The following is a 144179-nucleotide window of genomic DNA, read 5'->3' as shown; positions in this document are numbered from 1 at the left end:
AATTTTAATTAATTAAAATTAAACATAATTTTAAAATTCAGTTCTCCATTCACACTATCCACATGGCAAGCACTCAGTAGCTACATGTGGCTAGTGGCTACCATATTGGAGAACACAGATATAGAATATTTCTATCACTGCCAAAAGTTCTATTGGAGCAACAATAGATGGTGGGCATGAGAATGCATAGATGAAGAGAAAAATGTTCTCTGGAGTAAATCTGTAACTTAATTAATAAATTAAGTCTAAAATTATTAAATTTGGAATTCTGTTTAAAAAATTTTGGTTAACTGAATAATAATTATACTAAAAATTGTGCAGAATTACTAAAATCAAAATTAACTATTATAGTCCCTAAACATATATTGAGTACCTTGTGACTAAAATATTTTCAAGGAAAAACATTAAAAACTCAAGTTTTCAAGACTTCTAAAACTTTTTACTGATGTAAAAAAATATAAATCTTTTTAATTATGTAAAAATGCCATTTTTCACCGTAAAAAAGGATACTTAAAAGTGACAGGAGGAACCATACATTTTTATTTTGGCTAAAAACAATACTTTCTTACTGTGAAATTATCTTTAACTGTAAGTTAAATTCTTCTTTGTTGATATAGTGAATTTTCCATGTCAAGAATTAAAATATATATATATATATTCATAAGCCCTTAACAAAATTATACATTTGCTGTATTTGAATCTTGAGTACTGCAGCATAATCTTGGACATTGAATCATTCAAATGGAGTTGGACTGAAAAGTACCATTGCACTCTCTTATAACGCATGGGTTTGCTAAATAAATTGAATAATTTCCCCAATTGACAAAATATCTCCAAAGTCATTTTTAGCACTAAAATTCTAAAATAAATTTGAGGAAAATAAATTTTTGTGTATTGACCTTTAGAAGACAATACTTAAACCAAAGTAGATGCAACTGTCTACAAATGTAGTTCATCAAACTGTTTATTAGAGCAAATCCACTGAGTTTTCTACCTAGAATCATATTAGTAATTCAAAGTTACTGCATGTGCTTAAAACTAAAAATGTTCCTTTTTGTATGATTCCTTAATTTGCATATTTAATTTCATTCTAAAAAGTGAATCTTTCCAGCCACACCCCAAAATAATGAGTTTTTACTGTAGTAGTATCTAAAATTAGGGTAAGTACTAGGGCAGTTGGCCATACCTAGGAGTATCTAATATATCATCTTAACGAAAAATATGAAGTAATTTTGTCCAGATACGGCAAGCCGCAGAGTTCTCAGAAAACTGGTAGCTACTTTTAAAATGATTTTTTTCCCCAAATTCGGGTCTTGACATAACTATACTTTTCCTGTTGAGAATGATGATTATAGCAAAAGGGAACAAAGTTTTAGGATATGATTTTAAAAGTGAGGGCTGGATGTTAATGTTACAAACTTTAGGAAAAAAGATGAATGTGATTTCAAAGTCAGAAAATGGATGCTGATGATAACTTTATATAATTATTTATCTTCTCCGTATTAGATTATTTCTCAAGTAGCATCATTTGTCTGTTATTTATTTGATATCCATTACTTCTGTCAACTGTAAGGAATTCTCTTTATAACATAAAAGTTTAGCATTCGTTTTTGGTTCTTTCTTAGGATTTCCATCTCTCTGCTTACATCGCTCATCTGTTCTTGCACGCTGTCTACTTTATTCATTAGAGCCCTTAGCACATTTATCATAGTTATTTTAAATTTCCAGTCTGATAATTCTAACTTCCCTGCCGTGTTGTTCTGATGCTTGCTCTGTTTCTTCAAATTGTGCCCTTTGCCTTTCGGTATGCCTTGTAATTTTTTCCTGATGGCTGGACAGGATGTACCAGGTGAAAGGATGTGCTGTATATAGGCCTTCAGTAGTGCGGTGGTAAGATGGGGGCCGGGGCGGGAGGGAGTGTTCTATAGTCCTGTGCTTAGATATCAGTCTTTTAGTGAGCCTATGCCCCTGGACTGCAGACGTCACAAGTGTGCCTTAGTTTTCTTCTCCTCCCTTAGGTGAGGCAGGATGATTAGAGTGGGCTGGAGTTGGGTATTTCCCTTCCCCCAGGTCAGTTAGGCTCTGATAATACCCCAGCAGGTTAGGCTCAGGTTAATTAGTTTACCCCGAGGGCAGGCCTTGTTAAGAACACAGTGCTCTGGCGTATTTCAAAATCGATCCTTTTCCCCTCCCGCTGGCAGAAACAGAAGGGGGTTCTTCTCCACTATGTACTGTGGGAACCTGGTTGAGATCCTGGAGATAAACTTCACAATATTGTGGGTGGTCCCCCATGACTGGGTCCCCATGGAGTTTTTAACTCTCAGACTCTGCGGTGCGGAGCCTCCAGCAATTCATCAGTTACAGCTCAGGTTATCCTACCCTGGCGCTGTTTCCTATGGTAGTTTCTGCTTTTGAGTCTCTGCTCTGGTAAGTTGTGACTCCCTGAATTTGCCTGTCTCCGCAGTCTTTTTACTTGTCAGGACAGTGTGATGACTTCCAAGCTCCTTACATGCCAAACTGGAAACTGGAAGTCAGCAGTTTATTCTTGATACCTGAAAAACTAGAACCTGCTCAGGTGTCAATTAATAGGAAAATGGATAAACAAAATGTGGCATATTCTATAATGGAATACTATTCAGTAAGAAAAGGAAAAAAGTGGTAATACATGCAATAACATTGATGAATCTCTAAACAGCATGCTGAATGAAAGACGCTTAATGCCAAAAAAGTTTTTATGTAAAGTTTTAATATAAATGACTCTCTATAAATTTCTAGAATAAGCAAAACTAATGTAGGGTAGAGAAAATCAAAATAATTTTGATATGGAGGAAGGGGGTTTATTGGGAAGAGACATGAGGGGCTCTTCTTAAGGAATGTTCTGTATCTTGATAGGCGTTTTGGTTGCACAGATATATGCATTTGTGGATACATATCCCGTTGTATACTTGAGATTTGAGCACTTCATTGTATATAAATGTTATCTTGAAATATAAATAACTATTGAACTCTGATAATATGCATGCTGAAGTATTTGAGGAGAAGTGTACTGATATCTATGACTTAATTTGAAATGCAGCAATTAAAAAAATGGATTGATGGATGGATAGAGGATTGGATGGACAGATATGTGATAATGCAAGTATAGAACATAAGAATTTAGATAGAGAGTATATATAAATTCTCTCTAATTTTCTCAGTGTTTGAAAATTTCTTTCAAAAGTGTTAGGGTAAGAAAGGGGAATTATATAAATGTGATTAAGCAGACAGAGGTATGGCCTTAAATTAAGAAGAACTGAGGTTTAAAAGCAGGCTCAACTGCTTCCATCTGTGAACTCATGAGCAAATTACTTTGCCTTCCTCAGCTAAGATTTTATATTCTACAAAATGAAAATACTAACACTTAGGCAACAGGATTGTAAAAATGTTTAACCAGGAGAGGATACTAGCTTTTAGATAGATTTAAATTCCTCATCATTCCTTGAAGTTTCTCATCAAGTATTATTCCAGGGATCACCATGCTTTTGGAAGAGGTTTTTTGCAGTGAGTTAGAATATTTGAACTTGGAGACTTCTGCTGGTCTCTTTAAACTCTAGGATTTCATGTTTGGATGAGTCAGTGATTCCTAACTGAAATTTTTATATTTTTGTAAAAGGCCTCTATGTTTATTTTTCTTTATATATGTGCACCACTCATTCATCAGGACATTACTAAACTTAATGCTATACCCCTTCTACTCTCTAATAATATAACATGCTACACACTACTTTGAAAATTCACAGCAAAATTGTAGCAGCCCTCAAAAGAACATAGGAAGTATATTTTCTAATCTTACACTTAATTGATAAATTTTCTTCTAAAGGTTATATAAGTTATCATAAGCACTTTGAAGAAGTCACTGATAGAATGAAGGAAACTCAAGCTCTGGAAAATCATCCACTTCTAAAGCTCCAAAACAAGGAAACAACTTTGAAACTTATGGGCCAGCAAAAAACAACAGCAAATCCAAAACATTGTAAGGTCCAAAATAGAGAGCTTTTTAAGATAATTTTATTAATTCACTGTAAAAACTTAAAAGACTCAGACATGGAAGTGGTTTCAGAAAACTTGAATGAGCTTACATTAGAAATTCCCACTTCATGCTTTGTCATCATCATTGCTGCCATCAGTTGTAGCTCATTACACTGACTGCAATGAGAAAGAGCCTGCCTTGAAACCCCAGCACAGCTGGGAAACACTGAAGATTTGGCATGCAGAGCACATTTAATTTTTGCTGCTTTCTATCAGAAGAGATTTTATAGCAAAAAGTACTGTAATAGATGTACTTAACACAGTCATAAAGAAGGTTTAAATTTGAGCTAGCTTATCTTTTGGAATGAAGCCTTTGGGGAAATAACTGAGCATTTTTTTATAGTATGGCTTTCAGGAACTTCTTAAGAATGAATAGTTTTTATTAGCTAATTAAATGTGTTGAATATAAAGTTTATTGTCTTAAAACACAGGAAAATTCTGTTTGGGTACCTCTTTTAAACTATTACCTTTTGAGGAAATCTGATTTCTCTGTATCTAAAACATCTAATTCAAAATGTTGTCGTTTTTAATTTTACTACAATTTTTAATCTCATTCATTCCCCCTTTTTTTGGTGTTGAAAAACTAAAACACCATTTCTCCAATTTTTTTCTTTAAGCTAAGATCCACTATTCATTTGAATTTCTTTTCTCAGATATAATAGAATAATAAATTTATATATGAACCTATTCACATTTAAAAAATATAAGAATAAGCTACATTTGTATGCATTTCTGCTTAATCTAAAGGTTGCCCTCATAAAAGATCCTGCCCCCAAGATTTATATTTGTAAAGCTAAGAGAAATTTCAGTAATACAGAACAGTCAATGCATTTTTTCTGAGCTAAATGACTCTTCATATAAACAAAAGAAAGAAAAAAGGGAACACAAAGCTTTCAGTATATGTTGTGCATATTAACAACATATCCAAAAAGAGTATTTAACAATGAGTTACCATACAAGCTTCTTCTAAAACAGCAGTTCTCTACTAAAGGTGGTTTTGCACCTCCATGGGACATTTGGCAATGTCTAGAGACAGTTTTTGTTGTCATGATGTGGGGAGAGGCTTACTGGCATATAGTGGATAGAGGCCCAGGATGCTGTTGGACATCCTACAATGTCCAGGACAGTCTCACAAAGCAAAGAATTATCCATCCCAAACTGTCACAGTTGAGAAACTCTGTTCTAGCAGAAGACAGTAAGTCAAATTCCAAAACCCATATAATTCATTAAAAATAGAAAATAAAACAATTGATGAAGGTGGTAATATACATAACAATACAGATTCAAATCGTGTTGATGGAGGGCCGCAATAAATCTCCCCAGTCTCTATTTACAGTAGCCAGGACATGGAAGCAACCTAAGTGTCCATTGACAGATGAATGGATAAAGAAGATGTGGCACATATATACAATGGAATATTATTCAGCCATAAAAAGAAACGAAATTGAGTTATTTGTAGTGAGGTGGATGGACCTAGAGTCTGTCATACAGAGTGAAGTAAGTCAGAAAGAGAAAAACAAATACCATATGCTAACACATATATATGGAATCTAAAAAAAGGGTTCTGATGAACCTAGGAGCAGGACAGGAATAAAGACACAGACGTAGAGAATGGACTTGAGGACACGGGGAAGGGGAAGGGGAAGCTGGGACGACATGAGAGAGTAGCATGAGTAGCATGGACATATATACACTACCAAATGTAAAATAGATAGCTAGTGGGAAGCAGCTGCATAGCACAGGGAGATCAGCTCGGTGCTTTGTGACCACCTAGAGGGGTGGGATAGGGTGGGAGGGAGGGAGATGCAAGAGGGAGGGGGTATGGGGATATATGTATACATATAGCTAATTCACTTTGTTATACAGCAGAAACTAACACAAAATTGTAAAGCAATTATACTCCAATAAAGATGTAAAAAAAAAAAAAAGAAAAAGAAAAACCTCCCCAGTCTCACTTTGATTTGTAGGTTTCCCTACAAATCAACAAGCAAGGAACTGAGTCATGTTGTTTACAGAAAATATTAGTCCCCCTTCTTTGCCATAAAGACAGCATCGTCTTATGAAAACAGAATGCCATAACAAAAAGGACAGACAGGGCTGCTATTGCTCAGTCCCAGATTAGGAATTAACTTTTCTCACCTAAGGATGAGGTAGTTTAGTACAAAATCACCTGACTAAGAGTAAGTAGTGACAAAAAAACACAGCCCAGGCTCCATTTGCAGAGCTGTATCCAGATAGAACAAAGGCCATACTGTGGGGCTCTGTACACCCAGATGGCAAGCCTTTTTTGGTTCATCTCCTTAGAGGTTCCATATAGGCTACCAGTGGTCATGATGGTTCACCCACTCACTGCATAAACACAGAACGCTAAGTGAAGCAGAGAAGAGGAACATTAGACAACACTCAAAAATAAAAAACTTTCCCTGTGTTCACAAACCTTCTCCGGATTAGGTAAGGAGCTGAGGTACTTGGGGAGAATAAATAGATAATAATGGTATCAAAGTGATCTAAGCTGTGTGACATCAAGTGCTTTGTTATGAAGCCTGGGGTAATTCCCTTTGTATCTTTTCTTCACCAGCTTTATTCCAGTATAATTGACAAATAGATTGTAATTACTTAAAATGCACAATGTGATATGATGTATATATACATTGTGAAAGGATTCAAGTTAACACATCCATCACCTCACTTAATTACCTTTTTATTGGGGGGTGGGGATGAGAGTGCCTAAGATCTATTCTCTTAGCAAATTTCAATTATACAATACAGTATTATCAACTATAGTTACCACGCTATACATTAGATACTCAGAACTTATTCATCTTACAGAACGTTTGTACCCTTTGACCAACCATTACTCATTTTCCCCACCCACTATTCCCTAGCAACCACCATTCTACTCTCTGTTTCAATGAGCTAAACTGTCTTTTTTTCTTTTTAAGATTCCACACATATAAGTGATACCAAGCAGTATTTGTCTTTCTCTGTCTGACTTACTTCACTTAGCAAAATGCCCTCAGATTCATTCATGTTGCAAATGGCAGGATTTCTTTTTTTTATAGGGCTAAATAATATTCCATTGTGTATACAGGCGTATCTTATTTTATTGCACTTCACAGATACTGTGTTTTTGCAAATTAAAAGTTTGTGGCAGCCCTGTGTTGTCAGATGATGGTTAGTATTTTTTAGCAATAAAATATTTTTTGATTAAGGTAGGTAAATTACATTTTTAGACATGCTATTGCACATGTAATAGACTACATATAGTATAAACATTTCTTTTATATGCGCTGGGAAACCAAAAACTTAGCGTGACTTGTTTTATTGTGACATTCTCTTTATTGCAGTGGTCTGGAACCAAACCACAATATCTCTGAGGTATGCCTCTATATGTATCACATTTTCTTTATCCATTCATCTGTTGACAGATACTTAGGTTGTTTCCATACATTGGCTATTGTTAATAATGCTGCAATGAACATAAGAATATAGACATCTCTTTGAAACAATGATTTCATCTTTTGGGGGTGTATATATATATATATATATATATATATATATACCCAGAAGTGGAACTCCTGGATCATATGGTGATTCTATTTTTAATTTCTTGAGGAACAGCCATACTGTCTTCCATAGTGGCTTTTCCAGTTTACATTCCCACAAACAGTATACAAGGATTCCGTTTTGGAGAAAGCACCAGCATCTGTTTTCTCTTGTCTTTTTGATAATAGCCATCCTAAAAGATGTGAGGTGATTTTGATCATTATGAATTTGATTTACATTTCCCTGATGATTAGTAATGTTGAGCATCTTTTCATGTACCTGTTGGCCATTTGTATGTCTTCTTTGGAAAAATGTCTATTCCATTCCTTTGCCCATTTTTAAATCGGGTTAGTTGTTTTCTTGGTATTGAGTTGTATGAGTTCCTTATATATTTTGGATTTTAACCCTTTATCAAATACGTGGTTTGCAAATATTTTCTCCCATTCCATAGCTTGCCTTTTCATTTTGTTGATGGTTTCCTTTGCTGTGCTGAACATTTTTAGTCTAATGTAGTCCTGCTTGTTTATTGTTACTTTTGTTGTTTGTGCTTTTGATGCCAAATCCAAAACATCATTGCCAAGACCAATGTCAAGGAGATTATCCCCAATATTTTATTCTAGGAGTTTTATAGTTTCAGCTCTTACATTCAAGTCTTTACTCCATTTTGAGTTGGTTTTGTGTATGCTGCAAGATAGGGGTCCAATTTCATTCTTTTGCAGGTGGATATCCAGTTTTCCCAACACTATTTGTTGAAAGTACTATCATTTTCCCATTGTGTATTGTTGGTGCCCTTGATGTAAATGACCTTATATATATGGGTTTCTAGGGTCTCTTTTGTTCCGTTGATTTTTGTGTCTTATGCAAATACCATACTGTTTTGATTACTATAGTTTTGTATTATAGTTTGAGATCAAGTTCCATTATATCTTGCATCTCAGAAAAACAAGTCTAGAATTGTATTTCCAAATGCAAATAAGTGAATAATGAGAAAATTCAAACAAAATGCAAAGCAAACATAGTTAAGAATCATGGAAAGGATGGGTTAGCAATGGGAGGAGAGGTGTGGAGTACAAGGTGGAATGAGGATTCCCCTGAGCCAAAGAAAATTTGGCTTTAATGACTTTATACATGGTTGAGCAGCCACAGGAGGAGACATTTCTTAAGGACTTTCAGATATAGACTGGGATTGGACACCAAGTAAACAAGTAGAGCAGATACCCTGCATTTTTCTAGAGCATACTAAGTAGGCAAGATTTCATGGGAATCACTAGATAAAGGCTTTAATTAGAGATAGCTTTGTGCAGGTGCATATGTAGAAACTGAGAGCAGAGGTCCTAAACAATGACATGAGGAATCCTGTAACCCGAGGCTGAAAAATAAGAGGAATCCAACTTGGACAAGAACAAAGAAGATTGACTCCCCTGGCCACACTGGCTAAAACTTTTAACCAGATTCTAATCCAAAAGATTTGTAGGAAATTGGTAGAAAACCCCCCTTGTAATAGGAATCATTGGTAAGGTTAAGGAATCTCAGTGCACACACTCAACACTGCAAAAACTATTTCAACATTTTTATGTAAAATGTTGACCATGGTGATAAGAAATTCAACCCAATTATACGTGGTGCTCTTCCTTACCGCAAGGTTGTGCAGAGGTCCAAGTAGGCCCTTTGTCATATAGTAATCAATCAGTACTGGCCTGCTGCTCTGGCTTCTGCTTCACCACACCACATTTGGGATATGGGAACCTTCAGGGATGATGGGAACCCTGGTCATAAGGGCCTGATGCCTCTCTACAGTGCCCACAGACATCTGTCTCTTACCAATCGCTGGGAAGCATTCCTATCTCTCTGTGTTCAATAGCCTTCTCCCTCTAACATTTCCTCTTCAAAAGATTTAGGTTTTTGTCAAAGAAGAGAATAGGCTTTGGATTCGGACCCTCTGCTTTCCAACTTCCCCATTTCCTGAGGCATGATATCACCAAGCTTAGTAACCTACTTACACTGGGAAGAAGGGAAAAAACATAGGGAGAACACATTTTAGTAGATTGTCCTTTTTATACATAGTTTATTTATTTATATCAGTAAGAGCTATAACTTCAGTATGAGAGCTCCACCAGGTGGTAAATGCAGATATGGTCACATCAACATTCAAATCTCATTGTTTCAATTACCCATCTGAGAGGCTATGGGAAGTTCAGTCTTTGTCATGGAACCCCAGTCTTGTGTGTCCCTGTGTTATCAAATCAGAACTGATTTCACTGTCCCACAATAGTGATAACTGAGCTCCAGAGTGGAATCTGGAATTCCACTGTCCTTTTCTTTGCTGCCACACTTCAGAAACTGTTGCCAAGTACAGCTGGAAATCCACTATATCAAAGTTGACAAGATTAGCACTACATTTGAGATCACTGGGACTGTAGCTAATAAGTAGGAAATCTACATTATTGCTCTTTAGAGGTAAGAAGAATGAATCTTATGTGTTACATTCATTAGAGGTAGGGAAGGTATGCTGTTGTTTGAGATATGAAATATTCTGGTGGCTGGTGATAGTTTTTCCCTTGGTCACCAAGGCAAACCAAGCTAAGATTTCAAAGCTCAGGACAGGATAATCCTGGGGAAAGGCACTGCCCCTGTATAGCAGACTACTTCCTCTGGATCCAGCACTACCACCAACACAACACTGTGTCAGCAAAGATTCCCCAGGTAATGAGGTGAGAAGTGGGAAAATTGACCCAAATAAGCTATATAGTTGTAAGAAGAACCTATACTTCCCTGCGGCTCTACTGCTAGATCACCAGACTCCATTTTTCCTTTTTCTTTGCAAGCTAGCATTTGTTAGAGCTCCCTAACCATCAGAACATCTGAATCTCATTGATCAACAGAGGTCAAGACTTTTTCTTCCTGGTCTCTGTGACCTCTAAGTGCATTAGGAGATGCAAATGAATATTTGAAATGGGGTACCACCAGAAGACACTGAGCCACAGCACATTAAGTTCTGATTTAAAGAACCTCTCTGAGTATTGCTAAATTGAGATGCCTTACAGTTAAGGCTGTAATTGGAAACCAAAACCGAAAAATGCATATGAAAAGTAGCCATTATAGAAGGTTATTTTAATATTTTTGTCTGTTATTCACCTTTCGTCCACCTACCTTGCCCCAGATTCATTCTTTTCTTTTTTTTAAATTTAGTTATTTATTATTGGCTGTGTTGGGTCTTCATTGCTGCGTGGGCTTTCTCTAGTTATGGAGATCTGGGGTTACTCTTTGTTGTGGTGCGCGGGCTTCTCATTGCGATGGCTTCTCTTGTTGCAGAGCAGGGGCTCTAGGTGCACGGGCTTCAGTAGTTGTGGCATGTGGGCTCAGTAGTTGTGGCTTGCGGGCTCTAGAGCACAGGCTCAGTAGTCGTGGCACACGGGCTTAGTTGCTCCGTGGCATGTGGGATCTTCCCAGACCAGGGCTCGAACCCGTGTCCCCTGCATTAGCAGGATTCTTAACCACTGTGCCACCAGGGAAGTCCCCCAGATTCATTCTTAGCCCTTCTTTGTGCCCTGCTATATACTTCAAGATGCTGAACCCTATGGACTGCATCTTGCCAACTGGCTCCCATTTGTATTCAGCCAGTTGGAGACACTGGTAGATAAGAAGGTGCGAGAAGAAAGAGGTTTGTGTATTACCCATTCCCTATCTTCTCTAAGATGTGTTTCTGGCAGTGTTTTGAATTCCTCCACAGCTACAGTTTCTTTCCTGCACTCCTTGTCTACAAACACCAGTTTCATTGGTCTAATAATGCCATCTCTATATTGCTAATCCCTAAATTCCTCAACTTCTTTGCCATAATTCCTTAAACTCTGTATTCATTAAAGTCTCTTACGTAATCTGAGTTTGATCTTTCTAGGACTCTGATTGTAACAATGGATGTTCTACATGTTACACATATTACATGTGTTGTTTTTTAAAATCACTCCAGGGACTTCCATGGTGGTGCAGTGGTTGAGAGTCCACCTGCCGATGCAGGGGACAAGGGTTCGTGCCCCAGTCCGGGAAGATCCCACATGCCGCGGAGCGGCTAGGCCCATGAGCCATGGCCACTGAGCCTGCGCGTCCGGAGCCTGTGCTCCGCAACGGGAGAGGCCACAACAGTGGGAGGCCCACATACCGCAAAAAAAAAAAAAAAATCAATCATTTCTTTTCAAGCTATGATAGTAAATGAAATCCTATATAAACAGCACTTATCAGAAGAGGACCAAAAAGGGAGGTAACTCACTGCCACCTACCTCAAAAACATTGCAGTAGCTACAATTTAGCAGTTAAAGGATTAGCTTCCATATCACTAAGATTAATGGGGAACACGAATAACAAGGTCTCCTTAAAACTTTCTACAATATAGAATGTTCACTAATGCCAGTAAAATTAAACTAATCTTAGCACTAGATCATTTTGTATGAACAGTCATTTCTACTCCCAAAGTGTCTGTCATATCACTGTGTTATTTTCAGTAGATAGCAGGGATGGAGATTTATTACACAGTTTACTGCACCAACAGGTTATGCTGATCTCAGCAGTGTTACCAAGCAAAAAGAATTATATAAGGGCAGCTTTTGTTCTACACAAAAACATCTAAGCATATTTCTCACTTATTTAAATTTGCTCATGTAAACCATTTTCCTCAGATAAGTGAACAGTAAACGTGTTTGCAATGTGTTACTGCATTCCTACCCACTGCAGACAAGATGGGAACCATGTTTCCATAAATAACAAGCGACAAACCATGTCATTGCCCTCCTCTTTAACTCCTCTCCCCATGAGCATATGTATGGTGGAGGAAGGCTCTGCTTCACACAGGCAGGGGAACTGAATATTGATAGAATTTGCTGTCAGCAAGTTTGTGTATGCACGTTTCAGCACAGAACACAAAGGTCATGTTCCCTGTAAATTCAGCAGGTTTAATTTGATTTGGTTAATTATAAATATAGTGCTTGCAAAAGTAAGTCAAGAAAAAAGAACCACATTACAAGGAATCCATATACTATTTAAGTTTCACCCATGTTCTCTCCAGAGTGGAGTTTGTTATAGCCTTTGGGCACCAGAAGAGTTACACAACCCCTTTGGTATGGAATCCAAATTTAAAATAAGTTAATGTAGCTTACTTTTTTAAAAGTCTGCATATGTTATTAAATCATTTGTAAATGTCTTTGATAATATAGACTGCATAAACTTTAGGAGTAAAATAAAAATGTTGTTGAGACATGATTCCTTATGGAACCTAAAATTTATCCTCGGTATCTTACATAAGTCAAATTCATAGTAAATTCTGAGACTGCTCAAAAAAATGAGTATATTACCTCCTCTGCTATAGGATTTTTCTTCACTTATATGCTAATTATATGCAAGATCTTAGGCAAAATATTCACTTCATTATCTAGATCTGGCATCTACAAATATATTAAGATACCAGCCATCTCAAATAGAAAATATAGTTAAGGACCTCCTTCTCTTTCTATTATACTGCATTGAATTTATAGAAAATAAATAACTTGATAAAAGAGATTTCATGACAATAAAGTCTTGAAGAACATACAATTAAAAGCTGAAATAAAAAATAACTTCAGAGTTAAATAAAAACCATTTTGTAATCCAGATGCATAGTTTAAGAATTTATTTTTACAGATGGGAAGGCTAATTTAAGTCGTTATTTATTTTCTAGTATAGAATCAGATTATATATTATAGTGCTAGACACTCTAAGAGACACAAAAATGTAAAGCATCACTACTCAAAAAGGTGTCCTTACAGAGATAAGATGTATTCATATAGTCCCACAAAAATGATTAACTAACTGACAGTATATGACTATGAGATGACAGTATATTGCTGTGAGATGATGTCTTAGTTTAAATTTTTAAGCCACGTATTCACATCCTTGATTCAGTATTGATTACCCCCTTCCCCAACACACTTGCCAGAGTGCCAAAGCCCTTCCAGCGCTGCTCATCTCTCCTGAAGTCTATCCTCACCTTCTCTAGTGTAAATAAGCCCTCTTCATGACAGCTTCTGCTTTTCCCCAACTCCCAGCTCAAAGATATTATGGCAATATTTTGATCAAGCAGGGTGAGGCTGTGGCAAAACAGAATATTTTCTACCCTGAGCACTAACTTCTAAAGTGGAAAAAATATTTTTCTCCCACATTTTCGTGTCTTTCCTTTTCTTTTTAAATTTCCTGTAATTGACAACTGCTAGCTAGATATTACTGGAAATTTATATTTAATACTTTTCTAACAATAGCTTGAATTTATAAGTTGAATTCATTTTTTAAAATTTTATTTTCTAATGAACATCAAAAGCATCAAGAAAGCTCCTATTGTAAAAGAGCTTACATGTATATTATTTGACTTTAATTCTTACAACAGATTTTGTTGTAGATGAAACTGAGTCTTAGGTTTGAAGACCAAATCACCGTTTCAGAGCTCAAAGAGTGGCCCCCGCTCGTCGCAGCTAGAGAAAGCCCACACACAGCAACGAAGACCCAACGCAGCCAAAAATAAATAAACAAAATAAATAAATTTATTTTTAAAAAATGGCAGGGCATGGGTTCAAATCCAATCTCTCAGTGGAAAACCTGGGATTGCATCAGGGTTTAGGCTTTTACCCCGTTAGGCTGAAGGCTGAAGGCCAGGACCCAGATACTCATGGCAAGACTGAAAGGTGACTTTCTCCGTGGCCTCCCATGAAGGGTTATGTGCTAACTGGCACCATGAAAGAATGACAACATAAAATACAAATATATTCAGAACAATATAGGCTGGTGGTTCTTAGGAAAGAATAGTCAACAGCTCTGAATATGTATGTGAGTTTTTGACTAAGAAATAACAGACTCCAGGCTTTTTTTTTTTTAAACTGGGGTATAAGTAGCCCATAAATACGAGCACCTGAAGGCTATAGGAAGTGATTAGTCTCACCTACCAGTGGCTCCTCAGGCTTAAAGTAGCCCCCAAATAAGTTTCCAATCCTAAGGGAGGAGAACAAGAAAACATTTGGTGCCTAAGATATAAAAAAGTAGTCAAAGTGCATAGAGTTAGAAGGCTGATATTTCCAAATAATGTAAATTTTATTAGGAAATAAAGTGATGTATTATTCATATACTGAATACTTGCTTTAGATTTTCTACACACCTGAACAATATTAACTAAAATTAGAAAAGTTAACATTTGATATGTTTTAGAATTTACTAGATTTTAGTTAAAACTTCCAGTATGATTCTGAGAGAAAGATTGTTCTCATACAGTGTATAAATTATAACATGCTTAAAGGAACATAAAATTGCATTATGAAATCTACAAGTTATTTTCATATTTTTCCCCAAAGAAGTAGCAAAATTCCCAGTGTCAATTTTAGAAAAATATGTGTACACTTTCAGTCAGTTAACCAACACTTTTAAATGTATTATAAACTATGAGGAGAACTATGTACTGGCATACCCCTTTTATTGCATTTTGCAGATAATGCACTTTTAGAAGTGAAAGCTTGCAGCAACCTTCAGTAAAATCTATTGGAGCCATTTTTCCAACAGCATTTGCTCACTTCACGTCTCTGCATCACATCATCACATTTGGTAATTCTCACAATATTTTAAGCTCTTTCATTATTATTTTATTCGTTAGGGTGACCTGTGATCAGTGATCTTTGATGTTACTACTACCACTCACTGAAGGCCCAGATGATGGTTAGCATTTTTTTTAGCAATAGAGTATTTTTTAATTAAGTTATATACATTGTTTTTTTAGACATAATGCTATTGCACACTTCATAGACTACAGTATAGTGTAAACATGACTTTTATATACACTGGGAAACTAAAACAGTTGTGTGATTTGCTTAATTGCAATATTTGCTTTATTGTTGTGGTCTGGAACTGAACCCCCAATATCTCCAAGGTGTGCCTGTGTGTAAATTAAATTAGTTTGAAAAATACAATTACATTTCCTGATACAAGAGTATAATCATCAGTTTTATTTGTGAAACTCATGTGCCACCTATTGTTTAGAAAAATAAATAACATCATCTTTGTTAGAATTCTATTTTTATTAACAATTTGCATGTCTGTGGAGAAATACGAACATTGTACACATAGAAAAGAGCCTGACTCTCCAACTGTGTAGAATACTTAGAGGTTTCAACGACATAAAAACTTTAATGAAGCTCTCTGAAATTTATATGAAGTGGGAAGAAATAAACTGTCCTTAAGTACTCATACCTTCAGAGGAGTGCATTTTGCCCTAGGTATTATTTTTATATGTATATATTTTTAATTAAACTTTTAATGTTCAGATCATTGTCATTTCACATGCAGTTGTAAGAAATAATAGGCCTTATTTATCCTTTCTTTTTTTTTTTTGAGAGGACTTATTTATCCTTTACCCTGGTTTCCCACATGCAAAACTATACTTCAATAACCAAGATATTGACATTGATAGGGTCAAGATAGAAAACATTTTCATCATCACAGGGATACATTGTGTGGCCTTTTTATAGCCACACCCACTTTCTTCACACCTCCCAGCACCTCCTTAACCCTTTGCAACTACAAATCTGGTCTTCATTTGTATAATTTTGCATTTAAACAATGTTATATAAAGGGAACCATACAGTATGTAAACTTTGAGGACTGGCTTTTTCACTCATCATGATTCTCTGGAAATTCACCCAGATTGTGGTATATATCAACAATTCATTCTGTTCTACCGTTGAGTAGTATCCCATGATGTGGATGTATCACAATTTATTTAACCGTTAACCCAGCCCTTGAAGGATACCTAGGTTGTTTCCAGTTTGGAGCTATCACACATAAAGCTGCTATGAACTTTTGTGTGAATATCAGTTTTTGTTTCTCTGGGATAAATGCCCAGGCGTGCTATTGCAGGTTTGTATAGTAGTTACATGTTTAGTATTTAAAGAAACAGCTAAATTATTTTCCAGAGTGTCTCTTCCATTCTACATTCCCAGCAGCAATGTATGAGTGATCCCATTTCTCTGTATCCTAACCAGCACTTGACATTGACTCATTTTTATTTTAGCCATTCTGATAGGTATGTAGTGGTATCCCATTGTAGTTTTAATTTGCATTTCCCTAATGATGTTGGAAATCTTTTCATGTACTTATTTGCCATCTGTATCTCCTCTTTGGTGATATGTCTTTTCATGTATTTTGTCCTTTTTCTGGCTGAAGTACTTTTTTTTTTTAACTGTTGAGTTATGAGAGTTCTGAATATATTCTAGATACTAATAGTGTTTTGTCAGATATGTAATTTGCAAATATTTTCTTCCAGATTGTAGCTTACTTTTATCCTTAACAAAGAATAAGCAGGGTCTTTCACAGAGCAAAAGTTTTAAATTTTTCAAAGTCTAATTTATCAATTTTTCCTTTTATACACCATGCTTTTAGTGTCAGGTCTAAGAACTCTAGCCCTAGAGTACAAAGATTTTCTCCTTTTTTTTTTTCTCCTAAAATTTTTATGTTTTACATCTTACATTTAAGTCCATGATCTATTTTTTAGTTTATTTCCATATAAGGTGTGAAACTTAGGGCAATATTTATTTTTTTGCCTATGGATGTCCAGTTGCTCCAGCACCATTTTTAAAAAAGTTTATCTTTCCTCCATTGAATTGATTTTACACCTTTGTCAAAAATCAGGCATATTTATGTGCGTCTATTTCTCTGCTCTCTCTTCTATTACACTGTTCTATGTCTATCTCTCCAGCAGTACCACAGAGCCTTGATTACTGGAGCTATATAAAAGTCTTTAAATCAGGTAGAATGATTCTTCCCACTTTATTCTTTTTGCAAAATTGTTTTAGCTATTCTAATTCCTTTGCCTTTCCATATAAATTTTAGAATCTTGTCTATATCTATAAGAAATATTGCTGGTATGTTGATGAGATTGCACTAAACCTGTATCTACTTCAAGAGAACTGTCATCTTTACTATGTTGAGGCTTTCAATCTACAAACATGTCTCTGCATTTATTGAGATTTTCTTTGATTTCTCTCATCAGCATTTTGTAGTTTTCAATATACGAGTTCTGTAGATGTTTTGTTAAGTATTTTATTTATAAAATAGTATTTTTAGTTTTTATTGAAGTATAGTAGATGTACAATATTATATGTTATAGGTGCACATATAGTACTTCATAATTTTTTAGGGTTATACTCCATTTATAGATATTACAAAATATTGGCTATATTCCCTGTGTTGTCCAATATATTCATGTAGCTTATTTTATACATAATAGTTTATACCTCTTAATCTCCTACCCTTATATTGCCCCTCCCCCCTTCCCTCTCCCCACTGGTATCCACTAGTTTGTCCTCTATATGTGTGAGTCTGCTTCTTTTGTGTTGTGTTCCCTAATTTGTTGTATTTTTTAGATTCCACATATAAGTAACATCATACAGTATTTGTCTTTCTCTGTCTGAATTATTTCACTTAGCATAATACTCTCCACATCCATTCATGTTGCTGCAAATGGCAAAATTTCATTCTTTTTTATGGCTGAGTAGTATTCCAGTGTGTGTGTGTTTGTGTGACTTCTTCTTTATCCATTCATCTATTGATGGACACTTAGGTTGCTTCCACATCTTGGCAATTGTAAGTAACACTGCTATGAACATTGTGGTGCATGTATCTTTTCAAATTATTGTTTTTGCTTTTTCAGATATATACCCAGGAGTGAAATTGCTGGGTCATATGGTTGTTCTATTTTCAGTTTTTTGAGAAACCTCCATACTGTTTTCTACAATGGCTACACCAATTTACATTCCCACCAACAGTGTACAAGGGTTCCCTTTTCTCTACATCCTTGCCAATATTTGTTATTTGTGTTCTTTTTGATGATAGCCATTCTGACAGATGTGAGGTGACTGCTCACTGTGATTTTGCTTTGCATTGCCATGATGATTAACAATGTTGAGCATCTTTTCATGTGCCTTTTGGCCATCTGCATTTAGTATTTTTAATTTTCATGTCCACATGTTCATTGCTAGTATATAGACATACTATTGATTTTTGTATGTTATTTTATATCTTGCAAACTTGACAAACTCACTTATTAGTTCTAGTAGTTTTTGTGTACATTTCCTTAGGTTTTGTATGTATGTGATCATATCATCTACAAATAGGGACAATTTTATATTTTCCTTTCTAATTTTTATACATTTTATTTTCTTTTCTTGTCTTTATTGCACTGGCTAGAACTTCTAGAGCTACATTGAATAAGTCATCTGATTCTAGAATTTTCTTTGTGGGCAGGTATTTAGCTATATATCTTTAATAGATAGATATCTATTTATGTTATATATTCTTGAGTGAGCTTTAATGGTTTATGTCTTTTAAGAAGTTTGAATGTTTCATCTATGCAATTAAATTTACTGGCATAAAGTTATTGATAGCATTCCCTTTTAATCCATTTAATGTCTGTATGATCTGTAATGATGCCTCCTTGTTTTATTTCTGATATTTACAATTTATGTCTTCTATTTTATCATTCTGGCTATAGATTTAGTAATTTTAGTTTCACTGATTTTTGTTGCTATCTCATTGATAACTGCTTTTCATTTCTTTCTTATGCTTTCTTTGTAATTTTTCACCTAGTTTTTAAGGTGTAATCTTAAATCATTTGTTTGAGACAATTCTTCTTCTACTAATATAGCATGGATAGCTATAACTTTCCCTCTTAATACTGTTTTAACTGTCCTTCTAAAGCTGCTCCAGAAGCATCCCACAAATTTTGATAAGTTCTCACTTCATTTTCTTTTAATTCAATATATTTTCTAATTTACCTTGTGATATTTTGTCATTTAGTTAATTAGAAGTATGATGTTTCATTTCCAAATACTGAAAGATTTTCTAGATATATTTTTGTTGATTTCAAGTTTCTTTATTGCCATTAGAACATACTTGTGATATTTTAATATTTGTAAATCTCTTGAGATATACATTATGGCCCAGAATATGGCAGTCTAGGTGAATGCTCTATGTGCACTTGAAAAAAAATTGTATTCTACTATTGCAGGTGGAGTGTTCTATAAATGTCAATTATATAAAATTGGGTGATAGTGTTTCTATATCCTTGCTGATGTTTTTGTCTACTTGTTCTATAAATTATTGAAAGAAGAGTATTGAAGTTTGGAACTATAATTGTAGATGTGTCTCTCTTTTTAATTGTATCCGTTTTACTTAATGTATTTTGAATCTCTGTTACTATATACATACACATTTAGGGTTGGAAGTCTTCTTCATTAAATAAACCCTTTATTATGCAAAGTCTTTCTTTATCCCTGATAGTATTTCTTGTTCTGAATCTACCTCATCTAACATAAACAAGGCTGCTCTAGTTTTCTTTTGATTCATTTACATGGCATATTATTTTCTTGTTTTATTTTTAATCCTTCTTTGTCCTTGTTTTAAAGTGGGTGTTTTGCAGAGAGCATAGAATTGGGTCTTGCTTTTTTATTTGATATTGACATTCTCTGCCTTTTTTTTTTTTTTTTTTTGCGGTATGCCGGCCTCTCACTGTTGTGGCCTCTCCCATTGTGGAGCACAGGCTCCGGACTCACAGGCATGTGGGATCTTTCTGGACTGGGGCACGAACCCGTGTCCCCCTGCATCGGCAGGCGGACTCTCAACCATTGCGCCACTAGGGAAGCCCTCTCTGCCTTTTAATTGAGGTGTTTAGATCACTTACATTTAACAAATTATTGGTATGTTTAAATTTAAATCTGCCCTATGTTACTTGTTTTCTAATTATCCCCACTTTTTTGGCCTTTTTATCTCTTCCTACCTTATTTTGGAATAACTGAATATATCTTTTAAATGGTTTTATTTCATCTCCACTATTTACTTTTGGGGTATATCTATTTTTTTTAATTTTGTGGTTGCTCTTGTATTTAATACACACACACACACACACACACATTATCACAGTCTATCTTTCAATAATATTTCAACATTTCATATGTAATATAAGAACCTTGTATTAGTACACTTTTATATCCTCTCTACTCTGGGTTTCAAATCAAGATATCCATAAGCTGCATTCTTACCTCATGCTTAGGGGTCTCTCCCAAGCTCATATATGGGCTGGAAGAATTCAGTGGTTTGTCTACAAGACTAAGATCTCTTTTTTTCTTGCTGGCTCTTTGTTAGGGGATGCCCTCAGCTCTTAGAGTCCATTCTCATGTTCTTACCACATGGCCCCTTCATCTTCAAAGCCAGCAAAATTTCCCTCTTTTCAAATCTCTCTCATACTTACATCTCTGACTTCTTCTGTGTCTGACCTCTAGATCTAGACTTAATGGACTTGTGTGTTTAGATCAGGCCCAAACAGGATAATCTCCCTTTTGTCCTTTAAGGTAGTATAATCACAAGAACAGTATGTCATTATATTCACAGGTTCCATCCACACTCAAGGCATAGATAACTGAGGGTCATCTTATAATTCTGCCTATCACACAAGGCATGCAGACTCATACAAAACATAATTTCTTAAAGAAGAAGGATAAGAGTTTTCAGTCTGTAACCTCTCCAGTTAACTAAAAACTCTTATTGGACTGTAAGATTTTTTTTGTCTTATACTCCCATGTCTAGTACAGGCCTGACATATAATGGGAACTCAATTAAGTATTTGTTGAATGAAACACCTGACTTCTTTTTGTGAATAATAGTCTTCTAAAGTGTACCTTGATTAACGTTATTCCCCAGCACCCTCAGTTGCTTAATTGCTCAAAGCAATCAGGAGTCCTACGTTCTACTTGTAATAGTTCACTGCTGGTTGAATACTTCAACAAAATCCCAAATGAAATAATAGTTCCTAGTAAAAGAAGCACAACACCCTTACTGTTTCCCTGCATTATGAGAACTCTAAATATGAAAAAGGCAAAAGGAAAAAATCAGTCAACACACGTGCATGTATAATCTAGGTCTGTACATTGATCATAAAAACCAGGAAGTAAGATCTATGGGACACTTTCTTAGAATCTTGTAGACAGAATCAGAGGTGGTGCTTCTAGGTAGCTGACACACATTGCAAAATAAAGCACCATTTCTATTCTCTCAGGTCATTTTTAATCCAATTTTTTTTTCCTCTTGGACACATTTTTTATGCCCTTTCCATTTCAACTTTGTCTAGTTGCCTCTTTGTCACAGATCCTTCTGTTCTTTCTTAGCTATTTCTCCTTTCTACCTATTCAGGTATTCACCCATCTCTGTAATGATTCCCACCCATCCTTTCTCTCTATGTATCCTTTTCCCCTTTCCCCTTCACTTCTCTATCTCTCATTAGACCCCTTGATCTCCCCACCTATCGTATCTACAGGATCACCTCCTCTCCCCAAGTAGTACTGGTTCTTTTAAAGAATTATTGCTTACTTTTATATAAATTAGTTTTTCATTCTCAGTTCCTGAACAATTTGCTTTATCTATGATAAAGATAAGTATCTCTAATATCAGCCTACAAGGACAAAACAAAAAAAAAGATTAGGCATTTTAATCCTACATAATCTGAACTGGTACACACTAATGGAAACATACATTGCTCCAGAATATCTCTGATCAATTTCTACCTCTAGATATCTTACATAGAACCCTATTTTATAAAACTGAGCAGTAACTTAGGTTGTCCACTAGATGGCACACAATTACATTAGGAAACACAACAGAACAAAATTTATAGAATTATAGATCTTCTTAAAAAGAAAAGGCAGGTTTTTTTTCTTTCTTACAAATGAAGCAAGTACTAAATAAAATATCTTAAAACCACCTTAAATCTTTATCCAGGAAGAAAATCCTTCCAAATTCCTATTCCCTTATAATTATTTATGAATCAGAAACAAAACAAAAATAAATAGAAGAATGGCTATGCAGAGGAAATGTTTCTCAGTTATGGAGGCTAAGCAATAGGTCCACAAGTATTAATAATTGAAGTAGGAATAAATAAAATGAAAATGTACCATAAGCAGTCCTGAGTGTAAAATGGTCTAGATTTTAAAACACTATAATCACTTAGGAGTAAAAACTTTGTCTAGAAGGGAAACATTAATGATCATAAAAAGAGGAAATATTCAAATAGCATAACAGTTCAGTGAAGGATGAATATATTATTATGGATAGAGTCGGTTACTGTAAGGAATCACTGACTTAAGATCTATTGAACCAAAATAAAGTCATCTCTGCATACTCTATCACATGCAATAACATGACGAATAATAGGTCAATAGCCTTGATATTTCAGATGTTCATGTAAATCAATAAACAAGTAGAACTACATCAAACTAAAGGCTTCTCCACAGCAAAAGAAACAATCAACAAAATGAAAAGGCAATATATGGAATGGGACAATATATTTACAAATCGTATGTCTGATAAGGGATTAATAGACAAAGAACTTATACAACTCAAGAACAAAAAAGCTAACAACTTGATTAAAAAATGGGCAGAGGGACTGAATAGAAAGTTTTTCAAAGAAGACATACAAATGGCCATCAGATACATGAAAAGAGGCTTGATATCACTAAGCAGCAGGGAAATGCAAATCAAAATGAGATATCACTTTACACCTGTTAGGATGGCTATCATCAAAAATTACTTCTCCACAAGATATCTATTATTACACAGGGAAAAAAAGATATGATTATGTTAAGGGTCTTGAGATGGGAGATTATCTTGAATTTTCTAGGTGGACCCAAAGCAAATACAAGAATCCTTATATGTGAATAAGGGAGGCAGTAGAGCCAGAGAAAGAGATGTGAGGCAGAAGCAGAGATCAGAGTAATTTGATATCTGGGAGTCAGGAGCCAAGCAGTGTGGGCAGCATCTTGAAGCTAGAAAAGGCAAGGAAACAGATGCTCCCCTAGATCCTCCAGAAAGCAACACATTCTGCTGATACCTTGATTTTAGCTTTGTGAGACCCATTTTGGACTTCTGACCTCTAGAACTGTAAGATAAAAAACTTGTGGTGTTTTAAGCCACTGTGCTTGTGGTAGTTTGTTACAGCACCAATTAGAAACTAATGCAACTCCGTAAAGAAGAAATACCAGGTATTTATTTTAAAGCAAGAAGGTAACTACCTAAACCTGAGTAAGATTCACTTACATCTCAGAAAGGACTGCAGGATAAAAGCATCCATCTTGTGTTACACATAATGAAAATTTGTTTCCTTGTAGCTGGTAAAATAATTGTGGAGAAAGGCCTGATTTCTTGACAAGGTATTTGGATGAGCACATTGCCAGTGGGATACACACTGTGAAAGTGACAAGTCTCTTCCAAGTTTCACTGGCAAGAGGAAAATAATCCTGCATAATAAGAGACCAATTGGGGGTGCAAGACTGAGCTTCTATGAGACAATTAGGGGATGGGGGGATGTGGAAACCAGAATAGGACAAGAGTACTTGTCCTGGGGACTGAGTGAATGAAATGCCAGAGCTGTATGCAGTGACCCTCTTCCCATGGTTTCTGTATTAGTCAATTTTTGCTGGGACAATAAACAATCCCAAAGTCTCAGTCGCTTAAACAATGAACAGTTATTTCTCACTTATGAGTATTGGCTGTGGCTCTGCTGGGCCTACCTGGGTTCCTGATATCAGTTAGGCTTTAGTTTAGATCTGCACTGAGTCTCATGCTGGGACCCAGGCTGAAGCAGTAGCTGCTATCTAAGCATGCTGTTCTCACGTCGGATGGTAAGAGTGCAAGAGGGTGATGGGCTTCTGCTAGAAAAAGGCAACCTGTCACTCCCACCCCTGGAAGTCACATGGGTAAACCAAGTCAGTGGGAAAGGGAATAGGGTCAGGGAGAAAGAGTGGATACTGCTGAACAATATTACAATCTACTATAAAACTACAGTCATACTAGGAAAATAATAAAAAAAACCTGGTGTCATGTGAAATTTGGTGAAAGCTATAGTGTATGGTGAGTTTTGCATTAAGGTCTGCACAGAACTGAAACAGTAAGCCCAGGAGAGAAACAACAGAAGAAAAAACTGGTTACAGTTTTATTTATTCAACCCAAAGTAAAAGGAAAGTAAACTAACATTTTTATAAGTGACATCTCTTTATCAGGTACTGTGCTGAATAATTTCATTCTCATTTACTTTCACAACAAGTTTTTCAGATGAGGAAACAAGTTCAGAAAGGTTGAGATTCTTGCCCAAGTTCCTATAGTTTGTGTTCCATGATGCTAATCCAGGAATATAACATTAAGGAAAGTTGAAAAACTAAGGAGCAGAGGGGCTCTGAGTGAGATCGGTGGGCATAGAAATTGAATCTTTAGCAATAGAAGACTAGACAAACACAAAAAGATGGCACCCTCCATCAAAACTGGGAAGGACTTGTTTTATATGGAAATGAGGTTAAAACAAGCTGGATCTACATCCCAGGCAAAGACATGGTCCATGGGTTTCTGGAAGACAGTAGGGTAGCATCAGCACCCAGGAGATGGCTGGTGCCAGCAGAGGCTACAGTTTTAGAGAGATAATGAAGGGAACAAATTCAGCAGAGTTTGTGATGGAGCTAAGACAGGGCCACCCCTAGCCCATTAGAAATACCCTGAAAAATTAGAAATGTGCCCTTTCTTCCTTTGGCACAGACCTGTGTCAGAACACATACTTTGGCCAGTACCTTCACAACCTATGGCATCACCCTAGTTTGGTTGGGATGAGAAGGGGAAGGGTAAAGTTTGAGGATTCAATCATAAAGAACGATATTCCTCCAAGCTGTCCACATGAGTGAGAAAAGTAGTCTATTTATATGGCTGCCTAGAGGAAATTTAAATATTCACCTAAAGTTGGATATATATTAAATAGGTGTTTTCTGTTGTTAAACTTCTTAAGAGAAAATGTGCTCTATTTTAGACATTACCAGACACACTAAAAAGGAATTCTCAATGTAACAGCATTCTAAAGTTTTAAATACTTGAGAGAATTAAAAACAATGAGCTGGCAATTAAACTCAAATCAAATATTGCTGTACTATACCTGCCCTACAACATACTGTTTTAAAGTATGCATTTTCCCCAGATGGACACAAATTCAATTATAAAATATCGAAGTTCTTTCTCTATCCTGTCTGGTTTTTTTTGAGATGTCCCATGTCAAAATTCCATCCAGCCTTCAGGACCTGATTCAAACCCTCTCTTCTCCACCAAGCTTAACCTTGGTCAAGGTTCCATAAATGATCTCTCCGTCCTCTGATTCTTGGGTCCTTGGCTTGTGTCTCTATTATGAATTAACTTTTATTATGATGGGTACATTTTGTTTGGAACACCCAGAGAAACTTTACTTACGAAGGCAAGCCCAGCCAAAAGGTTTCTCTTTTATTTTGAGTCACCTCTGACCCACCCTAACCTGCTGTAAGTATTAATAGTTTATCACTCCGTCTCCCATGCTAATATTGGGTTGGCCAAAAAGTTCGTTCGGGTTTTCCCATGCCATCTTAGGAAAAACCCAAATGAAATTTTTGGCTAACCCAATAGTAAAGGCCTGATCCTCATTAACTTGGAAGTTGACAAAGATTGGGGTGGGGGCCAGACTAAACATTTGTGAGATCATTGAGGGCAGAGGATATAAGACACCTTTTTCTTCTTTGTACCCCAGTACATAATATAGAATTGAGACCAGAGGTTCTCAGCCTGGGCACTGTTGCCATTTGGGGCCCGACAAGGACTTGTAGGGGACTGTCCTGTGCATTATGGGCCATTTAGCAGTATTCCTGCATAGTGCTGACAACCAAAATTCTCTCCAGACATTGCTAAATATCCTCTGGGGGACAAAAAGTTGCCACCAGTTGAGAACCACTGATCTAAACCATACTGAAAATTAAATGTGTGTTGAGTTGCTGTCAGGTATTGTCAGGTTTTTCCTCCACTTTGGCTCTTCCACACCTCCTAGCACTAGTGGGGAGTTCAACAAATATATTTAAATGAATGAATGCTTTAAATACATTGCAAATAATGCACAAAGCTTTCCTCTGAGCCATTAACAATTGAGTTTATAAGGATGATACATATTCATTTGTTCATGAGAGAGATGGTATGGTATATTGATTAATGCAGCAAATTCTGGAGTCAGACTGGGTAGGTTCAAATCCAGAGTGCAGGGGTTCATATCCCAGCTCTCAGCTTCCTAGCTCAGGAGCTTTGAGCAAGTCATTTAACCTTGTTGCACCTCAATATCCTCATCATAAAATGAGGATACAAATAGTACTTACCTCAACAAGACCGTGAAGACTACATGAGTTAAGATACGTGAAATGCTTGGAATAGTGCCTGACACGCTTGAGTTCTTATGTATTCAGCAAATTGAATACTTTACTCCAGGCATTTATAAGTGATGGGGATTTAACTATGAACAAGAAGTTCAAGCTCTCATGGATTTTGCAATCCAAAAGGCAAGCAGGAAAGGGACAGAAAATAAAGCACTGTAAGAGATGAACGGCAGGGCAGCCACAGAAGGCTGCGCTGAGGTCCCATGTGAGGCGAGGAAGGTGTCCCAGGATACAACTAAAGAAGAGTCTTCCAGGCAATAGTCCTGAAGCCAGACCATGCTGCGTGTGTTTAAGGAATGGCAAGCAGCACAGTGAAAACTGTGAACTATATACTGTGTCTTTAAAAAGAAAAATGCAAAATTATAAATTTCCTCTGAGATAAAAAAAAGCTAAGCAAATTTTAAAAGACTACAAAAACATGCCCAAAATTTGACAAATGTTTTGTTTGAGTGATGAGACTATGGGTGATGCATTTTTTTTTCTTTTCTATAATACCCTGGATACGTATTAATATAGTATTTCTAAAAAATCAAAAAAGGCTTTATCAATGATGGTCCTTGTAAATGAAACAGAATTTCCATTTACACAGGATTATTTCTATTTTTTCCTCTATTTTGTAGCTGAAATGTTAATATTTTTACTTTATTTGAATGTTCTAATGCCTGCTTAAGACAGTATGTTGCAAAGTTTACTTTCACTAATATCTCATTTAATATTTTGACTAAAAAGTTTTTCTCTGCCCATATGCTTAACACAAATTTCTTTTTTTCAACTGATGGGTCACAATATAGATATTTGTCTTTTGAAATTTCTTCACATCTTCTAAGGTGAAAATGGCTCTCTATTTACCAAACTTTTCTTCATTGAGTAGTCAGCAAAAATTCTGTGATAGTTCACTTAACTGCTCTTTCAAAATAGACTTTCCTGATCCAAGCAGCAGCAAAGGATTTGTAGAAATGAGGTTACACGTCTGGAAAATAAGTGATACTTTTAATGTCTTCATTTATGTTCAAATATTTTCACTCCTAAGTATATTTCTTAAATTCTATGTCTCAGCTACAACACAATTATAATTTAGCATTGATACTTCTGCATTTTATAGTCATTTTAAAATAAGTTACCCCTTTGAATCTGACAGAAATATAACTTTTTAAGTTTGCCATCTTTTGCAGTGTCTTCTGATAATTTTCTTGACCTAATATTTCTATTATGCTTTGATACATTATAGTGAAATTTAAAAATTCACTAGAAACTAGAAACATATATTGTCAGGGTAAAAGGATTCAGGGTGGTTTTGTTTGCCCTCAGGCACAAAAATGTAGGAGAGGTGTTTCTATAGGTTCTACTGCTTTATTTCCCTAAAGAAATGAAGTATAAAATCACGGAAATTCTTTACTTCGTATAGCTGTGTGGACATTAAAAAAGAGACAGACGAGAAGTTGTAGGAGAGGGAGATATGAAGATGTAGATCAAGAGTCCAAAAAGCCAAAATTTCATGAAAGATTATAAGATTAAGTTTGTAAAATGGAAATTAGGGAAATTCTCTCTTAAATTTACTCACCTAGAATCAATAGGGCCAAGCATTGTTCTAAGTATCATAATTATACATTTGGGGGGATAGAGAGTGTTTGAACGGCTGTGGCATTTAAATGATCTCCTATTCTCATCAGGCTCTCTCTCTTTTTTTTTCTTTTTTGCACTATAGGTGAAGGATAGGGTGGAAGTGTGGTTGCTAGTGAATATAGAGAATAAATGTATGACATTTTAGTTCATCCAACATTTTTTAAATGCCAGCATAAGACATATTCACACACATACACAAAAGCTGTGTTTTACAGACCTAAATAACTGTATGTATTTTTTAAAATAAGCACCAAAAATTATTTTAATGCATGGTATTTTCAAATCTTCCCAAATACTGTTACTTAATTTTAAGTTTTATGTAATGATTAGGTATATATTATATTAACTATTTTCAAATATACTTATGTGAAGTATTTTGAGAATAAAATAAAAAATATACTAATAGTTGTATATCTTGAAAATCTCTATATACATGCAAAAAAGTGTTTTTTATAACTATTCAAGAGACTGAATAAAAATGTCTTAATCATTCAGTATATTTTTACATTACATTTTCATTCAACAGTGTCAGAATATTTTAATCACCAATATTCCTAAGAACGATGCTTAAAAATATTTACCATTAAAAATAGGAGAAAATTTCAAATCTAGCTATTATTGGCAAAAGCCGTGTCCCTTCTTAAAAACCAAACAAATAAAAATCAACAAGGAAAACTACTTGTTCATTTTGTATCTTCTTACCTTCCTCCAGTTCTTCTGTATCAGATATAGAGTCCAAAGTTGTATTTGTAGAGTTAGATATCTGTTTAACATTCTTCTTTTCATAATTAGCAATTAATTGGTGATATCTATCCACAAAGAGAAAATATATATGAATTCCAGCATTCATAAATATTCAGGTCAATTCATGATACCTAATTATCAAGTCAAAACTGTAGACATTAGCTAATGCCTTTCCAAGCATATCACACACAGCTGACCTCAAGCCTCCTCTCAAGCCAACTCCATCAATAGACGCCATTTTTATTTCACATACTCCCATTTTCTGGCACTTCTTTTTTTCCTGTAACCACAGATAAGCCACTGGCAAGGTAGAAAAAGTGGCTTAAGTTATACTTGGTGTATTAGATTGCTAGGGCTCCCATAACAAAATACCACAGACTGAGTGGCTTAAACAACAGAAATTTATTTACTTGCAGTTCTGGAGGCAGGAAGTCCAAGATCAAGTGTGCCAGTAGGGCTGGTTTCCTATGAGGGCCACAGGAAGGATCTGTGTGTTCCAGGCCTCTCTCCTTGGCTAGTAGATGACTGTCCTCTTGCTGCCTCTTCACATAAATTGTCCCTCTAATCTCCTCTTCTTATAAGGACACCAGTCAAATTGGATGAGGGACCACCCTAATGCACAGTCATTTTTAACTTAACAACTCTTTAAAGGCCCTTTCTCCAAATGGATTTATCCAAAATCTGTGGCACTGTGAGAAAGGACTTTAACATGAATTTGGGGGGAACACAGTTCAGCTCATAACACTTGGGCTTAACAGTAAATTGACAAAGTGAAGACATTTAACTCAGTCTAAGACTGAACCATATCCAGTAAAGAATAAACCTTTTCTCCATGCCTGAAAAGAGCCCATTCTAGCCACTCATTAATAGACATATGATTTCAGAATTTCAGTGAAAGGAATGAGGCAATGTATGGGGTAAAGCTAACTGTAAAATAAATGTCTAAATATAATTCCCTCATTTGAGACAGTTTCACTTATTTTTTAAAAACTATGTATATGAGAAACATATTTATTCTATGTTTCCACTCTGAATAAAGCAGTAGACCTTATGTACCAGGAAAGAGATCTAACAAATGATACTAAAAATAGAGGCTGTGTACTCACTATGGTAGATAGGCAATAGCTACTTAACCAACAAAAGTCACAATTACAGAAAGCTTAGTTACCATTACAAAAGAAGGGCAAAAACAAAAAAGAGGATGGGGGCATTAGATTGCAGCTTAAAGTCATTTGCAATTTTTATTATATGCTGATAGTTTTCACATCCTAAATGTAATTGCTTAGTCATTAGGAAATTACCTCTCTTCCCTTTTACCTCTTTGGAAAAAAGAAAAGTAATATAATGCTCTTAGAATTTTCAACATTGGCGATATTAAAGTAATATTGAGATGATGAAAATTCCATACTCATTTATTCTTAAATTAGTGATGGAGCAAACTACAAAAAGAATGTTCTAAAAACCACTTAGGGGAGATGAAAGAAGATTGTGAAATTTCCTACTGATCTACCTACCCAATAATAGCTTCATAAGACATATAGATGTAAACAAGTTATTTAGATAAATAAGTACTGTTTTCAGACCAATAAATATATTATTGTACAGATATATGTGTCTCCTAGTTTCATATATCCAGAGTTTTTAAGAGATGAATGAACAGTTAGGAACCCCTGTTATAAAGCAAATAATCCTTTTTATACTACAGATATTCACCAGTAATTTATCTCTTTATTTTATTTAAATTTTTAAACATATGGTTTGCTTATACCAAGGTAAAACAAAGTACACATGTCCAATATTGCAAAGATGGAAATACTGTATTCAATTATGGTCGACATATTTAATGGATTATGATTCCTTATTTTCTAAAGTTCAATTAAATTAAGACGTTTAAAATAAACATCTGAATGTATATATGAAAATTATTTTACTTTCCCTCTCCCCTTCTCGTTCTCTCTCCCCGTGATTTTCATATGAAATTAATGATTAAAAGGGATTGTTAAAATGTAAATAAAGTAGATGGAAGAAGAATAAAACAATAAACTAGAAAAAATATCTATGCATAATTTAAAATTGCCCTTAAAATTATAAAGAACATATTCTATATATTGTTTAAATTCATTAGCTATAAAATAATTTCTGTTCATTGCATCTTATTTCTCATTGACTATGAAAATCAGAAATTCATGTTCATCATGAAAAGTTTTATCTTTTGGGTATAATGAGAATATACTTAAGAATTCTGAAAACTTAAACTATAGTTAGCTAATAACAAATTAACAATAATATTCAAAACAAACAAAATATTTACATTATTAATATGTAAAAACAATGAAAGGGGCTTGTGTGGATTAATCATCTTTTGCCCAACTCTATTGTCCATACATTTATTTTCTTTATTGAGGTGTAGTTGATGTACAATGTTATATAAGTTACAGGTGTACAACATAGTGATTCACAATTTTTAAAGGTTATACTCCATTTATAGTTTTTGTAAAATATTGGCTATATTCCCTGTTCTATACAATATATCCTTGTAGCTTATTTATTTTATACACTGTAGTTTGCACCTCTTAATCCCCTACCCGTATCTTGCCTCTGCCCCCTTTCCCCTCCCCACTGGTAACCACTAGTTTTTTCTCTATGTCTGTGAGTCTGTTTCTTTCTTGTTATGTTCACTAGTTTGTTTATAAATTCCACAAATAAGTGATATCATATAGTATTTGTCTCTCTCTGACTTATTTCACTAAGCATAATACTCTCCAAATCCATCCATGTATTGCAAATGGCAAATTTTCATTCATTTTTATGACTGAGTAGTATTCCATTGTATATATATATATATATATATATATATATATATATATATATATATATACCACTTTTTCTTCATCCAGGTGATATCTCGCTGTGGTTTTTTTCATTTTCATTTGTCTCCAAGTATTTTTTGATTTCCTCTTTGATTTCTTCAGTGCCATTGGTTGTTTAGTAGCATACTGTTTAGCCTCCATGTGTTTGTGTTTTTTGCAGTTTTTTTCTTGTAGTTGATTTCTAGTCTCATAGCATTATGGTAAGAAAAGATTCTTGATATGATTTCAATTTTCTTAAATTTACTGAGGCTTGCTTTGGCCTAGCATATGATCTATCCTGAAGAATGTTGCATGTGCACTTGAAAAGAACGTGTATTCTGCTGCTTTTGGATGGAATGTTCTTTAGATATCTATTAAGTTGATCTGGTCTAATGTGTCATTTAAGGCTAGTGTTTCCTTATTGATTTTCTGTCTGAATATGATCTGTCCATTGATATAAGTGGGGTGTTAAAGTACCCTACTATTATTGTGTTACGGTCTATTTCTTCCTTTATGTCTGTTAATATTTGCTTTATGTATTTAGGTGCTCCTATGTTGTATGCACATATATTTACTATTATTACATCTTCTTTTTGGATTGATCCCTTGATTTTTATGTAATGTCCTTTTCTGACTCTTGTAACAGTCTTTGTTTTAAAGTCCCTTTTGTGTGGTATCAGTATTGCTATGCAGCTTTCTTTTGATTTCCATTAGCTGATCTCTACATTTCAAATGCATTTTAACAACCCTACATTTTTATTCTACTCCCTTCACAATTACTATTTTTGATATCATGTTTTATATTTAATTGTTTTGTGTATCTCTTAACTGCTTATTGTGGATATAGATGATATTACTACTTTTGTCTTTTAACCTTCTTACTACCTTTGTGCGTGGATGATTTCCTACCTTTCAAACAAAAAAAGGTATGTTTGCCTTTACTGATTTGTTGTTTCCTTTTATAATTTTCATGTTTCTAGTTGTGGCCTTTTCTTTTTTGTTTAGACAAGTTCCCTTAACAATTCTTGCAAAACTGGTTTGGTGGTACTGAACTCTTTTACCTTTTGCTTCTTTGTAAAACTTTTGTTCTCTCCATCAAATCTGAATGAAGGCCTTGTTTTTCCCTTTCATCACTTTAAGTATATTGTGCCACTCCCTTCTGGCCTGCAGAGTTTCTGCTGAAAAGTCAGCTGATAGCCTTATGGGAGTTCCCTTGTATGTAACTTGTTGTTTTTCCCTTGCTGCTTTTAATATTCTCTCTTTATCTTTAGTTTTTGCCATGTTGATTACAGTGTGCCTTGGTGTGTTCCTCTTTGGGTTAATCCATATGGGACTCTCTGCCCTTCCAGGACTTGGAAGCTGTTTCCTTTTCCACGTTAGGGAAGTTTTCGGCTCTTAGGTCTTCAGATATATTCTCAGCCCCTTTCTCTCTTCTCCTTCTGGGACCCCTATAATGTGAATATTAGTGTGGTTGATGTTGTCTCAGAGATCTCTTAAACTCTTTTCATTCTTTTTTCTGTTCAGCATCAGTGATTTCTACTACTCTGTCTTCCAGCTCACTGATCCATTCCTCTGTATCATTTAGTCTACTGTTGATACCTTCTACTTGATTGTTCGTTTCAGTCATTGTATTCTTCGACTGTTTGGCTGTTCTATATTTTCTAACACCTTGTTAAAAACTTCTAAATTCTCAGTCTGTGCATCCATCTTCTCCTGAGTTCTTTGATCATTGTTACAATCACTACCCTGAACTCTTTCTCGGGTAGATTCCCTATCTACTTCACTTAGTTATTCTGAGATTTTATCTTATTCGTTCATTTGGAACATGTTCCCTTTTACCTCATTTTGCCTAATTCACTTTTTATTTTTCTGTATCTGGTAGGTTGGTTACATTTCCTTGGATAAGTGGCCTTTTCGTAGGCCTGTGCATCCCAGCAGTGCACTCTCCTCTTGTCACCATAGCTATATGCTCTAGGGGTGCCCCTTATGTGGGCTGTATGAGTCCTTCTATTGTGGCAGGCTGATTTCTATGGGCAGTCTTGTAGGCTTGGTTGGCCCCTGGTCTGGTTCGTTGCCAGGCCCTGCCCCTCTGGTTGGCAGGGCCAGGTTATGAGGTGGCTGACTATAGAACCCTGGGGGGCCCTGTAGCTAGTGCTGGCTCCCTAGTGGGCAAAGTCAGGGTCCAGAAGACCCTGGTGCTATTGCCTGCCCACTGGTGGATGAAACCAGGTCTTGGGGCTAGTGCAAGCCTACTGCAGGGCAGAGCTGGATCCTGGGGACTGGTTGCAGGTCCCAGGAGTCCCAGAGCTGGTGTCAAATTCCTGGTGGGTGGGGCCACTTCCTGACACAGTTGGCTACAGGGTCCAGGGTGTCTTCAAGCTTGTGTTGGCCTAGTAGTAGGTGGGACCAGGGCCCAGCTGGTCACAGGGCAGGATTTGGCCTGCTGGTGGAGGGGCTGGATTTGTAGGTTGCAGTGCTGTGGTTGTCTTGTGGCTGTTGTCTGCCTGCTGGTGGGTGAGGTTGGTCCCAAGGCTAGAACATGCTTGCTGGTGTGTGGGACCAGGTCCCTGGGCAGGGTCTGGCCTGCTAGTGGTGGGCCAGGTCCACAGGCTACAGGGCTGCAGTTGTCTTGTGGCTGGTGTCTACCCACTAGTGGGTGGAGCTGGGTCCTAGGGTCTCTGGCTGGAGGGCCCTGGGGGTCCCAGGTCTAGTGCCTATGCACTGGAGTGTGGGTCTGGGTTCTGGGCCTTCTGGTGAGCAGGGCCCTGTCGAGGGGCAGCTGTGGGCTCAGGAGGTCTTAAAGTAGCCTGTCTGCTATGGGTTGGGCTGTGTTCCTGCCCAGTTAATTAATTGCTTGACCTGAGGCATCCAGCACTGTTGCCTACAGACTGTTGGGCCAGGGCAGCACTGCATCCTGAGGCCAATAAGCTAGAGGAATGATTCCAGAATGGTGCTTGCCAGCACCAGTGTCCATGTGCTAGAACAAGCTCCCAAAATGGCTGCCCCCAGTGTCTGTGTCCCCAGGGTGAACTCTAGTTGCCTCCTGCCTCTCCTGGAGACTCTCCAAGAACAGCAGCTGGTCTGACCCAGGCTCCTTTCAAATTACTGCTTCTGCCCTGGGTCCTGGAGAGTGTGAGACTTTGTGCGCATCCTTTAAGAGAGAAGTCTCTATTCCCCCCAGCCCTCTGGGACTCCTAAAAATAAGCCCTGCTGTCCTTTAAAACCAGATGCTCTGGTGGCTTGTCTTCCTGGTGCAGGACCACCAGGCTAGGAAGCCCAATGTTCGGCTTGGACCCCTCATTCCCTTGGGAGAACCTCTGCAATTGTAATTATTCTCCCACTTGTTGGGCACCCACCTTGGGGTATGGGACTTGACTATATCATGATTCTGCCCCTCCTACCCATCTAGTTGTGGTTCCTTCTTTACATCTTTAGTTGTAGAAGATCTTTTCTGGTAAATTCCAGTCTTTTTCATCAATGATTGTTTTGTAAATAGTTGTAATTTGGGTATACCCATGAGAGGAGGTGCACTCAGGGTCTTTCTACCCAGCTATCACTGCCAGTCTCCTCTATTGCCCATATGTTTTATTAATGGTATGTCACTAGTTGCTGGAATCCCTGTTCTGGCATACTTCAAATTCCCATGCCACTGGGAATTTATTAATCTGTAGACTCAGCCTACCTGCAGTTCTTATATTGATTAGGTCCTATATTGCTGTTCTTATATTGACAGCGAAAATCAAGCATTCCTGGATCCATGGGTCCAGAGTTCTTCATGTGTTTACCCCTATTGTGTGCTTTGTACTTTGGGGTTCATGTTTCTTTCCTTATGCTCAAATTCCACACAATTGTTAAAAGATATGCAGTATCACTTACATAGTAAAACCATTGAAAGAAGCATATTCCTCAGCTGTGAATCCATAAATATCTTGACAAGATAGGTTCACCTCTTGCTGAAGAAGAAGACTGACTAAACTTGTTGGTTCATCACTGAGAGCAATCATAAGGGCTGTTCTGGAGCAAGAGATATAAATGTGTCCATTTATGAATCTTAACCATGTCTTGTACTTTTTAAAAAATGAGTCTTCTAAATTTATTGTTTAAATGTATGATCAGGAAAAGAGTTGGGGCAAAAATGTAAAATGTGAGGCAGATCTACTCAAAAAGGTGTGGTAATCACAGATCATATCATGAAGTCTAAAGATAAGAGTCTCTAGGAAGCAGCTAGCTCAGTGGTTTTCAACCCCTGCTCCTGGGAACACTAGTGTTTTCCAGGAGATGTCTCAAAAATTCTATGGAGGGGAGTGTCTGGGACTCTGGGTACCCTATCCCCATTTAACTACAGCATCTGGGATTTAGAGATTGAGTTTCTGTGTAAGATTCTAATGTTAAAAAAAAATAATAGCAATAATTACATACCAATCTGGCCCAACTGTTTGATTTTGCAGATAGAAAAATAGATCCTGGGAATCTAGGTAATTTGTCCAAAGTCATATGGCCAAATCTTTTCAGTTTCAAAAATATGTCTCATATATACATATATGATATATATATAGGCTTACTTCACACTGAGGTCAAGAGCAGCCTGGAGTATTTAAGGAATGAGCACCTAGAATTTAACATATGTGTGCATGTGTATATATTCCTGTTAGATAGCTATAGTTATATGCTCTTATTTAACATTAATTATACCTTTGATTCTTATCTGAAGCATTCACATCTGCCCCACTCTTCAGAAGAAATTCTACCATTTCTGCATTATTTTCAGTAATGGCAAGTAAAAGTGGAGTATACCCATCCTGGAAAAATTATTTCAAAATGATTATTTAAAATATTATACCAACATTCCATGCCTTTTAATTTAAGTTCAATTTAAAAAATAAGTATGCTTATAAGAAACCTCTGTAATAACCTATAATTGAATAGAATCTAAAAAAGAATATATATATGCCTGTCAAAAAATCAAAATAAAATTATAAAAATAATACTAAAATAAAATATAGTTGGCCAGTCAAAAAATAAAATTGAAGTTTCTGCTTTAGGCTTAATTCAAATTGTGGGCAAGAGCACTCAGGAGTATTTAATCACTGAGCACCTAGAATTTAACGTAAGTATTGCAAACCATCAATTCACATTTTGTAATGTTGTTACAGCTGAGTTTCCTAGGGTTTCATTTAAACTTCCAAGGCTGGCACTTATTTTGGCCTGTCATGCAGATAAAGTATCAGTGAACTAAAGTGTTAGGAAGCGTAAAAACATATATTTATCAGTTATCCATAAAGTCTTAATAGGTGACTTGGATTACTTTTAGTATAACAAGTGATTTTCTAATTTTACTCGAATTATTCACGAGTATACAAATAAAATATAAAAGGACATAGTCTTCATGATTTTTAATCAATGTTCATTTATAAGGAAATCAAGTATTTCTCATGTGATGTACTTCTTTGAACAGTTATAATTGTTAAAACTCATGTTGCTTTGGAGGTCAAGATTATAATCTGAAATGAAATGGAGAAAGGTTTTTTTAAAAAGGAAAACCTTATCAGTATTTGATAATCTCATTCTCCTTCTCCTTCTCCCTAATTTCATTTTGTAAAATTCATGTTTTATATAACATGTGTCTCAACAGATACAAATTATCTGCAATGAATACCTTCTTTTACTGCTTTCTAAAATATAATGTATTGTTTTTAATAGAAGACTACCTTATTTTGAGCTTCAAGATTAGCTTTGTGTTCAAGCAATTTTGCAACTAATGAGTCACTTTGATGACAAGCAGCATAATGAAGAGCAGTATTGCCATATAAATCCACCAGGTTTGGGTCTGCGCCATGTTCTAGAAGAATAGTAACACAACTCTCCTTGTCACACTGTACTGCCTGTCAGTACAAAAAGAATAGACGGGTAACCAATTTACTATTTAGGATCTGATATATTAAACTAATGTTTAATACTATGTTTTAAAATATGAAATATAACAAAGGTTAACTAGGAGAAGAACTCAAATGTAATTCAATTGAAAAGGAAAAATCAGCACACCTTAGTCAATGGAGATCTGTTTTCACCATCCCAGACGTTTACTTTGCACTGTTTCTCAATTAAGAGAGATACAATATTTGAATATCCATTAGCACAGGCCAGGTGCAAAGCTGTTCTGTATCAATATAATGAAACACAAAGTTATAGATAAGTCTTACTTTGAGAAGTTATCTGCTATGCCCAAGAACATGCCAGATCATATATTATTAAGGTATTTGCTTTGTGTACTTATTTATATTTACACAAAATTTAATTAATTATAATTGCTTTTTACTGAATTAAAAGAGCTGTGCAAATGCCTGAAGATCAAATATTTAACTGGTTTCACTTCAAAGAAAATTTAACTATGCATTAAACAATAGGTTTTTTTCAAACACCAAAATGGAGTATGAGCCTTGGAGAATGATAAAATTAGACATCCAATTATGTCTAGAAATGATCTCTAAAACCTAAGATACATGTGCCAGATAACAGGAGGAAAAGACATTGCCTATGTTTGCCTATTGCATGGCATACCGCACATAAGTGTGTGTTTCTCTTTGCTCAGCTATTAAAGTTGTCATCTCCATCTAAGAAGTGAACACAAAGATGAAAGCCTAAGTACTCTTTAAGTTGTAGATCCCAACTTAATTTTCAGTTATTAAAATAATTTCTACTTCTCAAAGAACCATATTCTATGTAGCCTCCCAGAAACCAAGCATATAGTCATGAGGTATGACAGATACTAATGAGCTCCATTTAAACTTTGTAGCTTTTAGCCTGGACTAACTAACCCTCAACAAACTTTTATTTATTTGTGAAGGTGATGTCTTTATATCCTTATTTTAAGATAATTTCATAATACAAAGTCTATATACAGGTAGCCCAGGTCCCAAACAAAAGATTTTAGATGCCATTTTCCCACTTCATTTTAGGTCCTCAGAAGTACTTTATGGGTACCTAAACAGAACTGTTATTGACACTAAGAGTAGCAAATGTAGCCCACAAGGACTTGAAAATAAGGTAACTTTCAAAGAACAAGGCTCATAAAATCCAAACATGATGATATAACTTACCATTTATGGGAGTAAACTCAAAAAATATAAAAATAATTTTGAACAATTTGGAAATACAAAAACTCCAATCAAGTTTACTTGACTATAATCTCTGGAAGGGAAGAATATAACTATAATTCAAAAAACCAGAAACCTAACCAATTATGTCATTCTCGCTGAAGAAAGACTGTACTCAGAAAGAGGATGGTCAGCTAAGTGATAGACTGAAGCCAAAAGTTATCCATGATTAACATCCTTCATGGTAAAGAATATATGAATTTAAGGAGCCCATACTTCCCAGTCATTGGAAAGGAATACTTTGTTTTTCTGTAGAACAAAAATGATTCCTCAGACATCATGGTCTAGATGAAATATCCCTCAAAATGATCTACCTTGTTTTGTCACGATTCCATCCTTACCAAATAAACTTTTGATAACTAATTTGGTTTCTCAGAAATCATGACACAGGAAAAGCACTGATTAGCCTTTTTGTTGACATCCATAATTTGGCTTAAAGGTAAATTTCCTTATGTAATAGGAAGTTTCTCCAGTCTTCAACCTGAACATATGGGGCCGAAAGTCTTTAAGCTGACCTAAAATAAATCCTTGCAGTAGCATAGCAAATCCTAAAAAACATTTTGATCCATCCCCTTCACCCACTGTTATATATATCTCAAAATTTTAGTCTCAAGGAACGTAGGTGGCTTTTACTCAATCTTTAGATCTGATTCTCTTTCCAACTCCAGTTTCCTTTTTTCATTCAAACAAACAAACAAAAACCAAAACCAATTTCACTTTCTCTGAGAGAAAGTAATTGACATTTGAGTACTTCCCAGGAGGTGTTCCAGAAGTGGCTGCTGCATGGCTGCTGCACGCCTGCTGAATATTTTACTCTTCCAATTGAAGTCTAAACCCTATGTGACAGGGGGACCTTCAAGATGGTGAAGGAATAAGACAGGGAGATCACCGTCCTCCCCACAGATACATCAAAATTACATCTACATGTGGAACAACTCCTACAGAACACCTACTGAATGCTGGCAGAAGGCTTCAGACTTCCCAAAAGGCAAGAAACTCCCCACGTACCTGGGTAGGGCAAAAGAAAAAACAGAGAGAAAAGAATGGGGATGGGACCTGCACCAGTGGGAGGGAGCTGTGAAGGAGGAAAAGTTTCCCCTTCACTGGTGGAGATGGGGAGTGGGTGGGGGAGAAGCTTCAGAGCCATGGAGGAGAGCACAGCAACAGAGGTGCAGAGGGCAAAGCAGAGAGATTCCCATGCAAAGGATTGGTGACAACCAGCACTCAACAGCCTGAGAATATTGCCTGCTCACCCGCTGGAGCTGGGAGCTGAGGCTCGGGCTTCAGCAGTCAGATCCCAGGGAGAGGACTGGGGTTGGCTGCGTGAACACAGCCCGAAGCAGGTTAGTGCGCCACAGCTAGCCGGGAGTCCGGGAAAAACTCTGGACATGCCTAAGAGGCAAGAGACCATTGGTTGTGGTGCACGAGGAGAGGGGATTCAGAGCACGGCCTAAATGAGCCCCAGAGACGGGCATGAGCCGTGGCTATCAGCGAGGACAACAGAGATGGGCATGAGACACTAAGGCTGCTGCTGCAGCCACCAAGACACCTGTATGCAAGCACAGGTCACTATCCACACCACCCCCCCGAGAGCCTGTGCAGCCTGCCATTGCCAGGGTCCCGGGATCTAGGGACGACTTCCCGGGGAGAACACATGGTGGCCTCAGGCTGTTGCAATATCATGCTGACCTCTGTTGCCACAGGCTCACTCCACATTCCATACCCCTCCCTCTCCCCGGCCTGAGCCAGAGCCCCCTAATCAACTGCTACTTTAACCCCGTCCTGTCTGGGCAGAGAACAGACACCCTCAGGTCACCTACGTGCAGAGGCAGGGCCAAATCCAAAGCTGAACCCGAGGAGCTGTGCGAACAAAAAGAGAAAGGGAAATTTCTCCCAGCAGCCTCAGGAGCAGCCGATTAAATCTCCACAATCAACTTGATGTACCCTGCATCTGTGGAATACCTGAATAGACAACGAATTATCCCAAAATTGAGGCGGTGGACTTTGGGAGCAACTGTAGACTTTGGGTTTGCAATCTGCATCTAATTTGTTTCTGGTTTTATGTTTATCTTAGTTTAGTATTTAGAGCTTATTATCATTGGTAGATTTGTTTATTGATTTGGTTGCTCTCCTCCTGTTTTTATATATATATATATATATTTTTTTTCCTCTTTCTCTTTCTGTGAGTGTGTATGTGTATGCTTCTCTGTGTGATTTTCTCTGTATAACTTTGTTTTGCCATTTGTCCTAAGGTTCTGTCTGTCCATTTTTGTTTGTTTTTTTAGTATACTATTTAGCACTTATCATTGGTGGATTTGTTTTTTTGGTTTTGTTGCTCTCTTCTTTCTTTCTTTTCTTTTATTACTTATTCTTTTATTTTTAAAAATTTATTTTTGTTATTTTATTTTACTTTATTTTTTTCCTTTTTTTCTTTATTTTTTTCTCCCTTTTCTTCTGAGCTGTGTGGCTGACAGTATCTTGGTGCTCCAGCCGGGTATCAGGCCTGAGCCTCTAAGTGGGAGACCTGAGTTCAGGACATTAGTCCACCAGAGACCTGGCCGCACGTAACATCAAATGGCAAAAGCTCTCCCAGAGATCTCCATCTCAACACTAAGACCCAGCCCGACTCAACAACAAGCAGGCTACAGTGCTGGACACCCTGTGCCAAACAACCAGCAAGACAGGAACACAACCCCACCCATTAGCAGAGAGGCTGCCCCAAATCATAATAAGTTCACAGACACTCCAAAACACACCACCGGATGCTGTCCTGCCCACCAGAAAGGCAAGATCCAGCCTCATCTACCAGAACACAGGCACCAGTCCCCTCCACCAGGAGGCCTACACAACCCGCTGAACCAACCTTACCCACTGGGGACAGAAACCAAAACCAACGGAAACTACGAACCTGCAGCCTGTGAAAAAGGGACCCCAAACACAGTAAGATAAGCAAAATGAGAAGACAGAGAAATACGCAGCAGATGAAGGAGCAAGGTAAAAACCCACCAGACCAAACAAATGAAGAGGAAATAGGCAGTCTACCTGAAAAAGAATTCATAATAATAGTAGTAAAGATGATCCAAAATCTTGGGAACAGAATGGAGAAAATACAAGAAATGTTTAACAAGGACCTAGAAGAGTAGGTCCTTTGAGTAGTATGACTGAAAGTGTTCATTTGGAATTGAGCCTTCACCTACAAGGCAACCTACCGATCTGAGGGACTTTTAAAATAAAAACCATAAAAGTAATTTAATTTTATACCTAGGAGAGATATTAGACATCTTCAATTCACTTTCAAACTCATTAGGCACAGAACTCAAAATAAAAACATAAATATTAGCTAAATAAGCAAAGCACATTAACAGGGAGCTCCTCTGGTTTAATAAGAAATAGTCTTCAATGGGGCTTTGCAGATCTTGGTTTAAAAAACATCTATCTAGTAATAGTTCTGATTTGACAAGATGAGGAGATTCAGGGTCAAGGTCATACAATGCAGGGAAGGCCTCAAATTCAGATTTTTATTCCAAAAACAGTGTTATTCCTACTGGGCCACTATGGCCTTCAACTGCCACCATAAACATAATAAAGAACATTTCTATCACTCTAAAAAGTTTCCTCATATCCCTTTGCAATCAATCCCCCTTCCTCCAGTCCCCATATGAAACACCTGGTAACTACTAATTTGCTTTCTTTGGCTATAATTTTGCCTTTCTAGAATTTCATATAAAAGGAGTCACTTGATATATAGTCTTTTGTATCTGGTTTCTTTGACTTAGCAGGACACTTTCAAGATTCATCCATGTTGTTGCATGTATCAGTAATTTCATTTCTTTTATTAATAAGAGATACCATTTTATTGCTGAGTAATATCTTTAAATTATATTTTTCTATGTATGTATATATATGTATTCATTCGTCAAAAAATATTAATTCAGCACTTACTATGGCTAGGCAAGGTTCTAGGTGATGAAGATACAGCAGCAAATAAAACAAAAATACCTGACCTTATGGATCATACATGGCTAGTGGAAGAGGTCAACGAAAAAACTTAAAATACAAGGTACAACAGACAGTATTAAGTGCTAAAGAGAAAAATCAGGCAAGGAAGAGGAACAGAAAATGTCAGCATGGAGAGGGGGTGCAATTGTTGGAAGAGTAGCCAGGGAAGCTCTCACTGATAAGATGACAAACACCTGAAGGAAGTGAGACCAAGCCATGTGGATATCTGGGTGGGGAAGCACTCCAGGCAAAGGACCCAGCAAGTCCAAAGGCCCTAACTGCATGTCTGGCATTTCTGTGGACACTAAAAAGGCCAGAGTTAACTGGAGATGAATGAAAGGGAGAGTTGTAGGAGTTAAGATCAGAGAGATAACAGGGAGGGGGGTGAAGGTTGTGTAGGGTTGTATGAGCCTTTGGAAGGACTTTGGCTTTTACCCCTAACGAGATGGAAATCCAGTGGATGTTGTTAAGACAAGGAAGGACATCACTTGACATACATTTTAGAGGATCATTCTGGCTAATGTGTGGAGAATAAATTGGAAAGGTTAAAAGACAGAAAACTACCTGGGAGGCCACTGCAGTAATTCTCATTAAGATATGATGGTGGCTTTGACTACAGTGGTACCTTGGAAGGTGGCAAGAAATGGCTGGATTTTAAACATGTTTTGAAGGTAGAACCAAAAAGATTTACTGTTGAATGAGATGAAGGATGTGAAAGAATGAGAGTAGTCAAGAATGACTCTAGGGGTTCTGGCCTAAACAACTGAAAGAAAGGATTTGGCATTTATAGAAAGAGAAGAGCAGATCTGAGGAGGAATAACAGGAGCACAGCATGCGGATGTTGGAGATTCCTAAGCAGTGATGGGGTGGAGCTAGCGGCTCTCACAAGCCCATTGTTAAATTTTCAGGAATTATTCGAGCCGCTTGACATCACATTGGTAGGTGGAAATCAGGGATTCTCTTCCCTTCTCCCCACCCCCACTCAAGAGCCTGTTATATAACATTTACCAGCACACCACAGCCTGTTAGATATACAAGTGATAGTGTAGGCATTTGTATATATATGAGTCTAGAGTTCAGGGGAGAGATCTAGCTGGAGATTAAAAGTTGGAAGGCATTGGAATACAGTTACAGACGATCTCTCTTCATCAGGCAAGTGAGGATTAAGAGAGAGACAGAGAGAGAATTATTTCGAGGTCTGAGCCCTCAAATATTTACCAATCAGGAAGATGAAGAGAAACCAGCAAAGGAGTCTGAAAAGAACTGTCCACAGAAGTAGAAGAAATGCCAAGTGAACTAAGTGTTCTGAAAGACAAGACGATATTTCAAATACTACTGCTAGGAAAGTAAGAGACTTGGCTGAGATGCCTGCCAGGTACGACTGAGAATTGACCACTGAATAAAGTCATGTTGACCTTGTTGATGACCTTGTAAAGAAATTCAGAGGAGTGGTGTAGGATAAAAGTCAGATAAATTATTGAATAGATAACTCTGATTCTATTAAAAGAGGAGGTAAAACTATGAGCAAGTTGACACAGATCCTCTAATCATAGTTTCCAGTTGCCCTATTACAATGAAAGATGACGCTTTATACACCCTATGACCTGAAAACTCCCCACAAGATTTTAAGGTAGGCACATATAGTACATATTTTCTGTTATTAATGCCAAATACATAACCTCTTCATATCTTAACATATAAAATTAATTTTGTTTTTGCAGTAAGTGGTTGTTGATGAGCTTTTTGAAGATACTCTACAACTGAAAAAAATTTTTCATAGGAGATCCACATTAAAAAGTTAATTGTTTTGCTCTTTCAAAGTCTTAAAATCTTAATGATCACTGTTCTGGGAAGTCGCCTCTACTCTTTTCCTATTAGTTAATTAGGAATACAGAAAATCTTAGTGGCTGGGGACGGTATATACCAAAGAAGAAAAACCATAGCATGGGGAAAGGGTGAAGTGCCCAGTGGAGATTAAGGCAGTGGGAGGAGTGGAGGGAATTGGGAAGGACACAAACGCCCTCAGATATCCTGGTGAACATTTCTAAAACTAAGAAGCTGAAAGTTGGGGGTATGACCCTCTGCCCGTGGTTCCCAGACCTCTCCACTATGGGAAACTCAGAGTGACAACCAGTGGGGTAGTCCAGACAAGTCCTGTTTCTGGTTAGAGGACCCAGTGGCCCCAGCTTCCCCTCCATGCTGCCCTTCATCACTCTGGTCACCTGTGTTCTCTGTCCCGCATGTTCACATCATGTTTCTTGAGCCGAAGATACTCCTTCACCTTCTCTAAATCCCCAACCGAGGCAGCTTTGTGAAGTTTCTTTAAATCCTTATCTCTAAGGTTGTAGCCTGGCTGGGCTGGAGGACCAATACTGGCTGGCCCGCCTATGGGCAGGTGTGAGCAAGAACTGTGGGGCTCATCCTTCCTTCTCCATAATGTGAAAAGCTTCTTCATGGCGGCACAGGAAGCAGTCCTTCAGTTGGACCAGGATGTCCCTGGAGGTCCTAACTGCCCCACCTGCCTCTCCACCTTGGCCCTCTGGCTCGCGGGCCCCTCTGGCCAGGTAGGTCCTCCCCGCAGTGCTGGAGTCAAAGCCAGCTAGAGACCGGAAGTGGGCCAAAGATCAGAACCTGTGTGGGCGGCTTTTCCCAGTTGCCTAGCAACACCCAGGGCCTCTGGCACCTGAGGTTGGGACCCAGCCCCCCGGTTGCCCAGATACACATTCTTCAGTCAAGATCTTAGATTAACTGCTAACACTCTCAGTCTTCCTATTAGATCCAGCATCTTTGGGTAGAAACCTATCAACTTTCTTACAAATACCCCTTTCCCTTCAAGGATAGACCTAGTAGCCTGAACTCTTACAAACCAAGATTTACCTTCCTCCTGGTAGAGATGAACCTCCTCCAGTGATCTTGCCTCCAGCCTACTCCCTGCCTCTCACCAACATGGTTCACAAGGCGCAACTCGCTTTTAACAATAACTGAGATCCCTTCATAATCTCAATTTCAAACATACTTTTGAATACCATCTCTCATGTTTTAGCTCACTCTCTTGTCACAAAACTCCAAAAATCCTTCTAACTCATTGCACCTACAGTCCATTAATTCTGCCACATTTCACTGACCTTGACCACCCCACTCTGTTCTCACTTCCCTACTTAAGTAGGTTAAATTCCATGGTTAATCATTATCACTCTCGTGCATATACCTTCAGCATGTTGCCCCCCATTCCTTTTCTTACTTGTCCACCTAAACCACAGAGCTGGTTAAATCTAAAACTCCCATCTAAACATGTCTGCCCTAAGCCACTGGTTGTGACTAAAGGAAAAAACAAATCCATGCTGTCTTTTCTCACTTTCAGTTCATGAAAACCCACCTGAAATGGATTGGTATGCTTCCCAGCCATCCTTAGATACTTGCCTGATCCATTCACACTTATACTTTCCTTGAACACTTCATATATTCTCTCTCTTCGAACTCATTCTCAGCTGATGACCTGGCTTCCTGATCCATTGAGAAAAGTGAGTTAATCAGAAGAGAAATTCTGCAGGCTACCAGGACATCTACCCACCTACCAACACCTTGCCAAAAAATATTTTACCTTCTCTCTTGTTCATGTTGATATCCATGTTCTAGCAAAGGCCAGCACTTTGCTTACTAGAAGCCCATCCTCTGTATTGCTTCAGCAACCCCCCTCCCCTGCTTTCTCATGTGTCTTTAAAGTTTCCCTCTCCGATGACATTCTTATTAACATAAATACATGCTAGTGTTTGTCCATCCTAAAACAAACAAACTGACCCACCTTCCTCTGCAACCATTGCCTCATTTCTCTCCTTTACGGCAAAAAGACTTAGAATTGTCTATAATCTTGTAATCTCTGTCTACATTCTTCTGTTCTCACTTAAGTTCCCATCATTACCCTGTTTTCCCATTTCTCTCAATCCACACTGCTTTAAGTACGATTGACCATGATCTCCAATTGCCATTTCTCAGTTTTCATGTTAATCATGTTAATCTATTGCTTGCTCCTTGGAAAACTTTCTTCACTTGGCTTCCAAGACATCATGCTTCCCTGGTTTCATTCCTTCCCTCCTAACCATTCCTCTTCAGTCTATTTCGGAGAGCCCCAGGATCAGTCCATCATTAGCTTCATTTTCCCCCCAAATCCTTGGAGTCATCCTTGAATCTTATCTTTTACACCTACATTTAAACTGCCAGCAAATTCTGTCAATTCTAACTACAGAATATATCCAGAATCCATTTGATTTCTTCCCCGATCCATATTCCCTTCTGGGTGATCTCATTCAGTCCCATGGCCTTAACACCATCTATGCAATGTCAACTCCAAATCTGGAAGTTCCAGTCTGGTTCCCTTCCCTGAACTCCGGACTGGTATATCCAGTTGTCTATAGACTCTAGGCATCTCGTGCTTAACATGTCTCAGCTGACATCCTGACATTCCAATCTGTCACTGTCTTTCTTACTTAAGAGCAGGTAACTCCATTCTTCATGTTGCTCAGGTCAAAAGTTTTAGTGTCATCCTGGACTTCCTTCTTTTTCAAAGGCCACATCTAATCAGTTAGCAAAACCTGCATGCAGTACTTCCAAATACATAGAGAATTTGACCACTGATATCACTGTAGTCCAGGCCAACATCATCTCTCTCATTTGCATTACTTGACCAAAAAAAAATGAGCTGTGTTAGAACTGGGACAAGAACTGATAAGCTTCAGGACTTCAGGACCCCTCCTGTCATATCACACTACCTCTGGTTAATTTTATGAGCTGTACCGCCTTCAATTCATGATGACCTGAGAATAATTTTTCACTTATATGCTAATATAAAGCTAGTGCAGCTCAGAAATTTGAAATGTATAGATAATTATATGCTAATTTTATACAATTATTATTAATAGAATAATGAGCTGCTGTCTCTTCTATTATCAGACACATGAGTATTATGTAATATGGTTAGTACCTTGTAAGAGTATTAAAAGAGCAATGTTATTTATCACATTTTTTCCCTAAATAACAATTCCCATGTAATTTCTCAGGAAAAATAATAAAAGAGATCCCAGTATGCTTCATCTCAAACATAGCTATGCAGTTAAAACTTCTCAGTGGATTTTCTGTTGGTGTTCCTGCTAAAGATACAGAAAGTAGGCTTATGAAAGTTTTGAGAATGAAAGAGCTATTTAAAGATCAATATGTAAATTTCACTGCTAGTTTTTCTTTCTTGAAATTCTAAATTTGTGGTTATTTAAGAATGTAATTGTTAAAGTCTAAAATAATAATGTCTGAAGGGAAATTTCTTTAGTTTCAAAAGTTCACTAAGTTCATTAAACCCATATGGTGCCTTTGTACAAATTAGGAAGTAATTATGTATGTCATTTGTTCCTCTATAATTACAAATAAATTGGACTTGTTATAAAATGGGTTTATTATTTTTACAACAAATTATTTCTAATGATTATTAAGTCATAATCATTTATAATAAATGGCATAGTGATTTATTTGTAAGAAAAGCACCTGTTTTTAAACTGGGACTTTAAACAAACAGAAAACAATACAAACTGCAATAAGAAATGTCAGGTTTAGGGCTTCCCTGGTGGTGCAGTGGTTAAGAATCTGCCTGCCAATGCAGGGGACACGGGTTCGAGCCCTGGTCTCGGAAGCTCCCACCTGCCACGGAGCAACTAAGCCCATGCACCACAACTACTGAGCCCGTGTGCCACAACTATTGAAGCCCGTGCGCCTAGAGCCCTGCTCCGCGACAAGGGAAGCCACCGCAATGAGAAGCCTGTGTGCCACAACGAAGAGCAGGCCCTGCTCACCATAACTAGAGAAAGCCCACGCGCAGCAACAGAGACCCAAAGCAGCCAAAAAAAAAAAAAAAAAAAAAAATCAGGTTTAGATGGTGTACACTAATACCAACAAGATATTACATTTTAATTTACTTTTGCAATCAGTATAGAAATTATTAAAGCAATTCTTTATTGAGAACCACAAGTTATATGTGGCTGCATTAACAATTATTGACCTTTCTCTTTCATAATTTGAAGAGAATGTTTTGTTCCCCTTAGAACAAAATACTTTTCTACTATTTGTTGGCTAATCATTATGATTTACTTCTTAATCAATTTAGACTGCCATAACAAATTACCATAGACTGGGTAGCTTAAACAACAAACATTTTTTATCACAATTCCAGAGGCTGGAAGTCTCAGATCAGGGTGCCTGCATGGTTAGGTTCTTGGTGAGGGCCCTCTTCCTGGTTTACTTGCTATGTCCTCATACGGCTGAAAGAGCTAGCTGTCTCTGGCCTTTTCGTATAAAGGCACTAATCCCATTCAGGAGGGCTCCCATGACTCAATTACTTCCCAAAGGCCCCACCTCCAAATATCATCACATTGGAATTAGGGTTTCAACACATGAATTTTGGAGGGACACAAGCATCCAGTCCATAACATTTACTAATTTTGTTAGAACAAGATACTTTATTGCCATCAGCCAGAAGAGTTATATTTGTATAATAAATGTACCAAGAGCCCATCTCTGGACCTAACTCAAAGTTTTAACAGAAGTACAAAAATATGTCACAAAGACAAAAATGCTGCAATGAAAATGGTGCCTCTTAGAAGTGGTAACTTGTGCAGTGCATGACCTGAACAACTGTATGAAGCCACCATTAGTTTAGTCTCAATTTTGTAGATCTTCTATACATCAGGCATTTTACTAGGTGTCAAAAATACAAGCATGAGTTAGATGTAGTTCTGATTGTCATGGTACTCACTATAGAGTAGAGTTGATTTCTATAGTTTTTCAAAAATCCTTTCTAAGGAAAACATAATTTTCATTCATTCATTTATTTACTCAAATGATTCTTGTGTCTTTTAAGTATACTGGTATTTCTCTAATATTGGAGCATAAAAAAGTCTTTTTCTTACCTCAATATACACTTAAAATTATTTGTGTTGTATTTCCATATGTTTCTACTTTGAGGGTAGTATCTACATTGTCTAAGTTTGATCTTTATATTCAATTTTCAAGGCAGCTAAGTCATGCGACAACATTCTGTAATAGAAAGATCAGTGGGTAGCTTTTTAAATGGTTTTTTAAAATGCCAAGTTAATGGAAAAGGTTTTCTTTGTCCTTTGGCATAGGGCTCATCATAATGCCTTGCAAGCTGACAAAGCATGATGATGGAAAGGATTTAGAAAGTGACATCACACTGCACTGACTCTTTGGCCCATCCTGCTACCTAAGAGTCCAGCCTCTCTAGCACCAAGAAGAGAGAATCTCAAGAGGTCACCACTTAAAAACTAGAATCACAAACTCTTTATCATCTCTTTATTGGAAAGAGAGTCAATATTGACGATAAATACTGTTTCAAATGCTCCTCACTGGTCCTCTTCCCTTGATAAATGAACCTGGATAATCTGTGTCACACAATCTAGTTTCTACAACTAGTTTCTCTAGCATGAAAAGTACTTTTTAAAAATGACACCTTTTTGGCTTACATGGTGCAAATAAGAATTTCTTCCACTAGGAGGGACACATGGTGCCTTACTCTGGTAGCTTGAATATGTTGATATCAATTGCTATTTGCATATCTGACAGGTTCCCCTCTGGCAGATTGCCACCACCTCCTCAATGATTCATCTTAAACTTACCTCATTAAGTATAACCTCCAATGAGAGTTAGTTCAGAGTAGGTAAGTTCTTAACATGGGACATTTTATTTGTTCCTCCAAGAGAGAGAAAACACCAAATAACCAAATTTGCAGAATTCAATTCACAAAGTAGATAAAATGGCTAGGGCTAAATGAGTTTACTAGCATCGTTCTCAGAAGAAAAATACAAAGTAAATACATTGGTGTCTTTTGTACTCCTCTCCCCTGGCAGCTGGAAAGTTTTTGAAAGGATCATTATCTCTTATCTGTTTTCTGTTACCCGCCATATTGCAAAGTATGGTGACTCTAGGCCTTATGATGGGGGCTTCATGCTATACTGAACAGTCTCTACCTACATTCCCTCCCTAGACTAAAGAATTATAGTGAAGTAAGTGTGCTGTCTTCTTACTGCCCCTAGGGAAAAAGGTCCAGAAAAATCATCATGCTGTTTAAATTTGTTATTCTGCAATTGCGATACCAATTCTGTGTCATGATGCCATTTTCTGATTTGACAGGGTTAGGTTAGGATTATGATAACTGTAATTCACTTCTAGGTATCATATTTTGTTAAATCACATTCTCTGACATATAATGATTGTGATGGTAGGGATGTGAGAGATTTTAATGCACTAATTGCCTACCAATAGTATAATCAATATTCACTCTGGAATATTCTTCAGGTGTGTTCCAAAGGGATACTTTGTGGCAAAGTGTAAGAGTATTATGTTCTTAATATTATCATGTATTTTTCTATTGCTGATTCAAATTCATTTTACTTTTTAGTAATGGAAGAGAGTTCTAAAGAAGACGTTAAACAGGTAGGACTTTATAGATTGATTCATCACTTTTTAAACATCTTTATTGGAGTATAATTGCTTTACCATGGTGTGTTAGTTTCTGCTTTATAACAAAGTGAATCAGTTATACATATACATATATCCCCATATCTCTTCCCTCTTCCATCTCCCTCCCTCCCACCCTCCCTATCCCACCACTCTAGGTGGTCACAAAGCACCAAGCTGATCTCCCTGTACCATGCGGCTGCTTCCCACCAGCTACCTATTTTACGTTTGGTAGTGTATGTATGTCCATGCCACTCTCTCACTTTGTCCCAGCTTACCCTTCCCCCTCCCTGTATCCTCAAGTCCATTCTCTAGTAGGTCTGCATCTGTATTCCCATCTTGCCCCTAGGTTCTTCATGACCTTTTTTTTTTCTTTTTAGACTCCACATATATGTGTTAGCATATGGTATTTGTTTTTCTCTTTCTGACTTACTTCACTATGACAGACTCTAGGTCCATCCACCTCACTACAAATAACTCAATTTCGTTTCTTTTTATGGCTGGTAATATTCCATTGTATATATGTGCCACATCTTCTTTATCCATTCATCTGTTGATGGACACTTAGGTTGCTTCCATATCCTGGCTATTGTAAATAGAGCTGCAGTGAACATTGTGGTACATGACTTTTTGAATTATGGTTTTCTCAGGGTATGTGCCCAGTAGTGGGATTGCTGGGTCGTATGGTAGTTCTAGTTTTTTAAGGAACCTCCATAGTGGTTGTATCAATTTACATTCCCTCCAACAGTGCAAGAAGGTTCCCTTTTCTCCACACTGTCTCCAGCATTTATTGTTTGTAGATTTTTTGATAATGGCCATTGTGACCAGTGTGAGATGATATCTCATTGTAGTTTTGATTTGCATTTCTCTAATGATTAATGATATTGAGTATTCTTTCATGTGTTTGTTGGCAGTCTGTATATCTTCTTTGGAAAAATGTCTATTTAGGTCTTCTGCCCATTTTTGGATTGGGTTGTTTTTTTGACATTGAACCGTATGAGCTGCTTGTAAATTTTGGAGATTAATCCTTTGTCAGTTCCTTCATTTGCAAATATTTTCTCCCATTCTGAAGGTTGTCTTTTCGTCTTGTTTATGGTTTCCTTTGATGTGCAAAAGCTTTTCATTTTCACCAGGTACAATTTATTTTTGTTTTTATTTCCATTTCTCTAGGAGGTGGGTCAAAAAGGATCTTGCTGTGGTTTATGTCATAGAGTGTTCTGCCTATGTTTTCCTCTAAGAGTTTGATAGTGTCTGGCCTTACATTTAGGTCTTTAATCCATTTTGAGTTTATTTTTGTGTATGGTGTTAGGGAGAGTTCTAATTTCATTATTTTACATGTATTTGTCCAGTTTTTCCAGCACCACTTATTGAAGAGGCTGTCTTTTCTCCATTGTATATTCTTGCCTCCTTTATCAAAGATAAGGTGACCATAGGTGCATGGGTTTATCTCTGGGCTTTCTGTCCTGTTCCATTGATCTATATTTCTGTTTCTGTGCCAGTACCATACTGTCTTGATTACTGTAGCTTTGTAGTATAGTCTGAAGTCAAGGAGCCTGATTCCTCCAGCTCCATTTTTCTTTCTCAAGATTGCTTTAGATATTCGGGGTCTTTTTTGTTTCCACACAAATTGTGAAATTTTTTGTTCTAGTTCTGTGGAAAATGCCATTGGTAGTTTGATAGGGATTGCATTGAATCTGTAGATTGCTTTGGGTAGTAAAGTCATTTTCACAATGTTGATTCTTCCTATTCAAGAACATGGTATATCTCTCCATCTGTTTGTATCATCTTTAATTTCTTTCATCAGTGTCTTATAATTTTCTGCATACAGGCCTTTTGTCTCCTCAGGTAGGTTTATTCCTAGGTATTTTATTCTTTTTGTTGTAATGGTAAATGGGAGTGTTTTCTTCATTTCACTTTCACATTGTTCATCATTAGCGTATAGAAATGCAAGAGATTTCTGTGCATTAATTTTGTATCCTGCTACTTTACCAAATTCATTGATTAGCTCTAGTAGTTTTCTGGTAGCATCTTTAGGATTCTCTATGTATAATATCATGTCATCTGCAAACAATAACAGCTTTCCTTCTTCTTTTCCAATTTAGATTCCTTTTATTTATTTTTCTTCTCTGATTGCTGTGGCTAAATCTTCCAAAACTATGCTGAAAAATAGTGGTGAGAGTAGGCAACCTTGTCTTGTTCCTGATCTTAGTGGAAATAGTTTCAGTTTTTCACCATTGAGGATGATGTTGGCTGTGGGTTTGTCATATATGGCCTTTATTATGTTAAGTTCCCTCTATGGCTACTTTCTGGAGGGTTTTTACCATAAATGGGTGTTGAATTTTGTTGAAAGCTTTCTCTGCATCTATTGAGGTGATCATATGGTTTTTCTCCTTCAACTCATTACCTTTTAAATAGGGAAATGAAAAGCAATGGAACTAACATTTATTCAGTGTTTTACTCTGGTCTAGATACCATATTATGTGGTTAACTTACACTCTCTGCATAACCATCATATTAGCTTTGCAAGGTTGCCATGCTATCATTTTCTTCTTTTTATTAATTACAAAATTGCTGTTCAGGGAGATTGATTAATTGGCCCAAGATCCCATAGTTAAGAAGTGGCTGAACCATAATTTAATTCCAAGCCTGCTAGGCTCCCAAATCCATTCCTCTCCCCATAGTATCTTTGCATTAATAGTATCCAGATACAGGATCAAGTTAAGAGATACTTCGTGAAATCTGATTTAGCCATATGTTTGCTTTAAAACAATTTTTTTTTCCTGAGATACCTGATTGGGCCTAGAGTTTGTTCATTCTGTTTCATAGATAAAGTAGTAATCAATACTTTGTTTTCATAAATGACAATGTGTTGTAACCCCTGAGATGTCTCTTACCCCCAACCCCTGCTCCTGGATTCTTTTCCTTTCAACATACTTCAAATATAGTAACAAGCTGGTACCATTTTCATTATATGGTATTTGTAAAGCCAGCATATTGGGAAAAGAAAACTAAAAACAAAATGTTTACAGCATAATTGAAAATCACCCTTATGATGAGACAGAAGAAGCCACACCACAGAGCCGAAGGAGCACCAGAGTAGAAATAGTAAGATGGGATTTTGATCCTAGTTTTACCAATACTTGACCTGTGTCATTTCTGGCAAGTAATACATTTATAAAATAAAAGGATGTTTAAAAAAGAAAGATGTACAAAAAAGATGGAAGTAAAAGGGCATAACAAAAAATCAGTACAAAAATTGGATGCTTTTTTAATGCTAAACCTAAGAAAAGATCTGAAAGATGTCTTAAAGAATAGTCCTCTCCTTGTCCATTCACCACATGATGATAGTAGGCAGCAGATGGTATACTGTTAACCAATGACAGAAGACTGCTGGTCAAGTCCTAGTTTGCCTTTATCTTTAGTGTTATGCAACCTACATAGACTCTGCAATCCTAAAACAGAAAAAAAGGTTGGGAAAATGATTCATATGAATTATATCCACTTAAAAAGTCTAGTTTCTAGTTACTTTAAATGAACTCAAGCCCCATAAGTTATCATAGAGTTCTGAAAGAATTTGATGAAACAACTCATGACCTTGGACAGTAAATTTCTGAGTCAAGATGGCTTGCTTGAGGTGCTACATAGATAGATATGTTTCACAAGGACAAGAGACTTGTTAATATTGTTCCCTGGAATATCCACAGCTTTGAGCAATTATCTAGCATGCATTAATAGCTTGAGACAAGTCCCTGACAAAATTGCAAAATCTATTTTTTAAAGTCTGTGGACACATAGAAAAGAAAGCAGTGATCACTAGGAGGCAGCATCAATGCACAGAGACCAGCTATGCTCATGTCATCTAGCTTCCCCATTACAGAGAGGAGTGAAGATCACATCAAGCATTTGACCAAATTCACACGAATAATCCCTGTAAACAAGATGGAGGATAAGGACTAAATATCTTGCAATTAAATGAATTTGTAGCTGGTTTAATGAGAGCACTGTGCTGTTTAATGAATCAGTATCAACATGGATGGAGGTAGCTCTGCCTTGTCAACATTCGTTTTTCAATCTTACATGTAAACAGAAAGTAATTTTTTAAATCAAATTTATCCATGACGTGGAAACTGAGAATAACAGCCCAAGTTTAAAAAAAAAAAAAATTAGTAAGATAAAATTTAAACTGAGTAAAAGGAAATTTATAAAATGAAGAGGCCCCAGTTTACATGTGTTTTGAGTTTTCATTTTCATTCTGTCAAGAATATATGATTGCCATAAAACAAATTAATCTTACTGTAATGTTAAAATAATATAAACTTATTATACATACCTTCTATTTAACCTGAAATCCTCATAATTTATATACTCCAAACTCTTAGAGATATGATAGCAAGTGGGACTCTGTAAAACTAAAGTGGTAAGACCCATGTTTGTAACCTTTCCACATTGGTCTTTGAATACCTATAATAGCTGTTTACTGTTGTAGCCCACAAATCATACCGTTTTAAATGCAGTCTACTTTCACTTGCCACACCCTGGAAGATAGGTATTATCCCTGTCTTAAAGGTAAGGATTCTGAGGCATGACTGGGGATTCATCCAGGCATGACAAGTGCTAGGTCTTTTAGTAATTCCACCACACTTTCATTACTTAGCTTTGTATTGAGTATTCCTTTCTGATCCATTTCAGATCTACTGAACCACAATCAGTTAGAGTAGGGCCCCAGAGTACTTAAAGCATCTCAGGTAATCAAATGAAAATGGTCCACAACGCAGCTTTGGGAACTGCCTTAGATACCTAAGTATTTCCTTCAGGCTTCTGAGAGATACTTGACAGCAGAGATTTTGAGGTTATACTTGCTGCTGCTAGGCCATATTATATAAGGAGTACAAAAACCTGGTTGATTTAAGAGCCTGATATTCACAAGTATGACCTCCTGTAAGACACTTAACCCTGTTGAGCCTGTTTCCCCATACATAAAATGATCAGTATTGTAAACACTTGGCATCATGCCTGGCACATCCTATGCCCTTGGTAAATGTTCCCTACTAATTTTGAAGGTGAAGGCCCAGAATACACTATACTGCCAGTTAAGGACTGCTTTTTAACTGTGGCTACTACACAAATAGGTTCACATGCCATTATGAAGGGACTGTATACTTTCTCATCCACATGGTAAATCTTTCATGTTACACATCTGAGAAAAATGTTGACATGGATAGCCTGCATTAGGTTAAAAATTTAGAATGACTTTATAAAGGTATTAAACAGATGTTTAAGTAAAGCAAATATTAATAAAAGATTACCTTCGTTTTAAACAGAGAGTATCTTTTCAGTTAAAAAGAAACAAATTAAGTCCTTTTTGCAGTTAATTGCCCTTTACAAAAAACTTTAGTGAAAATATTTTGCCAAGAATAATTTCTTTGATTCATTATTAAGTTGGGTTTAGTGTCTGAGTCACAAAGCACAGAGGTAATTGCAAGTTAAAATTGATTTTAGCCTTTTTTATAAATAAGAAATTGATTACAGAATAAAGTCTCATTAAAGAATATAAAAGACTTGACACTGCATATTAATCAAGTTGCCACTCATAATTGTGGCTCCCTTACAATGCTCATGAAAAACGAAATCCAACCTGAATGGGTTATGAGCATAAAGAGCCTATCGTGTGCACCCAGGAATGAAGAATTCCATGTACCATTTGGTGTATTTTCATGCATTTCCCCCACCAACCATTAATAAAGACATCCAATTCATATTCTGGAAATGATTTTTCTGGCATCAATAAGGAAAATACATCTTGACAAAGCATTTTAGATTTCAGAAGGAGAATACATCATATTAGAAACTCATTACTGTGAGGGAGAGGGACTATGGTTTGTTTACTGGTTCATGTGTAATTTGTGTTATATCAACTATGTTGAGAAAGCATCTGATTCTGGACATCATTTATACTTAGAATACATTTCACTTAGCAATTGAATGATCTATATTCCTTATTTGACTCTTGGAATTAGTTTACCAATTTAAAATACATTATTTATTTAAACAGAACACCTGGTTTACAGTCCCTAATTAAAGTGGCCTGTTTGCTTTACCCACTTTGCATTATTTTCTTATTACTAAATTGATCGTAAAACCTTATACTACAAAAGCCAAATATTTATGAATAGCCAGTACTACCTAGCCTTCCTCTAATCCTCCCAGAGACAACCCTAAACATCAGAACATCAGCCAAGTTATTCTGGGTAATGGTGCTTGATGACCAAAACTATCTCAACAGTTCTCTCCTTACAAGTCTTATTTTTGTAAAAATGTGAAGATATTTTCCTCTGGAAAATGTTCTAGTTGTGAACCAAAAAACTGCCGTGTTTAATAAGTAGGGTTTTCAATAGTAAAAAATATGATGAAACCCACCTCTGAACTCTGAAAGGATCCATTCCAGAAGCCCTTTTCAGAATTTATACAAATTAGCCATCATCTCTTCTTATTGAGCTTGTAGTTTTCATTTTGAGCAAAGGGACAGCAACTATGGTCTACTGGCCAAATCCAGCCTGCCACCTGTTATTGTAAATGAAGTTTTATTGGAACCCAGCCACGGCTATTCGTCATGTATTATCTATGGCTATTTTCATGCTACAAAACAGATTTGAGTAGCTGTGACAGAGACCATATGGCCCTCAAAGCTTAAAATATTTACTATCTGCATCTTTACGAAAGAAGCTTGCCAACTCCTATTTTAAACACTTTCATTAAAAAAACGAAAAAGAAACTATTGAAATTTTGTTTGAATTACAAGAATGTAAATATTTTTCTATTGTTATCACAATGTTACACACTTTGGCCTACATATGACTTGATGAGAATTTTTGTGGACTAGCCCGGATATCTAAACACTGCTTATAGCATTATTTCTATGGATTCTTGAAAAAGTATACACAACCAATTGTACAAGGGAGTTTTAGAAAATAGCCTATTTGTAGATGAGGGGCATTTATCTACTTAATTGATTCACTACAATAATCAACCAAAGAATAGGCCTGACATGCTTGGAGAAAACAGGTTTACTTCTTTTGAAATCAGGTTTATGGAACTAGGGAGTCATGAAAAGTTGTTGACAATAATAGCAAGCACTGCCTCAATATAAACTTAAGATTTATTTACTCATGTTTATAAATAACAAAAAACTCCTTTAATACTAGAAATTCCCCAATTCTTAAAGGATAAGATGGCTTTTAAGACCACATGGAATCAATTTTTTCAGGTAATATATAACTTTGTTGGCATTTTTCCTTTTCTCAACCAAACACACTTTTACCCATACTTCTAAAGTGCTAGGGAGCCACCAGGGCAGTGTGATAAATGGGGATGGTTCAGATAACTGCATAAGACAAGATTTACCTTCCTGGGACTTTCTTAAAAATCAGGGACAGAAACATATGTATCCTGCACTATTGATGGTATTTGTATGCTTAATTTATATAATACTTGAATTCCTCTTTTCAACTAGTTTTCCATAAATATTAAAATAGCAGAATGTCTTTTCTAAAAGTTCTCAAAATAATCATTAGATTTTTATACTATTTAATAGAAAAATAAAACCAAGCTACCAAATGTATGATTTAGGCCAAAAAGAAAAGTTTTTTCCAAGAAAATGTAGAAATATTTTAATTTACATATCATATTACAATGAATCAATATGGAGTCAAAATCCACAATTACACTTTCATAAAAATTCTGCCCATCATCCTCAGAATAATCAGTTTCTGTACAAAGATTTACAGATGTCCAATATATGTAGTTTATCCTTAGTGTGCTACAGAGTTCAGAGGTTCTGCTCGAATATTCCCCAAATCAAGTGCAGAATCTGTCTCTTCATCAATTTCTCCAATGACTGCACTGTAATTGTTTAAGGGAAAAAAAAATCAGTTAAAACAATCTCATTTCTGATTAAAACTGAGAGAAGACAGTATAAAAGAACTACTACTTAAGGTGAAAAACAAACATTTTCATAAGGTTGTGAATTGTACTTTTAAAGTCACAAAACCCAAATAAATTGAAGGCAACATTGTTACAGGAACGAATATTAAAGAAGAGACTGCATATAGTGTGACTGGATCACGAGTCTTTATTTGAGTAACTTCAATGAACTAAATCCATCAGTGGTACATATAAAATCTATTAGTTTCCCTTTCACGATTTCTCAGTTGACTCAATTTAAATCCAACACCAAAAAGAAGTACAACTCTTCACACATAAAGATAATAATAGAACAGATACTTAGGTATCTAACAAATGATTTTTTGTTGTGATTGGCAAGGGTTAAAGCCAACAAATTTTGCCTTGATTCAACACTAACATAACACCTATAACATTATTTTCACTAATACCATGCTAGGTAACCAAGCCATGGCTTTCTAGCTGGATACAGTCATTGTTACATCCAGACCATGGGACATGTATGAAACATTATTACATAAAAAATTCGTTGTTTAAATTTGTTTGGTTTTAATGAAAGTAAATTCTATAGACAAATGTTATACAGAATTTGCCCGATTTTGCTTTAAACTGTATACAGTCTTCAGTTCTCTAATAAATGGGAAGTACCAAACTTTAGGAGAATATATTAAGTTTTCTCAATACGAAACATATCAAGATCTTAATTCCATCATTAAAAATTTAGTATCATTTAAAATCCTTATGGAAGACAGTGGAGTGCTGGAAAATGTTTTAAAACTAGCTCTCCAAGGAAAAGGAGGAGGCTGATTTGCAGTGTTGACTGCTATCCATAGTGCAGATACCCCCACTATGGCCAATTTCAAGCTACCAAAAAGACATCAACAAACCAGCTTGCAAAATTCCCGAAAATATAAAAATCTGCTTCCGTGAGCCAGTACAAGCTGGCTCCAGCATACCACTGTGTCTATAGCAATGTTTAAAATTTTTTTTAATTGAAGTTCAAAAAAAAATTTTTTTTTAAATTAAAGTAGGAGAAATCGTCTTAAAATCAATTATTATGCAGAGCCCCAATATAAACAATCAGTGCTGTTCTGGTCAGGAGACCTGGGCCCCACCTGCTTCGCCTTTACAGATCACTTCACCTAAATATTATCTCTACAGAATATTTTATAAACCTCTGATTAAAGATCAAATGATTTATACATCTAAAGGTGATTTTCTTAAGACAAACAAATAAAATGAGTAAAGTATTCCTTTATCTTCCATATCCTACTTGTCCAAAAGAATAATCTGAGATGCTAATACATCTTTTGCTGCCTTCCAGCCATGTTTTAATTTTAAACAGTACTCACTAGAAAACTGATTCAACACTCTTCTAGCCTCTATAATTGCACTAATACAGAAGCTGCTAGCCACATGTGACTATTAAAATTAATTACAATTAAATAAAATCTAAAATTCAGTTGTTCAGTCACACCAGCTACTTTTCAAGTACTCGACGGCCACACACACAGCTAGTACCTACCATAGTGGACAATGCAGATATCCAACATTTCCATCATCCCCAAAAGTTGTATTGGACAGTACTGTTCTACACTGTTGCACTTTTCTTAAATTGCTACCACTAAAATATATCTTCTCAAACTGCCATATCAATGTCACAAGTTAACTGAGGCCACAACATAAACATGGGACATCTTAAGTAAGCCAATTATACTAAAAAATTAGAAGAAAAAAGTAAGTAATGGATAAATACAGCTATGTTATAAAGCATTATTTAAAACTGTTCACACAAGAGATTTCAAAGACATTTTCAAACCCTAGCCTGGGCCCTGGAGGTGTATTTATGTTCCTCTGGAATTAGGGGTACTTTGGAAGAACATTTTAAGAAGCCTCTCCAATGAAGTATTCAGTGTAAGGCAGGGCTCTTTCTGGACCCTATCCAGGCTACTTAACTATTAGAAATATGGACAAATCTCAGTAGATAGAAACCTCTTCTCCATATAGCAAGGCAGTACACCTATAGTATATTTAACTTGCCTTTAAAAAAGACATATTTTACTTACACATTATCACCTCTCACGATGTATAAACCTAGTACCACTTGTTCTACTCCCTGTGAAGAGCTGAACACTCGTTCATGGCTTTCATCCAAAATCAAATTAATGGTCTGGTCAAAACCTTTCAGTGTTCCCTGTAAAGAAAACATTTAAGAGAAAAAGACAAATATTCTTGTTTACCTGAATGTGTTAATTCAATGACACCATTTTAGTTGTGAGGTACTCCAAGAGAAGTACCTATTTTAAATATATATAAGTTCTCTATAAAATACAATACCTCTTTATGATCAACAGGCACCAAACTTACCTCTTGGTTTTTTAAGAGGGGCAGTGGGGAACCCACCACGCTTCTGATTAGTGCGCAGAGTTGTTGAGAATTACAAAGGACACCTATGTACTAGTTTATTTCCAAGGAAGTAGCATAAAAGCCCAGGTAGTCCAGGAGCTAATATTCTAAAGATACAAACTAATAAAACAAGGGAAACTTAAGGGAAATAGTCCTCTACACAGCAGCTATAGCAATGTAACAGTATCACTTCATGTTACATGCTAGTAAACATGCTGCACACATTATCTCAATTAATCTCTACCCTTTGTGGTAGATACTACAAACATTCCCACTTCAGACAAGAAAATCTGAGGCACAGAGAAGTGATCCCTCAAGGTTTCATGGGCAGAAATTAGCAGAGCTAGAATTCAAACCATGAAAGGCTTGCTTCAAAGCCAGACCACTAAACTTCTATATTATACTACTATGAACAAGCAAATATAATCTACCACTTTTCAGAGATTCAAATCAGTACACAAACTTCAACTGGTAGTAATAACTAAGGCTTAATGAGTACTTAGTATCTGCCAAAGTGTTTGATGGGCCTCAAACACTTGAAGGATATATTCAGAGAAAATTTTATGAAGAATCGTGGTTCTTAAAAAAGGAAGACATGGGCCTATTACAACATGGTAACTCAGATGCTATTCAAGTTTCTGAAAAACATCAATTTACATTGGTTTTGGTTGGTTAAATTTCTCATTAAAGTTTCATGTTTTAAAATTCAAGATATATAAAATTAGAGTGAAATAAAATGTTAGCTAGGAAGAGAAATATTAGTTAATGTTAGGAAGAGAAACAAAATATGGAGTATTTACTATACTGAACTAGCAAAGAGTTGTTACCACATCCATACATAGCCTCTTGGCTTCATTTTACATGCAACTATTCTATAAAGTGAACCATGTGTGAAAGAAATACACAACTACTGAACTTTAGTACTCAAAAATGCTCTTTTAGTACTTAAAAATGCTCTTTTTAAATGGCTTTCCTTCTTCTATAAAATTAAAGTAATTTTCCAATTTATCATCTATCCTGTTAACAAAAACAAGAAAATTTAAACTTGAGGTTTTTACAAAATAAAAAACTATTTACAAATATTTGTTAATAGCAATAGGCTTCTAAGATGAGATTAAAATATTTCAAAATGTCCTCATTTTTTGACTCAATACAATGTGAAGTACCTTAAAAACAAAACCAAAAACATGATTGTTCTCTTGATTAAGAGGGAAGCAAGGCAACTGGCCTTAGCTTTTGGAGTCAAATTCAATTTAAATCCCAGTTTGGTTCTGCCACTTATATCCACATGACTCTGGGAAAGTAACTCACTTTTTCTGAGCTAGGTTCCTAACCTAGAATGCAGGGTTAATTCTTTTTCACAGAGCTGTACCGAGATTAAGTGAGATAACACGTAACATGCCTGGTACATGACATATGTTTAATAAATGGCAAAGTCTGACACTTTGGTAATCGTCACTTAGGGATCCACTGAGAAAAAATCACAAGGATTAAAAACAAAACAAACAAAAACAGAACTGCAGAATGGGAAAATAAAAGACTAAACTATAGGAATTAGATAGACAATAGAGAAAGTTTAGCAGCCTTAAAACTTTTTGGAAACTTTTTGGAACAATCATATGAATTATAAACGAAGAAATTAAGTAGCCCAAAATCATGGGATAAATTCCTCAGATCAAGGAGAGAATCCAAGATTTTTCTGGAATTAAAATGGGATACTGTGATAAAAGGACAAATGAGATGAAATAAATTTATTCACTCATCATAATTCATTCTACAAAAAAACAAGAGATCATACAACCTAAGAATATCTGAAGAATATCAACACCATACAAGTCTTAAATGTTCATTATTTTATAGATGTAGTATCTAAATCTTAAAAAAGTTTCTAAGAACCATACACAAAATTTCCAAAAAATTATATGATTCTGGTAGTGGTTGTCAGAACACTGAATGGGGGAGGAAATAAAAGATGGAGGAGGAAGATAAATATTTTAAAATACAGGCAGATATCTGCAGACTAGACTAGAAGTTCTCTGAGGGCAGAATCTATTACCCATCCTAGCTTCTAGAAGCCTTGTATGTAACTTACAATGTTTATTAATGAAAAAAAATATGGATCGGCAGCTATTTATCAAAGAGATAAAGACCTGAATCATAAGAAAACTGCAATGCAGGTGTACTGTGGTGCCTACTCATTAGAGATCAGAGGTTGTACATAAAAATTAACAACCAATAAGTCTACAAGAAAGCAGAGAATGAATATGCCAAATACTTACCACAATCATTCTCCCATCAGAAGTAATGACAGCAACAGTTCCTGATAACTGAATCAAGGAAAGCATATCTCAGCGCATGTAAACTGAAAACTTAAAATCTGGTAAGGAAATGGTTTAAATTACTAGGAAAAAGGTAACAGAATTAAGATACAACTATTCAACACACCCACATTTCCAACATAAAAACTTTATGTTCTTCAATTTGGTGTGATATTACACAATTTAAAAAAGGGAAAAAACAGAAAAAGCATCCCTTTGTGTGTGTGGTCAGTGTATTCTATCTTAAAACAGCTGGGGTATTTGGTACTCTTTTCTTATTGGGGAATACTGCCAATTTGACAGTTGAGCAAGATATTTCTCCCTTTCTTATACCTATTTCTTTATCTCTAAAACGAAAATTGGATCGTTGCTAAACTAATCAATGTTGAATGATTTCAAGCACGTTAAGACACTGTCTTCCAGGACCTGGCTTCTGGAATTCAAAAGAAAAGAAGCTATATTCAATGTCACAGGTACCAATATGCTTGCATCATTAAAAGCCTTTGGCATTTCACTTTTGTCCCAAATTTGTACATGAGAGCACAATGCAGAGTTCCGTTCCTAGACTTTAAAACGGTAACAACTGTATAGGGTAATTCACATGGGCTTTTTAAAGTTATTTGTCCCTCAAAACGATCCATTACAAATAGCAAGCATTATTTTAATTCCATCAACAAAGAAGTTGAGATTTCAAGTGGTAAAGGGGCAGATATTCAATTTTTGCACCATCTGTAAAGTTTTGCTATCCTCGAACAACGAGCAAAGCCTATGAATAAAACAAACACATAGATTTACACGACCATCGCTGCCGCTAGTTAAACTGTTCCTCTTATTCCCAAACCTGAACGTATAGGCCCTAGGGAAACAGGAAGGATGAATCAATAGCTGATTTCTATAGAGACACGGAAAAGTTTGGAATAACCACGTTGGTGGGGTTTTTTTTTTTTTTTCAGATTAAAAATAAAAGACACCTTGGGCCCGTACAAGCGGCAGGTTCCAGCCCCAGGGGCGGGATTGGTGGGTCCCAGATCCTTAACCCCTGCACCCGCATACCGGGCCCCGCAGCTGCCGGGTATCGCAACTCCCGCCGATCCCGACCCCCTGCCTCTCCAGCACCGGTCCTCTCCGGTGCAGGCGCGGGACTCGCCACAGCACCAGCAAATGCCTGTGGTGGCCGGCTCGAGGATACGGTTGATGTAGTTCTCCAAGGCAGACGTCATGATGCTCGGCCCGGCAGCTGGCAACACAGCAGGACCGGCGACAAGAGGAGCTAAAACAGCCCGCCAGGAACTAGCGGCGGCTCCCGCCGACTGGCGGCAGCAAATACCGCGAGAGTACCGCACTGCTGCCTCCGCGAATCAGAGACTGAAAGAGCCCGGCCAACCATCCCCAAGAGGCTAAGCGACGACTAGTTTTAATGCGCGTGCGCAGTATATTTCGACTGTGTTTCTGGGCGGTGTTCTCGGAAGCCGAGAGGGACAAAGCGAGCAGGCTGTGGAAGAAAGGAAGAAGCCTTCGGAAGGTGGGGTAGTGGGGAGACGGTGGGCGAGCGGGCTTCATAGCGGAGTGGAAGGCCATGTGGCAGAAGTTACGAAGGGGAAATATTGAGAAAAGACGGGCAAGGCGGGAGACAACGGAATAAGGTGTTTTCGTCACACGTGAAATAGAGAGATGAGTGCTGTTCTGGTATGAAGTGTAGACGCGGGGAAGTGGAATCCCTAATTTCCTGCCACAGGGCCGAAAATTAACCTTCTAGAAGCTAAATGGCCTAGGGCAAAGTTGCACACGTTGTAACCATATGGTATATACGCCTGGAGAACACAGCAATAAAAAGCATGTTCGCACAGTTTGCATTTGCCTGTAAAAGTGCTCCATCGCGGAGGCGTTGTTACTCATTTATGTGAGAAACAATCCAAACAGAAAAGTGTGAGTCTCCCTTAGAAAACAGTCTTCCCTTTACCACGCCACAGCCTCCCTCCCTTCAGGGTGAAATTAGTAACTAAAAGGCCCGCAGGTCTGCTGCGCAGTCCTGGAAAGGACTGGTTCAGGAAGAGCCTTCTAAATAAGGACCAGACTGGGTTCTAGTCCAACACTGCTAACCATATCGTGTGGGTGTTCTTGCACAAGCAACGTCAACTCATTTGGGCCTCAGTTTCCTTAGATCCTGCTACATTTATCATTTGGGGTATTTATATGTGTTAGAAAATGTCATTTATTTTACTGTGGTACCCTAACTTCAGAGGACTTGAAGTTAGGAAAAAATCTATGTACAAAATACCAGTGAGACTTATTTCCCCTTTGTACAAAATTGCCTTATGATTTCAGTTAGACTTGTGATTTCTTAACTGAAGAATTGAGGATTTGAAAACTCTTGCAATGTCAGCAGTTTTCTTCTGAAAAATCCAGCATATGTTTTCATTACAGCATACCCACAAAATTACCTACAGATCACTCCCAAATGTTTAATATTTTATATACGTAAACTTACTCTGACCTGTTCGAAACCACATGTAGTCAGGAATTAGGTGGTGCATGTCCCAGTTCTTTTTTTTTTTTTGGTGGGGGGGGTGGATGCTGGAGGGCAGGTAAATGAAAGTATCTTCCATAAATTAAAAAAATGAAGATATTGTGTGGTTTGCAAATGTTAGACATTGAACAAAAAACCAAAGTACTAATTAGTGATAAATGAGGTATCATTAGTAAGGAATTTTTAAAAAATAATGTGCCAAGTATTTAAAATCAATAACCCATGTAGTGTTTCATCTCTTAGAGTGTGTTTATATGTGAAAATGTTCATTTACATTATATAGTAACTTACAGAACTAATTTCATCATAATACAAGTTTATGACCTTGTGTGGTTTCCATTAAATTAATATACCAGGTAAATGACAGATGTGCAGTGTTTATGGAGCATCACAAAATCTCTTCGGTTTGAAAATTTTTACATTCGTCTTAAAACTGTGTTTTCTGTAGTCACTAATGATCACAGATGTGGAGAGAGCCTATGGATAAAGAAAAGTCTTTAATAAGACAAAAATGAGTTACATCTGGATGCAAACATTACATATGTGATTTATCTAAATTAGCGTTGTGACCTTGGGAGTACACGGACATAGTGAGTTCAACACCTCATAATGGAAAATTAAGTTAAAGTTCCAACAGGGGGAAATGATATAATATAAACATCTGACAACTAAAAAGTTAAGTAGGGGTACCGTGAGATTTTGAGCTTAATTCAAAAATCTCTCAAAGCGCTACCCATACTCTGTCACTCTTTACTGAGGAGTAAAAGTATGCTGGAATGTTTTTTGTTTTATTAATGGAGCACTCATTTTATGCCATTAGTTCTGAATCAAAACTTTGAGCAGATAACTAAAATTTTTTATATTTAGTTCACTTATGATTGGCTCAGTATTTCATATATTTCCCAACCCACTCATGAATCTCTCTCTCATTAGTAATCCAACGGCACGTATCTAGAACAACAGCCAAGATTTATCAAAAATAGGGCAGAAAAGAGATGGGAAAGGGTAGAAAGGAGTTCCCTAGATATCTGACATTCCTGGAGTTACTTTCCATTAGTACAAGGGTCCCCAAACCCCTGGCCTGCGGTGCCGCTACCGGTCCAGGGCCTGTTAGGAACCGGGCCGCACAGCAGGAGGTGAGCTGTTGGTGGGCAAGCCAGCAAAGCTTCCTCTGCCGCTCCCCATGGCTCCCCCTCGCTCGCCTTACCGCTTGAATCACCCCTCCCCAACCCTTGGAAAAATTGTCCTCCCCGAAAACGGTCCCTGGTGCCAAAAAGTTTGGGGACCGCTGCATTAGTAGAAACCAAGGTATGTAAAGTGGATCTTTCTCTGGTTAATGATTCTCCTGAGAAGCAGGGCATAACTCACCTCCCTTTGTATCCTGTATTCTTTCATTAACCTGAAGAATCATACTCATACTAGATTCTGAGGAAACTGAATTTGCACTTTACTGTGAATGGTTTATGGGGGGAAAAATGACGATAATTATTGGAAAATTAAAATACTGCTTTTAACCTAATTTGATATGAGCTTTTATTTTATTTTTATTGATTTGTATTCCTATAAGTTCCCAAAGTGTCAACCAATCAGCAGTATATATTGAATAGATCTTTTTAGGGTTCTCCAAGGCAGAAAAGGACATACATAAACCCTGGTATCTCCTTACAAGGAAATTCCTGAACAGGTACAGAGCTCTAATTATGAAATAGTGTATGGAAAAATAATAGATATCCCAAAATATAAAGAAAGGTAATTGATGTGGAAATATTAGTTCATTTAACTTTGTATAAATTACAAAGTGTTTTTCATATATTATGGGGGTTTTTTTCCTTTTAAGGTATTAAGACAGGCATTTTTAACACCATTTTTTAAGGGATGGGAAAAATTAAACTAACTTGCTAATTGAGAAGCAGTATAGGATTGTGATTAAGAACACTATCTCAGGAGCTAGCCTGTTTGGATTTGGATCCTGTGGGACTTTGAGTGGATTACTTAACCTTCTTGCCTCTGTTTTCTCATCTGTAAAATGGAGAAATGATGGTACTTACATCATCAAATTGTTGGAGGACTAAAAATGATTCTTGTAAAGCCTAGCATATAATAAGCACTCGATTCATGTCAGTTATTATTGCTCATGGACATAGATTACATCACAAGTAACCTTTTACTCAGTCCCAGAGCTTGTTCTACTACATTATTTTGCTCACTGCCTTTTTTTCTGATTGGATAAATTGAGCAGTGCACATTTTAATTGCTTAAGGAAGGGGAAGGTGGATATGTGTTAGAATCTTGGACGTTTTATGAAAAAGGTAAGACTTAAATTGGGGCTTGAGAAAAAGTACAAATGCACTTTAGGAAAATTAATCTGACATTAATTATTTACAGTGGAGGTAGGAAGTGAGGATTAGAAGGCTAGCCAGACTCCAGGTGTGAGTTTCTGATTTGTAGCAGTAGGAATGGAAAGGCGGAAGACGTGATTCAAAGATAGTGGTTAAGAAAGGCAGGGAGGCAGACAGCAAATCACAGGCAGCAGTGATAGTGGTTGGTGAACTGGCAGAATGGCAAGAGTAGGGAGACCCAGGAAAAGACAGGGCTGCTTGTTAATAAAGTACATGGGGCCAAGCTGTAGAACTGCAGGTGTGACACATACTGTGCACCAGCCAGTGGTGAGGCCACCAGACACGCTGGGTTCACTAGCAGTGGCATACACTTTACCCTAAACATCTGGAGAACCAGTCTATCTCAGGAAGCCCACTGTGTCATTTATAAAGGATAATGCATATTAATAAAATACTTACATATACTTGTATGCATTCTTTACATTATTTATATTTTGGAAACTTGAAACAGTAATATAAACATTTCAGCTACAATGTAACATGTACATTCCTGAAAATCCTCACATTCAAAAAAATAGCTCACTTAAAATAAGAGACCTTAGGGAAAAAGTAGGTCTGGCAAAGACCACTCAAACCCTGAACAACTGAACTAGAGCAGTGGTTCTCAAACTTTGCTGCTCATTGAAAACAGCTGGGGATCTCTGAAAACTACTGATGCCCTGGTTCCCACTCGCAGGCATTCTGAATTAAATGGTATGAAGAGAGCCTGGGCATCAGGATTCTAAAAGCTCCACAAGTGATGGTAACATGAGCAAAGTTTGGGAACCACTGGACAGCATTAACAGAGACAATAACAATCCAAATGAGAATAGCACATTTAAAAGGACATGTGAAATTCCTAACAAGAAATGCTATAGTAACTTAGAGAGTTTTACCTTTAAAAAAAGTTGAAGGTGGCTTGAAAAATGATGGTATATGGAAGAATTGACACTGCTGAGTGATGGAAGCAAGGGCAGGAGAGCATCATCCTCAGACGTTGCAGCTGTAAACTTTGCAGTTGTAAAATTTGCAGGAAATATAGAGATGCCAGAGACAGATGGCTCTGACCCATTGTCTGTTGTTGCTTTTGTGCAGATCTAGGAGAAATGCAAAATAAGCACTATCAAAGTGGAGCACATGGCTGAGCTAAACCGAGGGAAGAATAGGATGCCACACAGTGAACAGGTGTCATCTGGGTACTGTATTTCTCCAGAGGAGTGGTCGTGCAGTCAGCTGTGTGACTTTATATTCAGCTGTTGGTTCTTGGTAGCACAAGACATTAAAGTGCTAGGAAAAATATGTATGTACCACCCTGCTTTGTGCATTATTCCAATATTACTCCCCTGTTTAACAGTCACATGTGAGCTGATTCATATTACACCAGACAGTGCTGTAGCACAACAGACTTCTGATATTCCACTTCAGATCTGGACTTTGGTTAACCTGCCCCTATTTTACTTATCTCCTCCTGTGGTTGAGGTAGGCAGGTATTGTCACCTCTGACTTTGCCCTAAGAGGATGCTTGAATTCATACCGCTTGGGGCAGCTTTATTTAAATAGTATGTGAAGAGTACAGCTAATCCAGTGGAGCACCCAGACCTCAGCCTTCTCAATCTCTTTTGTGTGTTTGTGTGTGTAAATTACCATTTTTGTGTAATCACTATTGCAAAGCAGATTAAGCAGCATTGTTTTAAGCTGAGTGCTTGACTTGCTGTTTTTGTTATTTTTGCTTGTCTTTTAAAGATGAATGTCTTTAGCGGCTTGGATTGCAGTACAGATAAAATTTGTACTGTCCTTTTTACTGTGATTTTGGCGTGACAAACTTGGAAAATGATGTTGATGGCAGAAATTAATAAGTCTGTGATCTTCAACGTGAACTCACTCGTGACGGTATAATCCACACTGAAAGAACAGGTTTATTTAGACTTGTTGCAGATGTTATATTGCGAGAGATCAAAGCTAATTTATTGATATACTGAGGTTAGACTGTGAGGTATGAATAATGTGAGAAAGTACAGAAAGATAAATGGTGTGGTAGTGTGAAGTATATAAGAATTGTCTTGACAAAAACTAAGTTACCTTGAGTCACTAATGAAAAGCAGATGCCTGGAATTACATTAAAATATGTATGGAGTAAAAGAAAATCAAAGCTTTACCTTACTATTTCTAAAAAATTCTCATTTTATAAGTTTTGCCATTATTTGGTTTTATACATAAATAGAATTACACTCTCACTTCTACCATTTTTTTTTCTTTTTTCAAACCATGGATCTAGATTTTAAGAGCTGGAAGGAAATCTAGGAATTTCCAAGTCCACTTCTCTCATTTTGTAGATAGGAAACTGAGTCCCAAAGAAGCTGAGTGACTCTGAGGGTTACATAGCAGCCTACAGTGAAGGCCTCCTAGATTCTAGTTCAGTGCTCTTTACAGTAATTAGTAATAAAGTAACTTTTACTCACAAAACAAAATTTGAGTCTGTATCTTCAGATCATCAGCCCATATCCATGGATATGTCATTGTCTGCCTTTGTAAGGCAGACTTTTTCAAAGATCAGAAGGAATTGATATCCAAGAATATACTCAAAGGCAGCTCGATATTTTTCAGATATCAGTACCTCTGGGAAGAATAGGAAAAGCAAATAGGATATTGTGGTAGGCAGAATAATGGCCCCCCAAGGATGTCTACATCCAAATTCCTGGAACCTGTGATTGTTACCTTATATGGCAAAAGGGATTTTGCAGATGTAATTAAGGTTAACGACCTTGGGGTGGGGAGAATATTCTGGATTATCTGGGTGGGCCCGACTCTAATCACTTGGATCCTTAAAACTGGAAGAGGGAGGCAGGAGAGTGGGTCTGAGAGATGTATGTGATGACTGGTTCCACTGTTGATGGCTCTGAAGCTGGAGAAAGAGGGCCAGGAGCCAAGGACTTTAGCTGGTTGTCTTTAGCTGGAAACAGCCCTTAGTTTACAGCCAGCAAGAAATCAGGTATCTTGGTCCCACAAAGGCAAGCATACCGAATTCTGCCAGTAAACCAAGTGAACAGGAAATAGATTCTCCTTTAGAGCCTCCAGAAAGGAAAACATTCTGCCAACACCTTGATTTTAGTCCAGTCAGACCCATACCAGACTTCTGACCTATTGAATGTAAAAACGATAAAGTTTTCTTGTTTTAAGCCACAAAATTTGAGATAATTTGTTATGACAGCAATAGAAAATTAATGGAGATAATTAATTATTATCTTCCTGGATTTTGACTAAAGAAAGTCATTGAGGAAAGTAGCTGTACTATACCTAGGAGATTTGGAGAATATTTGACCCTTTATGAACAATTTAAGTACTACTGCTCATGACCGTCTTTCTCTGTGGCACAAAGTCTTTCTAAATTTCTCCCTATAATTTCCTCCACAGTGAGATTCGGTGTAAAGCATGGGTTTCTTTAACCTAGATTACCAGTTACTTCATGTGTGTTTCTTACCCATTATACTGGTATTATAAGGTGGAGGCTCCACTGTCAGGGCAAGGAGGAGGGGTGCGTGTTCAACCTTTACTGAAATCTTAAGTCTTGATGAGGCATTCAGTGGTGTTCTTCTCAGCCTCCGTCTCACTTGTGAACATGCTCGTGGTTCTGCTGGTTTCTTCTCTGGGTTTTATTTTCCCCAAAGTCATTTTGTTAGTAAATAACAAAGCCAATCTTTGAACCTAAGCAGTCCAGCTCCACTGCACTACACGGCAATTTTAACACTGTTGTCCAAGGGAAATGCCCAATAGAATGACAAAATAAAGACCGTGATGTAAACAAGAGGTAGGTCATTTAAAGTTAATGGCCCCGGTGTGGGCACTTAGTTAGGACAGTTACAAAGAGGCGGATTCAACAATTTAAAAAATCTTATTCAACGATAAATGCCTCTGGTGCATTTATTTTATTTTTTCTTCCGTATTAGGCATCTGAGTTGTTAATGTTAAACACCTCTAACGGGGGTTGGCAAACTGTAGCCCTCAGACTACAAAATTTACAATTTTTTTTGTAAATAAAGTTTTATTGGAACACAGCCATACCTATTAATTTATGTATTATCTCTGCTGGCTGCTTTTGGATGACAATGGCAGAGCTGAGTAGTTGTGACAGAAACCATATGGCCCACAAAATAATTAGTATCTGGCTCTTTACAGAAATTGTACAGACCTCTGTTCTCTAATGTCAACAAATGAGATTTCTAAAGCTTTTATATGTACATTACCAAATTGTCCTCTACAAAGTTTGCACCACTCATTCTTCCACCAGGAAAGTGAGCTAATTCATCATCCTGGTCAGCCTCAGATATGACCATAATGCCCATTTTTGACCAGCTTTGAGATATGATCCCTCCATTTTTCTGAATTTGCATCATGAATAACAAAGAAGCCAAAACTCAGATATATAAGACTTTAGAAGAATGTCTGTGGTGTCTCCTCCCTCTCTCCCTTCCTTCCTGTTGTTGGAATGTCACTCTGGAACCGAAGAAATGTTTTCCAAGTCATTACCCCATGTGATAACTCCTGCAGTGGGATTTTTCATGCATAAAAATAATGACAGAAAATAATGATCTGCATTTTAACATATGCATCAGAAACTAAATTAAAAACCACAGACGTCATAACACAATGGATTAAAAGAAATTCTCAGCAGAGAGTCGTTTTGAAAAACAAAAGGTGGTAATTCAAATTAAAGACAACCGTTTGTCAGGGGTGTTTATTATTGTTTTTCAGCTGTTCAGCATCAGAGCTCTCTTAACTTCTTGAGAATTCCCTTCTTTATGAGTTTGGGTGGGACAACAGAGCTCATTATATCAGGTACGTTTTTTGCTCTTTCTTATAGCAAGAGAGATCTAGGCTGTTTATGACTACCTGACTTACAGAGAACGCGCTCTTGTGGTCACACAGCTGCGGCAAGAGCAATTTCATGAAGGAGCCATGCCGTTAATACTCCTGGTGGCATCCAGGGCACATGGGCACATCAGCAGTATTGGGGCATGCAAGCTTCAGTCTGTATTGTTTTGCAGTGGTGTCCACAGGGTACTAACCCAGCTTTGCTGTGTGTTTGGGATGTGCTATGTGGTTATGTAACTTCTGGATCTTGTTCTGCAGCCTGTCTCACAATTATGTGAGCTCCTGAATATCCTTCAGTTACTTCCCTTCCTGCTTGAATCAGCTCAAGCAGGTTTCTGCTTTCAAGCTGGCAACTAGGAATTCTGACTCTAGAAACATTCTGGAAGCATAGTGTTAGCAGTAAGCTACAGTGATCTTCAAACACTTTTTTTGTTCTTTTAGCTTCTAAATTTTTTTAAACTAAAAAAAAATTTTTAACTGAAACCTCCTCATCCAAGCTTACTTTAAAATCCTAAGTTTTTGTATTATAAATTTATTAATTATAAAGAATGTAATTCCTGTCACATAGTATTTTGTTTATGTGCTTTAACTGTATTTTCTTTCAAACCTTGGAGTTGCAGATTTAACTTAAAGTTTATGGCAAAGCCCATCCTTTTCAAACCCATCAACTGACTTTATTTTCACTTTAAATATGTTACCAAGCATTCTGTGAAAACTGCTGGAAAGTCAATCCACCATGAGCCCTAAACCTCCCTGCACATCCTTTCTGGGTGTGCTGCAAATGCAAGGCCTTGGTCATTCTTTTTACCTAGGCTAATTGTATGTCCCTTCCAGCTCAGTTTTTAGGTAAGTAGGTGTATAATAATGACCATTTTCTAATTCTTTCAAATCTATTTCAGTGTGCTCCAGTGACTTGGAGTTGTTGATATGTGCATCTGTGTTGGAGGGCTTTTTCTATGTATGTGTGGCAGGCTGGAAATGCTGGGGAATTAACATCCTCAGAAAGCCGGCTTCAGTCAGTGACTGACAGGAAGGTTTGTAGATACCTCGTCCCCTTCATCAGCCAGGTGGGATAATTCAGGTGGGATATCTCCAGTCATTCAACAGAGTAGCTGGCTTACAGTGCACCTTTCATCGGCTGCCTTCCTTCCTGTAACACTTCTCCACTCCCTTACTCCCTTTCCCTAAATAAACTACTTGCACTTGAATTCTTGCCTCAGGATCTGCTTTTGGGGGAACCCAAACTAAGACAGAGATCATAAATACTTCTTCCTTTCAAAGGGGCCTGTATCCTACTTGAGTTTGCGGCTAGCCATAGCCTAACTGGAGTCTTTATCATCTGATTTCATCTGATCATCTTTTACATGATGCAAAGGATGGGATGGGGCTTCTGCCCCTCTCCACAGACCTGTGCAGGCCTCTGTAAATATACCTGGGTAAGCAATCACTGCTGCCGCCAAAGTTGCTTTAAAGTAGGTTGTTTACTCAAAAATGAAATACCTGTCTCTGGTACCTTAGCCAGGCTGCTGCCCTGAAGCTTCAGTTAGGCTCCATGATGCAGCAAGAAATGAAGCACAGGAATGACCCCGTTATCTGACTATAGCGCAGGAGCTTATCTTTCTCCCTGACACCACAGTGATCTAGTTGTGGCATTCAGAAGCCCGGGCTAAACTCGATTTGGTGATTTTGGTCATGGAGAGGAAGGTTTGAGCTACCCATGCCTCTTTACTGGGGTAATTGGGTATGGGATAATTATTCTGTAAAGGCCCAGAGCTTACAGAATAAGTCACTCATGTAGGCATTGCCAATACTAGTGGCAGTCAAATACTTAAGCAAAAGGCTTCTCCAGTCTTCCCCAAATCATGTTGGGATGGTGACAGTTTACCCCACCTTTTTGTGAGACTATCCCTATCATATTACCCCTCTGAGTCCAGGGATCTCTTTATAGACCTTTCTGTTCAGAAGAGTGTCTTAGGACAGAGTCCCCAGAAGTACAGCTTGAAGCAAGGATTTATTTGTTTGTGATTTATTAAGGAATTGTTTCCAAGTGAAATCAGTAAGGAAGTGAGAGAAGCAAGAGGGGAAAGGGGAGAAACCAAGCGTGGGTGAGTTTGCAGGCTAGGTTTCGCTGAGGGTAGCTTCAGTCTGACCCCACGGGGAATGCTGCTGTGTGAGTTGATGCCGTGCAGTTTTGTCCTCACTCGAGGCAAGGGAACTGGGCTTTCAAAACCTCCCACCTGTCACTCTTCAGGGAAGGCTCAGGGAGGCAAGTTTCCAGCCCATTGTGAATGAGGGAAAAGCCCAGCCAGCCCAAGGGTAGGTAGTATTCCAGAAAAGAATGTAGGTCTGGCCTCTGGAAGTAAATGCACATGAAGCCAGGAGAGAAGTACACAGAAACCATGAAAGCAATCTTAGGAAATCTGGGTGGAGTGCACTTTAGTGGGTGATTCAAGGTTCTAGTCCATTTAAGATGTGGGGATATTTGAAGTAGGGAAATGTTAGGAGGGTCAGAAGAGAATTCCAATTTTGTAAAAGAGACTTATAAAATGTATTTCCACTTCTTAACAAGGTGTTCAGCCCCAAAACATTCATTTGTGATCAAGGCAATTCTTTTGTTACACGGGCGGAGATAAGAAAGGGACTTGTGGAGGGTCATGCACCATATAGAATAAATTTCTTGTGACAACACTAACCAAGCCTTACATTATTGGAAACATTTCTTGGCACACTTTATTATTGGACTGCTTTTTAATATATATGTAATCCAAGTTTGCCCAGGAGTTGTCATAGCTTGAGGGTACAAAGGAAGTCATAACAATGACAACTCAGATTTCTCTGGTTCATGCCTAATCTGCCTCATGCAGGATTTCCATAACCCATTCAAAGTCTTCCTGGTCATTCTGGGAGTCCACCTGGGATTTTTTTTGCAATAACTCACCAAGAGTCTTTTCATTTCTTCTATTCTGTGTTTCTTTATTGATCACAGAGGCTTGGGCGTTCTCTTCATGGTGGCCCTCTCTACAAGCACCAGGACTTATACCTGTAAGATCAATGTCTGGGGGGGGGGGGTGTGGGAAGAAGGGGGCTGTCTCCCAAAACTTCCAGAGCTTCAGGCTGTCAAGGTTGCCATAATGATCATCTATTCTCAATATCTTCCCTGAGCTAAAGCCATACTGCATTCAGATCATTAGTGAGGAGGATGTCTCTCTCCTTGTCTCTAGCAGAGCTTATAGTTGGGTTCTGAAGGAGTGCAACCCAGGTCTCAGAATCTTTCTGAAAACAGCTCTTCCTTGCTTCTGTCTGTAGCTGTCTCCCTGTCCTCAGAGTTTAAACATGACCATGGGGATGGGTGAAGAACAAGGCCCTCTTCTAGTCTCTTTCCACTGCATGCAAATGAACTTACGTGAATAGATGACTGTAAACACATCAGAAATGCCCAGAAATGCCCAGTCGGGCATTCTGAATTCTAACAGTTGATACACCTTTATCTTAAATTATATTCCTATGAACACCCTTCCAAAGAAACACACACACACAGGAGACCTCTCTATAAATATAAATGTTGCAGAGGGGTTTCATTTGTTCCACTCACTTATTCAAAAATTTTTTAATGAAAGTTTGACATGCCAAAAAGTAGAAAATGTTATTTGATACAGTATCAAATAAATAAGACATGCTTTTCTTAAGTAGCTAACCATTCTCCACAAGAATAGTAAACCGTGTGTGTGTGTGTGTGTGTGTGTGTGTGTGTGTGTGTGTGTGTATCTCACTAACTACCATAGGAAAGCAAAAAGAAAAGTATGCAGTGGTGTTTTTACCACACAGTTACTGCTGGCAACAGTGTCTCTCTTTGCATAGCTAGGCTTCTTAGGCCCATTGTAGTCAGTATTTCTTGCTGCTTGAGGTTGCCAAGTTAACTGGATATGAGGAGGACACTACTAGATGGAGAACCTTGTTTCCTGACCATTATCAGTTCTACAAACATTGGTGGCAGAGTGTCAGCTCCTGCTCTTGATTTTACGCTGTAATGACATAACTTATAAATAAATAGAAGTAGATGAGGTGGTTTTCCGTGTGGGTTTGGCTTGGCAGACATTGGAGTAGAGTTGTGTACAATTAGCTCAAGTTTTAATGGAGGCAGCATCTTGGATGGAATCACAGGAATTGCAATATTCCAATTTTAGCACTTCAGCAATTTTAGTGGATTATTCCTTGTATCCGAGAGGTAGACATCTAGCCTGTCTGTACTGTGTTTTAGAAATCCTCTAGAACTAATGCTCATTTTATACATGGATAAACTGATTAAAGGATGTGGTTAAAAAACCTGCCCAAGATTACACAAATAACTCTATGGTAGAACTGAACCAGGACTCAGATCTCCCGAACATAATTGCCTTCCAGTCTTCCAAATTACCTCCCCACGTGGGCTGGCCGGCTTTTGGTTGCAAATAATGGAAAACCTGAACCGAAGTGGATTAAGGAAAAGAAAAGGCAAAGGTTTATATAAATTCACGTAACCAAACTGTCCACAGACTCTTCTAATTTTAGGCTTTGTCAGAGTCTTGATTTATAGGTTCATGATGCCATCGGGACACCAAGTTCATTTTGATTCTTGCAGCCCTGTCCTCCTCTGGGTGCTGGACTCGTGTGTATGCTAGATCTCCTCATGGTAGCGTTAATGGGCCTGACATTCTTCTCATACTATGTCAGGTCCCCGAAGCTCTCACAGAAGAGCACAGAAACTTCATTCATTGGAGGACTTAGTAAGTTGCTCACATTTCATTGGTCAAAATGTGATACATGCCCATCCCTGAACCAGTCACTGTGATCAAGTGCAAGATGCTCTGCTGAACTTAACATGGGGGTGGGATCTACCCTCTCAGCCACACAGCTGCTTTCTGCTGGGGATGGGTGAGGAGTTCTCCTGTGGAAAATGAGGTCCTTTTGGTTGGAAAAAAAGGGGAAATGGATGCTGTGGAAGAAGCCAATAAGTATCCACTCTTCTTTAAGATGTATTTGAAACAAATGCAACAAAGCTCCAATATTAGGATACCTAAGTAGCTCGTAATTTTAGTTATATTGAGTTGAATCATAGTCCCTACATATCATAACTATAGTATCCAAAATATTATTAAAATGTCTATTTTTTCCTTTTGAGTTTGTTTGAGGTTTTTTTTAATATAACCATGAACCTAAATTTGGAAATAAAGATTTAAAGATATTTGATATTTATAATTGCTGTCCTTTCAGTAAGAAGTCCTAAAATCTTATGGTTCAGAATATATATTTTTTTTTTCCAGAGACCCATGCTCACACACTTTCTGAACAAAAAGCAGGACCACTGCCAACTCAAAGGACAGAAAAGCTTTTCTGAGGCTTTTCCTCCTGTGTTGTCTGCACCTGATCAGCTCCCCTACACATTTTCAAATAGCCTCTGAAAATAGACTCTTTGTACCTTTCCCAACAAACCCCGTAATTCCTTATTCTCTTTTCTTTAATAATTACTTTCAAAGTTTTACCACATCTTAGGGTGCTATACACATTGAATAGAATGAGCTGTGCAAAATAAAGATTTTGGTGTAGGTCCAAAAGAACTATGCTTTTTATGTCTGAGAAAATGTTTTAAAACTCACCGCCTACACAGCAATGAATGGTTTAATGATAGTCCTTTAAGTGCGCCATCAGAAATGCTTTATAGAATTTCATGAAAGACACACTAGTTTACTTCCATGGAGAATTGGTTTCATTTTAAAGATACTAAACTAAGGAAGATTCCATACAAACAACTCATTTTCTATATAGTCTTTTAAAAGTTTCTTTTAAAGGTTGAACTAGCATTCACATCAGGGTTTGATGCATCAGAGCAGTGCTGATGATTTCAACAAGGTAATATTTTTGCAATCTTCAGTAACAGGCCAGGATTACATGGACTGTGTTAGACCTTACATAAGGTCTAATACAAGGGTACAAAGCAATACATCATAATTTAGAAGCTGTGACAGTTAATGTTGTCATATATAAATAAGTAAAGTGGCTTGAACAGTGGTCTCTGATGAGCTTTGCTAGTAGGAATCAGCTTCCCGAGACTGCTAATTGTATTCACATTGATGAGATTAAATTTCTAAGTTTGCAAGGTTGAAGGTCAGATCCTGACTGGATGACTACATCAAGATGCCGGCTTTGTGAGGATCTGTCTGGGTGAGCATCACACCCGGGAACCGGGAAATCCCTAGCTCTCATGGCTCACCTTTTCTCAACTTTTCCAGCTCTGTTGTTCATGTTATTTGAACCAAGCTCCTAGAGTTATTTTATGCCATATTAACATATGAGATAGTTTACAGATGTTCCCTTAAGGAAAAAAGGTATTTATTTCTGTCTTTTATTTTTGATAATATAAAGACTTAATGTTTTGCAAAAAAATATTGAGTTATTTGAGTACCCACCTGGCCTGAAACTGAAGCATCAGACAAACTAACTGGTTCTCATCCCCGCTACTGTGTGTCTTTCTCTTCTCTTTTTTCCTCCTTGCCACCTCTTTTGAATGAGCCATTTGCTGTCACTGCCTCCACTTCCTCAGTGCCAAGTCTCTCCTCTCCCCCCTCCACCATCTGGCTCCCACCCCCATTATTCTACTGAAACTCTCTTCAAAATTTATGACTGATAACAGGCAGAGCTTCTTAATCCTCATTTCACTTGACTTGTCTGCAAAATTGGTTGCTGTGTTTTATGACCTTCTTTTGAAAATATACCTCCTTCCTCTCCTGATGTCTAGAACCTACTGTCTCCATTTAATTTTCCTTTTTTAACATTCCCCACATTTTCATTTTATACCCCTTTCTTCTGGTGTCTTTTACTGGAAGCATTTTTAAAAAAAGAACTATAACATGGCAGATAAAGCCAATCTACTATTCTTTCCCCCTCCTCTCTGTTCTCCTATTCTGAAGTTGTATTATCATTAACATACGTTTCTACATTTGTGTATCTGCATACAATGTATGTTACTTTGTTTTAAAACTCACATATCCGTATATCATATTATAGCATCCTTTGCATCCTGCTTTTACTGAACATTATGTATTTGAGATTAATCTATTTTGATATATCTAGATTTAGTTAGTTCATTTCAATTTCTCTGTAATCTTCCGTTTATGAATTAATAACAGTTTCAACTACCCTTTAAATACAGACTTTTCAAATTAAGACTTTTTTTTTTTTTTTTGCGGTACGTGGGCCTCTCACTGTCGTGGCCTCTCCCGTTGCGGAGCACAGGCTCCGGACACGCAGGCTCAGCGACCATGCCTCACGGGCCCAGCCGCTCCGCGGCATGTGGGATCTTCCCGGACTGGGGCACGAACCCTTGTCCCCTGCATCGGCAGGCGGACTCTCAACCACTGCACCACCAGGGAAGCCCTAAGACTAATTTTTAGAGCAGTTTTAGGTTCACAGGAAAATTGAAAGGTACAGAGATTTCCCATATAACTTCTGCCCACACCACATGCATAACTTCCCCCATTATCAACATCTCCCAACAGAGTGTACATTTGTTACGGTTTATGAACCTACATTGACACATCATAAGCACCCAAAGTCCATAGTTTACATTACCGTTCACTTTTGGTGTTGTGTATTCTGTGGACTTGGACAAATGTATAATGACATGTATCCGCCGTTACAGTATCATATGGAGTGGTTTCACTGCCCTGAAAATCCTCTGTGTTCTTCCTGCTTGTTCCTTCCTCCACCCCAACCCCTGGCAACCACTGATTTTTTACTGTCTCCATAGTTTTGTCTTTTTCAGAAGGTCATATAGTTAGAATCATACAGTATGTAGCCTTTTCTGATTGGCTTCTTTTCGCTTAGTTCTACTCAGTAAAGTATGGGGAAGGACACCGGCTGAGAGATAAAGGTGGAAAAGGTCAGGTAGAACATTATGAATTTAAAGCAAAACGGTTATCTGTGTGATTCCTATGAGTACTAACAATTTCCTGTTTAGGTGCAAAAAAACGTCTGAAGCAAAGTGAGTTCATACGTGGATTGGGGTTTTGTAAGGCAAACTCAGTTGAGGGAAAGAAGGAACTGGGAGTTGAAAGTATTTGCAAAGGGGCACTATGTTGATGATAATGGAATCTGTGCTGAAGAAGGTGGGAAGTAATGACAAGGGATGGATAATAAGGAAGTGGTGGGATGAAGGGATCAAATGTCCCCACGTCATTGCAGAACCAAGTGCTTGTATGGAAGTATTTGTATCAGTGAACTGAATGCATAGCTATGCAGTAGGATGTTAGATCTATTTGAAAAGGTTCATATTTTTAAAGACATGTAAAAGTCTGGGGTGTGACCATAAAATAGGTGACTGAAGGGGAAAAAGGAAAATGTCAATGGAATATGGAAATCAGGAAATTGAGAAGCTGGGGCTTTTTGATGGGTCATCCACTTATTGAAATCACCAAAGATAAAGAACGGAAACCGGGTGGAATAGAAGACTCTTTTCGGGGAACAGAAGACTAGTGAATGAGGAAGTGTGACTAGGAGGTTGGCAGAAGAGTGTAAGAAGGTGTAGAAAGAGTGGTGTAGCCCAATGATGTTAGCATTGAGAGGACAGTGATTTTTGCAGGAGGGAAAGGGTGATAATTTGAAAGTAGCAAGGAACATAACTACCTCAACTCCTGGCCCTGATGTTTGCTCAGGACCCAGGTAGGTTTCAAGTAAAGCAAGGAGGTGGAGGGAGTATTGGAAGAAAAGGGAACAGCTGGTGACAGGTTGGGGGTCACAGGAGACACTGAAAGTGTTTGTGTGGGAAGGGAGGGAAGTGGAGAAGATAAACAGAGTCTGTGGTTTGAGTCTGAGAAAAAGAATGACTTAGGCTGGGACTCTGGCAGATTGATGAGGTACTTGGGGATGTGAAAGATGATGGGATTGGTTGTGAGAGGCTCACCTTGTAATACTCTTGGTGGTGTGTTAGCCTCAGGCATTAAGTTATGGTGTGGCCTCAGGACTGATAGTCTGTCAGGAGCTGAGAGTTCTAGAATCATCTGCCACAGTCAGTTCCGTTACTTTGGACAAGGCACCAAACCTCTGAAAACCTCAGCCTTTCCATATATGCAATGAGTAGTTTATCTAAATAATCTTTGGAACTTCTTCAGGTATTTAAAATATCTGAGAGTAAAGAAATGAGGTCATGCCACTGGTAAGTTTGCAGTACTAGAAATAAATATTCATCTTGCAAATCGATGATATATCGGGAGCTAATATTAGGAAGAATGAGAACTATCTGAGAGTTTCTGCATCGGGTACCTTTGGCTTCAAAGCATGTTAATGATCTCAACAAAACAGATGAGTGACAGAACAATTCAGCATATTCTAGAGACATTTGGTTATGCAGGAAGCTGCTAAAGCAAATATACTTTGTAACTCATAAATATGAGTTAGTAATAGATTTATGATCTCTCAAATGCTAAATAGTAATTAAAGTTGAAACTGAATTGCCAACCCTTATCTCTCACCCTTCTTCCATTCGTTTGTCCCCCCCATCCAAACTGTATTATTTTTATTATAACAGTAGAATAATGCATGAATGCACTTGAAAGCATACAGTCATAATTGGTGAAGGGAATGAGTTAGTAATGAAAATGCTTCTTCACAATTAATTTTTTAATATTTAGATGAATTTTCTAACCTATTTGGTTGAATTGATGGGTCAATTCAGTCAACTCTATAACCACACTAAAAACCTACTGGTTAAAAACTGTTTTTATTTCAGTCCAAATTGTGGAACAACTTTGGGTCCAATCAGATGATGAGCCCTACTAGCTGAGGAGCTTTTTTCCGAGTTTGGTGTCCTGGTAGGCATTTTGTTGAATGGTTTAGACTCTTGAGGGAGAAAGGTCTCTAAGGGAAAAAGCAGCAGAGCTTGAGCTTGGTTGGGAAAGGACATTGTGTAAAATAAAAGGGGGGCAATGTGGACATTAAATATTCCTTATTTGCAAATAAAAGCGCTGTATATTGGAGCTAAAAACCTTATACATGTGAATTAATTTCACTCAAGCAAGCAAAAAGTTAAAGTCAGAATATTTCAGTAGGTGAAACATATATTTGCATATGAATGAAAGTGATTAAGTAGTTTATCTTGTGATATTGAATGTAACTTTAAAATTTTGTTTAAGAAATATGGCATATTAGCTTATTTCATTCTAGATATTAATTATACCTACAGTTCGGGTAATTGGCCACTAGATGGCAGGGCTGTGACTAGAGTAAAGATGACAAGACAAATGGGCATTCGGTAGTCATAAGCAATTGAAAGAATCAAAACATGGAAAGCCTTGTAATACAGTTTAAAAGCACAAGTTAAGCACATACTTATGTATTAGGATTTTTGTAAAGGCTGGAGATGTAAAAATGAATATTACATGTTTTCCATTACCAAAGAGGTGATAGTCTTGTAGCCAGATATATGTGTGGATTTTTTTTTTAAGCACTATGATAGAATGTGATAAATACTATTACAGATTTTTTTTTTAATTTCAAGTTATAATAGGAAATTAGGGACTATTACAATTAATTCAGCTTAGGATGACGATGTTGAGGCAAGGAGTTCTTAGACTATTATAGATAAGGTAAAATCTGAGAAGAGCTCATCTTTCTATAAAAAACAAAACAAAAACATACTCTAAAGCCAAAAAGTACAAAGGAAACTTATCTTTAATTGTTATGGATAAAGTGGCAATTAAAAATTTTACATATGATTTAAAAGAAAAAAAGAAAAACTAATTTCTCTCTAATCTTTACTTCTAATCCAGTGGTTCCCAACCAGGGACAGTTTGGCCTTCCTCAGCACATTTGGTGATGTCTAGAGACATTTTTGGTTGTCACAGCTGGGGAGAGGACGCTACTGGTGTCTCGGGGTAGAGATCAGGGATGCTGCTAAACAACCTACCATGCACAGGACAGAAAGAAAACATTACCTGACCCAAAATGTCAACAGTACCAAGGTATTGTAAAATATAGGCACATGTATCCGAGGTTTAAAATTGGACAAGAGGACACCAGTAAAAGTTCAGTATTTAGGAATGAGTGTGGTTTGAAACGTGGAAACTAGAATTTTTGTCTCAAGGTGAGGAGCAGATGAGAAGGAAAGTTCTGGTGTTTGGACGGAAAGGTTAGAAACAACACCTTGAATTAAAGATATTTAGGCAAGCCCACTCAACAGCATTTGAATGTGTAGGGATGGAGCAAGGACAACAGAAGTTTAATCTTGCCTTGTCAAATAAGGGCTGGAGGGTGGAGTGGCCAGAATCAGCACCATGGAACGTGCAGACCAGGGTTTGGATCTCAGCTCTGGTGTTTATTAGCTGGGTAACTCATTTTACTTTCTGAGTTTTCACTCCTTTAAAATGGGGGATTTGTTGAAAGGATTAGAAATGTATGTTAAATAGCCAGGACATACAAAATGCTTAATAAATGATAACTTAACGTTATTGAGACATTCTTAGAGTCCTAACTATACTTCTTCTCCCACAGTTGTCTTCGTCCCTTTAGGAAAATTGGTTAGTCAGGATACAGCTATATTGCATCATAGTGAAAATAGAAAAACATGAATTGTGGGATGTGAAGAGGAAAAGTGAATGACAAAACACAAGCAAAACTTTTGCAAGACGTCATTGGGAGAAATATTGAAAGCTGAGACAGAATCACCAAGATCTCTGAACAATATTCCTATCCATTAGGGAGGATATAGCTGATATTTCTGTGAGGAGGTGAGGGATGGGAGGGGTTGGAGGGAGGTGTTGCTGTGATTAGCCAGACACAGCCAAGTTAAATCCAACTCTGCTGCCGCTGCACCCACACAGCTGAACAGAACGAAGCACACAGTGATGCTCACTGCTCTCTTGCTCTCACAGCCACCGTCCCCAAGTAGGTGACATTGCCCTGCAAGATACTGTATATCCCCAGTCTGTACTCCTTGTTGACTACTTCATACTTTCTGAACCTTTCTTTAAATCTTGAAGGCATCCTCCAACATAATCACTCTTAGCCAATGACCTTGGTTCCCATTTCACTGGCAAAATAGAAGCCTTCAGAGGAGGACTTCCATGAACTCTCACACCTCATCCACTTACTTCCTGCATCTGTGTGCATTCTCTCCACCTTCTTTCCTGTTACTAAAAATGAACCCAAACCATCTGTACTCTTAGCCAAGGCTGACCTCTCAATGATGTACTATATTCCATCTCTTTTCACCTACTAAAGGCATGACTCCAGCAATTCTCACCCATTCTCTTGGGTCATAATTATTCCCTCTCTTTTAGATCATTTTCATCAAAATACCCACTGCTGTTATTTCCCCCATTTAAAAAAAAGCAAAAAAGTTTTATTGTACCAGCTTCACCTTACTTTTTCTCTTTAAAACAAATGTCCTTAAAAGCATGCCCTATATTGACTGGCTCACTTTCTCTACTTCCATTTTCTCTTGAACTCAATCCGTTAGGCTTTCACCATCGCTGCTCCACAAAAAGTGCTCTTTTTAAGATCACCAATGCAATTAGTATGGTCACAAATCCAAAAATCAGCTCTCAAACCTCACCTTCCTTGAAGGATCAGCAGCATTTTATGTGGATGGTTACATTCTCCTGCTTAAAACCTTTTCTTTACTTGGTTTCCTAGATGCCACACTTGGCTGGATTTCTTTCTGCTTTGTTTGCTGCTTCTCAATCTCTTTTGCTCTCCCTCGACACACTTCCTCTGCCAGCCTCTACACTTTGGAATGCCCAATTCTGAGTCTTTAGACCCCTTCTCTTTTCTATCTATACTCAATCCCCTAATGATTGTGTCCAGTCTCATGGCTTTAAGTACCACACGCTGATGACTCCCATGTTTATATCTCTAGCTTGAAGCTCCTGAATTCAAGGCTTGTTGCTCAAACTTCCTCTTCAGCATCTTCAGTTGGAGGTTTAACAGCCGTCTCAAAATTAATATGCCTAACACTAAACTCTGTATACAAACCCCCTTAACTCAGTTAGTGGAAACTCCATTCTTCCAGTTGCTCAGGCCAAAACTTTGCAGTAATGCTTAACACCTTTCTCTTTTATTTATCACATGTCACTTCTAAAGTGTCAGCAGATTTCATTGTTTGACTATTGTCAGTTATGTCTCCAATCTGCCTAATCTGTCCACATCTCTCCACCTGTGTTGTTACTTTTCTGGTACAAGTCATTCTCCTCTTGCCTGGATCATTGCAGTGATCTCTTGGTTGGTTTTCCTGTGTCTTCCTTTAGCCTCTTCTCCAAGTCTGTTTCTTACACAGGAGTCAGAATAATCCATTAAACACTTAGATCATATCACCCCTCTGCTCAGACTCTTTACTGACTTCCTATTTCAATCAGAACAAAAGCCAAAGTCCCAAATATGACTAAAAGATCCTGAGCAGTCTGGTCCCCCATTAACTCAGACCTAATCCTTTACTTCTTTCCTTTGCTCACAAGTTCCAGCCACAACTGTCTCATCACTGTTTCTTGAATACTTCATGCAGTCTTGCCTCAGGTTCTTTGTACTTGCTGTTTTCTCTGCTTTTCCACTAGATTCCCTTGTGGTTCCCCCCCGCCACTTCCCTCTTTTCCTAAAGGCCTTTACTCAAATGGCATCTTGTCAGTGAGGCCACCTTTGGTCAATCTAAGATTTTAATACCCATCTTTTAACATTTTCTCTATTCCCCTTCCCTGCTTTAGTTTTTATCCTTAACACTGACCACTCTCTAGATACTATATATTCTATGTATATATTCTGCTTATGGTCAATCTCCCCTCTCCAAGGGGACAGAAGTTTTTGTCTCTTGTTCATTATTATAATAGCAGTGCCTAGAACAGGGCCTGCCACATAGTAGGTATTCAATATATATTTGTTCAATGAATTTCAAATGAATATTTGTTGAACGAACATTGAATGAATCTGGTAACCCTATAACCATCACTGGGGAGGAACGTTAGAGTATTATGTGAAAGTTTCTCACATAATAATGCTCGCAATGTAATTTGGCAAACGATATCAAAAGCATTTCCTTTCAGAATCATTAAAATTACTCTAAATCCTCCCAAGCCGTAACTGATGGACAGGGATTGACAAGAGTTGCCATATGGCATAGGCAAAACTAGAAAATTCAGTTCTCCTATGGACATGTCATGCAAGACAAGGCTGCCCCTCTTAGGGACTTAGATAACTCGATTTCAAAGTTTCTTGACTAATATTTTCATTATTGATTGCTGAATAAAACAAATACCTAAAAACTTAATGGCATAAAACAATGTTTTGTTATGACTCATAATTCTATGGCTTGACCGAGCCGTTCTTCTGCTCTACCCTGCGTTGCCCATGGTCACGGGGACAGCATCAGTCATCTGGAGGCTTGACAGGAGCTCAGCCAGACCCTCAGCAGGGGTCTTAGTTCTCTTCCACGTGGATCTGTCCACACTGAGCTTCAAGTTACAGTGGCTGGGGTTCTGAGAAAGAAGGGAAACAGAAGCTGCTGCATCAGTTAAGGGTTAGACCCAGACAGGCACAACATGTTTTATTACGTTAGAGCAGTCACAAACCCGGTTAGAGACCACGGGAGGGGGACTCCACAAGAGGCGTGGTGCTTTGGGGGTTGCCACATTAACCCTCCACTACATTGGGGCACTTAATTAGACACCTCTGGAATGCTGGATCTCATTTCCTGGGTCTACCTCTGATTTCACCCGAGGCTGTGATGTATACTTGTGGGCAATTTCAGGCTGACTTTGTACCTCTCACTTAAAGTAAGAGCCAGATTTTTTAGCTTTCTGCCCCACATCCTCCTCTGATGCCAGGGAACCTGAAAGTACAGGTGAGTTAACTTCCAGGACAACCTTGTGCAATGGCAGGTAGAAGCTGGTGAATAGATGCTCCAAGCCTCCTGTCCCTCATGCTTCTTGGTATGTCCCGGTGAATTGAGCTCCTTTTGCCCACAGTGAGAATTTTGATAATGAACCCTTACATTGGCTTTCCTATTTTCCAAGCTCACGAATTTCCCTGACCCATCATTCCTGTGTCCTAGGATCACCATCCAAATAAACTATCTGTACTCAAGACCTTCTCTGAACTCTTTGCTGGGGGCAGGGGGCAAAGTTACAGAGGTAATTTTATCTGATAATGAGAAAAATCCTTTCATGTTTCATTTAAAGAATAAAGCTAGGCCTTGTGGAAATGGTTGAATTTGTGCCTGTAAATTCCAGTAAAAGAGCTGATATTCTGAGGGTTGGATATGTGCTTCAGTGTATAAAGCTCACTGAAGTGAGGGGGAAGGTTTAGTCCTTTGTCAATTGGAAGACCAACTGGAGAGGATGACTCATTCTCTGTTGGCCATTCCTGCATAGAAGTTGGATGTCTCCAGTTTAGAAAGTGTTTAAATGTGCATGCAACTTTTCTTTTTCAAGATAGATAAAGCCTTACTGAAAAGACAATGCTGTCTCCTTAGGAATGGTGATTATTTAAAAATTTTTCTGTTTAGGAAAATAAAATATTTGGTACCCAAAGGCTTTAATTGTGGCCTATAAGCTAAGAATGGGGCACCTTCATCCAGTGAATAATTCAGTTTAACTGGAAGAATAAATTCTTATGCAAATTTTGGAGGAATTTCAATGTGTGTGGGTGTATATTTATACTAGTAATTGAATTTATATTTAAAGAAATATAAATATTTTTCAAGTAATGTCTTTAAAATATATTTAATTTCTTTCACAATTTATTTATATCTCACCTTCTTCAAAAATGACTTACAGCTACTTACAATGATACATTAAATGTGACCAGGAAGGGTATATTAGAACTGAAATGAAAGAAGAAAGAGTAACAAGGGTGGGTCACAAAGCAAATGTGTATCCAAACATCAGCTGTGTTGCTATACTGGCCTTCCTCATGCGTCCTCCACTTGAAATGAATTAGAAAAATACCTGCAGAGGGTGAAAGTTCTCCCTAAAATAGAACTTTGGATATATTCCAGCATAGAGATGCACATAAAATAGAATTCAGAAGTTCTGCTCTGTGTAGCACGGCAACAATTGATGTAGCTTAAAAACAATTTAAAGCAGTTATAACCAGATGCTCACTTCACAGAAAACAAAAATTTTCAAAACCCTCCATTTAACACCCTTAGAATACCTGACTTTGAGCAGAGCTGCTTGCTCACACATTCTCCAAAATGCCCTTTATGCTTAACATTCACCAAGATCACTGAGATGACTTATTGTATTGGCCTGTTTATAAATTGGTTAAAAGTTCTGGGACATCCTCCAAAAATAACGATTTTCACCTTTAAAATGTTGGTATGTAATTCTGTTTCCTGGCAATAATGAGCCTGCAGAGCCTGTTTGTTCAGGCCACTCATGATTCGAGATGATAATATAACCGCATCATTAGTCTACAAAACAATGTTCATATTTCTGTTTTCTGTGGGACTGTGTCCGACTCATCTGAAAGTGGCATCTGATTATTAAGAATCAAGTTAGAAAAAAAAAAAGAATCAAGTTAGAACAGTGAGGGTGATAATTTTGCTTTACCCCTGTGTAAAATTTTAGCTCTTCTATCAGCAGTCCATTTTTGATAAATTTAAGAATTGTTTTAGAGCAAAGATTACTACCACATCCTGCCCACTGTCCACCACACACAGTGGGGTGTCGCTCCAGGACCTTGCTTCAGACGTGTAAGCTCTGCCACCTATTAAACCATTGATATCTCTTAAAAAAAAAAAAAAAAAGGAAAAAGGAATTGTTCTAGGCTGCTGTTCTAGTTAATAGTTTAAATTAATTTTATTATGTACCTAAAAAAATAGTATGTTTACTCGGCTATCAATTATCTGGGCATCCCCAGGATAACATTTGTAAACCCACAGAACTTTATTCCAAGTTATCTAGATTGATCCTACAGTTTCCCTTTGTCACCAGCTCAAGAAGCTTGGTATTAGCTCTTTTTTTTTTCCTTTTATCCACTCACCCCTAACTCCCCTCCCCCAAAACTGTCATTCCAGCTCTAGAACTTGGCTCTTTCTGAAGTCTGTTCCTTTGTAATAACAATGGCCTTATTAGCTAAACCACTTAACCTTTCCATGTCTCAGATTCCTCAGCTGAAAGCACCTACCTTCCTAGAGTTGTGGTGATTAAATGAGTTAATTTAATACAAACATACTGTAGGGAAGGGAAACATTTTTTCCCCCCACCCTCCTAAATTCTCTGGCTGAGGTCCTATAAATTGCACTAACAGAAGACAGATTAACTGGAGGAAAAACAGAAGTTTATTAGCATGTGCATTGCACAGACACATGGGAGCACTCAGAGCTGGGTAGCTCAAAGGGGTGGTTAGAATTTGGGGTCTATTTACCTAACTTGGAGGGGGGGAAGGAAACTTATGGAAAAGCAGATGACTCTTTGGACAGATAAATGGGCCCTTAGGGGAATATATGGGAGACATGATAGTTGGTAGTTCTGCATGTCTGGGTGTGGTGCTGGCTTCTCCTCCCCCAGAAGAGAAGATTACAGTTGCTTTCCGGAGGGGACTTATGACATTTGAGTTCTTTGGGGAGGCTCTCCTTTTAAGCAGGTGAGGAATTTCAGGAACTGAAATGTCTTCAGCTCAAAATAATCCTTATGTTAAAGTGGCATATTTGGGGATGGCATATCCTGATCCCCTTCAATATGTAAGACCATGTAATAGTGTTGGAACATTCCTGACAAGCACTCTCTGAGTGCGTGTTGCTGTGATTGCAGTGACTGCTATGGTAGGATTCTCTTAGAGCATCCGTAACTGGAGGTTTGGGTCCAGCCTCCCTGTACCAGAGCCTGTGTCCATGGAGTTAAAGGTGAGGGAGATCCTCATCCCTCACCTCTCCTTCCTTCAAGATTCTGAACCAATTAGGAACAAACCTAAGAAGCAGTAGTACCGGATGGTGCAGAGACTATGTGGGTAGAAGTGGACCCCTGAGCCCCTGGGGCTGCCTGTAAGATGGGCACTTGAGGACAACCTGTCATGAGCCAAGGAGCCATGCAAGGTCGGGGGTATCTCTCTCAGAGAACAGATGTTTGCTTCATATTTTAAAAAGCTGCAGTGCTCCTGCTGCCACCGTGAAAGCTGAGCTCTTTCCTGCAGAGGACTGTAATTCCTCTACTCTGCTTTGGCTAAGGAACAATTGAGCTTGAACCGATTTGCCTTCTGTGTTGACCTGATTCACACTTGCCTGTTTACCGTTTATGTGTGAGCTAAATCACATTACAGAGGTGTATGTGGGAGACTGTTCTATGATGGTGGGACTCATGTTTGCCCTTTCGTTTTAAGGTTAAATCTGAATGTCAGCTATTTATTCCTGCTGAACAGGGTGAGTGGAAGCAGGCCTCAGCAACTGCACGCGGGGTCCTGCAAGCTTACCAACAATGGTAGGGCGTAGACACCCACAGATTATCGGCTCTGCTAGGGAGTCGTGGAATTAGTTTAAACATATACGCAGAGTAAACTGTGTGTCCCAAAGTTTCACTCTGTTGGGTTTTTTGGTTTTGTTTTGTTTGTGCATTTTTAATATTCACAGCCATGCTGAGTTGCTTTCCTAGGCATTCCAAGTTTTCTCTGAGAAAGTAATTATTTTTTTTGTTTCTATTTGTTTGTTTTTTATTGTGCTGGTCACCAAGTTGCATAGATTTTGAGTGGTCCACTCATACTCTGTTTTCCCATAAGCTCTGATAATTTTACTAGCAACGCATATGTTTCATTATATAGTAGAAACACATGTATCTTGTTTGACAAAAATTGCAGCATACCAAGAGAATGTGGAGAATGGGGCTTCCCTGCTTGGTCTGACCTATTTGGTCTGTAGGTAGGTCTGTACCTTTAGTCTGTGCTTGGTCTGTTTATGATATGGAAGCCAGAAGTAACAAAGAACTCCGACCTTTGTAAAATTTATGTGGAAAGAAGTATAAGAGAGAGTGAGAGATCTAGAAGAAAGGCCATGCATGAACTCTGACCTGTGATGTCATGGTTAAGAATGTGGACCCTATAGTCTAGCTCTCTAGGTTCAAATCCTGGCTCTTCCACTGATTGGCTCTGTGACCTGGGAAAGTATGGCCCATTTCCCCCTGCAGAAATACAGATGATATTACTAGTACCCATCTTCTAGACTTACATTGTAAGAATTTGGAGAAATAATCCACATGTAGTACGTTGAAGTATGGTTTCACCCCGAAGATATGTCCATGTTCTAATCCCCAGAATGTATGGATGTTACCTCCTTTGGTAAAAAAAAAAAAAGGGCTTTGCAGATATAATAAAGTTAAAGATCGTGAGGTGAGGAGATCACCTTGGATTATCTGGATAAATCAAATGACAAGTATCCTTATAAGAGTGAGGCAGAGGAAGGTTAGACCAACAGAAGAGGAGGCAGCTATGTGGCCAGGGAGGCAGAGATAAGAGTGACTGGGCCATAAGTAAAGGGATGCTGACAGCCACCAGAAGCTGGAATAGCAGAGAATCGGTTCTCCAGTAGAGCCTCGCAAGGGAACACAACCCTATCAACATCTTGATTTCAAACTTCTAGCCTCCAGAACCATGAGAGAATAAATTTCTCTTGTTTTAAACCAAGTTTGTGGTAGTTTGTTATAACAGCCAAGGGAAATAATACACCATACAAACCATGTAAAGTTCCTGGCCTGTAGCAAACCCTCAGTAAATATTAGGTATTATTATTACCCCTGAACAATAGAAAAACGTGGCCTAATGGATAGTGGTTTCTTCGTGGTCTCTCCGATCACTTAAGTCAGTCCTCTTTGCATGAGGAGTTGCTAGTACTGACATTTGCTAAGAATGGAAGATTTTTCTTTGGCACTTCTGAGAGGGCAGAAGTGTTTGTCAAAGTCTCCAACACTTTCTTTAGAGAAAGGAAATGTTGATGGCAGTTCCTACACTTTGAGCCAAGGCAGGCACACAGTGCACAGATAATGAAGTTTCTATTTATAACATGGACTCGTACAGATTCCTCCACCGGAAGAACACTGGCAGTTGGACTACAGATCCCACATGTGTCCAAATATATTTTGTGTGACTTAGCCAATCTCAAGGCTTCCTGGAGCTGCAAACACAAGCAGATGGGCCTGGCAGGGGTGACACCACAGCCTGTTGGCTGAAAGCTTCCTCTGGAGCTTCTTCTTGGAGAGGGATTGTGCACATTAAGTAGGGTGACCATGACCATGCGTCTGGTTTGTCTGGACTGTCTTGTGTTCTCCTGTTGTACTAGCACCCCAAATGGTTTAGCATTTGTCACTGTCAAAAATGTCCCAGTTTAGATGATAAACTATGTGCTTACTTTGACGTGGAGACACATCATAGTCAGCTTGTCAAAGAACAAGATCTAAAATCACAGGAAAAGATTTCTTTCCTAATACGTTAGGTAATTTTGTAAGAGTAACTCTAAAACTGACAGAGGTAAGGATGGTAGATCCATCTATATCTCTGTAAGATATTTTTCCCCTCATGGCTGGAAAATTAAAAGGCCCCAAAGGCCAAGTATAGAGAAATGGATAATGAGAAATCCAGAATTCTAGCAGACAATATTAAAAGTCCTTAACATTTTGGAGATCTTACTGTCAGGGTCCCAATCAGCCAAAATGCATGAGGGGATTCTTGGAGAATGCAGATCATGCTCTAGATCTACCAGGGTTAAAAAGACAAGCTCATTGCTGGTGCTGTGTAGCTCTTGGTCTGAAAGGGTACCATTTTCTGTGGAGCAGTGCATCCCACATCCAGCTGTCAAAGCCCACCTGGGCTGAGATGGTGAATAAGTGCAGGATTTCTGACTGACCATTACCCCCACTGCATTGAGGCTCACTGGTGAGATGGCTGGGGTCAGGCAGTGGAGCAGATCTCTCCATCTGGAGGGAGTGAAGTGACCTCCCACTTTCTGAAACTTTGTGATATGCTCAAGGTAGCAGGGTGGAGAGGTAGGAAGAAGGCAGAAAGATGACTTAATATTGGGGAAGAATCCTTTCAATGGGAAAATCCTTCTCCCAATGGAGGACACAAAGCCAAGGAGAGATTTAGGTTAAAGAGGGAACTGTCTATGATCAGAATTATTAGTGTGGCTTAGATCCAAATTTGATAAAGTGTCTTTGAGGGAATCTAGTTTTCTCAGGATAGCATCCTGTACTCTCCAGGGATGAAGGAAAAAGATTGGAGAAGCCCAGCCCATCCATATCCCTGTAATTTCAGAATGTGGGGGAGTGAAGGAGGTTAGGGACAGGGTGATAGAGCTAAAGGGGAGATCTAGACTGTGATCAAAAAGTAGGAAAAAAGATACAAACTGTGAAAATATCATACAACGTGTAATAATGCTATATATTGTTGGTAGACACATAGATAATAAAATTATACCAACATGCCTGGGAAGAGTACTCATCCACTAGAAGGAAACAATTATTCCTGGGGAGATGGATAGGGGACAGAGATGGGCCCACCCAGAGATGGGTGGGGGTTGTCTCTGTCTTCATTTCCCAAAATTATGTTGGAAGCGATGACTTTGAAAGCAGTGACAGGAACCTGACTTCCATGTCCCTACCCTCCTGTCCCTGTCCCTCTAGAGCTCCACTACTCCTGGCTCCACACAAGGTTCAGGCCAGAACTGTGTATTCTTGGGTGTCAGGTTCACCTTGCTCTTACCTCCTAGCAGGCAATAGGCAAGATTTGCCTAAAACCCAATTATTATATATTTTGGATACCATAGATTCAAAGTCACATATTTTCTCATGGGGAGAATGATGTGAGGTTTTAGTAAGCAACTTTTTCATCCAATCAATGACCCATATACAGAGGGCGTTAATGGCCCCGGAAAAAGCTCAGACTGAGCAGGGAGTGGAATGTGTTGGAGAGAATGCGATAAACATGTGAGTACATCGTAAGAAATGGGTTAGACTACATGGAAAGGGTTTTCCTTTGTTTATAATAAGGACTCTCTCCCGTTTTCATACTCCTCCAGACCAGTGGTTCCCAAAACGTGGTCACCAACTGGCAGCATCAGCATCACCTGGGAACTTGTTAGACATGCAGATTATTGGGCCCAACCCAGACCTGGGGAATCAGAAACTCTGGGGGTAGTGTCATCAATCTGTGTTTTAACAAGCCCTCCAGGGGATTCTGAGGGACACTAAAGTTTGGTAACCACTTCTGCAGACTCACTCCTTGTTGCCCATGATGAAGACAAGCCATTAAAAATCACCACACGATTGCTTTGTAGAGGAGACAGATGTCGAATTATAATGTTGTACACCTGAAAACATACATGTCCTACACCAATTTTATCTCAAAAAAAGTTAGAAAACTAAAAAAAGTTACAACTACCATCCTAACAATCCTTATCCCCACCACTGCATCCCATCCAACAAAAAGAAAAAAACAGGAGAACAAAGAGGGTTAACAAAACCGAAGTGAAGGACAGGCCTAAACTAGTAATTGGAGTAAACTATTGGAGAATGGTAATGGTAAAGCAAACAAATTAATCACAATGATTTTAGATGACAGAGAAAACTAAAAACAAGAACTAAGATAATGCTAAAATTAAAATTCAATAAAATAAGTTAAAAATAGAATAAGAGGAATATCAGTGAAATTTTCCATAATAATAATAACATCTGCCCATCTAGTGCCTCCTTCATATCAGGCACTGTGCTAAGAAAGGTGCCTCTTCTAATTCATTTCATTCTCCCAATAGCTCCATGAGGAAGGCCCATTACCATCTCCATTTTACAGCAAGAAAAGGAAGGCGCAGAAAGAGTAGGTACTTTGCCCGAAGTCACACAGCTTGGTAGGTAAAGTGAAGAGCAGAAGTCAGCTAGGAAAGCAATGAAAAACATACCTATTAAGAGTGGCCTTGGGCTTCCCTGGTGGCGCAGTGGTTGAGAGTCCGCCTGCCAATGCAGGGGACGCGGGTTTTTGACCCGGTCCGGGAAGATCCCACATGCCGCGGAGCGGCTGGGCCCATGAGCCATGGCCTCTGCGCCTGCGCGTCCGGAGCCTGTGCTCCGCAACGGGAGAGGCCGCAACAGTGAGAGAAAAAGAGTGGCCTTGCTAAAAATAAAAAGAAAGCCCATGAGGTTAATGAGTTTAAAATGAAAGGTCACAACTTAACTGAGGAAAAAATAACATGGGTGGGGTGGGAAACAGAGGAGAAACAAAACAGAACAAGGTCCCTAACAGAGTGGGGAGGTGGGTGTGCCTTCCTAGGGCCTGAGGCAGAGGGTCCTACTTATCTGGGTGAAGAAGCGAGGAGTGGAGAGCTGGGCACACCCTCATCACCTTCCCTTCCACTTAGCTCCCTCTCAGGACCTTTCAGCTCTCCACAGAAGCTGGGAGCGGATCTTCTTAGACCCACAAATCTCTCTACATCATAAATATCATGCCTGTTACAGTGACAGGACCTCATTTGGTTCTTTTTTACCAAAGGTAGAAAACCCTTGGTCTGTCCTGGTTAATTAGGAGTTAATTTGCTTTGAATCGGTTCAAAGTTTTTGGTTTTTTGTTTCCTTGGAATCTTGGCTATAATGGCTTCATTTTTTGAAGACATTCATTTTCTACTAACCATCCAGCAAAGAACCCTAAGCCCATTGAAATAACTATTACTATTAATTGGGTTTAAGGACAATTGATATAGCTTTTCTATTTTAAGTTTTGTTAAGTGTTTTTTCCCCTCCTTGTCTTATTCTGACTCTTCAATGAGGAGGCACTATTATGAATGTCTAAGAGCAAAGAAGGAATAGCCGGGCAGCTCACACCCCGGCGATGCCCAGACCTCCGAGGTGAGGAGAGAACAAGGGCTTTAGTTTGATGCATCCAAATGTGTCCAGGTGCAGCCAAGGGCGAGCTGCCTACAGCTGTGTCTAATGACAGTAATTGGCCTAAAAGCTGGTGGGAAGTTTGTTTCTTTCCTCCCGGAGAGGCCAGAAGAGCAGAGAACACCTTCCTAACCACAGATGAGCAGAGCGGGGTAAAATGCCTGATCACATTGGAGGTAAGACTGCAATTGGGGGCGACCATCTCTATGGAATGAAAAACTGATACTTGCACTACTTTTGAAAAAAAAGTGTTTAGAATTCATGTTCTTTTCTACTAAAAGAGAAAAAATGTTGGGAATAATAAAACTGAAAGGGAAAGATTAATTGTGCAGTATTAATATGGTTCAGAGTGGGTACGTTTTCATTAACCACATTTTGATTCGGTAACATCTGAATATAGTACAAAAATTTTAAACTACCAGCAAACATGCTGTTAAGATGAATTCTCCCTTTCACCCCTATACCCTGGTTCTCTAGGTTTTTCCCACTTAGGAGGCAACCAAATATATACTGCTAAATTTCGTTCAAAGATTTTAAAAATTTTTAAGTTATTGGTCAATTATTCTATATTTCGTTTTATTTTTAGGGAGGGAGCACACTATGGGTTGCCCTGTGGTCATTTTTCTGTGCTTTTTCTTAGCAAATGCCAGCAAACAACCTTTCTTCTGCGTTCAATAATCCCTGACGAGCCAATACTTCCATGTTGTAGATGTACCTTTACTCTGAAATAGGATTTTCTGGATGCTGGGATAGGCATGTGGGTGGAATCTAGAATGTCTTTTGCTATTAAATACAGCTTGACAAAGGGATTTTTAATAAAATATGTTGGAGATGCCATAAGGTTGGCCTTAAGAAAAACATGAGAGAAGGAATAATAAAAATGATGACTGTTACAGATGGTCCCCAGCTGACAGTGGTTCAGCTTGATTTTTCGACTTTATGGTGGTGTGAAAGTGAGATGCATTCAGTAGAAACCATACTTCAAATTTTGAGTTTTGATCCTTTCCTGGGCTAGTGATGTGGCAGTAGACACCCTCCTGGGATGCTGGCAGCCGCAGCAAGCCGTAGCTCCCAGTCAGCCACACAACTGCAAGGAGAAAAAACCTGCACCCTTGTAACCATTCTGTTTTTCACTTTCAGTACAGTATTCAATAATTTACACAAGATATTCGACACTTTATTGTAAAATAGGCTTCATGTATAATGATTTTGCCCAATTGTAGAGGAATTTAAGTCTTCCAAGCACGTTTAAAGTAGGCTAGGCTAAGCTATGATGTTTGGTAGATGTTGTGGTTTTTTAAAAATTAATTTATTTTTGGCTGTGTTGGGTCTTTGCTGAGCGCAGACCTTCTCTAGTGGCGGCAAGCGGGGGCTGCCCTTTGTTGAGGTGCATGAGCTTCTCACTGCAGTGGCTTCTCTTGTTGCGGAGCACGGGCTCCAGACAGACTTCAGTAGTTGTGGCATGTGGGCTTAGTAGTTGTGGCTCATGGGCTCTAGAGCGCAGGCTCAATAGTTGTGGCACACGGGCTTAGTTGCTCCACGGCATGTGGGATCTTCCCGGACCGGGGCTCGAACCCATGTCCCCTGCATTGGCAGGCTGATTCTTAACTACTGCACCACCAGGGGAGTCCCAGATGAAGTGTTTTAAATACATTTTCAGCTTTAGATGTTTTCAGTTTACGATGGGCTTATTGGGATGTACCCAGGTCGTAAGTGGAGAAAGATCTTTGTTTATCTAGACCTACTGTGTGCTGAGTCCTTCAATGCATTACTTCAAAATTTGAAGTTTAGATACAGCAACTTGAAAAGGCATTAGCATGCTTGTTTAAAGGTTCGGAGATTTACCCAAGGCTCTACAATTGGTGACAGCCAGAATTCAAACCCAGGCCTTTCTAGTTCCAAAATCTGTGGGCTTTCTCTTTCACCTGTTGTTTCTCATGCTGGCGCATGTTACCTCTTACAAGGGGATGGCATATGAAACTGCCGAAATCACAAGAAAGAAAACAAAACAGGACTAGTGTTGGGAAAAAAAATATGAGAAGAAACCATGGGGGCTCAAACAGAGGCTGGGTTATTTTTAAAAACCTTGTTAAAAAGAGCTATTCCGTGATTTATATAGCATCACGAACTGAAATTTACCTTTTTCTATCATCACATCTGTAGTAGTTGTAAGAATTCTGTTGTCACTTTAGATCTCCTCTGGGAGAAGAATGGTTTGTCTTTCTTTCTGGATGTTTGTGCTGTGGTATCTGGATGGTTGTACTGTGGTGTGGTGTCAGCTGAAACTGATTCTGAAACTCTGAAACTGATTCCTGGACAGTTGACCCTAAGTTTTGTGATTACTGGTGGGGTACCTGTGATAGAATATTTTAATGGTTTTGCAAGAAAAAGAATATAATAGTTATCTATTGTTGCATAACCAGTTATCGTAAAACTTAATGGCTTAAAACAACAACATTAACTATGTTACAGTTACTGTGGGTAAGAATTCCACGTGCCTCTGCAGCTCAGGACCTCTCACAAGTTTGCAGTTAAGGGCTTGATTGGGACCACAGTCATCTCAAGGGTCGACTGAGGGTGGATCAACTTCTAAATTCATTTGTGTGGCTGTTGGCTGGACATGTGAGTTCCTCACCACAGGAGGCTCTCCATAGGGCAGCTCACAGCAGGGGAGCTGGCTTTCCTCAGAGCCAGCAAGCAGGAGAACGGGAAGGGAGTCCAACACTGGATTTATAATTTTCTATAACCCAAAATTGGGAGTAGCATTTCTCCTCCCCTCCCCTTCCCCCCGCCCCCTCCCCTCCCCCTGCCCCCTCCCCTCCCCTCCCCCCTCCCCCTCCCCCCTCCCCTCCCCTCCCCTGCTTTCAGACAAGTCAATAAATCCAACCCATACTCAAGGGGAGAGGATGACACAGGAGAATGAATACCAGTACGCTGGGACCCTTGAGGCCATTTTAGGGACTCCTACTACAAAGGCAGCATCTGTAATTGCCTGCTTACTTAGAACCTGTTGACTTCTTTGTCTCTCCCTTTCCACCATACACTCTATAAAAACAAGGGCTGTGTCTGTTTTGGTTACTATTGTAACAAATGTGGTACCCAGTATATAGTCAGTAAATGTTTAATAAATGAACAGGGTAAAGGATAAATTTCAGAAGTGGATATGATTGCAACTCATACAAGTGAACACCTGCCAAATCTTTTATTTAACTTCTCAATTAATGAGAGTACAAAGTAAGATATAAACCATTCAAATGAAAACTCAAAGTACCAGATATTTATTGTCAGATAAGGAATGCTGATAGGAGTTTTATAAATGAGTGCAAACTGGCAAAACTGGTCAGTATTCACAGGGCGATAATCAATGGCCACACTGAACACACTGCATATAATTTGCATTTCTATGGACAGAAATTATTCTCACTACTAACAGTTTTCTACAATTAGCTTCTCCCTCTACGTGTTGTAAAATAACATAGTCAAAGGCAAATGCTCAGATAACCTTTTGGTGAACTAGACAGTGTGCTCACTAAATTTCAAAATCTTCCAAAATTTTTTCTTACAAATTAATGGTGCAGACTGGGAGAAAATGTACCGTAGGACAAGGCCAGGCAAGAGAATAGTCTAGCTCTTTTCTTCTCAAATTCATGTAAGCAGTTAGGACATTTAATTGGCAACCTAAGTTTCTTGATTATCAGGGAATAGGGTTTCTTAAATACGTTAGAGCAGCGGTCCCCAACATTTTTGGCACCAGGGATCGGTTTGTGGAAGACAGTTTTTCCACACGATGGGGAGCGATGGGAGCGGCAGACAAAGCTTCACTCATTCGCCCATGGCTCACCTCCTGCTGTGCGGCCCGGTTCCTAACAGGCCGCAGACTGGTAAGCAGCCCCGGGGTTGGGGACCTGTGTGTTAGAGTATCTCAGATGTGTGTCCATACTTCGATAATATATTACTATTCCCTTACAAGTGGTTCTTGACCTTGTGAAATAGAGAGTATCTCTGGCAAAGGAGAGTAAAACCAAAACATCCCAATGCTCCAGGCGGTGCTGGAGTCTTGTAGGTAGAGTCCAAGGTACCAAGGCTTATGAGATCCAGGGTTCTATCAGCAATTTCCAAACACAGGTAGATCAGCCACGTCAACATCTGCCTAGGTGGGGGTGGGAATAATGTCCTTGTCAACATTTTGACTCTGGGCTCTCTCTAAAATGTGTTGAATCAAAATATGCTGAAGTGAGCCCAGGATAATCTTACTTTTAAGGTACTTCTCACATAATTCTAGGTGGCCAAATTAATTTTTTTCCACTGGTCTAGATTATTTTTTATTGAACACATTCATGGTGGTGTGGCTATGACCAAAATGCATCTGAAAAGCTTATGGAGGCCTCTGTATCTACCACGGAGAGGTTTTAGGTGGCTTTTCCTTTGAGTTTCTTCAGGCGAACATAGAGATAAAGGTTTCTTCTCTGGGAGGTCACTAATCAAGAAAGCTAAAACTCTGAGAAAAAAAATACTATGCTGTAACCTTAGCTGTAAAATCATTACAGAAAAAAAGAAACAAAGTAATGAGGTGCAAATTTCTTCTATATCCTCAAACCACAGACTGTGGTGCTATAGAATTACCTGATTGATGGAGCCTTAATAAAAATCATTTTGTTTTATCAATCAATGGAACTTTCAGCTGATATTTGCAGTGTCCTGCTGGGTCCTACTAGAATAAGAGAAAGAAAATTATGTACATTTTCCTACCATGCAAATTTTGCTGAATCATTTCGCTACACTCGAAAAGCTACAACTATTTGAAATTCAAATGAACATTTACCATCTGTGGTCTTCATTAATGTTATAATGGAATCATGATTTCAGACATTTCCGTTGACGAATAATAGTTTTCTTGAGACTTATACCTGCTAGTTTTAATTTTGTAGTCCATAAAGTGTAACAGGTAATCTGATTTATTACATATAAATCAGAGTGAGAAGAGACATTAGAAATGATCAGTATCAATATCCTTCTTTTATGAGAGAGGAAACCAAGACTCTGAAAGGGGAACTATTATGGGCTCAATTGTGTCCCCCCCAAAATCCATATGTTGAAGTATTAACTCCCAGTATCTCAGAATGTGACTGTGCTTGGAGGTAGGACCTTTAAAGAGACGATTAAATTAAAATGAGGTCATTAGGGTAATCTCATATAATTTGTGTTCTTATAAGAGGAAATTTGGACACAGGCATTTTTTTAGTCTGTTCAATTTGCTATAACAAAATACTAGAGACTGGTGGCTTATAAATAACAGAAATTTATTTCTCGCAGTTCTGGAGACTGGGAAGATCAAGGTATGGGCAGGTTTGATGTCTAGTGAGGGCCTGCTTCCTGGTTCATAGATGGCTGTCTTTTGCCATCCTCAGTGGTGGAAGGGGCAAAGGATCTCTCTGGGGTCTCTCTTATAAGGACACTAATCCCATTCATGAGGACTCCACCCTTAAGACCTAATCACCTCCCAAAGGCCTCACCTTCTAATACCATACGTCACATTGGGGATTAGGATTTCATATATAAATTTTGGGGAAATACAAACATTCAGGCTATTGCAGGTGTGTACAGAGGGAAGGTGAGGTGGAAGACACACGGAGAAGATGGCCATCTGCAAATAAAAGAGGCCTCAGAATAGAACAGCTCCGATGATGGCACTTGGATCTTGGACTTTGTGCCTCCAGAACTGTGAGAAAATAAATTTCTGTTGTTTGAGCCACCCACCCTGTGATATTGTACTTTGTTATGGCAGCCCTAGCAAACTAACACAGGAACCAAATTGCCCAAGTTTAAAGAACTAATTATCTATAGAACTGGGACTAAAGTCCCAGGCTTCTACCTCTCAGTTTAATATATTTCCCTCTATGTCATAATGCCATTAATACATAAAAGTTTAATTCTCAAAAAGCTTTAGTTATGCAAAATTATAGTACTATACCAGAGCAGTTTGAAGACTGTTCTCATTCTTCATTCACCTTAAACATTAGACAGTCTCAACAAGTGTTGGATATCAGCATGGGCTTGAACATTAGGTATAACACATGTTTGCCCTGAAATCCAGACTAAGAGTCTTACCATTTCAGTATATGGACCCTATAAGCCATGAAAAACGTTGACACTTGTTATTGTATGCATAATAATCTCATCTTTGACATCACCTCTGCACCCCAATCTCTGAGCTCACTTTCTTACATATTGTGTGTAGTGTCTGCAATTCCATGACTTTCTCTCGATGTAGTTTGAATCCACGATAGGTTTTTAGCCTACCATTATAGCTGAAACCTTAAAATTTGGGGCTCAAAAACTTAAACAGAAAAGAAATTTCAGGATATTTTGACAGAGTGAGAACTTCTTTTTGTCTTCTTTGCAGTTTTGCTCTTTTCATACTTCATCTGTATACTTCATCTGTAATTTGCCTACCCACGTAAAGTAAGGGACCCAAAGTAACGTAATTACTGTATTTGATTTTATTATTAGGATCTTTCACAATCAAGAATAATAAGCAAATGGAAAATGTTAAAGTAGAGCCACAAGTCCTGCAACACAGGTTTTATGTAGGATTGACAGATAAAACACGAGACAGTACAATATTTGGGACATACTTATACTAAAAGATTAATTTATTGTTCTCTGAAACTGGAATTTAACTGGGTGTTCTGTATTTTTATTTGTTAAATCTGGCAACCCTAATTTTATGGAATTTAATGATAGATTGAATATCAAGATTTTTCCATGTGATGAAAGACCCCATAGCTTTCTCTTTCTAATGTATACGGGGAAGATTAAGCATATTCGATGCTTAGTTTCTCAAAGCAGAAACTCATTTTTTGGAGAGGCAGTGATCTAAATAGGAAATAGATTGTCAGTTGACAACATTTTGTAAAAACTACCAAACCTGTTTATAAAGAAAAACCACGTTTATTGCTTTTTCCACTAAGGGAGGTCATTATACTGACAGTACTTTAGTAGTGTCTCAGGAAGTGGAGGTCAAAGGCAAAGTATTTGTAAGGGTTGGGGAGTCTAATTTAAGGTGGGTCTTTCAATGAGGTAGAAGGGCTGAAAGGGATTGGGCAAAATTTATGAAATAATTGTTTAAGATTGGCGGACCCAGCAAGGCAAGGGTTTTGAAATTAACCTTGAAGAACAAACAGTTTTTGGTGAGCCCTATGACTGATCTATTACTCTAATGAGGGCAAGTTTAGTGGTTATTTGGATAAGTGGCTTTTCAGAACATTCCTGTAACAAATAGCAAAAGCAACAGTAACGGTAACAACATATAATTAATTTTAAGCTATTTGCAACTTCATCTTCTAGAGCAGGAATTTTCTGGAATATGTTAATCATGTAAACACAGAATGTCCAATATTAAAGTCATCTTAATGTAGGCAATAAGCCACATAGCAGTAGATCAGTTGTTCTCTAAGTGTGGCTCAAGAACCACAGGCATACCGAGTTCTTTTTAGGGGCTCAACAAGGTTGTCTCTTTTCCAATTATATGTCTGTGTGAGGCCAGATTTTCTTCATCTATTTCAACCAAAACAACATATTGCAAGAGATTGAATCAGATGAGACCTCTCTTCTATTAAGCCAGACATTAGAGATTTGCAAAAATGTTAATGCTGTTCTTCTCATTACAGTTTTTGGTTTTTATTGTCAAGAACTATAAAGGTCCTGAGGTTCTGCAAGTTAGCACATTAGCTTATCCAGTTTAATGGAGGCTGATGGAAGACATGAGACTCCTGTCTCAGAGTCAAAAAGACTTTTATTGCTCACAGCAGAACCAGTATCCAGAATGTCAGTATGTTTACATCAGTTTCCCCCAATGAGCACCAGGTCCCCAGGGGTGACATGGGTGGGTCTAGATGGATGCTGTACACACAGTGGGTTGCATGATGGAAGAGAAAGACTGAGCTTGAGGAACCTGTTATTTATAGCCAGGAATGCGCAAGCCTGCTCTTTGTACTGGAGGGAGGCATTACCTTGTCCCTCAAGGCTGCTCACTGCTTACACAACCATGAGAAACCCTGGGTAAAGAGCTGTCGGAGCCTTGCATTCTTGGCATTCACATCAAGATGTCTAGGAGCATGAGACACCGAGGGAAGCATGTCACTCAGAAGTTATTTTTCATAAAGAGGATTTATGTCAACATACTAGCTATATTATTGCTCTCTTTAAATGAATTCAATAACATTTAAACTTTTTCTCAGTTCTAATTTATAATTGATAAGCCAGTTAAAAGCCTTTAAACACACTTTTTGTGGTCCTCAATAATTTTTAAGTGTATGATGTCCTGAGACTAAAATGTTTGAAAACTACTGTTGTAAATAGTTTATTTCTCACCGTTATAGCCCTGTTGATTTTTTTCCCTTCACCTTGCTCCTAGAGATTATTTATTGCTACCAAGGAGTGCCAAAGGATTTATGCAGTATGTGCTCAGGCATAATCTCTTTTACTTTTTAAATTTTTTTTATTTTATTTTTTTTGGCTCCATTGGGTCTTCGTTGCTGCTCACAGGCTTTCTCTAGTTGCAGCAAGCGGGGGCCACTCTTCATTGTGGTGCATGGGCTTCTCATTGTGGTGGCTTCTCTTGTTACAGAGCATGGGCTCTAGGCATGCGGGCTTCAGTAGTTGCAGCACACGGGCTCAGTAGTTGTGGCGTGTGGGCTCAGTAGTTGTGGTGCACGGGCTTAGTTGCTCCACAGCATGTGGGATCTTCCTGGACCAGGGATCGAACCCATATCCCCTGCATTGGCAGGCAGATTCTTAACTACTGCCAACCAGGGAAATCCCCATAATCTCTTTTAAGTGTTCCCTTGATACCTCCCCGCTGCTGGTCTTCATTGCCCTCTTGGTCCCAAAGAAGGCTGGAAGAACTAAATGGCTTCTGACCCAGATGGCCCTTGGAGAGTTGTGACATTTCACCCAAGGCCCTGCTGGTTAAATTCTCCAGAGAGGCTTTTGGCTTTTCTTTCTTCTTTATTGATATTTAATGTCAGGATGGAAACAGTTCTGAACCTTGGCTGTCTATGATATGTGCTATTATTTAATTCTTTAGTTCTCTTTTATTAGAAATTCCCTGAACGGTTTTGTTTTTTCCTTTGTTGTTCTTCATGTTTATTCAATAAATCTTTCATTCTTTCACATTTTTCCAACAGGAATCTTTGGGATGTCCTTGTTATATATATTTATTTTTTATATATTTATATGTAAATGTGTGACATATATGTATATCACAGGAATTCCTTGACCATGTTTGTATTCTGACAGCACAGGTCCTCTGGGTTGTTCTTGTTTCTTTTCTTACTTGAATTTTCTCAGGACAAGGCATTCCAAGGACTTTTTACAAAATATGCACTTAATGAGTCCTTGGCACTGTTTAGATTATGATCACACTGAAATATCTTAAAATTCTAAATAGATGACACCAACACAGGAGGTTTACTTTCTAACTTGCCCATTTATGTAACATTTCATTAATAATGAGCAAGGTATTGCCTTCTTTTTAAACAAAAAATTATATTTAATTATAAAAAATAGGGGAAAATAAAATTTTTAAATATAATAATTAGTTGGTAGCACAGACTTTAAAGTTAATGCTTCCATTCAAATTCAAGTAGAATATAGGCTATTAGACCACAGGTGCCTTTGGGCCAGGAGTTATGCCTTACTCAACATTCTCTCCTGAACACCTAAGAAAGGGTCTGAGCACACCATGGGTTTTCAGCAGATGTTTGCAGTACTGAAGAGATGAATAATAAAAATTACTAAGTGCTAATTTTATAGAAATCATAAAACATCTCCATGGAATTGTCTTCTTACTAGATCGTTTGAACTTCTCCACTCAAACTGCCAAATCCCTGAACACAATTTCTTAATGGACTTATACCATAGCTAAGTATACTCGCAATATCTGGTTGTATCACATAAAACTGTTGTTTTGTAGAATGATCAAATAATGGCCATTTCATGTGGCTTATCCTAAATAAATCTAGGTCAACGTTAATTTTTGTGTTATATATACTTTAGTAGGGGAAGAATAAGGCAAATAAAACAGGTCCCTTAAATGAAACAGCCTCATGGTGTTTCTAGGTTGCCAAAAAGCGGGTGGACTCAGTGGAGGGGGGTGGTTACTATGGTATGTTAGAGACATAGGAAACATTTGTGGGTGGATTAGTAAACTGTAACCAGACATATTTTGTTTCTGAACCACTTCTGTTAATGGTGGTCTGAAGGGAAGAGAGTGTGAATTTGGGTTAGAGCTCTGAAACAAGTACAGAGCACTGTAGATGTTTGCAGTCCTCTCTGAAAATTGAAGCGAAAGATGCACAGTATTTCATTTTGTACTTGGAATTTTAAAAGATATTATTTAGCCCCATTTATAATGAGAGATGCAATACAAGGAAAAGAAGAAGTAACTGTATCAGCAGCAACAGTTCTAGCCAATGAGCTCTTCAGTGGTGCTGGGCAAAAACTCTTTGTTTTAATTATTCCACTGAAACCTTCCTTTCTAGAAATAATACACTTTTTGGATGACAGCCTTTTGATTCCTAGAAATGTCTGATTCTCCTCACCTCCCATCTCCAAATAAACACACACAAGAATATTTTATTGGCTAAAGCAGACACTGGATGCAAGTGACACAAGTTTCTGGGTGGCTTATGGCAGTAGATGTGTCTAGAAAAGTGTATTACAGACTAGTTGTTACTGCAAACTTCACAAGGTAATTCATTGTACGTCATGACCCAGTACATCCAGACAGACAGACACACACCTGAAACACAAATTTAAAACATAAATAAAGTAGTATTTATCTTTGATATTCAGGATTCACACTAATATTTTCACTTTTTATTTTATCAAAAATGACCACAACCCACTAACTTGACTTCCTGAATCACCAATAGATCCCCACATACGTTTGGGAAACAAGAAAGAATTCATATATAAACATTTAAAATCTTTATTTCAATAATGCCTGATTCAAAAAATGTAAACAGGTATAATCATCTACAGAAATGAAAACCTGTGGGAGAGCGTGCTTGGTGGCACGGAAAGCCTCAGCAGTATTTTGTGGACAGTTAAAGGAAACTCAGGAGTACCTGCAGGTGGGGTTTTATTGCTGATTAATGTAGGTTGTTTCAGAAGCAGATACCTTCTATAACTCTATTTACCATGTTTCAAATCTACATATGTAATGATTTTTAAATTATTTGTAACATGTATCATTACTTTTCTGAAACATTATTGCGAATGGTTTTAATAATAATATTTTTCTCAGGAATGTGATTCTCATGGTTGACAAGGGATTACTGAAGATATAGAAAGCAATCTTTTTCCAACCATGTCTATACATATCTGTATCTATGTTTATTTGTTATCTGTGTACCTGTATCTATACAGCATATTAAATAAGTCTAAAAGTTAGGTAGGGGAAGAGGATAGTTGCAACTTTAAATAGGATAGTCAGGGAATGTCTCAATGAGAAGGTGACATTTGCTTTAAGATCTGAAGGTGAGGAGAGCAAGACATGTGGATGGGCATCTTGAGGAAGAGCTTTCCAGGCAAAGGGAACAGTGACTGCAAAGAAACAGATATTGGAGCTTGTCTAGTGTTTTGGAGAAGCAGCAAGGAGTGAGTGAAGGGGTGAGTAGTAGTAGGTGACAGCAGAGCAGTCACCCGGGACAATTGTACAGGACCCTCTGAGTCACAGTGGTGATTTTGGCCTTTACTTGGAGTAAAATGTGAAGCTACTGGAGGGTTGGAAGCAGGGGTATCATAAAATTTGTCTTCCATTTGGACAGGATCTGTGTGGCTGCTGTGTGATATATAGACTGGGGTGGGGACCGTGTTGGAACAGGGAGACCATTTACTGTGACTATTGCAATAATCTACACAAAAGATGATGTTGGCTCGGCTAGGGCAGTAGCAGTAGAGTGGGGAGGAATGGTAGGACTACAGATCTATTTCGAAGGTGTATGTGGTTGTATTTTCTTACGAATTGGACATAGTTGTGAGAAAAAAGAGAAGTCGAGGATGACTGCAGATTTTCACCTGAGTTACGGAAGAGCCCTTGTTGATCAATTAGAAAATGATGAACACCTCAACGGAAAAATGGGTCATGATGTAATTGAACGTAGGAAGTAACTTTTTTTAAAGTATGATTTTTTAAGTAAATCTTTTATCCGAGAAAAGTGCACAAGTCATAAGCGTACAGCTAGATGAATTTTTACAAAACACACCCATGTACCCAGCACATAGCTTAAGAAACAGCATTACCTGCATTCAAGAAGCATCGCCTCCGTAAAGTAATTATTTTTCAACTTAACTCTGCATTTATGTTAAATCTTTTCTGCATAGCAAATGATATGGATGTAGAGAGATGGGCCGCAGAGTAGGGGGAATATCTTTAGAAATCAGGAGAGGGAGAGTTAAGAAACTCTCCTGCAACTGTGTGACAGGAATTAGTCATCTGCCTGATCTCATGAAATTCTTACTGAAAAGTTCTTTCCTAATAATACAATGTGAGACAGAAGGTAAAAATAGATATATTTTCTACATAGGTCTCAAAATTAGAAAGTTCATAGGAGTTGCTAAAAAAAAAATTTGAAAAGAACACTGAGTTGACAAAAAATAAACTTATATAAAAAGTGAAATTGAATGTACTAATGCCTAATGATCTGAGGTTGTTGTTTTTTTTTGTGGTACGCGGGCCTCTCACTGTTGTGGCCTCTCGCGTTGCGGAGCACAGGCTCCAGACATGCAGGCTCAGCGGCCATGGCTCACGGGCCCAGCTGCTCCGCGGCATGTGGGATCCTCCTAGACCGGGGCACGAACCCGTGTCCCCTGCATCGGCAGGCGGACTCTCAACCACTGTGCCACCAGGGAAGCCCTGATCTGAGTTTTTAAAGTAAAATTTTTATTATCTAGAAGGTTTGGTAAAGGTGAACATTAAAATAAGATTTAGATGATGAAACTGAAAACTGGATTTGGACTACAGAAACTATAGTTATAGTTTTTCTGAGAAGTTACATATGAAAAAATATTGAATATATGAGCCAAAATGGGTGTGAGGGACTGGGAATAGAAAGGCAAGGAGAAATAAGAAATGAAATTAAGTTCCTAGATGATGATTTGAGCCCCCTCCCACCAAAAACCCCACAGACTTTGGAAATAGAAATGTTACATTTCGAAAGTAAAGACATCTCTTCCTGTAGATGCTGAAAATGTGCACTGATTCTAAAACCTAATTGCATCATTATTTTGATAGCATCAAAAATGTTAAGTACATCTAAAGGTCACTGTTTTTATTGTTGGTGAAAAGAAAATGGCTGTCAAAATTAAAATATAATGTTGAGAACAGCAAACATTGACTCCCTTTATTAAAAAAAGTATGGAGAGAATAATATGCTGTAGTTACTGTACTGGGATAACTTTATTTATTTATTTTTGCTTCTTAGTACTCATTCCCCCTTCTTTGGGTAAGGCACCCCTATTTTGTCCTGAGGAAATTACTTAATCCTCATTGTGTACAATCTGGTAAGAGGGGAAATCAAGGTGCCTTGTCCTTTTCTGGCAGCAAGTGGGCCTGTGCCCCAAGGGAAGCTGTCCATGCCTTGTCTCCTGGAACAGGAATCTTGAGCTAAGTGACCAAACAAAGGACAGCATGCAATTGATGCTGATTCATTCAGGATGTTGCTCCCTGAAGACAGTGTCCCTCATGTCCTTGAGCTGCCCTGGTTCTTGTTCTTTCTTAGATTAATCCCTCAACTTTTCTTTCACCTTTGGGAGGGCTCATCCCATATCCTATAAACTTCCTTTTTTGCCTAAATTAACTAGAATTGTTTTCTATATCGTGAAACCAAAGAACACCAACTGACGATCTAATGCTATTCATCAGATAAGGACCACCTTTCCAAAATTTTTGCTAGTAAAGGCAATTTGGTTGAATATTGAATGAACATTTTGAAAAGACTAGGAAATATTTCATACTCACAAATAGAAGCTTTTTAAGAAAAAATATTCAGTAGTGGTATCCTGCTCGAGATACATAAATTCTTAAGAATAAATTTAAGAATCCTTCAAGTAAAATATGTGTGTATGCACATACACACACACACAGACACACACACACTCAGAAAGAGAGCAAGAGGGAGAGAGAGAGAGGAAATTCAGCTATCAAGATTTTCATTTTAATGAAGACAAAAAGCAGCAAGTATTATGCTGTTTTTATATTGCCCCAGTTTCTAGAGGGTAGGGTCTACCCTGCTCTTCATGGACAAGAACTTGTTATTTATTCTTTGATGATGCCAAAGAAAGTGAACTAAACCATGACCTTGCTAGAAAACAAAATCTCCCTGTTGGATCTTTTCAGAGTCCTTTTCCAACCATCAGTTAAACCGTATACCATGAACCTATTACAAATCACATGTAAATATTCTTTTAAACTATGTTCAAAACAAGGCCTTTGTGACCAAGTATAACAATTTTGAAGTAAAAGAGACTTAGGTTCAGACCCTGATTCTTTGGCTATAGCACTGAAAAAGTTAATTGTCTGCTCTTGACCTAAGTTTCTTTAACAGGAAAACGTGAATAATTACACCTACCTTATCTGTAAGGTGTTCATAGCTGGTATTATTAATAGTTATATTCATAGGTAGAAATTAATATTTCAAGAAGCTACTTGTATTAGTCAGTTTATAAAATTTGCGTATTTCTAGGATAATCTTAGAAGCAAACAGATTTTCATATTTAAATTTGAACCATGGCTATATGGTAATTGAGATTACTTTTAGAAAAAGGAGAGTTCTTGACTTTGAAAATAATATAGAACATTTCTTATTTCTGATTGAAAAAGACATTTATAAAGACTTCATGATGACAACACAGGAATGCATCTATGCAAATATAATTTTTTTTCTCCTCAGGCAATATGGAAGGAAAAAGAAACATTTTAAAACATTTAAGACATGATTGGAAGTGCTCAAAAGCCAACTAAGCCCCTTTCAATGATTAGCAGAAAGCAGCTGGAAGCGTCTGTGGATTATAGCCTAAGAGACTCCATCAATATGTATCGATCCTCTTCTTCCCAGAAAGATACTATACTAGTTGGATTTTTTTTTCTTTTTTTTTTTTTTGGCTGTGTTGGGTCTTAGTTGTGGCACATGGGATCTTCGTTGCGGCATGCAGGATCTTTCATTGAGGTGTGCAGGCTTCTCTCTAGTTGTGGCATGTGGGCTCTATAGCGCTTGGGCTCTGTAGCTGCAGCACGTGGACTCTCTAGTTGTGGCTCACGTGCTCAGTAATTGCGGTGCACGGGCTTAGTTGCCCCGCAGCACGTGGGATCTTAGTTCTCTGACCAGGGCTCCAACCCATGTCCCCTTCATTAGAAGGTGGATTCTTAACCACTGGACCACCAGGGAAGTCCCCACTAATTGTATATATATCCAAATATTCTTTATATCATCTTTCTTAATTTTATAAGCTGCATTCCATCATTTTGAGTCTGGGTCCATGTCTTTTGAAGTCTTGACAATTCAATGGCTAAAACCAGAAAACAGACACATCAGATATATCATACGTTGATAAATTATCTAGATATTTTATCTTTAAAAGACCAACTTAAAAAGATATTCATGCTCAAAATCCTCCCAAAGAGATCCTTGAAATTAGGTCCCTATAAAAGATAAATTCTAAACAAACGGTGATCATCAGGCTTTTAAGAATTACCCAAATAAGAGACTCATTATGTAAAATGTTTCATATTCAGAAAATCTTTCAACAGTTCTAATTCTTTTGGTTTATTTTACCTATTTAAGTGATATCATCACTACATATTTATGTATCATCTTATTGTAGAAGCATCATTGCCAACAGGTATTTTAGGTACCTTCCCTTGATGTCTACTAAATCTTTCAGTTGTCCTCATGGGGTTGTCCAGTCTTCCTTTTATTAATGTTCTAATCATCTTCACAAGTACTTACAGATACGTCTTTCTGACACTAGACTGAATGGCCTACGTGTTCCATGGTGACAAGAACAGTATCAGTTTTGTTTACTGTTGTAATCCAGCTAGTAACCATACAGAGAGTGGCACAAAGTTGGTACTTAATCAGTATTTGTTGAAGGAATATCAAACTGGTGGAGGCCACCATGCACTGGTAAGAAACCAACCATGACAGTACCCCTAGGTTTGTCTTTATTTTTCTTAGCTCTTCTGGTGTCAACACCATCCACCCACAGCATTCTATCAGAAAGCCTATCAGATGACTGGGAAACCAGGAGGCTAAAATTACTCAAGCCATGTTTGCCATGTATTGATATATGTATGCCACACCCAGCAATGCACCTGGCCTCACCTTAAATACCCATGTGTTACAGCAGACACACAATGGTGTGAGTGGGATTGTGTGCAAACATGCTCCTGAAATTTTTAAAATATGAAATATTTCAGTGCAATGACATTCACCTATCCTTCCCTTAATTTCAAATCTCTCTCTCTGAAAGTGCTGTTTATTTCATAGTCACATGATTTCTACCAAAAATAAAATAAACAAAAGGCACGGGTGGTACCCCACCTTCCTTGGAACCATCTCTATAAACTGTCCAATATTATTTTCAAAAAAAGAAGGAAAAGCCAAAATCATATGATGAGTATTTTGAAAGCTATTTTGATTCCTCCCATCTCCCCTCCCCTAATTATTCATCAAAAAAGCAAAGAGAGAATGTCAGTATTTGTGTCCCTATGTGACAGAAGCTTTATGTGTTGCTGTAAAAGTTCAATTAGTTACTTTTACAGCAACACTAGCTAGTGTGTAGGTATTACTTACCGTAATTTGCATGAGACTACTGGAAATGAAGTGAACAGCCCAAGGGCACATGGCTAATGAATATCAGAGCTAGGATTTGAATCTGCCTGTTTGATTCGAAAACCTGTGCTGTATCCCCAACATCTCAATGCAATAAGTTCACACTGGAATTCACACAACTCCAGTAGAGATGGCAAATTGGTTTAACCATCTTTTTTTCTCACCTGTATTTTAGTTACTGTGCTGTTTTAATGGTGAGAGCTGAGAATGTGGGAGACCCTACTAAGGGAACTGTTCAAGAAGGAAATTGATATTATGTGGCTAGAACTACACAAGTGTTTCAGTATCTATTTTCCTTCTTCAGTTTCACAGCTTATTTAGTTGCAAAAGGCAGAATTATTGAAATAAACTTTTCAGTGTGTAGAAATGGTCTCTCAAGAAAAAAGTTCCTTGCTCTTGAAAATATTTTTGTTGGAACAACATAGAAAGGTACCAGAAAAGCCTGTCTGAAGAAATGACTTGAGTCAGCAACAGTCTGAAAGATTTGTGAATCTGGGTAAACACCTCTGAAGGAAACCTAACATTTCAGAGTTCCAGCCCAGTTTGGGGGCATATTTTAAATAAACATTTATCAGGCAATACTCTTTTCTGTGACTATAGTTTCTTAAAACATTGAAACAATGAACTAACTTTTGTGCAGGGCATATACACAATCTTTCCCAGGAGTTATCTGGGCTGGGAAGTTCATTGGGCTGTAAGTTCATTGTCTATTACTTCATAAGACATAGGTTAAAAAAAAAAACAGCATGTAATATGATGTTTGCTTCTAAATGTTTCCTGGAGGGGGCAGTAGAGGAAGAATACAACAATAAAGTTGAGGTAGAGAGGTAACATTTATGAAAAGTCAGTTCTAACACAGATTTGTCACATAGCTGTTGAAAAATATATGTGTGGTATGTGTTTGTACCCTAAACTGCAACAATTTGGAGACTTTATAAATATGTAGATATTTATATATACACTCATATACATATATACAATATGCATTTGTTCTCATGTACATACAAAATTGTTGAGATTTTATTTGCTTTATTTTCAGACAGTAATAGTCCACAAAAAGCACTGAAGATAAGCTATAACCATCACAGTTATTTGGAGGATGTTTTAACCCCTGTAGTCATCAGATGTTTACAATTAAATATACCTTAATTGAATGTTTTCTTCTACACAAACACAGTAAATAAAGATTATATTTATTCCAATAATTGAAATGTGTTATCAAAAATAACCCAATTTATATTTGTATTCTCACCTTGCATTATTTTTGACTCATATTAAGGACTCTATATATTTGTTTAATTGAATTATAATCTTGTATTTTGGCACAGTTGTACACAAATTCCAATTCTTTCTATTCTAATAAGATCCACTAAGTCTAAAGCAATGTTTAAAATGAACTTTGTGTATCACATGAATTATCTTTATCAGATATGGGATTTATTTTAGGTAAATTACATTTTGAAACTAAGACATCCCTAGTTTTTGTTATTGTTTTCCTATCTTCTGGAAAAAGAAAGGAAATCATTTTTTATTGAATATCTATTATGTGCTGTCCCAGGCAACTTGCATAAATATTATCACAGTCATAGCATTGTTTATATACCACTAGATGGTGCTAATATCACTTGACCCCACCACCACCACCACCGCCCCCCCCCCCCCACCCCGCCCCGTTCAGTCCAGGAAAACTTGCCTAATCTTACTCACTTCAGTGGATCTTGGATTACAAAAACTAGACTGCCAAACAGTTATCAACTATTTTGTTAATTTGAAGTAGCATATTGCAGGATCTTAGATTTTAGGACAGTGTCTACATAACTGTCTGTGGCTTGAATTTTCTTTGTACAACTGCATCATATGTTTATTCAGCACAAGTTTGTATTTCTTACCACAAGCAAAACTCAGTATCTCCTGAAGTGGTAATTCCACCTATGAACTGCTTGGCTCTAAGAAAGTATTTCCTAATATAGAGTTAGAATCTTCACCCTCTATAATCCAACTGCTGGTTCTGAAGTTATCCCTGGGGGTCATGTAGAAGCAATCCATTTGTTATTCAACCGTAATTCACTGAGCATATTACATAATGCTGATGTAACAAAGTACCCCAAACTGGATGGCTTATAACAATAGGAATTTATTCTCTTTCCATTTCTGGAGGCTAGAAGTCCAAAATCAAGGGATTGGCAGGGCTGTCCTCTCACTGAAGTTTCTGGGAAAGAATCTGTTCCATGCTCTCTTCTTAGCTTCTGGTGTTGCCTTGTCAGCTATCCTTGGTGTTCTTAGCTCTAGATGCATCTCTCCCATCCCTGACTGCAATATCATGTGGTATTTCCCTGTGTATCTGTATCTGTGCCTTTGTCTTTGCTTCTTATAAGGACACAGTTTGGGGCTCACCCTAATGATGTCATTCTAGCTTGATTACATCTGCAAAGACCCTATTTCCAAGTTTTATCACTTTCATAAGTACCATGGGTTAGAATGTGTACATATCTTTTAGGGGGCATAGTTCAACTCATAACACTGAACATCTACTCTATTCCACGGTTTGAATTAGTAACTGAAGGGGAAGATAAAGATGACATAGCTCCACTTTAAAGAATCTCAATCTAGTCAAAAAAAGGTCCATACATATATACACTACCAAATGTAAAATAGATAGCTAGTGGGAAGCAGCTGCATAGCACAGGGAGATCAGCTCAGTGCTTTGTGACCACCTAGAGGGGTGGGATAGGGAGGGTGGGAGGGAGATGCAAGAGGGAGGAGATACGGGGTTATATGTATACATATCGCCGATTCACTTCGTTATACAGCAGAAACGAACACACCGTTGTAAAGCAATTATACTCCAATAAAGATGTTAGGAAAAAAAAAGGTCCATAAAGAATTAGTACATGGTTAAAGTGGTTGAGAACAAAAACGCTATGAGAATAGAGAGGAAGGTGTGACCCGCTCTGATTAGGTAGGTGGAGCAAGGCTTGATGGAGGAGGTTAATTTCTAGCTGTTTTTTTCATTCCATTAATTTTCTGCTTGATCATAAAACAAATTCATACTCAGTGTAGATCATTGGAAAATATGAAAAGAATAAGATAACCAAAAATCATATATTAAACTTTCATCCAAAGGTAACAGTTACTATTTTAGTGAATAGTTTTCAGTATTTTTCTCTATGCATATATAAAATCTTTCATACAAAAAGGTGAGGTTTTGTATAATGTTATTTTTTAATTTTTATTTGTTTATTTTTTATACAGCAGGTTCTTATTAGTTATCTATTTTATACATATTAGTGTATATATGTCAATCCCAATCTCCCAATTCATCCCACCACCACCCTGCCCCCCCCCACTTTCCCCCCTTGGTGTCCATACATTTGCTCTCTACATCTGTGTCTCTACTTCTGCCCTGCAAACCGGTTCATCTGTATGGTATAATGTTCTGTAAACATTTTTTTCATTTAATAGGACCTCAGGAATATTTTACACTTCATAAGATATTCTCCTAAAATATTTTTGAATTATATAATAGTCCATTTTGTAGATGGATCACAATCTATTTAAACTGTTTACAGAAATATAAATATCAAAAAAATGTATGAGACATAATTGACACACACCATTGTGTTAGTTTTAGGTTATAACAATGATTTGATATATGTATATGTTGTGAAATGATTACCACAATAAGTTTATAATTTTTTTTCTTAACATAATGTGATTTTCATCATAATAAGAAAAATTTCTCATGTACTACTGATTACTTCCTAAGAGTAAACTTCTAGGACTTAAATGATTAAATAATTTTTTAAGTATTTAAATAAATATTGCCAAATTGCCCTCCAGAAAAGTGCCTTACTTTACACTCACCAGAAGAGAACCTATTTCTCTGTCTTGTCTCCAACATTGTGTATTCTTTTAAAATTTGGACATTTGATTGGTGAAAATTTATATGTTAATTTTCATGGCTTTGGTTTTTCCTGAGGGAAAATGCTTTTTTATACATCTTCTGATCACTCGTTTTCCAAAAAGATAGCCTCCGTGAAGTTAAATACCCTCTCTCTCATGTTACTACTGTATCCTAGTTCCTTGTATAATAGTGGATATTTAGTAGGAACTCATTAATATTTATTGAATGTACTCAGGCATTACTTGACTTCTTTTTTCCATGTTTTTATCTATGTATTTGTATATTTCTTATTGAATAGTCAGTGGTCTGTATATTTTGAATATGTTTAATTTCCCCATTTATAGTGGGAACATTGTTGTTTGCCACTTAATTTTGTTTAATGTTTTTTATTGTTTTAATTTCTATTTCTTTATAACAAATCAAGTAATATTTTCCTTATATATTATGTCTTTGGTGTTTGCTGAAAAAGACTTTCTTCACCCCAAGATTATGTAACTATTCATCAGTAATTATGGGGAAGTAATGGTCAAGCTCAATTTTTGTTTTCAAATTCTTAAGCTACATTGTGGAGGGATTATTTCCCAGGTGATTTGAAATTTCAACTTTATTGTGTAAAAATGATAATGGGAAATTACAGCAACAATAGTCATCCTAGAACTAGGAATCATTGTGTAGGAAGAATAGGAAGTTAGATATTTACTTGGAAATCCATAATGATCTTTAAAAGATGAGCAAGTGTCCTTTAGGCAGAAAAGAGGAGTAAGGCATTCTTGGTAGGAAAATGACACAAGGAAAATGTAGAAGCAAGAGAGAAGCGGTTTGGAATTGATGTGGTTGCAATTAGAAAGACATAAAGTTGGAAAGGTAATTGGGAATTAGATTTTGCAAGGTTTTATACGCCAAACTGAGATGTATGGGCTTCGTTCTTTAAGAAACCAGGAGCTATCAGTCTATTCTCTCTATAAATGATAAACCTTCCAACACATGAAATAGCTAACATATTTCCCTTGAGATTGTCCTCTGCACACTGATAAGCCCACTTTCTTCCTTCTCTCCTCATATAATATGGTTTGACTTTATCATTTTTTGGATAATTTTTCTATGAACATACTTCAGTGTATATGTGGCAGCTATTAAATATACTTTAGTCTATTTCCTTTTGCATTTTTAAAATGCTGCTTTCACATGTGTAATTCCTTGGAAACACAGGCTTTATCATTTTCCTCTTTTTAATTCTCCTCCCAACACACACAAAATATCAGAATTATTAACTGAATAGAGACTTTATATTTTTGGTGAATAAAGTGATTAATTGCTAGTATCAACAAAAAAATTGTGTTTGGTAGTGATGCTGCAGACCTCTTGTTCTCTCTTTCTCTCCAATGAAGCATCAGAGTGGCTATTTATTTACATGTCTGAAATGAGGTGATGCCCAAGTATCAAAAATAGGCGATAGCCAAGCTCTCAATTGGGGACCAACTAATTAGATATCAACTTCTAAAATTCCATATTTTTTTTAAGCCTGGATGCAAAAGGATAATTAATTTGGAAACGTTTAACAAGTTTATTCTACAGTTTTCTTAATGTTGGTCTTATAATAGAGCTAAACCATTGCCATACTTTCATTATACCAAAATAGAAAAAAAATCACTGTAAATGGTACCTACTTATTTTTTTTTAACATCTTTATTGGAGTATAATTGCTTTACAATGGTGTGTTAGTTTCTGCTTTATAACAAAGTGAATCAGTTATACATATACATGTGTCCCCATATCTCTTCCCTCTTATGTCTCCCTCCCTCCCACCCTCCCTATCCCACCACTCTAGGTGGTCACAAAGCACCGAGCTGATCTCCCTGTGCTCTGCGGCTGCTTCCCACTAGCTATCTATTTTACGTTTGGTAGTGTATATATGTAATGGTACCTACTTATGATATCCCTTCAGTTGTCTCCAGCCATGCCGAGTATCTTTAATGGCATTATTGTTAGCTTGGAATGCCATGTAACAACCTTTGCAGGTGTACCAACTTAAATAGGGAGAAAACAAGAGCTAACTGTGATACAAAATAAGGTGGGGTAATAGCAAACATACCCCAAATAGTTTAATCAAATTCCCTGAAAGTTAGCCAACAGAAATTTAGAAGATTGTCTAATTGTCTAAGTGCAATCTCACCCACCATTCCTGTTCAGAGGTAAAATGTAACATATGAACTACCAAATGTAAAATGGATGGCTAGTGGGAAGCTGCTACATAGCACAAGGAGATAAACTCGATGCTTTGTGACGACCTAGAGGGATGGGATAGGGAGGGTGGGAGGGAGGCTCAAGAGGGAGGAGATATGGGGATATATGTATACATATAGATGATTCACTTTATTGTATAGAAGACACTAACAAAACATTGTAAAGCGTTTATACTCCAATAAAGATGTGAAAAAAAATATAACTTAGGAGATTCTGTTAAAAGTGATCTCTTACTGAAATGGCTCAAGAAGAATTTGAGGGGAAAATTTGAGCGTCCCCTTATGACAAATTAGTAAGGAAAGACATACCATGGGAATATTTAGCAAGTCTTCCATAGCAAAAGATGGCTCCTTGATATTTAAAATTATCTGTGACTGTTCATAAGGGATACCATGTGCGTACACGGGTGCAGGGAGGTGTCTTTTGGCCAACATCTCAGCATGTTGCCTCTTACGATCAGTGGGTGGTATCATTTCTGATAATGAATCTTGTTCATATAAGCAAATGATTATTTTAGAAACAATAACAAAAAGGCAACAAAGTATATCTAAACATGATGCAAGCTAAATTTTTTTTTTAAATGTAGATGTTTGTGATTATAACTGGGTACTAAAACCAAAGTATTTAATTCGTAACTTTGGCTGAGGCCTTCTGAGTATGTTCAGACTACTCCCATATTTCAAAATGAGGTTTGAGATCACCAGAGCTAGTTTTGTGTAGGTCTTCACCCACATTGAGGGTATAAAAGGGAAGACATGGAGATTAGAAGAGGGATTATGGGGACAGCTATCAAAGAACTCTAAGTCCCCTACCCTCTGCCTCATTCTGCATTCAAAGAACCAGAGAGCTCGGCATGGTTCTTCCAAGTTCTTGCTGCTTGGAAGACCCAATGGACACAGTCTCAGGTCAGACAAAGGGTAGGAGGCTGACTGCGGCTGGCTGGCCAGCTGCCCTGATGGTAGACCTAAGAGACACTGATCCATTGGAGCAGGCTGTTTTTCCAGAATTTGTTGGGGGCAAAGAATTCGTGAGAGTTTCCCACAGACCAGATGAGGGAAAAGAGAAGTAGAGGAGAGCATGTGGGGCAGCTTTGCCTGGAGAGATTCTCTCTCTCAGAAGAGAGAAGCTGGAGGTGCACCCTGGATGTCTAGGGGCCCAGGTAGGAATCATGGGCAGTCAGTCAGAGGTGGTGTACTGCCCTGTACCACAGGAAACTTGGATAAGTGATCCCCAGCAATGGACTTCTCTCCAAAGAACCTTGAAAAGCATCCCAAAAGAAAATAGAGCTTTAAACACCAGCCAAGCCCAGAGAATATCATCTCCAGTTGTCTACAACAGTATATGATGAGTAAAATCCTCCCTCATCTTCTCCCCAATCCCCACCAGGTCCACCTTGGGAGAAGTCAGAAACCATGGATTATTAGCAAGCTGGGGGCAGAGATGTAGGGACAGAAATTGAGATGAAGCTGACCCTCCTTTTGAGCAGGTTCAAGCTAGGGAGAAGAGAACATTTGGTATAAATGTAGTTGGAAGTTTTTACAGTTACATGGGAGAGGTCATTTTAATATTAAAACTGTGATTTAGGGGACTAAAGTGACCAGAGGTTACTCTGAGAGTGACCGCAAAAGTCAACAGTAACTGCCGTAAAGTGCGTCTAAAACAAGAGAAGGACCAGGCCTGCAGATTAGGTTTGAATAGAGAGCAGTTTTCTGGGTGCACATTTGAGGCCTTCTTGTTCAGTATAATGTGATTAAAACCGTCTGCCTCTGCCCAAAGCCCTTTAGGTTCTGGATATGAGACAAGTTTGCTTCCATGGTTAGCTTCATCCTAGTCCTAAGAATAAAGGGACTCTTGCATCCCTACATATTTCAGTAGCTCAGGATCCACTTACCTTATTGCTGACACCTCTAACCTTATACCTTGAACCTTGTTTTAAAAGCCAGCCTTTTGCATCTTTCCTTGTCACCGTGTCCCCACCTTGTTTTCTAACTCTGAGTTCAGTTTTTCATTTTCACCTGACATCTTCAGCTATTCTTCCTGGGGCCTGAGCCCCAGTCCCCTGGCTGGAGGCCCACCACACACTGCCAATCCACTGCCAGCCAGCCCTCCCTAGGCCTTCTCTCCAGACTCCCTCAGGCTGTGCAGAGCTGGCCTACTGGGACATCCCACTCACTCACTCACAAATTTCCCTGTTGCAGAACTCCTGCCCAGACTTCTCCCTGTCTCTGGCTCTGTGTTCCCTACCCTTGCTTAAACAGACTCCTTTAGCCTGTGTTGAGCCTCTTTGATACTCTTTTCTTGCTGCTGAAAAAAGCTCCAGTTACTAAAAGTCCCATGCCAGTAGCCTACCTCATCTCCTGGCCCAAGAACCCTTAATCATCAGGCCCAGGCCCCTTCAGTTGTCTAGACTTCGGTTAAGGCCGTGTAGAACATGTTCTTTGATTTAAGAAATATTTATTTAATTCTCTGGTCTAGGTGCTTTGGAGTTAAGGAACACATCCTTAAGTGCCTTATATCAGGAAGGCCCATTTAGCCAATGCTTAACTTGACCAAAACACAGCTTAATATATTTTAAAATATCCACTTCTCCATTCATTGCTCTTACACTTTTTTATTTCTTCCTCACCCAGCCCTCCTGAATGACAGTCATAGCAGGGAGAGACCTTTTCTGCAATCCCAAGTCCATTTATCAGGCCACCAAGAAGGTAAGCCTTTTCCAAGGCTATGGCTACTTCCAGGCAGCAGTGCCTCCTTGTAGAAAAGGTATACCAAGGTGTCTAGGTTTTATTGGGTACTTCGAAACCTAGATAAATGATTTATAACCTACACCAGCTTGATCAGCAGGAGAAGAAATAGATTTGTAATAATGAAGATGTCAAGAATGCAGGCTTGGATTTACACATTTATACAAAGCAGATTCCCCTCCTTTCTTTTCTTTTTTTTTTTTTTTTTTTTTTTTGCTGTACGCGGGCCTCTTACTGTTGCGGCCTCCCGGACCGGGGCACGAACCTGCGTTCCCTGAATCGGCAGGCAGACTCCCAACCACTGCACCACCAGGGAAGCCCTCTCCTCCTTTCTTTGTTTCCTCTTTCTGCTCCATCCAGATTCCCATCCAGTACCTCCCTTGTGACGGTTGTACTGTGAAGCATGTCCTGGAACCATATCCCACACTCCTGGTTGGTTACAATGTCATTTTAATATAAAGTGCTAGAACAATATTAATTTTTTTAAAGAAAACATCATTTCTATCCTGTTTTTATAGGTGTAATTTCATTTAATCCTTGCAACTTACACTCAGATTTAAAGCTGGCAGTGGGACCAACACTGGCATTGTAAAAGGGTACCAGTGACACTGACAAGTTAAGAGATTTGATCAAACTTAAATACTTGGTAAAGTTGGATAAGCACCCCCATCTTCTGACTCCCAGCCCAGCATTCTTTCCATCATTCCAGACCTTATCCTTATTACTTCTATTCTTTTTTTTTGATTGAGGTATAATTGATATATAATGCTATACTAGTTTCAGGTATACAACATAATGATTCAATATTTGTATGTATTGCAAAATAATCACCACAGTAAGTATAGTTAACATCCATCCCCATACATAGTTACCATTTTTTTTTTCTTGGGATGACAACTTTTAAGATCTAGAACAATATTGATTCTAAAGATTAGGTTTGGTTGCAAGTGATGGGAAAACCAAAGCAATAGTGGTTTAAACAAGATTTTTATTTACCTCATACATACTGTACAAACATATGGTGACTCTGTGGTCATCAGAGCATCAGGCTTCTTCTGGATAATTGCTTTGCCATCCTCAGTACCTGGCTGCTTCATCTTTTCAACATGGCTGCTTAAGTTCTGGCCATGGGGTCCACATTACAGCTAGCAGTGAGGAAGAATAGGGACAGAACACATCTTTTTCCTTTAAGGACATTTTCTAGAAGTCATACTGTACATTTTTGCTTAATCGCATTGGCCAGAATTTAATGACATGATCCCAGCTAGCCGCAAGGGAGGCTGGGAAGTATAACCTTTATTCTGGGTGGCCACATGCCTTAATGAATTTGTGGGTTCTGTTACTAAGAAGAAAGGGAGGAAGGATGTTGAGGTGACAGCTAGCAGTGCCTACCACAACTTTGCATTTTACATTTTGGCAGAAGTCTGTTTTCCTTAGATTATTTATTTTTAATTCACATCTACTTGCTTATAAAATACTATGATATTTTTAGGCTTCTCCTTATATTTTAGTTTACACCTATAAACTGACATTATAAGTGTTGGTAATGATAGAATTCTTTTAAATTTTATTTTCACCATACTTAGCCTTTGTTTTTTTTAAACATCATCATTGGAGTATAATTGCTTTACAATGGTGTGTTAGTTTCTGCTTTATAACAAAGTGAATCAGCTATACATAATACATGTATCCCCATATCTCCTCCCTCTTGCGTCTCCCTCCCACCCTCCATATCCCACCCCTCTAGGTGGTCACAAAGCACTGAGCTGATCTCCCTGTGCTATGCGGCTGCTTCCCACTAGCTATCTATTTTACATTTGGTAGTGTATATATGTCCATGCCACTCTCTCACTTCGTCCCAGCTTACCCTTCCCCCTCCCTGTGTCCTCAAGTCCATTCTCTACATCTGCATCTTTATTCCTGTCCTGCCCCTAGGTTCTTCAGAACCTTTTTTTTTTTAGATTCCATATATATGTGTTAGCATTTGGTATTTTTCTCTTTCTGACTTACTTTACTCTGTATGACAGACTCTAGGCCCATCCACCTCACTACAAATAACTCAATTTCATTTCTTTTTATGGCTGAGTAATATTCCATTGTATATATGTGCCACGTCTTCTTTATCCATTCATCTGTCGATGGACAGTTAGATTGCTTCCATGTCCTGGCTATTGTAAATAGAGCTGCAATGAACATTGTAGTACATGTAATTAGTCTTTAATATTACCTCTTGCCTGGGTTTTAAGTAAGAATATACTGAATAAATATTTTCTTTGATATGATTTATTTATAACAGAAAGCTTTGTATTAAATCCTCAGATATATTGAGTAATAAAATAAAGCATATTATGCCACCACTTAGATCATCCCTCATTATTATTCATTTGGACTCTTTAGTTACCACCCATCTCAAACTCTCTTTCTCTTAAAATGTATTGAAAATATCACTGCTGAAATAATTTCCCTGAAGTACAGCTATGATAATGTCACATCTCCATGTAAACACCTTAATGAGTTCCCCGTTTCTTATAGAACAAATTCAGATTTTTTAGCCTGGAATTTACTACTTCCCACAATATTATCCAAACCTTAATCTTTAGGTTTGTCTTCTGTTATATCTTTTGTAACAATCATCCTTAGTGGAAATATTCCATGCATCCCATAAATGCCTGACACTTTTTCTCCTCTCTAACTTTGCTAATGAAGTTTTGTCTGCTTGGAGCAAGCACCTCCTCATACCTCCCCTTATACGTACCTTCCCCCCACCCAACACTTCTTCTTCTACATATTTTACTACTCTTCAAGGACCTATGAAATGCCATCTTCTCCATGAAGCCGTGGCCCAACAACAATATTTTTATAAACTTACTTCTATAGGTCAGGTCCTAAGTAGTTTGTACATCTATTATTCTCTTATCACATCATATATTTTTAAAATAAATTTTATTTAATTTTAATTTACCCCACAGTACTTTGTATTTTAAGTATATATGGTAAATATTTATTGAATGAATGAATAATATAATGCTTTGTCTTTTCTATGAGTTAAGGCTCCTTGGAAGCAAACTTGTATCATTAAGAGGTGAGGAAGCATATTTAGGCTCTATATTTTTTTTAACATCTTTACTGGAGTATGATTGCTTTAGGCTCTAGTTTTTTATTTCCAGTTTAAATCTAGTACCCGACAATAGGAAGTAAATGGTATTACTACTTGATATCAAATGAATAATTCATAGACTAGTTCAGAATCAACCTAACATCTTTTGCAGAAACAACCGTAACAAAAATACATTACATACCCCACATATTTTATACTCATAAAGAGTGTATCTTTAATAGTCATCCTTTAGCATTCCTTCAGCATGATAGTTCCTCAGTGTGATAGTTTAAATTTATAGACAAATACATTTTCAATAGTCAAAAAAGAAAGAAGGTGGGTATTGTAAAATTGGGCAAACCTGATTAATATCAAATTTGGGCAAGACTTCAGAATGGTAATTGAACTGATAACTTGTGAATACTTAGAATAAAATGTGGTAGATATCAGAAGGCATAAAATACAAGTTACAACAAATTAGATTTGCTTCCTCTTTTGGTTATCATAACAGAAAATCAGGGAAACATTATGTGCCATGTATATCTTGATTTCTTTTTTATTAAAAGTGTTCTTTATGAAATGTAGAAATAATAATATAACAGCAGTAAAAGAAACAAAAGAGAGACAAAAATCGCTAACAATCATTTATCTTTATTTTTCCAAATTCCCTCCAGTTCTTTTTTCATGCACTATTTAGTCACCAAATGTTTCTTGAACACCTTCTATATATTTCATATAGAATATTTGCATTTTAATAGTTAATTTGGCTTTCCAGATATATAGGTGGATAAATGATGAATATTAATTTAATGATAATATGGCCAGATTAATTCCCAATTTGTTAAATCACACCTAAAGGATGTGAATTACTGACTTGGCATCAACCTGAAGAGGTGCTAAAACTTCTATTTTGGGGCCCAGTCCTAGTCAGTATGTTCATCAGAATCTTTAATTTTGAAAGAAGTAATGCTAATGAAATGTGCAGACATGCAGATGAAACAAAGTTGTAGATGACAGATAATATCACAGATGAAAAAACTAGAATTTAATTCTACTCCACTTATCATGTCATGAACCCCAGGAATTGTGTCTACATTATTAACAATAATTATATTGATGGCAACTAATGCTTTTAAAAGAGAGCTTCTTATGTATCAGCCATTGTGCTTAATATTTTACCAATATTGTTTAATCCTCGCCACAAATTTTAGGATGAGGCAGTCATTCACAGATGAGGAAACAAAGGTTGAAATTAGTTAGGTAACAAGCTAATGAGGACCAAAGTCAGAATTCCAAGTCTAATCTTCTGACCATACAGCCTGTCTTGCTTTTTCTTCGGTTTCTTTGTATCTGAGCATACCTAGAAAGTTCTCTTTAATTTCTCAGTGTTTCCCCAGTCCTTAACTCATTCTGAAAGATTTCTGCTATCCACACTGTATGTACAGATCTGAGCCTCCTTGACCTTTAAAATGAAAAACAAGTATCGATTCACCACAGAGCTCTCTCTGCAGACACATGGAACACTTTAGGCACTCTCTCTCCTTTCTCACTCAAGGAATTCTTCTGTAATTTTATTCCTACTCCTTCCTACTCTCCTAAGTCTATCATAGGTGACAAAGTATAGTTTCTTTAAGTTTTTGCCTGTTTACTTTTTTTTAAGACTTTATTTTTTTAGAGCAGTTTTAGATTCACAGTAAAACTGAGCAGAAGATAGAGATTTTCCATATACCCCAGACCCAACAAATGCATACTTCCCTTGCTATCAGCATTCCCCACCAGAATGGTACATTGGTTACAATCGATGAGCCTTCAGTGATACATCATAATCACCCAAAATTCACATTGTACATTTCTATGGATTTGGCGAAATGTATAATGATACAAATCTATCATTATGGTACCATACAGAGGATTTTCACTGTCCTTAAAATCCTCTGTGTCCCCCCATTCATCCCTCACCTCATCCCCCTCCCCCCCTACCCCCCAACCCCTGGCCACCACTGAGCTTTTTACTCTCTCCATAGTTTAGCCTTTTCCAGAATGTCATGTAGTTGGAATCATACAGTATGTAGCCTTTTTAGATTGACTTCTTCCACTTAGTAATATGCCTTTAAAGTTCAGTTTGATAGGTCATTTTAGCTTGATAGATAATTTCTTTTTTTGTCTTTTCAGCTTGATAAATCATTTCTTTTTTTTTGCTGAATAATATTCACTGTCTGGGTATACCACAGTTTATTTATCCGTTCATCTACTGAAAGACATCTTGGTTGCTTCCAACTTTTGCCAAGTGTAAATGGAGCTGCTATAAACAGCTGCTATTGTGGGAAAGTTTTTGTGTGAACTTAAGTTTTCAGTTCATTTGGGTAAATATCAAGGAGCATGGTTGCTGGATTATATGGTAAAAGTATGCTTAGTTTTATAAGAAAGCACCAAACTGTCTTCCAAAGTGCCTGAACTGCTTTCCATTCCCACCAGCAGTGAATGAGAATTCCTGTTGCTTCACATCCTCACCAGCATTTGGTGTTACCAGAGTTCTGGATTTTGGCCATTGTAATAGATATGTAGTGGGGCTCTTACGTTTTTCAGAGACTGCTGACCTTATTGCCTATGCCTAATACATACTTCCTTGGCTATTGTAAATTCTAAAGTGGCATGGTCCCAAGGTTCCAGTCAATTTTTCTTCATCAGTCCTCTTCAGTCTTAGTAACCAAGTTTAGACTAGCAATTGACTTTATTGCTTTCTCTAAAATCTGAAAAATGATATTGCTCAGAAAATGAGGCAAATTTTGCCAGATGCACTGATTTTTAGCAGAATATATCTTTACAAGTTATCTGGGCAGTTTAGAGTTTCCATTATGTGTATCTTTTGTTTCTGGGACAGCTTTGTGATTTGCCTTTGGCAGTAACTTTCACTCCTTCTATCTGATTGAACAGTCCATAGCTCTAGCACCAAAGCATCATCATTCGTTTTTATCCTTATCAGGATGAGGTCCTTATACCTCTATTCTTAAAGGACATCCAAATTTGTTTCAACACCAAGGTTCTATAATTTTTGCTTTCTACAATTAAGAGCCTATAGCTAAGGGAAGATGTCCTGAATTCATATTATTTATTTGTGATTTTTTTCTTAAATAATAGTAGTTTTTAATTATATAATTATGGTGGAGCAGAGGCATGGTAGCTACAGCCTTAGCTTGTTAAATATTTTTAAAAGAGCACTACCATCTATTAGTAGTATCATATAAATGTTTAATTGAATTTTCCTAAATGAATTCTTCAGTGAATCACAAAGCAACCCCTACTACATTGAGAAGAGTCAGATTTATAATGCCAGAAAGGTACCCAGGATTTAACCCCAAGCTTCCTTGACTGAACACAAAGACCTAGTTCTGTTACACTTTCTCCAGTTCCTACAGTAGAAAGTATAGGTTAGATGTTACTATTGATCAGATCCTTTTCTACGTAATTTGAGTAGCCTTAATTCAACGAATAAAGAGAGAAGAAAAAAATCCCCTGGAAAACTCAGAATTATTTGTGATATTTAAAAAGTGATGGCCAATATCAGTTGAGTCTGTAGACATACACAGAAGAAATAGTTTCAAAAGCAACAGTAACCAAGTTGCCATTATAAATTCAACTATGTGAATTATTTATTTCTAGAGATATTTCAGTAGGGATAGTAAAAACAAGTACACAATAGCTATTCTATATTTACAGCAGCTGCCTAAAAGGAAAATCATGTGACATTTAGAAGAAATAAATATTTTGAACCACCACATTTGTGCATTATTCTTTCCATTTACCTCATCTTAAAGGCATGGGGAAAGTTGTGCAAAAAGAGAAATGAATGTTGAGCTGTTTAAGTCCTGTACAGGTTAAGTAGGCATATTGTTCTCAACAGAGATACACAGCTAATGGATACTATCTAAGCACCATTCTTCCAGCAAGACTCTCTAGATATTTGAGTAGAGAGGTATCTCTCATTCTCCATGAAACAAGTTTCCTTTCTCTATTCTTTCTGCTAATAGGAGAGAGAGAGAGATGATTATATCAGCTGAGATCAAGAAGACCCAAGTTTCAAAAAAAAAAAAAAAAAAAGAAGACCCAAGTTTCATATGCACTTAAACAACCTGTAACATCCATCCACCATCACTGAGGATGAGATTTTTCTTTACTGTCCTTCCATAAGGCCCCTTAGAATGATCTCTGGGCATGTCTTCTACTCTCTTCGAGCCTGCACTTACCTTCCTTTAAATCTGCTTTCTCCGCATGCAAAGCTGAATGGAGGTATTTACCACTTCCTGTATTAGCACCCCTTAGCCATGGCCTTGAAATGTTAGTCTTTCAGTTTACCCTCTCCTGTCTCTCAAACTCTAACACAAAATATGTAATAGCATGGAGGGTATCTAGCTCGGTTTTTGACATGGACATGGACCATGAGGCCCTGTTTTCCCAGGTTGCTAGGGCTCTCCCGCAGCTCTGTCAGTGGTTCGGGGCTACCAATGACAATAGATAGTAAAGGCTGATTCAATGGCTTCAGTCTTGGATGTTCTCTTTTGAGAAAAAAGTAAAAAATGATGGAGACATTGGATAGCTGTTCAGTAGCATCTCATACATATATGTCCTTAAGAATGTAGTTGAATTGAGCAAAATCAAAAACTGTATCTTATATGAACCCATGTATTGCAAACATAAATTATTAGAATTGATTCAATATTTTATAATTCTTTTAAAAATGGCATTAAATATGTAAATCACTTGCTTCATGTGAAATAGGACGTTGACATTCATTTAAGGGGGTTTGAACTACCATTCTTCCTCCTCAGGTGACATTCAGTTTATAATCCATTCTCTAAAGGACATATATTAATATTTAGCAATTACTTAATTAGTTTGTGACCATCTGAGTATCAGAGTCCACAATATGATGATGAATAGTTGCTCTTAAAATAGAGTCCACTGATAGCCGCATTCCACCAAAATTATACAACTTTGATACCTAATTAAAAGGTACTCAACAGTCACACTACTGGACTGTCATTCCAAAAATTAAGAACTTCTGACTTTCATCAGCTTATAGGTTCTAATTTTCCTCTAAATTTCAGGGGCTGGATATGACAACCTAAAATAAGTAGCTGTCAAATACATGCTTTCCTCTGCTCCTAGATGTAGAATCCCAGTATTAATCATGAGGAAAGAAAAAGATCTGAAAACCTATTCCAAATCTTTTTGCTAAGGATGCATCAATATAGAGATGTGCTTTTCTTTATCATCAATAACTTCCTCTGTCTAATTCCAATATGTTTTCATGCATTATTTTACAACCACTGAGGAGAGGTAAAAGGATGAGTAAATAAGTGTTGGTCACAATTATTTACCCACTTTACTATCATTAGGCTGCAACAAGTGTGAAATAAACCTGTTTTAATTTAATAATCTGAATTAGGTTTGTGCTCAGTTAAGCTCAAGGTTGCGGCGCAGGGTAAGTGCTTAGTGGTAAGAAGAATGTCAAGAAGAGAGAAGGGTTCCTGGGGAGAGACAGAGGCATAGGTAGGGAATGTTGGAGGGGGATGCCGAAATTATACTTCCCCTGCCAAAAGTGTTTGGATTGGGGAGAGAATAGGGAGTCATGTAATGGTATATATTAATCATAGTCGTTATAAGTAATTCATAGAAATATGAGGTAGACAGATGTAAATGAAAGCCGTATTTATTCACTTAAACTCCAAACTCTCTCATTTTTCTGCCCATCCAAAACTCCCCCATTGTGTGAGTTTGTAGTTAATTCATTTGTTAATTCACTCATATATGTGAAGAGCCTTACTGTATATCAGGAATTGTGCTACGCAGTGGTGATACTAGTTCCCCCAAGATTTGCAATACAGTAAAAATATCGTGTTAAAGATCAACAAACATGGCGTGGCGGGGGGGTGGGGGGGGGTAGATGGAACCAGGAAGTTTAACTTAGGAAGAAACATTTGAGCTGATGAAGAAGAAAGGGGTGGAAGAAAAGCTTTCCAGTCCAAGAAAACCATGTGGTGAAACCCAGCGATATGCATGAGGATGGTGTGGTTGGGAGTATACCATATGCATGGTTGCTTGGCAGGTTTGGAGGCATAAGGAAAGAAAGAGAAAGAAAATGAAGCTGGAGGAGTAGGCTGGAGAGGAAGAACGTTGTAAACCAGGATGTGGCATTTTGGATTTTTCACTTGGGCCCTTAGGGAGACCATGAATTTTTTAACGCTGAGGATTAACATGGTAAGATTTGTATCTTTGAACAAAATGTAGCCTGGAAAGAGGAGAAAATAGATAAAAAGAGATCAATATTTTTATAGAGGCTAAATATTTTTGTTTCTTAATTGGTACAATGTATAGACTCACTGAGTGAGGAAAGAAAAAATATCCTCTGAGAAATTTAAAATATTGATGTAGAACTCAGAAGAGAGTTGGAGGTATATAGGGTTGGCCAGCAATATCAGTTGGGTTCAATGCCTAGGAAGAGGAAGAAAACATAGGATGGGCTTTAGAAGATACCAATATTTAGGAGTAAGCAAAAGACAAAAAATCAGCAAAGAGTCTAGTGGAATAGGAAAAAGCCAGGAGAATTTAGTGTCCATGATCCTGATAGAAGTAAATTTTAAGAAGGAAAGAAAAAATGAATAAAATAACATGGTTGAGTAAAGTGCAACAAGATGACTACAGGTTCTGTCTTTAGAAGACCATTACTGGCCAGAATGACAGCAGAAGGAACCAACCAGTGGCGAAGAGGAGAGGAATAGAGGGTGAAGGTGGTGGTGGAGGGAAGAAAAAGATGGGACTGTAGCTGAAGTAGGAAGTAGTGTTTAGCCCTTTTTTAAGCATGGAATCAGATAAACTTGTTGATAAACTTCAAGTCAATAGAGAACTGAAGGAGAGAGACAGAGAATACTCGATGGATCAAATCCCAGAGAAGCCTCCAAGCAATGAAATACCACTAAATGGGTCAAAAGATGCTTTTATGAGAAGAACCTCAGCGCTTCAAAAATATTTAAAATGGAGGAAGGGTAGCGATTGAACTGGTAATTTATTCATACATCTGCTATAAAAAGAAGTTGATCTAAATTGCATCCCTAATCCTGGTAAGAGGGGATAAAACATTCAGTTTGAAAGCCTACTGTTTAAAAGTAATTATTTTTAAATTCATAGATCATAGATTTAAAGGGGACTTGAAGGATCTCTTAAAGTTTCTGTCAGCAAAGTACTGAAAAAGGAGGAGAGTCATGACTTTGGGGCCTCTTTTTCTGGATCCTGCTTCTAGAGGCTGCAGTGGTTAATGGAGAGGGAGGTGCTCCATTCTGCTTCCTCCTGCTGCTCCCATCCCTGCAGGAGGTCCAGATGGTAGGTGGGAGGGGATGGGGGCTGAGATCGGTCTGGATTCTGCTCACAAGTGCACTGAGGATTTATTTTCACTGCTTATGATTGGTGGTCTCTCTGTTGACAAAGTGATGCAAGAGTCCTTTGGGCTCTGTAGCAGATAATCGAAAGCACTTTTTTAAAAGTTCGATTGGAATGAGATAATATGAAATTATAAATCTATAACATAGAACTTTCAGATGCAAGTACAAAGTGATGACACCATAGCAACTGCTTTTGTACACAGGAACCTATATTTAATATCAGGAACTTCACCAACACTCAATATTTTAAGAAGCTAAACATTAGTAGTAAAAAGTTAATTTCAATGCTGCTTCATTTAAAAATGGATTTGCATTAAAAATATATGTAGCTGGAGGAGCTTCGAGATGGTGGAAGAGTAAGATGTGGAGATCACCTTCCTCCCCACAAATACACCAGAAATACATCTACATGTGGAACAACTCCTACAGAACACCTACTGGACGCTGGCAGAAGACCTCAGACGTCCCAAAAGGCAAGAAACTCCCCCACGTACCTGGGTAGGGCAAAAGAAAAAACAGAGACAAAAGAATAGGGACGGGACCTGCACCAGTGGGAGGGAGCTGTGAAGGAGGAAAGGTTTCCACACACTAGGAAGCCCCTTCTCGGGCGGAGACGGGGTGGTGGGGGGGTGGCGGAGGGGGAAGCTTCGGAGCCGCGGAGGAGAGCACAGCAACAGGGGTGCAGAGGGCAAAGCAGTGAGATTCCCGCACAGAGGATCGGTGCCGACCAGCACTCACCAGCCTGAGAGGCTTGTCTGCTCACCCGCTGGGACGTGCGGGGGCTGGGAGCTGAGGCTCGGGCTTCGGAGGTCAGATCCCAGGGAGAGGACTGGGGTTGGCTGCGTGAACACAGCCTGAAGGGGGCTAGTGCGCCACAGCTAGCTGGGAGGGAGTCCGGGAAAATGTCTGGAGCTGCAGAAGAGGCAAGAGACTTTTTCTTGCCCCTTTGTTACCTGGTGCGCGAGGAGAGGGGATTAAGAGCGCCACTTAAAGGAACTTCAGAGAAGAGCGTGAGCCGCGGCTACCAGCGCGGACCCCAGAGATGGGCATGAGACGCTAAGGCTGCTGCTGCCGCCACCAAGAGCCTGTGTGCAAGCACAGGTCACTATCCACACCACCCCTCCCGGGAGCCTATGCAGCCCGCCACTGCCAGGGTCCCAGGATCTAGGGACAGCTTCTCTGGGAGAATACACGGCGCGTCTCAGGCTGGTGCAATGTCACGCCTCTGCGCCGCAGGCTCGCCCCGCATCCGTACCCCTCCCTCCCCACTGGCCAGAGTGAGTCAGAGCCCCCGAATCAGCTGCTCCTTTAACCCTATCCTGTCTGAGCGAAGAAAAGATGCCCTCAGGCAACCTACATGCAGAGGTGGGTCCAAATCCAAAGCTGAACTCCAGCAGCTGTGCAAAGAAGAGAAAGGGAAATCTCTCCCAGCAGCCTCAGGAGCAGCGGATTAAATCTCCACAATCAACTTCATGTACCCTGCATCTGTGGAATGCCTGAATAGACAATGAATCATCCCAAATTGAAGAGGTGGACTTTGGGAGCAACAATATATATTTTTTTTCTATTTTTCTTTTTTCAGTGTGGATGACAAGCTCTTGGTGCTCCAGCCAGGCATCAGAGCTGTGCCACTGAAGTGGAAGAGCCAAATTCAGGACACTGGTCCACATGAGACCTCCCAGCTCCACGTAATATCAAATGGCAAAAATCTCCCAGAGATGTCCATCTCAACGCCAAGACCCAGCTCCAATCAATGACCAGCAAGCTACAGTGCTGGACGCCCTATGCCAGACAACAAGCAAGACAGGAACACAACCCCATCCATTATCATAGAGGCTGCCTAAAATCATAATATGGCCACAGACACCCTAAAACACACCACCAGACATGGACCTTCCCACCAGAAAGACAAGATCCAGCCTCAACCACCAGAACACAGGCACTAGTTCCCTCCACCAGGAAGTGTACACAACCCACTGAACCAACCTTAGCCACTGGGGACAGACACCAAAAACAACGGGAACTACGAGCCTGCAGCCTGCGAAAAGGAGACCCCAAACACAGTAAGATAAGCAAAATGAGAAGACAGAGAAACAGCAGATGAAGGAGCAAGGCAAAAATCCACCAGATCTAACAAATGAAGAGGAAATAGGCAGTCTACCTGAAAAAGAATTCAGAATAATGATAGTAAACATGATCCAAAATCTTGGAAATAGAATGGAGAAAATACAGGAAACATTTAATAAAAACCTAGAACTAAAGAGCAAACAAACAGTGATGAACAACACAGTAAATGAAATTTAAAATTCTCTAGAGGGATCAATAGAAAAACTGAGGCAGAAGAACGGATAAGTGATCTGGAAGATAAAATAATGGAAATAACTACTGCAGAGCATAATAAAGAAAAAAGAATGAAAAGAATTGAGGACAGTCTCAGAGACCTCTGGGACAATATTAAATGCACCAACATTCGAGCTATAGGGGTCCCAGAAGAAGAGAAAAGGAAAGGGACGGAGAAAATATTTGAAGACATTATAGTTGAAAACTTCCCTAATATGGGAAAGGAAATAATCAAGTCCAGGAAGCACAGAGAGTCCCATATAGGATGAATCCAAGGAGAAACATGCCAAGACACATATTACTCAAACTATCAAAAATTAAATACAAAGAAAAAGTATTAAAACCAGCAAAGGAAAAACAACAAATAACATATAAGGGAATCCCCATAAGGTTAACAGCTGATCTTTCATCAGAAATTCTGAAAGCCAGAGGCTGTGGCAGGACATATCTAAAGTGATGAAAGGGGAAAACCTACAACCAACATGACTCTACCCAGCAAGGATCTCTTTCAGAATCGACAGAGAAATTAAAACCTTTACAGACAAGCAAAAGCTAAGCGAATTCAGCACCACCAAACCACCTCTACAACAAATGCTAAAGGAACTTCTCTAGGCAGAAAACACAAGAGAAGGAAAAGACCTACAATAAGAAACCCAAAACAATTAAGCAAACGGTAATAAGAATATACATATCAATAATTACCTTAAATGTAAATAGATTAAATGCTCCCACCAAAAGACATAGACTGGCTGAATGGATACAAAAACAAGACCCATATATATGCTGTCTACAAGAGACCCACTTCAGACCTAGGGACACATAGAGAATGAAAGTGAGGGGATGGAAAAAATATTCCATGCAAATGGAAATCAAAACAAAGCTGGAGTAGCAATTCTCATATCAGACAAAATAGACTTGAAAACAAAGACTATTACAAGAGACAAAGAAGGACATTACATAATGACCAAGGGATCAGTCCAAGAAAAAGATACAACAATTGTAAATATTTATGCACCCAACATAGAAGCACCTCAATACATAAGGCAGTTACTAACAGCCATAGAAGGGGAAATCAACAGTAACAAAATCATAGTAGGGGACTTTAACACCCCACTTTCACCAATGGACAGATCATATAAAATGAAAATAAATAAGGAAACAGAAGCTTTAAATGATACATTAAACAAGCTGGACTTAATTGATATTTATAGGACATTGCAACCCAAAACAACAGAGTACACATTCTTCTCAAGTGCTCATGGAACATTCTCCAGGATAGATCGTATCTTGGGTCACAAATCAAGCCATGGTAAATTTAAGAAAATTGAAATCGTATCAAGTATCTTTTCCAACCACAATGCTGTGAGACTAGATATCAATTACAGGAAAAAATCTGTAAAAAATACAAACACATGGAGGCTAAACAGTACACTACTTAATAACCAAAAGGTCACTGAAGAAATCAAAGAGGATATCAAAAAATACCTAGAAACAAATGACAATGAACACACGACAACCCAAAACCTGTGGGATGCAGCAAAAGCAGTTCTAAGAGGGACGTTTATAGAAATACAATTCTACCTTAGAAACAAGAAACATCTCAAATAAACAACCTAACCTTACATCTAAAGCAATTAGAGAAAGAAGAACAAAAAAACCCCAAAGTTAGCAGGAGGAAAGAAATCATAATGATCAGATCGAATATAAATGAAAAAGAAATGAAGGAAACGATAGCAAAGATCAATAAAACTAAAGCTGGTTTTTTGAGAAGATAAACAAAATTGGTAAACCATTAGCCAGACTCATCAAGAAAAAAAGGGAGGGGCTTCCCTGGTGGCGCAGTGGTTGAGAGTGTGCCTGCTGATGCAGGGGGCACGGGTTCGTGCCCCGGTCCGGGGGAATCCCACATGCCGCGGAGCAGCTGGGCCCGTGAGCCATGGCCACTGAGCCTGTGCGTCCGGAGCCTGTGCTCCGCAATGGGAGAGGCCACAACAGGGAGAGGCCCGCGTACTGCAAAAAAAAAAAAAAAAACAAAACAGCACACATCCTCATTAACGTCCATGTCTCCATCCTACTGGCACAAATTAAAACTAGCAGTGGCCCGTGCAGTGAACTTAGTGGGATCCCAGTTAATCATTTTTTTAAATTGAAAAATAGACTTTTTCTCCATAAGAACCATCTGTACCTTCAGGTCATTCTTATTAACACTTTCTCTCCTAGACTGTGCATTTCCATTGAAAATAAAAAGAAGCAAAGATCTCAGAGCTTCCCCCCGCAAAAAATATATATGTGCTTCTAAGATGACTTTCAACTCTGAGAAATAATTGGTGTTTAAAACATTTCATGAACTGCTTTGCAATCTGAAAAGAAAATAAATTTGTCTTCTTGATTATAAAAGTGTATGCTATAATTAAAACTTTAAAATATGTAAAAACATTTAAAAGTTACATAAAATGGCATCACCTAGAGATAAATGCTGTTCATGTTTAGGCAAACACCTCAGATACCTCTATAAAAGCACATTACACACATATGCTTATCGTAATTCCACTAAAAGATCCTTTAATTTTTAATGATGACATAAAATTTAGTTTTTTTTAATTTATTTTAAATTTCAGAATTTAATTTCCAAGGATTGGAGACCATGGCTTCTAAACATTCTTTGTATTTTAGCCTACATTGCAACATAGATAAACAGATTTGGCATGTTAGGATATTTTATGTTGGTTCATGTTAGTAGCTGTTGTTTTCCATTGGAAAGAGACCAGTTTAAGCAGAAGTTCTTTTGTGTTTCTAAGTGATTTTTCCCCCCTCTTCATATGTGTCTTAACGATATTGTACCTTTCCTACTAGTCATGATTTTCCTCAGTAGAAAGAGAAAAGGCCACGGCATTCAATGATGATGGTATTGTTTTTTCCATGAAAGGACATAAAAAATAAGAAAATAATTTTATTTACATAGGCTGAGAAGTTTTTACAATCTGAAGACATACTGTGAGGAGACCTATTCAAAATGAAAAATGGAATCTTTTGTTTGTTTGTTTGTTTTCATTTTGAAGAGGTTGTAGGAGAAAAGGTCATTACCATGTCATCTAGGATTTATTCTCTGCCTGACAAAAGGAGGAACCAAATGAAGACATTTGAGAAAAGTGGGAAACTACTCATAAATTCCCAACAAGAGATGAGAGCGCAAGTACCAGCGTCCTCTTTAGTGTAGTGTTTCAAGGAGAGCTAACCCATTTTGGTGGGACAGTTTAAGAGGGGAAAGGAAAATAATGAAAAGAGAGAGAGCAGGGAGAAAGATAAGGCAAGAGTTAGAGAAAAGCGAAGCAGAAGGTGGATGTGGGTGAGCCTGAAACCCCAGATCCCCCCTCTGCTCAGGATCCAAGCCCCTTGCCCTTGCTCCACTCTTGGAAACAATCGCTCTTTCACATGGAGCCACATGGATTTGTTCCATGTGTTCTTGTGTGTACACTGTTTGATTTGCTGACCTGTCTTGGATTCCTGTTCTTCTCTTGGCCTTTTTTCTCTTTACCAATGAAACCAAGATGAAACGCCTTAGAGATGAGTATCTGGATAAAGCTACCTGAAGGAGACCAGACATCCTGAATGGCCAGGGTAGTGTCATGTGTCCATCTCAAATTTCCTTTCAGATCAAGTCTCCTGACTTCCACCTGGAGCCAAATGAGCACCAGGCAGTGACCCTTCTCTTCCTGAAAAGGAAGGTGGTCAGGAACACAGATAAAGAGGATAAGTGCAAAAATTACATCTTGGTTTGCAAACCTTGGATATAACTTCTGTCACTGGTTTTAGTACTTGGTATCACATATTTTGACAGTTTTTACAGATTTGTATTATTTAGTGTTTTTTAAGAGACTCTCCAAAGAGTCTATTTTGTGAATAGCCAGTCTTTTTTTATAGTATAGTTTCAATTCAATGGCCCCTTTGAAGTGGCTTTTCTATGTGGATTCCAATCAAAGCAAGACAACAAATAAAGTGCTTTCTTTTCATTTGCTGATATGTGGAAAAAAACTGTTTCTGCTTTCTATGGAAACTAAAATTAATATTTAACCTCTTGGAACTTTTGCAGAGTAATTAAATTATGCTCTAAGATTTATCTTTACTGCAGATTTCGTAGTCTCTGAGAATACCCCAGAATGTAATCTTATATTCTGGGCTTGATCATTTCTTTTTTCTTTTTTTTTAAAGCCCAGATTTTAAAAAGATTTTTTAAATTTTTATTTACTTTTTTTTTATTGCAGTATAGTTGATTTACAGTGCTGTGCCAATCTCTGCTGTACAGCAAAGTGACTCATTTATAAACATATATACAATCATTTTTTATATTCTTTTCTGTTGTGGTTTATCCCATGAGATTAGATATAGTTCCCTGTGCTATACAGTACAACTTTGTTGTTTATCCATTCTAAGTGTAATAGTTTGCATCCACCAACCCAAACGCCCAGCCCATCCCTCTCCTTCCCCCCAACCCCTTGGCAACTATAAGTCTGATCTCTATGTCTGAGTCTGTTTATGTTCTGTAGATAGGTTCATTTGTGCCATATTTTAGATTCCACATGTAGGTGATATTTTATGGTATTTCTCTTTCTCTTTCTGACCTACTTCACTTAGTATGATAAACTCTAGTTGCATCCATGTCACTGCAAATGGCATTATTTCGTTCTTTTTTATGGCTGAGTAGTATTCCATTATATATACGTACCACATCTTTATCCATTCATCTGTTGATGGACATTTAGGTTGTTTCCATGACTTGGCTATTGTGAATAGTACTGCTGTGAACATAGGAGTGCACGTATCTTTTTGAATTATAGTTTTGTCTGGGTATATGCCCAGGAGTGGAATTGGTAGATCATATGGTAATTCTGTTTTTAGTTTTCTGAGGGACCTCCATACTGTTTTCCATATAGTGGCTGCACCAACTTACATTCCCACCAACAGTGTGAGGGTTCCCTTTTCTCCACACCCTCTCCAGCATTTGTTATTTGTATACCTTTTAATGATGGGCATTCTGACCAGTGTGAGGTGGTACCTCATTGTAGTTTTGATTTGCATTTTCTAATAATTAGTGATGTTGAGCATCATTTCATGTGCCTACTGGCCATCTGTATGTCATCTTTGGAGAAATGTCTATTAAGGTCTCCTGCCCATTTTTCTTTTTTAAAAATTATTTACTTATTTATTTGGCTGGGCCGGGTCTTAGTTGTGGCATGTGGGATATTTAGTTGTGGCATGCGGGATCTAGTTCCCTGACCAGGGATCAAACCCGAGCCCCCTGCATTGGGAGGGTGGAGTCTTAACCACTGGACCACGAGGGAAGACCCTCTGCCCATTTTTTGATTGGATTGTTCGATTTTTGTTGTTGTATGAGCTCTTTGTATATTGTGGAGATTATAGGCTTGATCATTTCTTAATTTAAGGGATGATTAAACCTCCTTTAGTCTACAACCTTTGCATTATCTTCTTTTTCTGCAGTACGCATACACACACAAGAATTCTTTTCTCTATAAATTATGATGTAATTATTTTGTTTCAAAAATGACTGAAAGTAAATAAGACAATATTATCAATCAGTTATTCTGGTTGGAGGGAATATAAGTATTATGTTATTCTCTATGCTTTCTAAACATTGTAAATATTTCACAAAAGAACTTTTTACTGAAATACTTTTATTTTGACCTAATTTCATATTTACTTAAAACTTACAAGAATAGAACATAGAATTCCTATATACCCTTTGCTCAAATTCTCAAAAATTAATACTTTACCAAACTACCTTTACAATTCAGTCTTTCTACAAGTACTATTTTTTTTTTTCCTGAACCATTTGGAGTAAGCTGCATGTCTGACATCCTTTTACCACTCAATTCTTCGGTGTACATTTCCTAAAAATCAAGGACATTTCTTACAGTATATTTACCAAAAATTAATACAGTATTAGGATTGTGTTGATACACTACTAGTTGCTAATCAACAGGTCATATTCAAAATATTCCAACTGTCTCAGTCATGTTCTTTGTAAGGCAAGGAAATCCTGGACCCATGCATTTGGCTGTCAAGTCTCGTCAGTCATCTTTAGTCTAGAAGTGTTTTAGTCTTTCCTTGCCTGTCATGAACTTGGCTTTTTTTTTTTTTTTTTTTTTTTTGCGGTACGCGGGCCTCTCACTGCTGTGGCCTCCCCCGTTGTGGAGCACAGGCTCCGGACGCGCAGGCTCAGCGGCCATGGCTCACGGGCCCAGCCACTCCGCGGCATGTGGGATCTTCCCAGACCGGGGCACGAACCCGCGTCCCCTGCATCGGCAGGCGGACTCTCAACCACTGCACCACCCTCGAAGCCCCAAACTTGGCATTTTTGATGAGTCTAGGTCAGCTATTTTTGTGGAATGTTCTTTTTTTTTTAAATTTATTCATTTATTTATTTTTGGCTGCGTTGGGTCTTCGTTGCTGCGCGTGGGCTTTCTCTAGCTGCGGCGAGTGGGGGCTATTCTTCATTGCGGTGTGCCGTCTCCTCATTGCGGTGGCTTCTCTTGTTGCGGAGCACGGCCTGTAAGTGCACAGGCTTCTGTAGTTGTGGCTCGTGGGCTGTAGAGCGCAGGCTCAGTAGTTGTGGCGCACAGGCTTAGTTGCTCCGCGACATGTGGGATCTTCCTGGACCAGGGCTCGAACCCGTGTCCCCTGCATCGGCAGGCGGATTCTTAAGCACTGCGCCACCACGGAAGTCCCCGGAATGTTCTTAGACTTGGGTTTTCAAAAGAATTTTGAAAAGTTTTTAGAGGCCACATATTTTCTGTTTCTCAAACTAACTTAAAACTGCATCTAATTCTACACTCATTTCCCCTCAAGCAGCCCTGCTTCTCCTCTGCATCCTATTCCCACAAAAGTTGTCATCATTTACCAGTTACCCTCCTCCTTCCCATCCAGCTGCCATGATGGAGATGGTATCTTATAAACCCATTTTTGTAGGGTTCCCTCTTCTCCATCCCCACTGCCATTCCTGAGTCCAGGCTTTCACTTCCGGTAGCCTCCAGCCATCTCCAGCCTCTCCCTCCTCCACATCTCCCCTCCCCACAGCCTTTCATCCCTAAATCTCTGCAAACAAATCTTAAATATAAAATATAAATCTTTTGGTGCTTCCCTACTACTAAAGATACTTCAAGGATTGTACAGAGTTTGTGGGATAAATCACCAATGCCTTTTTAGTCTATCAGTACTGGCTTTAATTCCCAGCCCTCCCTCCATTGCTGTTTATGCTCCAGTCACATTGAACTACTTGAAAATTTTCAAGCAACCCTGCTGGTTTGTGCATCTGAGCCTTCACATATACCCACGCATTCCCTTAGGCCTAAGTATGCTCCTCCCTTCCCACTCAC

General features: G+C 38.0%; 2 protein-coding genes across 2 annotated transcripts; both read right to left on the bottom strand.

Annotated features, from left to right (window-relative positions):
• Nucleotides 1–24712: 24712 nt before the first annotated feature.
• ANKRD7 (ankyrin repeat domain 7) lies at nt 24713–45742 on the bottom strand. Its single transcript, XM_065883570.1, is given in 10 exon segments — nt 24713–24834; nt 29244–29350; nt 29483–29585; nt 36011–36056; nt 36058–36148; nt 36827–36933; nt 37843–38016; nt 38177–38291; nt 45510–45645; nt 45697–45742. Coding segments are annotated over 10 exon segments (1047 nt in total).
• A 13706-nt stretch (nt 45743–59448) lies between these two features.
• LSM8 (LSM8 homolog, U6 small nuclear RNA associated) lies at nt 59449–65790 on the bottom strand. Its single transcript, XM_065884242.1, has 4 exons — nt 65674–65790; nt 64446–64486; nt 61827–61954; nt 59449–59700 (listed from the first exon to the last, which is right to left on the bottom strand). Exons 1-4 carry the CDS (start codon nt 65702–65704, stop codon nt 59610–59612), a joined length of 291 nt encoding a protein of 96 aa, XP_065740314.1. The 5' UTR covers nt 65705–65790; the 3' UTR covers nt 59449–59609.
• Between the last annotated feature and the right edge of the window lie 78389 nt (nt 65791–144179).

This window comes from Phocoena phocoena, chromosome 9 (genome assembly GCF_963924675.1).
Source record: "Phocoena phocoena chromosome 9, mPhoPho1.1, whole genome shotgun sequence".
Classification (NCBI taxonomy): Eukaryota; Metazoa; Chordata; class Mammalia; order Artiodactyla; family Phocoenidae; genus Phocoena; species Phocoena phocoena.
This window is presented reverse-complemented; position numbering and strand designations above follow the sequence as displayed.

What these genes read in the sequence shown, in the direction of transcription:
- LSM8 (XM_065884242.1), bottom strand. Translation starts at nt 65,704, where the DNA reads ATGACGTCTGCCTTGGAGAACTACATCAACC. An exon ending in CTTGGAGAACTACATCAACC is followed by an intron (nt 64,487 to 65,673) that starts GTATCCTCGAGC and finishes TTCAGTTATCAG; the next exon opens with GAACTGTTGCTGTCATTACT. An exon ending in ATCGTGAGAGGTGATAATGT is followed by an intron (nt 59,701 to 61,826) that starts GTAAGTAAAATA and finishes AAACAATTACAG; the next exon opens with TGCAGTCATTGGAGAAATTG.